The 139316-nt window shown below is 32.3% G+C and overlaps 4 protein-coding genes, 1 non-coding gene and 1 pseudogene across 7 annotated transcripts; 3 read left to right on the top strand and 3 right to left on the bottom strand.

The window, feature by feature from the left end:
* Window positions 1–18958: 18958 nt before the first annotated feature.
* LOC139855304 (uncharacterized) lies at window positions 18959–19636 on the top strand. Its single transcript, XM_071844536.1, has one exon. The coding sequence runs from the start codon at window positions 18959–18961 to the stop codon at window positions 19634–19636; it is 678 nt and encodes a 225-aa protein (XP_071700637.1).
* Window positions 19637–44091: 24455 nt separating this feature from the next.
* Window positions 44092–44559, top strand: LOC139855303 (uncharacterized). The gene has a single exon (XM_071844535.1). The coding sequence runs from the start codon at window positions 44092–44094 to the stop codon at window positions 44557–44559; it is 468 nt and encodes a 155-aa protein (XP_071700636.1).
* A 10340-nt stretch (window positions 44560–54899) lies between these two features.
* LOC139855302 (uncharacterized) lies at window positions 54900–99314 on the bottom strand (annotated as a pseudogene).
* A 1740-nt stretch (window positions 99315–101054) lies between these two features.
* Window positions 101055–104452, bottom strand: LOC139852490 (uncharacterized). Of its 2 annotated transcripts, none has more exons than XM_071841788.1 (2): window positions 102340–104452; window positions 101055–101348 (listed from the first exon to the last, which is right to left on the bottom strand). In XM_071841788.1, exon 1 carries the CDS (start codon window positions 104419–104421, stop codon window positions 102472–102474), a length of 1950 nt encoding a protein of 649 aa, XP_071697889.1. In that variant the 5' UTR covers window positions 104422–104452; the 3' UTR covers window positions 101055–101348; window positions 102340–102471. The 2 variants fall into 2 exon arrangements, with proteins under 2 accessions (XP_071697889.1, XP_071697890.1); XM_071841789.1 differs by having other exon boundaries at window positions 101055–101340.
* A 131-nt stretch (window positions 104453–104583) lies between these two features.
* TRNAQ-CUG (transfer RNA glutamine (anticodon CUG)) lies at window positions 104584–104655 on the top strand. Its single transcript has one exon. It is a non-coding gene; the product is annotated as a tRNA-Gln (tRNA).
* Window positions 104656–106054: 1399 nt separating this feature from the next.
* LOC139851469 (probable protein phosphatase 2C 52) lies at window positions 106055–109723 on the bottom strand. 2 transcript variants are annotated; one of them, XM_071840518.1, is made up of 6 exons: window positions 109542–109716; window positions 108110–108432; window positions 107702–108034; window positions 107301–107418; window positions 106999–107222; window positions 106060–106853 (listed from the first exon to the last, which is right to left on the bottom strand). In XM_071840518.1, exons 2-6 carry the CDS (start codon window positions 108311–108313, stop codon window positions 106401–106403), a joined length of 1332 nt encoding a protein of 443 aa, XP_071696619.1. In that variant the 5' UTR covers window positions 108314–108432; window positions 109542–109716; the 3' UTR covers window positions 106060–106400. The 2 variants fall into 2 exon arrangements, with proteins under 2 accessions (XP_071696618.1, XP_071696619.1); XM_071840517.1 differs by having other exon boundaries at window positions 106055–106853; window positions 106999–107418; window positions 109542–109723.
* Window positions 109724–139316: the final 29593 nt, after the last annotated feature.

Genomic DNA, 139316 nt, shown 5'->3' with positions numbered 1-139316 from the left:
TAGTGACCAAGTTAATATTTTGGTCTCTAATTATATTTTGTGATGGACCTATAGTGACAAAAAGTGACCAACTAATTTTGATCACTAATTTGATTTAGTGACCATATTTGTATGATTAGTGACCAAATAGTGCTCGTCACTAAAGCTATTTTTTCTTGTAGTGGTAGTAACGGTAATATTTTTACCTCAAGTAAAATTATAAGTATAGTGTGTCAATCTAATTAATTTCACCATACCCATCAACTAATTTAAAATTCCTCGGTTAATATCTCAACCACCGGAAAATTTTTCCAACACCGACTACTGTCTCCGACACCGACAAATTTATCCGACACTTTAATTTGTTCCATTAATTTCTTCGACACGTTGTCTACCACATTACTACAGCTCTTCTAATTCATATATTATATTCGAATTCAACATTACGTTGATTTTTGATCATTCAAAGTACAATTCAAGAAAACTTTCCGTTAAAAAAATATACTTATTTCCGGCTATTTTCTGTTCTGTTTATTCAATTCTTTCTACGTATTCTTTCTTTATCATCATTATCAAAAAGCCCTTACGAATTAATTTCGACATTTTTCAATTTCCGACAACATTCTTCAATATCCGGCACTTGTTTTTTGAATTCTTTAATTTTCGGCACTTGTTTTCTACAATATTCAACTTCCGGCACTTGTTTCTACATTCTACAATTTCGGACATTAATACAGCTCCGACATTCATTATCACCAAAAAAAAGTTTTTTCATATATACTGAGTTTACATAAAGAAACAATTAATGTCGTTCAGAAAGAAAAGATCGAAAAGGTAACATTTACTGATTATTATATTATTATTATTATTATTATTATTATTATTATTATTATTATTATTAATTATTTATTATTATTCAACTTCTTTATTTATGTGCAGGAAAGGAAAAACGCCAAACAAGCATTCCAAACCTAAACCCACGTTAGTATGTGTCCCACCAAAAGCCCCACCGGACCTTGCTCCAATAATATTACCCGTTGGTAACGAAGAAGATTTTCTTAAGAATTTTGTAAAGAGACACTCCCGATACGTACTATGCATGAGACGTATAATTATACAACAACATTCATTGAAAAAGGAACTACGTTCAGCAATTCAACCCATACACATACCAGTTGGCGATCAGTTGTTGCAGTGGCGAAGCCAGGTTTTAAAGATGAGGGGGGCTCAATGTTACAGATTTATCTCGATAATCTCCTCGTGCGACACTTAGTCACTACTAATGCAATCTTACTCGGACCTTCCTACAATTTAAGTAACCAATAGAAAACAAATGGGAATAAAGGAAAATATTTATATTGATTGTGACTTTTTTACAAGAGAGAATACAAAAAATTTGATGTGTGTTGTGCCAAATGAGGTTAACCATATTTATACTACTTTACTACATAACAGATGAATAAGATCAAATGATATGAATGACTAAGATCAAAGTATTAGAAACTTCAAATATATACAAAATTCTAGAGATATTTATAAAGTTACTATCATTTTAAAGATGAACTCATGAGATAGTTCTAGAAAAACTTCCATGGAATTCTCGTATCTTTCGATTTTGGGTTAATATATCACAATTGAACTACAAGCCGAATGAGTTGAGCCACAAGCTTAGTGGGTTGTGACAACAGTCAACACTTAAATACTTATAATAACAATTTCTATCTATAAATGGTAACAAAATATTATAATAAGAAAATAAGTTAACAATCATAACCGTTTTAAATAGAATAAATATATGAGTCAAACCAATAAATCTATTTTATCAAATATAATCTATAAAAATTAGTTAAATAGTTATGATTAGTTAACTATTCATATAGCTTATAATAAAATACAAGATCTTTGAGACAAATCTTATCTTTTGTGTTAAGAACACGTTAACGCTCCTTGAAAATAAAAGAAATTGTAAATCATCAATGTCTCTTTCAGTATAAAAAATCAAACAAGTTTTAAGAGAAACATAAATACCAGTAATCTTAAAATTGTAACACTCCATTAATAGCAACAATTTTCATTGGAAAAAATACATCTAAAATTTTAAAAAAAAATTGTTTATAATTAAGACCATCTTATCTTATTTAATAGATGTAATACAAACACAATTATTACATGGAATGAAATTTAATAAAGAAGAAAATTATAAGAAAAACTTACAATCTAAATTGACTAATTGCATATTTGGAGAGAAAATTAATTGTTTCTTAAAGTAATGGTAAAATGTAAAAGAAAACTAAATTTCATTATATAATGGCTCGGTAAATTAGATATAACTGACGTATAATATGATTGTTTACTCAATATATTAACGTTTGTTTAGATGGGATATATTTTGTGCAAAACTCAACGTATAATATGACTCTTTGTGTAGTTAGACTTAGTAGTATATTAGATATACAAGAAACATTGGGGGAGGCTTAGCACCACCATATTATTGTTGGTTTAATTGGTTTATGGGTGAGATTAGATGATATTTAATTTAATATATGTATATATTTATTTGGACTTGTGTTCCAACATTTGGTATCAGAGTTTGTAATTTAAAAAAGTATTTGACTTTAGCTTAAAGTTAAGGTGAGTGGGTGAGTCATGGGAAAAAGAACGTGTATAATAGGAGTAGTTGTTAGTTCTTTTATTTTGATTATTTATAGCTTTTTGATGTAAATGAATAAGTGTGGCAATGAAGTTTTTTTTTTTTGTTTTGTTCCTTTTCTTTGCTGTCCACCGTAAGTTTCACTATGTTCCTTATTTTGTTGTGTTAATTAATATTTATTTGGACCTGTGTACCAACAATTGGTATCAGAGCAACAGGACCTAGTCAAAGCTAGATCCTCGCATATTATCGGTAGTAATAGGTCCTGGCATATCCCATAAACCAATTAGTCTATCTTAGATTTGAGTTTATTATTTAAACTTTTAATTAGTTTGAATCGGTAATATGTGTTGAGGGAGGTTCCCCTAACACAATTTTTTGTGTTACTTGTGTCCCAACACATATCCCCCCTTATCTCTGCCTCTGAGTTGTTGAAGTTGTTTATAAATGTCAGCGACATATACTTGCTTGGCCACAAAAATAACCACAAAAAATTTAAAGTTCCTTTGGGAAATGGCTTGGGTAACAACCTGTTACCGGATGATCATACTCTACCACTATACACCATACAATATCAAGCGAGTTTGTTACTCGATGTGGAGTTCGCGGCTCAAGTTTTTCTTCGAGATATGAGATTGCTACTTAATCAAAAAGACAAGAAGACTTGCATTGTAATGCAATACCACACCATGATTGTATTTCTTTGCGAAGCTCCTAGATTCAATCCCGCTAGCCAACGTATTCACACGTTGCATAGAAAAAGAGTGGTGCACATACTTAGACATGAACGACACTTATATGAATGGTTTACACAATGGAGTAAGATATCGGTTTTACAAGGAGAGTCACGTTTGGTAGTGGTAACAAAGTAGTGTGAGAAACAATTAAAAGAGCATAAATATAAAAACTATAGTACTTTTATATTTGTATTTCCAAAACAGCCAGATCAAGATCATAATTTAGAATGCTTAGTTGTAAGGAGAGTCTCGTTTGGTAGTGGTAACAAAGGAGTATGAGAAACAATTAAAAGAGCATAAAAAGAAAAACAATAGTACTTTTACATTTGTATTTCCAAAACAGCCAGATCAAGATCATAATTTAGCATGTTTAGTTACCGATAGGGTCATTGCTATACCTTTTCTCGACAAGGGGGCGTTGACAGAGGCGATGCTAGAACTTTAAGTTAAGGGGGGGCCGACTTATTTATAAAGAGTAACAATATATTATATGCTATAATAAAATAATATAATCTTCCTTTCTAATCTTTTTATTTTTAGATGTAAAGTATATCAAATAAAATCATTGTGAATATCATTTATTTTCTTACATTTTCCTAATGTTTCCTTTCATTTTCTTTTGTTTCCTTTATTTCTATTTGTTTCATTTCATTTCTTTTTGTTTCCTTTTATTTCTATTTGTTTTCTTTCACTTCCTTTCTTTTAATTTCATGTCCTTGTGTTTTCCTTTCATTTTCTTCATAAAAAAAAATCACAAATGTCATCCATTTTTTATTTATCTTTCCTTTATATTTAATAAATTTTCGTTAATAATTTTAGTAGTATGTAGTGAAAAATAAAAAATATATATGTTTGAACTTTAACATAAATTATTAAAGAAAAATAATTTAAAAAACCTTTAGAGAAAGTCGGAAATGACATCAGATTTTATTTCGTATATTGTGTAGTAAGATCTTATAATATAGTAGTCGAGTTTCTAAATGAAATTTTATTTAAATATATTGTGAGCTTGGGTTAATAAAATAAAGAATACCTAGAATAATAATACAAAAAATGTAAGATTACTAATTGACTATTGTACCGATTGGTTAAAATAATTTTCTGAAATTAAGATACTAAATATTTGTTTCAAATGATGAATTTGGGGGTGGTAGAGATGATGACGGCGTTAATACCAAGTATCCCAACAGGAAGAATAAAGGCAAGATGTATGACTAAATAATGGTTCCGGTGACGGTGTCGGAATCGAGTCTACATTTTCGTTCAAGGCTTGTGTGAACAGTGGCGTTGAAAATAACATTGACGGTAGTTAGTTTGTGCTTGTGTAGTTGTTTGGTTAGTTGGATAGTTTTGATTTTCATATCTTGTGATTGTAGGTCTTATGGTGAGGCTCGGGTTTAGTTAACCTTAGGTTGGGGTTGTTGGTGTTTATTGCTTCCGTGCCTCGTTCGTGTTTTGTTTTGTTGTATCTTTGTTCTCTTGTCTCTTTTTTGAGACAATGTTTCGTTATAAAGTTTTCATTTTTGGCACAAAAAAAAATCGTTTTTGGAGATAATGTGTATTTGGTTAAATAATAAAATGTACATAGGTTTACTGGTTTTTCACAGTTGGTTTACATACATGGTTTCGATCTCTTGGCGGAATCGATATTTTTTTGTAATATTCATAACAAATATAAATTTCGGAGTATTATTCTATAATTATAATCATAGGTTAAAATTTATTTTAATAATAATCATAAGTTTATGGGAGGTGATTATCACACACCACTTTTTGATCCATGTACACCGAATTACCTATTTACCCTTAATTATACTTACAATAATAATATAAGTTCAAGTTTCTAGGTGCATAACTGTAATTTTATGAAATAAAAATGTATATGGATCAAAAAGTGGTATGTGGGAATCACCTTCCTAAGTTTATTGTTATTGTTATAATTTATTTATTTATTAAAATCACAATTATGAGTGATGATATACGAGCATAAGTCTAGAAAGGACTATATCAGTTAAACTTAAAACACATTTTATCTTACTTGTACTTATATTTATTATTAACGAGTGTAGTGCTACCGCACTTCGTTGGGAGTATAATTCGTTACGTATACAAATTGCCCATTTTTACTTATGTATGAACTGAAGAGCTATTGGCCGAGCCGTATCGAGGAACCTCTCCAATCAAGATGTTATATCGTTGTGGATTTTAATCATTTTATAATGATTCGAACATACACTATCATGCTTTTTTTTTTTTTTTTTTTTTTTTTTTTGATAATATTACATATGTTATCCACCATGTAGAAGGAATTGATAAGTTATTACTAATTCATAGTATATTCATATACTCGACCAAAAGTTAATCCAAACTAACCTAATCGGTGTGACCCACATTCAAGAATTACCCATTTCAACCCAAACATCATGATCATTTGTTACCCTACCAACCTGAACCAACTCCTCTACCAATTTAAAAACAGAAGCAATTTTTTTGTGCTAAATGGTCACACTTCTCGTTATATCACTCATAATTTAGTCTTTTTGGGCCAGAATTCCAGAAATATATACTGATACAGAAAGAAACTGCTACTTATACTGGTATACCCAAAACACAGAGTTCAAATAGATTGCATTAACAATCATACTGCATGAGTGATAAATGTATCACGTGGGATATTACAGAGTACTATAGTACAATAGAAATGGTACAATGTACAATCAACGTATGTTAAATGAAATACTAAATGGAAGGAACACAATATAATTATAGTAACTAATAGTATGTGGTCGATGCTAATTGTCGTTAAGCGGTAATCAAACGACGTAAAGCGCGGTGTGTTTTAGTATATAAGAATAATAATAATAATAATAATAATAATTAGGGTTCTTCACTATTTCCTTTGTATCTTTTCCCCCCCTTTATTTACATCTTTTCGTGCTTTTAGTTGAATAAATTGGACAATACCCAAAAAATTTCATATCAGAATCTTAAAATACATAAATAATTATTACTGTAATGATTTCGCTAACTTAAACGCATGTATAACCTTTATAAACTCAACCACATGAATGTATATATGCAATCCCTTTAATTCACAAATGCAAGTAGAACAACAGGGAGAAATGGGATAAACCAAACCTATAACATAGGTGTTTCTAATTAAATAAATAAATCAATCAATCAACAATATGTACATGAATATGAATAAATGAGAATAAATGATTTCTTGAATTTAGTTTACTCATCAATCAACAATCCATTGTTGTCTCAACTAAAGGATGGATAGATATCTTGAATCTGCTCAATCCAATCGCCCTAGAGAAAGTAATAAAGCTTTCTAATTCCGATGTAGTCTCCGTAATACCTTCGAGCTCTTCTACCATACCAAGATTCTTGAAAATCTGTATATTTATTTGTTTATATTTCATTATGCAAATAGCTAACTCCACTGCATATCTTCTTATTTTTTGAGATTTGGCTTGTGGTTGTGGATATTTCTTCAAAATTTGGACGCGCGCCATTGTTAAATCAGCCTCGTGTATTTATGCTCTATTAAACATGTCACTGGCTTCTTTAGATGTCATATATTTGAACACATGTGCTGCTAGTCTAACCATAACTTCTAGCAACTTATTTTCTTATGTCATTATTGCTCTTAGTACATGTAATGGCAGATTAGGACGTGTCAAAATGGATAAAAAGGAATTTTAATTTTGGGTGATTTCGTAGAATGTAGCTTAATGTGTGCTGAAAATGCATAAGACCTCTCAAATCAGTTTACTGAAAACAACAAATACACTATAAAATTGCCACAATATGGTTTCTTTAATCATATTTAACACATTAATTAATTATATAAAAAAGTAAGGAAAAAAAGAAGTATGGTGGATCAACCCAACCCGTTTGACTTCCTACCTAACCCACCCATTTTTCCACCTCTAATTTCTAGTATGACAGTAAATAAATGGATCCTTTGGGAGATAACTTACAGTAGGTGCAACGGCAGCTACGCTTCTTATATGCTGAAACGAATCTGGGCCGCTGTAAATAAACAAGTTCCTTAAAATCCTTGTTAGATTTATGCGCAGCAAAGGTTCATCCAAAGCATCAACAAAATCAAATCAAAAATGTATAAAAAATGTTATGTATAAAAAATGTTAATAAATCCCATCTCATGAATCTGTGATTGTGTTTACCTGAAGGTCAACCTTCATTACAATGTTAAGCTGGTACAAATCTAATTCAGAATCCTTGCCCGTTGTAACTGCAGAGGCAAAGGACGAAAGAGAAATTTTGCCATCTTGAGCATTAGTTATTATGCGTTCATCTCTTAAGGTTATTGCACGTTCCTTTGCAATCTTCCCCTATCTTTGAATAAAGAAATATCATTTCCCCCCACAGTGATACACTCAAAGAAGAAGTAGATAAAGTCACCTCTCTCTGTTGGGAAATTACGGTCTCACTAATTCCCATCACACAGCCCAAGAATAATAGTAAAGAAATAAGAACAATACACAACACAAGATTTAACGTGGAAACTCCAAAAACAGGAGAAAAACCACCGGCCCCCAAAGAGAGAAATACACTATATCACAAATTGTTACAATGATATAGACGACTCTCTTAAGCCAACTACACTCTCCAAAATATTTAACTAATACAACTCTCAAACAAGGGTAAGAAAGAAAGAAATAATCAAATACTTAAAGTGTATTGATTGGTGCAATTTGAAAGTGAGGCTTAACACTCCTTTTATAACCAAGTCACTCCCTTCCAAGTTCTTCCTCCCACCTATGTGGGATAACATTCATTTTACCAATATAGCTAGCAACCATATCCATCTTCTAACTAAAACTATAACCAACAAATCTCCACCTTTTGGATAGAAGAAGATAACCATGCTTCCCATATTGCAAGGATAACCGACGTAGATGCTTCCTTGACGACAACTTCAAGATCCTCATCTTCATGCCGCTGACATTATCTCTAAGCCAAGAAATAAAATTTGCATCTTCATCGAATATTGTCAAGACCCGACAATCATTGTCATAACAGACAATCATAACTCTTAACAGAATTATCATACTCCACCATAAAGAGTATAGCACTTAGAATATCGCATTCCAAGCATTTCACCTCGGCACATGTTGTTGAACAACCAACTGAAACTTTATGGTGCAACTTCCCTGTTTGGCTTTCCCGAAAGTCTCATCAGCTACAACATCAGTTTCCACCACACAACCTGCATCAACGCCAAACCAATGCCCATGTGTAATTGTGGAACCGCTAACGAACATCCCTTTCCACGGTGGCGCGGACACACCATGAGGATGACGTGATTTCAGAGGAATTCGTCACTCTCCGTAACAACGGAGACAATGTTAGCGTCTTTGGAGCCATTTACCGGATTAGCTCCACCTGGACAATTAACCCTTACATGCCCAGTCTTCCCGCACTTCCAGCATGTCAGATTCTTTCTAGAGTTTCTCTTCTGCCTATCCGAACACAACAGTACCGTAGCTTCTGATGACGAGACTCCGTTACCTTCCAATCTTTTCTCCTCGGATAGGAGCTTGCTAGTAACATCTTCAAACTTCAACGTTTCTTTTTCGTACATTAGAATAGGTTTCATGTGCTCATAGGACGATGATAAAGATAATATCAACCTCAAAGCTTTATCTTCATCATCCGTTTTAACTCCAATAGCCTCCAGTTCCGAAACAATACCGTTAAGAATACTTAGATGATCTGAAATCTTTGAACCCCCATCCATACGCAGAGTATGAAATTGTTCTTTAAGACACAACCGATTTGAGATGCCCTTGCCCTGGTACAACTGCTCTAGTTTAACCCAAAGCTCCTTTGACGTTGATAACCCGTGCACATTTGCAAGCACGTTCTTTGCAAGACACAAACGAATCGCACTTGCTGCCCTCAAATCCATATCATCCCATTCTTCTTCATCGAACTTACTGCTAGAATCACTTCCGAAAACAAAGGTGGGTTTACCTTTCAATGCCTTGTGTAACCCGGACTGAATCAACACATCCTTGACTTGAACCTGCCATAAGCCAAAATTGATCCTCCCATCAAATTTCTCTACATCAAACCTCATTGGACTGAACTTCGACATCGTATACGTATCCTATAAACAACACTTTCTCTGATTTTGCTCACGTTTCGAATAGCCAAAAGATGTAGCAGGTAGCCAGGACCCTTTAAATCGGAAATCCACAACTCGCCACTAACAAATCCAACTATTACTACGAATCAGAAAAAATATTGTCTAACCAGATACCTTATACGATCAATAGAACTCGTTTCTGATGTGGACGATCCACTCCCGTGGCAACCACAGAGCATACTCCGACTCCTATAACCGAGACCCCCGTCAAACCTGACGCTCTGATACCAGTTGTTGGGAAATTACGGTCTCACTAATTCCCACCACACAGCCCAACAATAATAGTAAAGAAATAAGAACAATACACAACACAAGATTTAACGTGGAAACTCCAAAAACAGGAGAAAAACCACCGGCCCCCAAAGAGAGAAATACACTATATCACAAATTGTTACAATGATATAGACGACTCTCTTAAGCCAACTACACTCTCCAAAATATTTAACTAATACAACTCTCAAACAAGGGTAAGAAAGAAAGAAATAATCAAATACTTAAAGTGTATTGATTGGTGCAATTTGAAAGTGAGGCTTAACACTCCTTTTATAACCAAGTCACTCCCTTCCAAGTTCTTCCTCCCACCTATGTGGGATAACATTCATTTTACCAATATAGCTAGCAACCATATCCATCTTCTAACTAAAACTATAACCAACACTCTCTTCGACAGAAAAGACATTGCTTCCGAGTGGACCTTCTGCCAATAAGTGTGAAAGTTATTTAAAAAAAGAAAAAAAAATATGACTCTCTCGGGACATAATAGAGGTTTCACATCTACATTAATATTTGATGTATTAATATTTGACATAATCTCATAATAAACATAGGTATAACTCCTAGAGTATATTGTACACTAAACAAACCCATCATATATAACAAATTCAATAACATGTAACAATAAGTGATTAATGTGTACAAATTCTTTTTATTTTTAATTTTTTTTAGTTAGCACGTATAAGACCATCATAGCATAACATTTCAAAGATAAATATAAACAGATGACCAAAATCATATAGTGAAGCTAGATAGCACAAATTTAGTCAAACATCAACTTTGAGCAAAGGTTTAGCCGTTTAGGAGATAACATGTGAGTTAATAGAATTTCCATCAGAAACTTCGTACTCGAGCTAAGAAATTATAACTTATAACGCTACTCAAACTCAAGACCAAGCCCGTTTTGAGTATATTATAGCCATACTATCCCAACGGGTCCAAATCTATCTTCACGTTGTTGTATCCTGGACACAATATCATCCATTGTCTTGGGCCCACCACACCATTCGACCTATCGTCAACAAAAAGCTTTTTGGTCCATCCCACCAGACCCATTCCAGAAAGTACAAAATTACACATTTTGACCCAAACCGAATGTACGATCCGCCCACTGCCTCATTTTTTCACTTCAACCGACAAAATGGGCTAACTTCTTATATTTTAAAATGCAAACTTTTATCCAGAGAGAGAGAGAGATGTATATATGTTAAACCTCAAGTTCATGAAGCTTAGACTCGCTTTTTACCTGAGATTTATAAGCCTCTTTTACTTTATCCAACCTTCGACAACCATTCAATGGCGTCGGCTTCTGATTTTAGTTTGTATTTTGCACCACAAATGTATTATGTTAAGAGCATAAGAATGTTGCTTTGTAAGAGCATCAGCCTCAACCAACACCTGAAATCTTGCAGTCCCTCCTTTCAGACAACATAGCTTTTTTCTTATCTGACAAATATACAATTTAGAAAAGAGAACCATATCTTGAAACAAAGTATTAGTAGGTAAAGTGTATACCCTGATATACAGTTTGGATTCGAGTTGCAGCAAAAATTCTTTTGATCCTGTGCTACGACCAATAACTTTTCTACTACTAGCACGAAAACTTGAATATCTCACAAAAGAATCCCGACCTTTTGACTGGTTTACAATCCTGAACCTTGTATCTATCTTAACAGAGGAAGAATCCTATAATAAATATGTTAAAATACAATGCAAATTTAGAATAATATGAAATTAGTAAATGTATATGGGTAAAATATCTAGATATTAATATGTATAAGAAAATATCTAGATATTAGAATATGAGAGAAAAATCTAGAAATTGAAATGTAAAAGAAAAATCTAGATATTTGTAGGTTGTAGAAATATCTAGATATTTATATATCCATGGAAATATCTAGGTTCTAGAATGTTCCATGGAGTAGTATAAATATGGGAGGAGATTTCATTTGTGGTGTGTGAAGTTGTGAGAGTGAAATAAGAAGTGAGTTGTGAAGAAGAGAAGAAGAGTGTGAGTTAGCGAAAGTAGAGAAGATAAAGCTTGTAAGTAATTTTGTAATTGTAATTTAATATAAGTGTTTTTGTTAAGTTTCCCGATCAAGCCTTAGTTTGTGTTTAAGTTCTTAGTGCACTTTTGTTGTTCTTATTATATGGTCGGCTCTGCCGCCTAAGTAATACATGGTTGGTTATACCGCCTAAAGATATATGGTCGACACTGTCGCCTAAGTACATTGTGCACTAAGGATTTATAAAATTAAAGGCTAACTAACGTCAAAGTGTTGGTGTAGTGAGTCTAGTATAATCTAGATCCTCTATAGTGGTGTGTTGGGCTCGTCGAAGCTTCCAACAATTGGTATCAGAGCGGGTCATTCGGGACCATTGCTAGTGAAGGTACTCATCAGTAAACGTTGGACGTTTACATCGACTTGTTTTCACCAAGGCTCTAAGGGAGATTCTGTCGGAGCACAGTTAGGAACTGTGAAAGCTCATCGGTCAGGGACCAAGCTTATTGGACGTTGGACGTCATGATGGCAGATCTTGCAAGTACGAGCAGTGGAATCAAGAGTCTCAATAACCACAACTATGGTTATTGGCGGACTTGTATAGAATCCTACCTACAAGGACAGGATTTATGGGAAATAGTTGCTGGCAGTGACACAACGCCTCCACCGAAAGAAAATGCCGAAGCCTTTAGAAAATGAAACATCAAGGCCGGGAAGGCTTTAATTATATTGAAGACTACAATCGAGGAGGATCTATTGGAGCACATCCGTGACGAGAAAACACCAAAGGCAGCTTGGGAAACTTTTGAAAAATTATTTTCAAAGAAGAATGAAGCACGCCCCCAGCTCTTGGAAAATGAGCTCGCGGGTATCTCACAAGGAAGTCTGTCTATTTCTCAGTATTTCACCAAGGTGAAATCAATTTGCCGTGAGATATCTCAACTTGCTCCTAAAGAGAAAGTGAGTGATGCAAGGATGAAGAGAATTATCATCCATGGCTTAAGGTCCGAGTATAATGGATTTATAGCCGCTGTGAGAGGATGGCCTACTCAACCATCATTAATAGAGCTGGAGAATTTGTTGGCTAATCAAGAGGCATTAGCCAAGCAGATGAATGAAGTAACCATAAAAGACGGAGAAGATGCACTCTTCACCAATAAAAAGAAAGCAACATCTCGAAGACAAGAGGCGATGAAAGAAAGTAAGACATATGGGTGGAAGGGTCACCCAAAATCAAAAGGCAACGCTTCAGGGGGAGCTCAACAAGGAAGAAGAGATCATCGCCAAAAATACGGGGAAAATGATATGAGAAAGAATGGTGAATGCTTCAATTGTGGCAAGAAGGGTCATTTTGCTCGAGATTGTAGATTCCCCAGAAGGCGAACTTTCGAAGGAAATGTGTCCGTCGCAAGAGATGAGAAGAAAGAGGTCACATTCGAAGCAACCATTAATGAGAAAACATGGGATGCAGAAGCTGGACTCTCTGTTGAAGCTGACATAGATGATCAAGCTCTTACAACAACTTTAAAGTCAAAAATAAACTACAGAGATGATTGGATCATCGATTCTGGGTGCTCAAATCATATGACCAATGATAAGACGAAGCTGCAAGAAATGGATGATTACAAAGGAAAGAGAGTCGTGTTGACAGCCGATAATTCAAGGTTGTCTATTTCTCACATTGAAAAGACAATAATTCCAAATGAAGGCGGCTCTCATAAGCTCCAACTCGAGAGGGTGTATCTTGTCCCTGGCCTAAAGAAGAATTTACTATCAGTACCACAATTGACAGCAGAAGGGAATTATGTGCTCTTTGGACCAGAAGATGTGTCCGTATTCAAGAGAGTGAAGGTGGTTGGCAATCCAATTATGCAAGGAAGAAGAATAGAGTCGGTCTATGTACTATCTGCTGAAACAGCACATGTGGATAAGACTCGAAAGAATGAGACGGCTGATCTTTGGCATGAACGTCTTGGGCATGTTGGCTACAACAAGTTGAAGGGGATGATGGTGAAACACATAGTAAATGGGCTTCCTCATATTGATATCCGAACAGATACAATATGTGCTGGATGTCAATTTGGAAAAGCTCACTAATTGCCATTCAAGGAGTCCACGCATCAGTCCAAGACACCACTAGAGCTCATACACTCAGATGTCTTCGGCCCAGTGAAACAAACATCACTTGGAGGTATGAAGTATATGGTGACATTCATTGATGACTTCTCAAGGTATGTGTGGGTTTACTTCATGAAGGAGAAGTCAGAGACTTTTTTGAAGTTTAAAGAATTCAAGAAGAAGATAGAAAGTGAGCTCAATTATAAGATTCGGTGCTTACGCACAGATAATGGAAGAGAATATTTATCGACTGAGTTCAATATCTATCTTGAGAAGCACAAGATCAGAAGGCAATTAACTTGCCCCAATACTCCACAACAGAATGGAGTGGCAGAACGCAAGAATCGTCACCTTGCTAAAACTTGTCGAAGTATGCTTCATGGTAAGAATGTGCCAGGAAGATTATGGGCTGAATGTATGAGAACGGCTTCATACGTGATTAACAGACTCCCACAAACAAAGTTGGGATATATTTCACCATATGAAAGATTATGGAAGATCAAGCCAACCGTCAACCATCTCAAGGTTTTTGGATGTGTATGCTATGTCTTCGTGCCAGATCATCTCCGGAGCAAATTTGATAAGAAGGCAATTCGGTGCATTTTTGTCGGTTATGATGAATCAAGAATAGGATGGAGATGTTGTGATCCAAATACTGGAAAGTGCCATACTTCAAGAAATGTGGTATTTGATGAAGCTTCTTCATGGTGGTCACCTCAAAAGATAGAGCTTCCAGAATCTCATGGATTAGAAGAAGTTCCAGAAGAAAAAGAAGAAAGTAAAGAGCACATATCGGATCCAATTAAAGAAGGAGATGGGTCGTACTCTAAGGAAACGAGTCCATGGAAAACTGGGGTACATCAATCTACATCCGAAGAGGTTCGTCCAAGCCAAATAGATGTCGAGGAGCATGTACAAGAATTACGGAGATCAACAAGGCCGAGGCAACCTAATCCAAGGTATGCCAATGCTGTTCATGTGGATGAATCAATACCTATTGAGCCTTCCACTTATGAAGAAACAGCACAAAGTAGAGAGTGGCAAAATGCGATGGAAGAAGAAATTAATGCACTAAAAGAAAACCAGACATGGAGTTTAGTTCCAAAGCCAAAAGATGTAAAACCAATATCTTGTAAATAGGTTTACAAGGTGAAGACTCGATCAGATGGCTCCATTGAAAGGTATAAAGCTCGACTTGTTGCTAGAGGTTTTTCTCAACAATATGGGCTGGATTATGAAGAAACGTTTAGTCCAGTGGTGAAGATCACAACAATTCGAGCTCTACTAGCTTTAGCCGCTAGCAAATCTTGGAAGCTGTGGCAGATGGATGTCAAGAACGCTTTCTTACATGGAGAACTTGACAAAGAAATTTATATGGAGCAACCAAGAGGCTTTGAGAACAAGTCTCATCCTGAGCATGTCTGCAAATTAAAGAAGGCACTATATGGCTTGAAGCAGGCTCCAAGAGCTTGGTACGGGAAAATTGGTGAGTTCTTGGTACAAAGTGGTTTTACAGTTGCTCCTTCAGATTCTAGTTTATTTGTGAAACACGGTCAAGGAAAACTAGCCATAGTGCTAGTATACGTGGATGACTTAATCATCATGGGAGATCATTATGAGGAGATTCAAAGAACAAGGGAGAATCTTTCTATCAGATTTCATATGAAGGAGCTTGGAGAACTCAAACATTTTCTTGGACTCGAAATAGAGCAGAAAAGAGAAGGATTATTTCTGGGACAACAGAAATATACGCGAGATCTTTTACAAAAGTACGGAATGCTTAATTGCAAACCTATCTCAACTCCGATGGATCCAAATACAAAACTACGAGCAGATGAAGGAAAAAGTCTTCAAGATGTTACCATGTATCGAAAGATGGTTGGAAGTCTTATTTATCTCACACTAAGCCGGCCAGACATATCTTATGCAGTTGGAGTGGTTAGTCGATACATGAGCAAACCGAAGAAGCCTCACCTTGATGTTGTACGACGCACCTTAAGGTATGTTAAAGGCACTATTAACTTTGATATTTTATACAAGAAAACAAAAGAATGTCACGTGACTGGATATTGTGACGCCGATTACGCTGGAGACTATGATACACGACGGTCAACAACTGGATACATGTTTAGTCTTGGATCAGGAGTAATATCATGGTGTAGCAAGAGACAACCAACAGTATCCTTGTCAAGCACTGAAGCAGAATATCGGTCGACAGCATCAGCAACGCAAGAAATTACTTGGTTGAAGCAACTAATAGAAGATCTACATCAATCAGCAGATTATCAAGTAAAGCTTTTCTGCGATAACCTATCAGCTATTCGTCTAGCAGAAAATCCAGTCTTTCATGCGAGAACAAAACATATAGAAGTGCACTATCACTATGTTCGCGAGAAGGTCCTTGAAGGAGAGATCAAGATGATGCCAACAAAGACAGATGAACAGGTTGCAGATATATTCACCAAGAGCCTAAGTAAACCGAAGTTTATAAAATTCAGAGAAGCACTTGGAATGGTCTGCAAGACATCGTTGGAAGAAAATTTGCATTGAGGGGGAGTGTTAAAATACAATGCAAATTTAGAATAATATGGAATTAGTAAATGTATATGGGTAAAATATCTAGATATTAATATGTATAAGAAAATATCTAGATATTAGAATATGAGAGAAAAATCTAGAAATTGATATGTAAAAGAAAAATCTAGATATTTGTAGGTTGTAGAAATATCTAGATATTTATATATCCATGGAAATATCTAGGTTCTAGAATGTTCCATGGAGTAGTATAAATATGGGAGGAGATTTCATTTGTGGTGTGTGAAGTTGTGAGAGTGAAATAAGAAGTGAGTTGTGAAGAAGAGAAGAAGAGTGTGAGTTAGCGAAAGTAGAGAAGATAAAGCTTGTAAGTAATTTTGTAATTGTAATTTAATATAAGTGTTTTTGTTAAGTTTCCCGATCAAGCCTTAGTTTGTGTTTAAGTTCTTAGTGCACTTTTGTTGTTCTTATTATATGGTCGGCTCTGCCGCCTAAGTAATACATGGTCGGTTATACCGCCTAAAGATATATGGTCGACAATGTCGCCTAAGTACATTGTGCACTAAGGATTTATAAAATTAAAGGCTAACCAACGTCAAAGTGTTGGTGTAGTGAGTCTAGTATAGTCTAGATCCTCTATAGTGGTGTGTTGGGCTCGTCGAAGCTTCCAACAAAATATTCTCTAAATCTTTTCGAAAAATTTGATTTATTTGATATGCTCTTAAACTTTTTGAAAATTATGATAAGTGTACTAAAAACAAACAAATTTCCTACTCTATATTTGAATTTTAAGCTAAAGCCTGAAACTTATACATCATAGACTTAAAAATCAACATATATATAATGCACAAAACAACTATGGATGTAAATTTTTAGGATTCATTGTATTCATCGAATTTTCCATACACATATATCGATAATGAACTGGAAAATCATTACCTGTATAGGAATATTTAACTAATGTTGCTGAATGCGAAATTTGCGGCGATCTTCACAACGATCTTTGGCTATTCTGTACATGACAGTGTGTTGTAGTGAAATTGTAATGTGTATGAGTTGCTTAAATCTCAAACGGGTGATCATGACCTATGGTTCATAAATGTAAATTACTCATTAACAATTTGGAATTAAAAATGTACTGTAATTTTTACCACATTTGAATTGTTTGCAGAAGAAGATATTGTTGTTATTATTTTAGAGAAGATAAAAATAACGACTTTGAAAGCGTTGTTAGATATTGAAGTATGTAATTTGAAATACAATGTTCGTTCCCTTGTAGAAGTCTCCCTAAATAGGAAGAAAGCATATATATGTATGGTATTGTTAAAATAATAAACTCATTAGCACAATTCGTGTGTAATGAAACCAATACAATAAAAATATATATAATACCCTAAAACCTACAGTAGAAGCTCAGAAATAATACTATAAATAACTTATTGAAGTAATATATACAAGTAACTAATGGAGCTGCTACCTCCTCCTCCAAACAGTTTAATATTAGGCCGGTTGCAACAATCCGCCACCCATATGCGGATATGGATCGGGTGACGCCATATCCACATTCATATTCATTTAGTTTGTGTTCGTCTATATCTATATACATATCTATTTAGATTCAGTTCATCTATCATATTCATATCCAATGAATTAAGCGAATTAATGGATATCCATTGGATATTTAAAAAATTTTATAATCTTTTCTAATATGTAATGAAAACAATATGTAATATAACAAAAATAAAGTTAACATAACATAAATTAAAATTTCTTCCACCAGAATGTGTACTTTTTGTCGAAGATTCAACCCAATTTGTTAAATTTACCATCAAACATGAATTATCACAAATTATATGTCTAATATTTATGTGTATTAAGTTAGATTTACATGTTTTATTGAGATTACTCATAATGAATTCATTATATGGTCGTAAACAAAATGTACGTGTAATGGTAAATACATTTGTAATAGTTATTGTGTATGCATATATCTATATTTTGTATTTGTATATGCGTTTCGGGTGTAAATAGGTATATCCATGGATGAAATATTTCATCCATATCCATATCTATTTAGGTTCATCCATATCCGTATCCATATCCATTTAAGATCATCCATATTCGCTTTAAGCGGATCGGATCGGGTGGATATTCATGGGATCGGATGATCATTGTCATCCCTAGCCACCCACCACCGTTAACGGCCACCAACGGCTCACCACCGTCGTCAGCAAACCGTTAAACCCTTCGCCAGTCTCCCCTGCAACGAGGGTAACGGACTGACTTATGGGGCCCGCTGAATTTTTTTCCTCCAACGGCTATTTTTTTATTTTTTTTTTCTTTTAAACCACTAATACAATACATTTCCTCTATATATATACTCACAGTTTTCACAACAAAAACATACACTCTCATCCCATTATTTACCCAACACTCTCACCTTCAATTCATATTTCACAAAAACAAAACAAAAATTCAAATGGATTTGGAAAATTTATTAAATTCTCAGAGCGAGAGCGAGGAGAGCGTGACGGATAGTGATAGCGCAGAGTCCGATTCCGATGAAGATTTAATTCAAGACGGCTACAAAGCGCTTAACTTACTCGATTCGCTTGATGCAATGGACGAAGAAGATGAAGCTCAAAATTCTCGTAGAATTATTAGAAGACGTCAGTTACAAAGAGATCAGATTGATACCGATAATTGTTTGTACAACGACTATTTCTCGGATAATCCAACATTTCCGGGTGATTATTTTCGAAATCGATACCGAATGAGTAAGTCATTGTTTATTCGAATTGGTCATGCTATTCTATCATATAATTCTCAATCGAGACCCGATTATTTTCAATATTTTGATCAACGTTCCGATGCAACCGGTCAACTTGGATTCAATATTATTCAAAAGTGTACATCGGCCATACGTCAATTGGCGTATGACATTGCGCCTGATGCATTCGATGAATATTTACACATGGGCGCATCTACGTCTCGTGATTGTTTAAACAATTATTGTAAATGTATTATTCATATGTTTTCGCGAGAATATTTAAGGAAACCAACTGAAGAAGATGTTCGTCGATTGCATGCCAAACATTTGGAGATGCATGGTTTTTTGGGTATGTTAGGTAGTCTCGATTGCATGCACTGGGCTTGAAAAAATTGTCCAGTTGCGTGGCAAGAGCATTACTGAAATGCCTCGTCCTAATCCATCTGGACGAATATATTACATTTGGTTACATCGCGAGGTACTTGACCTCTATATGAAACATTTTACAAACATTGCATTCGTTTTTAAAATACAAACTTTCATTACATCGAAAGTTGACGGCATGCATACCATTTCATAATATATCCAACTATAATTGACTTAATAACAATCTTGATGAACTCAACGACTCGAATGCAACGTCTTTTGAAATATGTCATGAATGACTCCAAGTAATATCTTTAAAATGAGCAAATGCACAGCGGAAGGTTTCTTTAACATCTGAGAATAAACATGCTTTCAAGTGTCAACCAAAAGGTTGGTGAGTTCATTAGTTTATCATAATCATTCATTTTCATCATTTTAATTGACCACAAGATTTCATTTTTCCATAAATATACATCTCATATCAGGCATTTCGCAAACTGCATAGAGATAAAAATCATTCATATGGTGAACACCTGGTAACCGACATTAACAAGATGCATATAGAATATCCCCATCATTCCGAGACACCCATCGGACATGATAAATTTCGAAGTATTAAAGCATTCCAAATTCCAGAATGGGGCTTGTTGGGCCCAATAGATCTATCTTTAGGATTCGCGTCAATTAGGGGTGCACTAATTCTCAAAATTAGTGATGTTCCCTAATTCTTAGATTACCAGGCTAAAAGGGGCATATTCGGCTTCGATCCATTCAACCATATAATGTAGTTTCGATTACTTGTGTCAATTTCGTAAAACATTTAAAAAGCAGCGCATGTATTCTCAGTCCCAAAAATATATATAAAAAGGGAGTAATGAAACTCACAATACTGTATTTTGTAGTAAAAATACATATGACGACATTGAACAAGTGTAGGATTAGCCTCGGATTCACGAACCTATATCATTTGTATATATTAATACACATATTTGCAATCTAACAATTATTTATATGTGAATTTCTTAATTATATCATATTCATATTAGTAATATATATATATATATATATATATATATATATATATATATATATATATATATATATATATATATATATATATATTGTATAAAAAATATTAATTTGGTTATGTTATATGTATATATATATATATATATATATATATATATATATATATATATATATATATATATATATATATATATATATATATATTATTTGTTTGTTAATGAAAATTATAATAATGTTAAGTATGATAATAATTTTAATACTTAAGATTTATAAGAAAAGTAATAATGTTAATAATTCTATTAGTGATAATAATAATGATATTAATGATAATAACTATAAAAATATTAATTTTATTGTTAATGATAGTTATGGTAATGATTTTCGTAATTATATAATAATAATATTCATGATAATATAAATAATAATACTTATAATCCTATTAATGGTAATAATAATAATAATTTTAAAATTAATATTAATGATGATAATAATATTTATAGTTACGTTAATAATACTCATTTTAATGATAATAATATGTAATTGCATTATTATAGTATTACTATTAATTAGCTTAACCATAATAATAATAATAATAACCATAATACTAATAATAATAATAGTAACTAAAATCATAACAATAATAATGATAATAATTACAATTTTTGTAATAATAATAATAATAGAAATTAAAATAGAAGTGTATACCCTTGTCAATGTTTTTTCTAAAAAGAGATGCGCCCAAACGAGGCTCGAACCCGTGACCTCTCGCACACCCGACATAACCCTTAACCATGACTCTGCCTCAATCTTTCTGAAATTAAACAACCCAGAATTTATTTAACTCTTTATTTCTGTTTCCTTAACTCTTCCTCTTCTTCTATGAAATCCCTTCGACATTGAACCCAACCCAACATCCTAACCAATTCAAATCGAGTTTTAGACTTCTAAAACAGATCAGAGACAACCTGTTGTGACTAACAGAAATAAAAAAAATAAATAAATAAATAAAATAAAAACGAATATACAGCAGGTGCTGTTCGATGATATAAAAAAATTGATTTCGAATTCGACAATGTTTTAGCCAGAGATCATAACACGAAATATATTTCAAATCATCCTTAGAAACTTTCCAAGTACTTAATTGGACCAGAAAACTAAACACGAACTTGAATTTGATCAAAGAACGAATGTTGACTTTTTTTTACTCAAAACTTTGACTCGAAAATTCGTTCTTGATTCTGAAAATTAATACTTGAAACTTTTCAGATAGTTTTAAAAGACAATTCCTAACAACTCTGCAATATTACATTTTGGAATTCGATTCTAGATTGTGTTTTGGCTAAAAAGTGGAATAACAGGATGAACGAACAGGAGAACACCTTCGTTGTTTGAATTTCTGTTTAATTCTTAAGACAAAAAATAGTTTACAAATGATAATTGATATTGATAGTGGAGGCTCGAATAATTTCTTCAATAATATAGATTGATCGATTGTTTTATTGAAGATAATAGGGGACCAACTATCACGAGTTGAATGGCAGATAGGAGAAAAGCAAATAAAAAAAAATTATATCTGATTATGATATCAGTACAAGTAACGCGTGATATACTGTCTCCAAATATATTATTTTAATTTTAATAATTAATAATTATATTAATAATAATAATATTGATATTTTATTAATAATAATTAACATACTAATAATAACAATAATAGTATTATCCAAATAAACTCAATAATAATAATAAGACTAAAACTAATAATGATAATAAAAATCATAAAAATGATTAAAATTATAGTTTTTGTCATTCTTATAATAATATTTATATTTGACATTTTTATTTTGATAATCATAACCCTTTTAATTTTAAGTACAACAATGATACTAGTAATAATATTAGTAATACTAATATCGATATTAATGTTTGTAGTAATAATGAAAATAATAATACTATTATTAATACACCTATATTTACAACTTGTAATTACATTTAATATTACAATTTATAAATTTTGTAATATCTAATACTTATATCATATATTATATGAATACATCTATTTAACATTTACATGTTTTTATATATGTTTCAACATAATACTTATTAATAGAAATCATTTATATATATATTTATCCTATGTAGATTCATAATAATATTATATATATATTTTATATATTCATTTCTAATAATAACTTTATTACTTTGTTTATCGTTTTACATTTTTAATTTCAAATTGGTTAAAGTGTATTTTATTTTTTCAAAATAATATATATACACTTATATATATATATATATATATATATATATATATATATATATATATATAATTTACATATTTATTTACACACAGTGGTTCGTGAATCGTCGGGGAGTAATAAAAGGTTATCTGAAACCATGTAAACAGTTCTAATGTTTTGAGACTCAACATTACTGACTTTGCTTATCGTGTCGGAAACATATAAATATTAAGTTTAGATTTGGTCGAAAATTTCCGGGTCATCACAGTACCTACCCGTTAAAGAAATTTCGTCCCGAAATTTGATTGAGATCGTCATGGCTGACAATAAGAATGTCTTCCTGACGTATATGAGTTGATAAATATAGTTTCATTACTGTTGAGTAATATGGACAAGATAATTCGATTACTCGAAGAGTACGAGTGAAGCTATCACAAAAGGATGAAATGAGTAAATGCAGGTTCGTCCTAGCCGGTGACGTAGTCACTGTTGATTTCTGGAATTCAAGGAATTCTAAAAGAAAATCTTTGTAATAAGATTTGATTCTTCGATAATTAAGGAAAATGGGATCTTCTTTTGTTAAATACGATAATCTATATCGATTGCTCTGTCGAATATTTCACTATAAATCCACCCTCTTCATTTCCATTATATTTTGGGGTACCATCCTTCTGTTTTCTTTTCCCCGATTTTAAGTCAAGCGAATAATGGTCCAGAATTTACACGTATGGTGTTTCGAATAATCCTAATATTCTAAGTAGAAAGGATCGTAATAGCACGATATTGATTGGTTAAATTACCAGAATTCAAGATAAAAGATAGAACTATCAGGAAGCTATGTTCTCGATAAGTTTGGAGATTAGATAGAATGTAAGAGTCATGTAACATGGCACATGATGATGTTATGGTCTGTGAATCATCACGTTTCATTAGAAACTCAACATGACTTACTGTAATATAATCACGTTGATCAAGTGTCATTATATTATACTAACTCATGCATCAGTTCCCAACACTACTTAAAAAAAATTCATATTTTAAATTCGAAGGTTCACAGAATATAGAAACTAAAACAGTTTCCTTTTATGATATAATACAGATAGCACGGAGAGATAATTAATATCGGACGAGAATATTTATGAAGATATCTTTAGAAATATTGAGAATATTAATAAAGAAGGATACGATGATATCCTAGAATTTCTAATATCGATGGATAGTGAAGAAGATTTATCCGTAAGGGTTCAGAGTAAGGAGCAAGGTATTCGTTAATGATCTCAGCAAGTACTGAATCATTTGGATTCTTTGAAGGCAAGTTTAGTCTTTTGATTTATCCTCAGTCTTCTTCATGGTTTGCTCAATCCGTTGTCCAATTCAACTTTTTCTGATCTTTGTAAACACACTTATTCCTTATCTTTATACCTTCGACTGTTAAGGTCGTGTACAGTTTTTGCTAATGTATTCAGTTTTTTTTTTTTTTTTTTTAGAATTTGAAGTATTGATTTGCAGACTATGTGCTTTTCAGAATTTCAGAATGAAAGATCATAATTCTAAAAGATAAGGATTATATGTATACTTATAACTGTTGATGCAGACATGCTGCGAGATTTCAAAATACTGATTGCCAATTCCCGGTAATTGGTATAGTAATTCTCGTTATAAGATGTAAATGAGTAAATGATAGGGTTTCACTGATTGTAATGATTTTTCGGAAAGTCCAAGATCAATGAAGTTACTGATAAGTTTACTGCTAATGTGGTGGATTATAAACGGTTCTCCGGTAATGATGACGAAAGGTAAATTTATATATCAAGGTTATAATAAGGCTAATCCAAATGAAAGTCGAAGTTGATTTGTTGGAGCTGTGACAAAATTGGCTAATTTAGAAAGAGCTTGCAAAGTTATTTTCGGTATTAACAATGCCAAGGGAGATAGCACAGATACGTGTTAAACGTTTACTCAGGTTTCGAGTGTTTTCAGGTGCATAACTATATGCATCAATCTTTTCTTCCGTAGATGAAATGCGGTGGGTTCATTCTCTCGATTGAGGTATTTTCAAGAATCATGAAAAGTTTGAACGCAGATTGTAATCGTCAAGTTACAAATGAGGTTTAAGATGAAATCAAGTGGCAAACTTGAAGAAGTGTTTAGTTTCATATGTTATAATCAATATTTTAATTCATTTTAATTGTCCAATGTTGGTAGTCCACAGTTAGCAGTCCACAGTTAGTAATTCAATAATTCATATATAGTTTAATATATAATATTCGAATTAATTAATACGTATCGTGACCCGTTATATACATGTCTCAAACTCGATCACAACTCAAAGTATATATATTATTGTAGAATCAACCTCAACCCTGTATAGCTAACTCGATCATTCCTGCATATAGTGTCTATGGTTATTCCAAATAATATATATAGATGCGTCGATATGATATGTCAAAACCTTGTATACGTGTCCCGATATTTAAAGTGCATAAAATAAATAACAGAAATTAAATGACAATAAAGAATATTGCGAGAATTTAAATTGCGATAATTAAATTGCGATAAATAAATGTAATAAGGAATTTATAGTTAGCTAGGAACAGTTAGCTAGGACTTTGTTAGCGTGAATTCTTAACAAAATTTTTCATAGTTAATTTGTTTGTTTCTAACAAATTTTATTTTTGTCCAATGTTTTCTTCATTATGCCACTTGTTGGATTCTGATAGGTCAAAATCCAAATATGAAATTGAATGAAAATGTTTATTCTACGGTGAATGGATACGTATATCTTTGGATATAAATAAGATAGTAAATGACTGTTGAATCAAATTGGAAGAACGTACAGTGTAACTTTTTAATGTGAAATCTAAATATTTCTAGGGTATTACCTACCCGTTAAAATATTTTCACGATTAACAGTTTGTACAAAAGAATTTTTAATTACAATCTTTATGAAAATATACTTACATATATTTTCTTCAGTTGTAATCATGGATTTATAGATATCGATTGTTAAATCGTTGATGAAAGATGTGAATGATAACATATGTGAATTAATTATGATAGAAGCCCTTTAAAGTTTCTTTTATCTTTCTCGAGTATTACCTACCCGTTAAAAATTCACACGTCATAGTTAATATGAAAAGAATTTTTATTACGATCTCGAGATATACATAAATATATATACATATATCTTTTAATCGTTAACAGAAAGTAATGAATTAATATTTCATAATTCATCATTCTCGGTACTCTTCGGTGTCTATGGTGCTTATGGAGCTTGTGGTGATGGAAATGATGCTGGTGCTGGTGGTGTTGCTGTTAGTGTTGGTACTGCTTGTGGTACCTGCGTAATAGATGCGAGCCTAGCTTCCAAATCGAACACCGCCACCTCCAAGGTTTCTACTTTACGCTCGAGTCTATGAATTAGTTCTACCCATTCTTCCATAAGGTTTGTCAACTCTTGATATTTAGTTCTAAGTCTTCTAACTTCTTCTAATAATCCTATCTGATTAGAATTCGGGAGTAGAGGACGAATACTATCTTTAACGACATCGACTCGACCTTCGAGGAGGAAAATCCGTGTGAAAAGAGTGAAAACGGTATTGCGAACAGGTTCGCTGGTAAGCGGATCGAGCACTCCGACGTAAGGTGGTAAGTTCGACTCGTGATATGGAGTACCTTTTTGACGACCCGGAAATTTCCGACTAAATTTAAACTTAATCTTTATATGATTTCGATGCGATAAACAAAGTATGTAATGTTGAGTCTCGAAAACTTTGAACTGTGTTTATGTATACATTTGACCTATGGCTATTCCCGACGATTCACGAACCAATTGTTGTTAATAAATATGTGTGTGTGTGTGTGTATATATATATATATATATATATATATATATATATATATATATATATATATATATATTAATAATGATAATATTAATATATGTATTATCATTTTTAAAATGAAATGGAAAATTTAATATGCAAAAGTATTATTATTAATATTAGTAATAGCAACAATAATATTGATATTATTATAAGTAGTGTTATTATTAGCATTATTAATATTATTGTTATCATTTTATTAAGATTATTATCATTAAACTTATTCAAATAATTAATTTTATAATTATTAGTATTATTATTAATTACTATTATTATTAATATAATTATTAGAATTATTAAGATTATTATTTATCCTTTATTATTACTATTTCATTTATCAAGAATATTAATAATATTAAGTAATATTATTATTAGTAATAATATAGTTAAAATTATTAATTTCCAAAATTATAAATTTTACACAAATATATGAAAACAGTTATATAAATAAATATACTGATGATTTACATATACAGATACATGATAGAAATCTTTACAAATACGTATTATATACAGATATATAATTAATATACATACAAATACTGGATATACATTATTCATACAAATATAAACGTATTCAGTTATAGATCGTTTTTGAACTATATATGATTTGTTTTTGTGATTCTAAATTCGTACCAATCTGTATCTAATCACTTGAACAACTCCAAGACTTTGATAGCAATCACAATCAACCTTTTATATTTTTTTATTTTGTTTACTGTCCTTGGGAATACTTTCTGTCGATCAAATTGACAATATAATAAACGAATTACTCGATGGTTTTAATTAACACATTCAGTTTCTCTCATTATCACTATCACCTATATCCTTATCAGCTCCAAAATTTTCGATATTTTTTTTTATATGAAGAACAGGCCGACTGCCGTGTTCGTGGTTAAATTTTTGAAAAACTCGAATTCGATTTTAATTCCAAAATCTGTAAATGCTGGATTGTTAGGAATCATTTAGGTAAACAATCTCCAAACTTTCAACTTCCAATTTCTTTTAACGAATCCTAATTACCGAGTCAAAGTTGTGGTTCAAAAGTCAAACGATTGTGTTCATTCAAAAATTAGGATTCGTGTTAATGTTTTGAGTTCAATTGATCATGGAGAAAGTTTATAGGAACGTTTTCCTACCTATTTCATGTTTTAACTTTAGTCTAAAACTTTCTAGATTATCGAATTTGATTTTGAGTTGAATTGTGTTCTTCAAAACTGGTTCAGCGTATTTGTTTTATTTACTAATTTAATTCACCTTATAAGGGCTCTCTGTATATATTTTAGATTCTAATACTAAAGATTTCATTAATTTGAAACACGGAAAACCGATTGGATTTGGGTTATGGTCGACTGGTTATAGAGGTAGGAGAAGACAAATAACAGAAACAAAAACACGGGTTTAATATAATTGGTGTTCAATATAAATCAGTAAAAACATAGCAGCGAAATGGTTAAGGGTTACTGCGGGTGAACGAGAGGTCTCGGGTTCGATCCCCGTCACGGATAAATTCTTTTTGAAGAAAGCTTTTAATGGTATACACTATTAATTTATTTTTATTATTAGTATTATTAATAATTATGATTGTTATTATTATTGTTATGAATATAGTTATTATTGTAATTGATTATTATTGTTATCATTAGTATTATTATTAATAGATATTAGTTTTATTATTAAGTATTATGAATATCATTATTATTATCGTAATTATAAAAATAACATAGACTATTATTAATATTGGTACTTAGTATCAAATTATAATTATTAGTATTATTATTATTATTATAATTACTAACATAAGTATTATTAATAACATTATCATTATTTTTATTGATATAATTATCATTTTCATTAAATTAATTAGTAATATTGTCAATATTGTTATTATTAGTGTTATAACAATTATTATTATTATTATAGGTACAAATATAAAAATCATTATCAATTATATTATTAAAAGTATTAATAACATTATTTTCATTAGTAATCATATCATTTTAGTATTAATATCAACATTTAGATATTTAGATTATGGTTACGGTTATAATACAAATTATTATGATTTTTATAAATATTAGTATTAGTACCTTTCTATAAATAATAGAATTGTAAATATTAAAATAAGTATTATTATTAATATTATCACGAGCAACATTATTACTATATAATTATTCAAACTATTAATCTAACTTGTAATAGCAGCAAAAGTATCATTTTTTATAAATATAATTATTATCAATATTATTATTATTATTATTATTATTATTATTATTATTGTTATTAGTATTATCATTAAGTTAACAAACAAAAGATATTTATAAAGTAAATATAGATATATAAATATAAATAAATATATATATATATATATATATATATATATATATATATATATATACACATATATATTTAATACAAAAATTAACTATATTAAATATGGATATTTACTTTATATATATATATATATATATATATATATATATATATATATATATATATATATACATATATATATATATGTATTTATATATATATGTATATATATATATGTATATATATATATGTATATATATATATGTATATGTATATATATATGTATATGTATATATATATGTATATATATATATATAAATTTATTTGATTACGATTATATGTGTTAATATATATATAAATGATATAGGTTCGTGAATCCGAGGCCAACCCTACTTTTGTGCAATGTCGCCATATGTATTTTTACTACAAAATACAGTATGGTGAGTTCATTTGATTCTCTTTTACTCTTTACATTTTTGGGACTGAGAATACATGCGCTACTTTTACAACTGCTTTATTAAATACTTTTGAAATACATTTTGAACTGCAAATACATGAAATGCTTTTATAAATGCTTGACGAGATAGACACAAGCAAAACATTCCTCGAATGAATTATGTGGACGTGATAATTGCCACCATTGAATTATGTGGACGTGATAATTGCCACCATTGATATGAATATTTTTCCCCTAATTATTATTGCTTGGTAACCTAAGAATTAGGGAACATCACTAATTTTGAGAATTAGTGCACGCCTAATTGACGCGAATCATAAAGGTAGCTACCGGGTTTAACACCCCCACCCAGAATGTTCACTAGACGGAAGGGCTAATGGGCGTGGTGTTTAGTACTTCGAAGTTTATATGATTATTATACAGACGAGATGTTCTGTTTTGGGGATAATATTATGCGCATTATATGCTAAGGTCGGTTACCAAGCCAAGCTATGAAATCAATGAAAAGTGAATGTTATGTATCGAGAGAATGATTTTATACACAGGTTATGTGTATGTTATTTTTGTGCACGAGATATGTGTACGGTTACTAAGATTTATGAAAGATGATTTTGTACACGAGAAAGGTGTACTGTATTTAAAATATATCACATGTACATTACAGGTGGGTATAGGATTCGGGCCCATTTGTACCATGGAGCATTTAAATCGTGTGGTCTATCAAAATGATAAATTTTATTATTTTATGATAAACTAATGAACTCACCAACCTTTAGGTTGACACTTTAAAGCATGTTTATTCTTAGGTATTAAAGAAATCTTCCGCTGTGCATTAGCTCATCTTAAGGATATTACTTGGATTCATTCATGGCATATTTTGAAAGACGTTGCATTCGATTCGTTGAGTTCATTAGGATTATTATTAAGTCAATTATAGTTGGATATATTATGAAATGGTATGCATGCCGTCGACTTTCGATGAAATGAAAGTATGTCTTTTAAAAATGAATGTGATGTTTGTAAAATGTATCATATAGAGGTCAAGTACCTCGCAATGTAACCAAATGTAATGTATTCATCCAGATGGATTAGGACGGGTCATTAAAACCTTCTTCATTTCTCCATAGGGTAAGTATTTCGCGAACCCATCCGCACTTTCTAAAGAAATCACGGTAGTTGATCGGTTGGTGGGCTCCCGTCACGCTGTCTTCGAAGTCAGAGGAACTTGGTCGATTCGTAGAGGCCATCTTATGCGATCGCAGAAAAGATTTTTGGTATGAAAAGTTTAGTGATATCAAATGATAGTTGGATGGTATTCTCAATGCATAATATGCATAGATATATATAGTACCAGGATCCCTTAAATTACGGAGAAATTTATGGGAGATATCAGGCAAAGTTTACCGTAATAGATACGCTAAGATATGAATTTATCTATACATTGTCTATGCAATAGAGGCAGTAAGACGTGTTTAGACTTTAAGGATGATAAGCTAATAATTTTCGACACTAAATGATAAGCAAAACTTTTGACATGCAGACACGGTCGAAGTCCAGACCCACTAATGCATCTAAACAACTATCAGTTAGACATACTAATGCAAGACCTGGTTCGCTAAGACCACCGCTCTGATACCACCTGAAATGCCCCGTCCTAATCCATCTGGACTAATACATTACATTTGGTTACATCGCGAGGTACTTGACCTCTATATGATACATTTTACAAACATTGCATTTGTTTTTAAAAGACAAACTTTCATTACATCGAAAGTTGATGGCATGCATACCATTTCATAATATATCCAACTATAATTGACTTAATAACAATCTTGATGAACTCAATGACTCGAATGCAACGTCTTTTGAAATATGTCATGAATGACTCCAAGTAATATCTTTAAAATGAGCAAATGCACAGCGGAAGGTTTCTTTAACACCTGAGAATAAACATGCTTTCAAGTATCAACCAAAAGGTTGGTGAGTTCATTAGTTTATAATAATCATTCATTTTCATCATTTTAATATACCACAAGATTTCATTTTTCCATAAATATACATCTCATATCAGGCATTTCGTAAACTGCATAGAGATAAAAATCATTCATATGGTGAACACCTGGTAACCGACATTAACAAGATGCATATAGAATATCTCCATCATTTCGGGACACCCATCGGACATGATAAATTTCGAAGTATTAAAGCATTCCAAATTCCAGAATGGGGCTTGTTGGGCCCAATAGATCTATCTTTAGGATTCGCATCAATTAGGGGTGCACTAATTCTCAAAATTAGTGATGTTCCCTAATTCTTAGATTACCATGCTAAAAGGGGCATATTCGGCTTCGATCCATTCAACCATATAATGTAGTTTCGATTACTTGTGTCTATTTCGTAAAACATTTAAAAAGCAGCGCATGTATTCTCAGTCCCAAAAATATATATAAAAAGAGAGTAATGAAACTCACAATACTGTATACATATGACGACATTGAACAAGTGTAGGGTTGGCCTCGGATTCACGAACCTATATCATTTGTATATATATTAATACACATATTTGCAATCGAACAATTATTTATATGTGAATTTCTTAATTATATCATATTCATATTAGTAATATATATATGTTTCATATATTCATATTGTATAAAAAATATTAATTTGGTTATGTTATATGTATTATATATATATATATATATATATATATATATATATATATATATATATATATATATATATATATATTATTTATATATATATATATATATATATATTATTTGTTTGTTAATGAAAATTATAATAATGTTAAAATAATGTTAAGTATGATAATAATTATAATACTTAAGATTTATAAGAAAAGTAATAATGTTAATAATTCTATTAGTGCTAATAATAATGATATTAATGATAATAACTATAAAAATATTAATTTTATTGTTAATGATAGTTATGGTAATGATTTTCATAATTACATAATAATAATATTCATGATAATATAAATAATAATACTTATAATCCTATTAATGGTAATAATAATAATAATTTTAAAATTAATATTAATGATGATAATAATATTTATAGTTACGTTAATAATACTCATTTTAATGATAATAATATGTAATTACATTATTATAGTATTACTATTAATTAGCTTAACCATAATAATAATAATAATAACCATAATACTAATAATAATAATAGTAACTAAAATCATAACAATAATAATTATAATAATTATAATTTTTGTAATAATAATAATAATAGAAATTAAAATAGAAGTGTATACCCTTGTAAATGTTTTTCTAAGCTTTTCGAAAAAAAAAATGTTTTTCTAAAAAGAGATGCGCCCAAACGAGGCTCGAACCCGTGACCTCTCGCACACCCGACATAACCCTTCTCCATGACTCTGCCTCAATCTTTCTGAAATTAAACAACCCAGAATTTATTTAACTCTTTATTTATGTTTCCTTAACTCTTCCTCTTCTTCTATGAAATCCCTTCGACATTGAACCCAACCCAACATCCTAACCAATTCAAATCGAGTTTTAGACTTCTAAAATAGATCAGAGACAACCTATTGTGACTAACAGAAATAAAAATAAATAAATAAATAAAATAAAAAATGAATATACAGCAGGTGCTGTTCGACGATATAAAAAAAATTGATTTCGAATTCGACAATGTTTTAGCCAGAGATCATAACACGAAATATATTTCAAATCATCCTTAGAAACTTTCCAAATACTTAATTGGACCAGAAAACTAAACACGAACTTGAATTTGATCAAAGAACGAATGTTGACTTTTTTTTTACTCAAAACTTTGACTCGAAAATTCGTTCTTGATTCTGAAAATTAATACTTGAAACTTTGCAGATAGTTTTAAAAGACAATTCCTAATAACTCTGCAATATTACATTTTAGAATTCGATTATAGATTGTGTTTTGGCTAAAAAGTGGAATAACAGGATGAACGAACAGGGGAACACCTTCGTTGTTTGAATTTCTGTTTAATTCTTCAGACAAAAAATAGTTTACAAATGATAATTGATATTGATAGTGGAGGCTCGAATAATTTCTTCAATAATATAGATTGATCGATTGTTTTATTGAAGATAATAGGGGAACAACTATCACGAGTTGAATGGCAGATAGGAGAAAAGCAAATAAAAAAATTATATCTGATTATGATATCAGTACAAGTAACGCGTGATATACTGTCTCCAAATATATTATTTTAATTTTAATAATTAATAATTATATTAATAATAATAATATTGATATTTTATTAATAATAATTAACATACTAATTGTAACAATAATAGTATTATCCAAATAAACTCAATAATAATAATAATACTAAAAGTAATAATGATAATAAAAATCATAAAAATGATTAAAATTATAGTTTTTGTCATTCTTATAATAACATTTATATTTGACATTTTTATTTTGATAATCATTACCCTTTTAATTTTAAGTATAACAATGATACTAGTAATAATATTAGTAATACTAATATCGATATTAATGTTTGTAGTAATAATAAAAATAATAATACTATTATTAATACACCTATATTTACAACTTGTAATTACATTTAATATTATAATTTATAAATTTTGTAATATCTAATACTTATATCATATATTATATGAATACATCTATTTAACATTTACATGTTTTTATATATGTTTCAACATAATACTTATTAATAGAAATCATTTATATATACATTTATCCTATGTAGATTCATAATAATATTATATATATATTATATATTCATTTCTAATAATAACTTTATTACTTTGTTTATCATTTTACATTTTTATATTCAAATTGGTTAAAGTGTATTTTATTATTTCAAAATATTATATATACACTTATATATATATATATATATATATATATATATATATATATATATATATATATATAATTATAACAACCCTCATATTTCCATACCTGAATTGACTAATTTGACTATAGGGTTGTTATCCATACGTAATATATAATTAAATTCGACGTTGATCAAATATTTATTTTTAGTCGACATGTTCTGTTAACTAAAGTTTACACTAATTATATAAAATAACTTTAGTTAATATTAATGCGTATTATATTTAAAACTATATGTAACATAATTATTAATTAAATGATAAGTTATTTTAATCATTATATATATTTTTAGCTTAAAAAAAATAAAAAAAAAGGAAATAAGATTTTTTTATAAATTAAATAATGAGCCCATGAATTTTGACTAAATATTTTCAAAAATAAAAACTTATTAAAAACATTTTTAACATGTTTTTATTATTTTGTCAAAATTGGCACCTTTATTTTATTATTTTTTTTTTTTCACCAACCATTTTTTACCTATAAATACATGGCTCCTCATTCATTTTTTCTTGCCAAGCACAAAAACTTAAGTTATTCTCTCAAAACCTTGAAGAAAATTTGAGGTACTTTCTATTTTTATTAATTTTTTTCAATATTGTCATTTATATTTATATTTATTGTATATTCTTTGTAAAATTCGAAATTAATTATGTTTATATGTTATAATTTGTATTATAAGTGTTATGATGCATAAAAATAATTTTGATAATTTATGGAATATTATTTATAATTAAATACGAATTATGTAGTGTTTAAACGTAAAAACAATGTAAAATTCGTAATAAATACTTTTAACCAAAAATAAAATATATATAATTTTTTTCTGAGTTTTTAAAACTTATATAGATCTGGAAAAATTATAAAAATAATTACTTGGGTCGAATTGGTATTTATTATATAATTAAACTCTATTATTATGTAATTCGAAGGTAAATTAAGAATAAATATAAAATTTTAAAAAAAAATTTTTACATATTTTTCTACAGGTTATTAGACTGATAGAAACTTATAAAAATTATAAAAATAATTATTTGGGTTTATTTAGTAATTATGTAGAATTAAAATTATTTTGTGAATATATTAAGGGTAAAAACAAAAATAAATACAAAAATATAATAAAAATGTTTTCTTAAATTTTTCTACTAATCTATATGATTAACTAAGACTATAAAAATTATGTATGTAATTTTTAGATATTTAATTTATTATTTAGACATTTTTGAATAATGTTCGAATAATAAAACACTATTATTTTTGAAGTAATTTAGGTATTTATTTAAAGGTAATTATATTTAATATATATAAGACATACTAAGGTATAATAACTAAATATTAAATAAAACTTAGGTTATATTATCACATATATAATTATTAAGTACATTAATAATTCGTTGTGTGTATACACCTAAAGTGAAGGTTAATCAAAGATAATGTATAATTCATGTGAACTTCATCGCTACTCACGGTCGTAAGTGAATGATGTCTAGGTTGCCATTTATGGGTAAGCTTGTGGATCTCGAATGCCATGACTTAGATTCTGGTCAAGAATCCTGGTCCCCCGGTTACATCTGGTCATTCCTGACTTATTTGATAGCAACGAAGTTTGAGTAAAGTTATACAACGTCTTACTAAAGATTAACCCGAACTTTCTAAAATTGGAAAATTACTATAAGTGGAAACTTTCCATAAATAGTAACCTTCCGAAAATGGAAATTCTTTAGTGAACCATTACTATCAATATAGTACTATATACTATTGTCTGTTAGGCAATGTCTGATCATACGTTCTATCTCTAGGTTGAGATCTCGATCACGTCCTTCCGTTCAATTCTTTCGTGTGCTACTAAGGTGAACTTCATAGCCCCACTTTTTACTGTTTTATAACTTTTGGGGTGAGACACATGCTTGCTTTATAACTGTTTTACGCTTAGACACAAGTACTAAATTGTTAACAATATTGTCATGCTTTGATTCATGCTAAATCCCTACCGTAATATCGTTAATTGCTACGTTTAAATGCAAACTTAATTATTGTGAGTAGGCCTATTGAGAGTAACGTCTCTAACCATTCGACCGTTGGTCTTTGGTTACATAATAATGATTCCACGACACTGACAGTACAAGGTGTCATAGGGTAAACTTGTTTAGTAGCGATATTACAAAATGCAACAACACTTTTAGATTGATATTTCTATATCAATCAACTTTAAACTAAATCTTGTGGTCTAAAACTTTGGATATTATTTATAAACCTATGAATTTCACTCAACCTTTTTGGTTGACACTTTAAGCGTGTTTTGTCTCAGGTGATGATTGAGCTAGCTGCTACTTGCTACTAGATGATTGATGTATGCTTTGCTACTTGCATGAAGTCCATCATTCATATTTATCATTTTGTTTAAGACATTTTCCATTTATTGTACTCTTATGATGTAAAACTTTGAATAATGCTTCCGCTGTTTATTTAATAAATAATATGTCTCATTTAGAGTCGTTCTCGCTTATACAACTGTGTTATGATATGATTGGTCACAATTACCCCTGGTCCATTTTGGGGGTGTGACAGATTGGTATCAGAGCATGTTGTTGTAGAGAACCAGGATTGCATCTTATGTGTGCCTTATACAATTAGGTACCTTAGCAATGTAGGACTACAACTTCCTTTGACTATAGTGCCTTTAATTGTTGCCTTTAACTGTTAAATGCTACACTATACTTTAAAAACTTTACTTATCTTAGAATGTCGAGCCAATCTAAGAACTCTGCTCATTCTCCTAAGTAGTATTCAATTCCGCCACCATATTTAAATGCGACACCGTTCTCGACATTCCTATGTCATTTATCATGGTTTTGTGTATTACATATGTATTACATGAAATATTATCCATGAATTTTTGAAACTCCTATATTTGTTACTATTCATACTCAAACGCATATAACTCCCTGTTATATCACGTACCTATATGTTTTATGCCTTTATGCATCAGTTTGCGAACCAAAAAATGTCATTGAGTTATCGAGAATCTCAAAGACATTATAATGTCATCACTACTCATATTCATTACTTTTATACCTTTTATTTCTCATTATTGAATTTTCTTGACGGATGGCGTCTACGAAACTCTAGAATGGAAGGGTTTGGATTACCGATTTAAAGGATCCTATAGCTCAAGCCCCTAGACCTGAATAGACCATTACGAATTAAAAGTCTTTAATCGAAAGATTATCAGATTACATACTTATCATTTTATGATCTCGACACGTCATACTGCTATTATTGGATTATAGACACATCATATCTATCTTAATAAACTTTGTCTAACACTTTTCCTAAATTTCCTCCGTAAATTACGGAAATCTTTTTGCAATATATACGTATATTAAGAAGACAAATATATCATTCAATATTCAACACTCATCTCATAACAAAAACCCTTATTCCGATCAGATAATATGGATTTCTCACATGATTCCTCGAACTCCTCGAGCTCCAATGACAGCGTAACCGGAATGAACCAACCAATTAGTCATCATCTATTTTGGATGAATTGGGGATGGGTTCGTAGTAAACTTAATCAATGGAGACAATAAGAAGGTGATCCCTTCCACCAACCGAATTCACCTCTTGGTGAAGAACCAGAAGCACTTACCGGTGAACCCGTTCGGAACACTATTTTCACCCTCATTTCCAGGGTATCCAGTCACGAATATATAATATCTAAAATTCTAGATCTTATTCATCCACTTGTCCGAACCGCCAATCACCCCAGAATAATAGAAGAAGTCAATGAGCTTCGCGCTCGAGTGGTGGCTCTGGAGAATATGGTGCGAAACCTACGAGCACCAGCAGCAGCACCAGCAGCATAACCAGCATCACCACCAGTACCAACAGCATCACCACCAACAACATCAGCTTCACCAATAACAAACACCATAATCTGTACCTCGGATATCAACATCATATGCCCCATAGATACCAAGGAATATTAGTAATAATGAGTTAAGATGTATTGACTCATTCTTCCTGAAAATTATATATGTATACTTTATATATATATATATATATATATATATATATATATATATATATATATATATATATATATATATATATATATATATATATATATGGTTTGGAACAATAATAAATCTTTTCGTATTAAGCTATTACGTGTGAATCTTAAATAGTATGTACTACTTGGTTAATTCATATCACTAATATGCTATGATATACATTTATCGTTAATCACTGCTTCATCACAATAAACTCCATTTCATAATAAACTAAGTGTATTATTCAAATACATGTTTAGTTTTACACTTTCATTTTCGATGTACTCAAAACTCTTTAGAAAACATCATTCGTGCCTTGTGAATTTCACAAGAATTCCACGAGCATCAACATCATATACCGAGGTATATCAATAACAATGAACGATGGAGTATTGATTCATAACTTCATTAAAGAAAGATTCTGCGATGATTATGTAATCTCTCAAGTTTTGAAGATTATTTATTCTCGCTTCAACCGCAAATCAAATGATTTTAATAGTATATTAACTCATTAAATCTATATTATACGTGAAGAATACATATATGAACGTATATCTTTATAAAGATTGTAATTAAAAATCCTTTTGTACAAACTGTTAATTGTGAAAATATTTTAACGGGTAGGTAAAACCCGAGAAATATTTATATCTCACATCAATATCTTACATTGTACATTCTTCAAATTCTGATTCAATAATTAGTAACTATACTACTTACATCCACATATGTATTCGTTCACTAAAGAACAACCATTTTCATACAAATTTAATTACCTATTCTGATTTGGACATATCGGAATCCAAGTAATGCTTTAGCAAGTGTAATCTTCCTAAAGATCACTACATTCATGAATTATATTCATTTATATTCTATGATGAATTATCACATCAAACCACCGAAATTATCGTTCATTACTTTTGAAATCAACAACGCCTATTCATCAACCATTAGATCCGTTAACGATTACAATCAGCGTTTAATCATCTAAAAATGAAATTTCTTGAAACCATCTCGGATTGATAACCGATGAATCAAATATGGCTGCATTAAATGCAGAGGAAACAGCAAAATTGTAGATGGTCTCAATGGCCAAAAGTTTGATAATAAAGAATGGTACGTTGGAAAAGCTCAAAAGAAAATTTGGAACTGAAAAACGGATTGAGCTAACCATGGAGGAGACCAAGGACAAATACAAGGACCAAACCCTATATTCAAAGAATCCAAGTAATTCTGGATCCGATGAAATCTTTAGAGAATATCTTGCTCCGAAGTTATGTTAAAAGCTTGCGGAAAATTTTTCTTCATCAACCTTCGAACTTAGAAATTCCAAAATGTCGTTATAAATATCCTCTATATTTTTGAAGATATTTTCATAACGATTCTTGTCCACAATTAAGTATCTCTTTGCGATATCTTTATAAAGGAAACTATTTTAGTTTCTATATTCAGTAAAATTCAAGTTTAAATTATAAATGTTTTGAAAAAATGTTGGAAATTGAAGCATGAGTTAGTATAATATAATGACGTCAGGCCAACGTGATTATATTACAGTAAGTCATGCTAAATTTTTAATGGAAGATGATGATTCATAGACTTTATAATCATTATTTGCCATGTTACACGACTCTTACATTCTACTTAATCTCTGAACATATCAAGAACATATATTCTTGATAGTTCTAACCTCAGTAATTCTGGTAATTTACCAAATCAAATCGTGATATTACGCTTAGAACATTAGGTTCATTCGAAACTTCATACCTACAAATTCTGGACCATTACTCGCTTAACTTAGAGTCGAGAGCAGAATAAAAAGGTAAAGAGCTCCGACATATAAGGGAAAATACAAAGCCCGATAACAACACGAAAATTACAAATCGTGTATATCAATGCGTATAGCAACATAAAGACACGGGAGAATTAAAAACACTATAACCCCAAGAGCATAGTAGAAGTAAACAGATTCCTCTGGTGGTAAAAGAAAAAGAAGCATGACTGCATATATGGTCAATATAATAACAAATATCAATACTGGATTGAGCATATTAACAAATCTTTTGGAAGTATGAATCTAGGAAGAAAGTATAGAAGTGGTGAAGATAATGAAACGGAAGAAGCTAATTTATAGCAAAATTTCCAAACACAGCAATCGAGGCAATTCACCGCATTTAATCAAAGAAATCCCAAAATTCCGTAAATATCGGATAATCAAATCTTATAGATTACGAAGATTTCCTTTAATCCCTTGAATTCCGAAAATCAATCGTGACTACGTCAAAAGTTAAGGCGAACATTTAATTTACTCATTCACTCTTTTACGATAGCTTCGTTTATACTCTTTCTATAATCGAATCGTTTTATCCATATTATTCAATAGTGATAAAACTTTATTCTTCAACTTATATTCATCATTACAATATTCTTGTTGTAAACAATGATGATCTCTATCAAACTTCATGACTATAATTTTCATGAACTACTCTCTGTTTTGTCTACCCTAACATTGTGGCATAAACGCTCAAGGTTTAAATGAGCTCGATATTATTCATAACACATTCTATATATCCAATTTACTGAAATGACTTGTATAACATCATCATTTTGAATTATCTCCGCATTAATAATAAAATGCACTTCGTAGAAGAACTTGTAGAAATTATGGTATGTATGATTTTAATTCTTGAAACAGAACAATATTCTATCCGTTGGAATTCACGCAAGGCCCCGAGCATACCTGGGAACGTGAAAACCAAATAAAACGTAAATATCCTCGTCTATGTACGAACAACACCGATTAATGGCAACAACTAAATTTCGGGACGAAATTTCTTTTAACGGGTAGGTACTATAACAACCCTCATATTTCCATACCTGAATTGACTAATTTGACTATAGGGTTGTTATCCATACGTAATATATAATTAAATTCGACGTTGATCAAATATTTATTTTTAGTCGACATGTTCTGTTAACTAAAGTTTACACTAATTATATAAAATAACTTTAGTTAATATTAATGTATATTATATTTAAAACTATATGTAACATAATTATTAATTAAATGATAAGTTATTTTAATCATTATATATATTTTTAGCTTATAAAAAAATAAAAATAAAAAGAAATAAGATTTTTTATTATAAATTAAATAATGAGCCCATGAATTTTGACTAAATATTTTCAAAAACAAAAACTTATTAAAAACATTTTTAACATGTTTTTATTATTTTGTCAAAATTGGCACATTTATTTTATTATTTTTTTTCTTTTCACCAACCATTTTTTACCTATAAATACATGGCTCCTCATTCATTTTTTCTTGACAAACACAAAAACTTAAGTTATTCTCTCAAAACCTTGAAGAAAATTTGAGGTACTTTCTATTTTTATTAATTTTTTTCAATATTGTTATTTATATTTATATTTATTGTATATTCTTTGTAAAATTCGAAATTAATTATGTTTATATGTTATAATTAGTATTATAAGTGTTATGATGCATAACAATAATTTTGATAATTTATGAAATATTATTTATAATTAAATACGAATTATGTAGTGTTTAAACGTAAAAACAATGTAAAATTCGTAATAAATACTTTTAACCAAAAATAAAATATATATAATTTTTTTCTGAGTTTTTAAAACTTATATAGATCTGGAAAAATTATAAAAATAATTACCTGGGTCGAATTGGTATTTATTATATAATTAAACTCTATTATTATGTAATTCGGAGGTAAATTAAGAATAAATATAAAATAATAAAAAATATTTTTTTAAATATTTTTCTACAGGTTATTAGACTGATAGAAACTTATAAAAATTATAAAAATAATTATTTGGGTTTATTTAGTAATTATGTAGAATTAAAATTATTTTGTGAATACATTAAGGGTAAAAACAAAAATAAATATAAAAATATAATAAAAACGTTTTCTTAAATTTTTCTACTAATCTATATGATTAACTAAGAATATAAAAATTATGTATGTAATTTTTAGATATTTAATTTATTATTTAGACATTTTTGAATAATGTTCGATTAATAAAACACTATTATTTTTGAAGTAATTTAGGTATTTATTTAAAGGTAATTATATTTAATATATATAAGACATACTAAGGTATAATAACTAAATATTAAATAAAACTTAGGTTATATTATCACATATATAATTATTAAGTACATTAATAATTCGTTGTGTGTATACACCTAAAGTGAAGGTTAATCAAAGATAATGTATAATTCATGTGAACTTCATCGCTACTCACGGTCGTAAGTGAATGATGTCTAGGTTGCCATTTATGGGTAAGCTTGTGGATCTCGAATGCCATAACTTAGATTCTGGTCAAGAATCCTGGGCCCCCGGTTACATCTGGTCATTCCTGACTTATTTGATAGCAACGAAGTTTGATTAAAGTTATACAACGTCTTGCTAAAGATTAACCCGAACTTTCTAAAATTGGAAAATTACTATAAGTGGAAACTTTCCATAAATAGTAACCTTCCAAAAATGGAAATTCTTTAGTGAACCATTACTATCAATATAGTACTATATACTATTGTCTGTTAGGCAATGTCTGATCATACGTTCTATCTCTAGGTTGAGATCTCGGTCACGTCCTTCCGTTCAATTCTTTCGTGTGCTACTAAGGTGAACTTCATAGCCCCACTTTTTACTGTTTCATAACTGTTTTATAACTTTTGGGGTGAGACACATGCTTGCTTTATAACTGTTTTACGCTTAGACACAAGTACTAAATTGTTAACTATGTTGTCATGCTTTGATTCATGCTAAATCCCTACCGTAATATCGTTAATTGCTACGTTTAAATGCAAACTTAATTATTGTGAGTAGGCCTATTGAGAGTAACATCTCTAACCATTCGACCGTTGGTCTTTGGTTACATAATAATGATTCCACGACACTGACAGTACAAGGTGTCATAGGGTAAACTTGTTTAGTAGCGATATTACAAAATGCAACAACACTTTTAGATTGATATTTCTATATCAATCAACTTTAAACTAAATCTTGTGGTCTAAAACTTTGGATATTATTTATAAACCTATGAATTTCACTCAACCTTTTTGGTTGACACTTTAAGCGTGTTTTGTCTCAGGTGATGATTGAGCTAGCTGCTACTTGCTACTAGATGATTGATGTATGCTTTGCTGCTTGCATGGAGTCCATCATTCATATTTATCATTTTGTTTAAGACATTTTCCATTTACTGTACTCTTATGATGTAAAACTTTGAATAATGCTTCCGCTGTTTATTTAATAAATAAAACGTCTCATTTAGAGTCGTTCTCGCTTATACAACTGTGTTATGATATGATTGGTCACAATTACCCCTGGTCCATTTTGGGGGTGTGACAATAATTTACATATTTATTTGCACACAGCAGTTCGTGAATCGTCGGGGAGTAATCAAAGGTTATCTGAAACCATGTAAACAGTTCTAAAGTTTTGAGACTCAACATTACTGACTTTGCTTATCGTGTCGAAAACATATAAATATTAAGTTTAGATTTGGTCGGAAATTTTCGGGTCGTCACAATTACCACAGGGGATCACGAAGGACCAACAATAATGCTCGAGGTGGTTGCGTCCTACGATATGTGGATTTGGCACGCTTTCTTTGATCCAACGGGTTCGAACAATGATATTAATGTTCTTAATGAATCGGATTTGTTCGAAGATTTATTGGATGGTCGAGCTCCGGAGGTCCGTTACACTGTCAACGGGCACGAATTTACCAAAGGGTATTACTTGGTAAATGACATATACCCAGAATGGGCAACACATGTCAAGTCGTTTAAATGTCCAATTGAGCCAAAAAAAAATTTAAAGTTTAAACGTTTTCAAGAAGTCGCGAGAAAAGACGTGGAACGAGCTTTCGGTGTTCTTCAAGGTCGTTGGGTAATACTAAAACACCCATCAAGACCTTTTAGTATCAATAAAATACGTCGAATCATGTACACTTATGTTATACTTCACAACATGATCACCGAAGACAACGCGCGCAACATATGCGGCCTCGAAGAGGATTATCTCTGAAATCGAGAAAACATGTCGCGACGTACTTGGGTCGAGAGAGTTGAGCTCCAAGATAGGGTGGATTGAGACATGCGAGATCGAAGAGCGCATCATATCCTTCGGAACAGTTTGATCGAACACATTTGGACACTCCTGGATGATTATATTGTTCGAAACAATTACCGTTATTTATTGTGTTATTTTTATTTATGTATTGTCTTTTATTTTTTAATTATGTAATATTTTAATTTTTAATAATGTAATATTTTAATTTTATTTAATAAAATGTTATTTGTATTTATTTATGATATTTAAATAATTATTTAAAATTGGTTAAAGTTTGAAATGGAATGTATGATAGTGAGGGTTTAGTGAAAGAAATGTTAAAGTGTTTGTGCATATGTTAAGGGGGAGATGATATCTCCAACATTCATTTTACTTGTTCCACCACAATTTAAAGCTTTTTTTCTTAAATATCCCTCAATAAATTATAACAAAAAGTTTTAAACAATTTGTGTAAGCTTTTCATTAAGGGCAGTTTAGTCAATTATGGTGAAACAAGTAAAATGGGTGGTGGAAATATCATCTCCCATATGGTAAAGTTGTACACCATTGTATGTGGCTTTATGAAGACCCCATGGCTTTTAGTTTATATAGCCATATGAACTTTCTTTTTTTCTTTTTTTCTTTTGCTAAAATCATTCACCCATCTTCCATTACAGACATGGATTCGACTTCTAGAGACCATTCTTTGAATCTGTTTCCCATGACTAACCTAATTTAAAACTGACCTAATTTTAATTGAAAAAAATTCAGCTTCATCCACTCAGATATATTCATTCATCCAAAAACTGACCTAATTTAAACATCTCACATAAAAAACATAAGAAATGCACTAACTTATGCAATAAACTGGTATGATGAATACCCATTTGAAGTTGTTTCAGGAAGCAAATAACCCTAACCGACTAAATGTATAAACTATTTGGTCTTCCGGTCTGAATCTTTTTCCCATTAAAGCAACAAATTTAAAGAGTTTATTAACATAAATACAATTGTATAAACTATTATTAACAATTATTGATCAAAAAATATCACCCCAACCAAACACGAGTCAACAATTAGCAATTCTAAAATCATACATAGTATAAAAAATAGAGAAAAATCGCGAACCAACTTGATGCGAGCTATCCTATATCACACTACTAGAAAAAGAGCTTTTCCAGACGACACCTTTCCGGACGACATTTATCGTCCACAAAGATCCGCTAAATGACAAAAAAAAAACAGCTTTCAGCCTCGCTTTTTGACCAGACTTTTCCGGACGACTCCTAGTCGTTCGGAAAGGTGCCCGACAGAATTTTTGGCTCCAAAAAATTTGGCTCCAAAAAATTGGCTCCAAAAAAATGGCGGGAATACCTTTCCGGACGATTTATCGTCCAGGAAGCTTTCCGGGCGATTTTTATATTTATATTTATGTTATGTTAATTAATAAAATTTATAACTATTTAATTATTAATAAGATATTTATTAGAGATTAATAATATATCAAAAAAGTAAATATAATAATTATATAAGTTAAATATAAATTATATAAGTAAATATAAGTTTAAATTAATAACAAAAAGAAAATTAAGAAATTTTTAACTTTTCACGAAAAAGTGGCGGGCTTATCCCAAAAAATTTCCCTCCGTCACTATTCCGGACGATTTATCGTCTGCAAAGGGCTCGTCCGCAATTAAAAAAGATGCTGAAAAGTTAAACAGCCGCCTGTTCATTTTCTTTTATCACTTTTACAAAAAAAAACACATCTAAAAAACTTCGCAAAGTTCCAATGACAATAATCCCGGTAGTTCCAATTTCAATACTCGAAGCCAAAACGTTGAGGAGGATGAGGACGATGTATTTTCTGGTTTGTAGTTTGTTGGATTGTCGTTTGTTTGATACATTGTAGTTTGTTCCACAAAGGCGTTGATGTTTAAACTATTTTATGAATGTTTGTTTGATGGACGTAGCTCGGTTTGAATAATTATTGTAATTGTTGGATATTTTTAATATTATTGTTGGTTGTTGAATGTTTAATATTATTGTAAAGCAGGTTTTAATATTGAAATGCCGGTTATACGGCTGGAAAATATACAGCTAAAAAGTAAATTCCAAAAACAACAGTAGCCTTTCCGGACGACAAATCGTCCGGAAAAGTCGTCCAGAAAGCCTTTTTAATTTAATTAAAAAATTGATTTAATCGAAAAAGAAATTGAATATTTTATTATTAAATCTTTCCGGACGATACGTCGTCCGGAAAGAGTCGTGCCTAAATATTTTTTCGGCCATTTATTTTAATCAAAAAAGAAAATGAATATTTTATTATTATACCTTTCTGGACGACTAGTCGTCCGGAATGGTCGTCCGGAAAGGCCGTCGAGAAACACATTTGAAAATGTCAATGTGCGCCCCATTATCGTCCGGAAAAGTCGGGTCAAGTCGTCCGGAAAACCTTTAGGCACGAAGCTTTCCGGACGATTTATTGCGGACGACCAGTCGTCTGGATTGACCTTTGCGGACGACTAGTCGTCCGGATTCGTCGCCCGGAAAAGTCGTTTTTCTAGTAGTGTCATGTGACAAAACCAATTAATTGAAAACTTATGTTCATAAAATCATATGTTAATACCACTTGAAGAGGATCCGGATGTGCTTGTTGAGCTGTTTATATGTGCCTGAGATAACTGAGTCGCCTCCACAAGCACAGAATCAATTCCCTCGGGAAGACAGCGAACAAAACTTAGCCTAAAATGAATGATGACGTGACACATGTCCCTTTCATGATTTTAACAAACTATCGTAACAGACTTTCCTGAAGATTCGAATTGACGTGGCACAGACGCTCCATTCGTGTATTACTGCCCAAATATTTTTGGTATCCGTGTGCAGGATACAGAGTAACTCACACACTTGGCCAAGTGGAAGGGCTTACGTGTGAACACATCCTTTAAAATCGTCAAGTGTTTTAACACAATATTCTCCATCCAGACACTACAACAAAAAAGGAAATGGGCGACGATGTCTTTTGCGGCGACGTTTTCTCGCCGAAGATAAACAGGTAAACGACAAAAAATTTCATTTCTTTGACTCCTTTTTTGGTCCAATATGGGTCCACGTATTTTCTGCGGCGAGGGAATTGACAAATCGCCGCAAATAATAGGGTCCCACGTTTAATAGATTTTCTTTTTCCTTTTCTTTTTTCTCATAGACGGTCAAACGTTGAAATTTGTTTTTTGCGGCGACATGTATCGCCGCTAATAATTGGTGTTTTTCCCTCCCAAAAAAATACCGCCAAAAGATATCGCCGCAAAAAACTCGCCGCAAAAAAAAAAGTTTCTCTATTTAACTTGCTGAACCAAACACACAAATTATACACACAAATCAAACACACAAATCATATACACAAATCATACAAACAATACACACGATGTGGTTGACTTTACCGCCGATGATCTCTCATATGAATTGCATGTTAGAGTTATACCATGCACTTTCCATCCGGCTAGCTTACAAATCGTCCGGAAAAGTCGTCCAGAAAGCCTTTTTAATTTAATTAAAAAATTGATTTAATCGAAAAAGAAATTGAATATTTTATTATTAAATCTTTCCGGACGATACGTCGTCCGGAAAGAGTCGTGCCTAAATATTTTTTCGGCCATTTATTTTAATCAAAAAAGAAAATGAATATTTTATTATTATACCTTTCTGGACGACTAGTCGTCCGGAATGGTCGTCCGGAAAGGCCGTCGAGAAACACATTTGAAAATGTCAATGTGCGCCCCATTATCGTCCGGAAAAGTCGGGTCAAGTCGTCCGGAAAACCTTTAGGCACGAAGCTTTCCGGACGATTTATTGCGGACGACCAGTCGTCTGGATTGACCTTTGCGGACGACTAGTCGTCCGGATTCGTCGCCCGGAAAAGTCGTTTTTCTAGTAGTGTCATGTGACAAAACCAATTAATTGAAAACTTATGTTCATAAAATCATATGTTAATACCACTTGAAGAGGATCCGGATGTGCTTGTTGAGCTGTTTATATGTGCCTGAGATAACTGAGTCGCCTCCACAAGCACAGAATCAATTCCCTCGGGAAGACAGCGAACAAAACTTAGCCTAAAATGAATGATGACGTGACACATGTCCCTTTCATGATTTTAACAAACTATCGTAACAGACTTTCCTGAAGATTCGAATTGACGTGGCACAGACGCTCCATTCGTGTATTACTGCCCAAATATTTTTGGTATCCGTGTGCAGGATACAGAGTAACTCACACACTTGGCCAAGTGGAAGGGCTTACGTGTGAACACATCCTTTAAAATCGTCAAGTGTTTTAACACAATATTCTCCATCCAGACACCACAACAAAAAAGGAAATGGGCGACGATGTCTTTTGCGGCGACGTTTTCTCGCCGAAGATAAACAGGTAAACGACAAAAAATTTCATTTCTTTGACTCCTTTTTTGGTCCAATATGGGTCCACGTATTTTCTGCGGCGAGGGAATTGACAAATCGCCGCAAATAATAGGGTCCCACGTTTAATAGATTTTCTTTTTCCTTTTCTTTTTTCTCATAGACGGTCAAACGTTGAAATTTGTTTTTTGCGGCGACATGTATCGCCGCTAATAATTGGTGTTTTTCCCTCCCAAAAAAATACCGCCAAAAGATATCGCCGCAAAAAAAAAAGTTTCTCTATTTAACTTGTTGAACCAAACACACAAATTATACACACAAATCAAACACACAAATCATATACACAAATCATACAAACAATACACACGATGTGGTTGACTTTACCGCCGATGATCTCTCATATGAATTGCATGTTAGAGTTATACCATGCACTTTCCATCCGGCTAGCTTATGAATGGTTTTTACTGTTGTGTTGTTTATTTGGTATTTGCCTAGCTGGTGTACGTCAGTCTTTCGCCTGCCGTATGCTTATCCGCCTAGCGTTCAGGTGGCTTGTACGTTACCCTTGTGTCTGGAAGCCGTTTTGACTTTAATTATTGTCTCGTTTCTGGCCGGTAACAGTACATACTTTCGAATTTCCTTGTGTTTTGGTTGATAAATGTGAGTAAGTCTTATGAGAATAAAGTTTATTTGATACGGATCAGGTATGCGTATCATCACCATATAAGAGCACAAATTCTATTTATTCTATCTATAATCTGATTTATTTCACGATTATAAATTGAAACGGTATATATGAAATCAAACAACCAACCTTTGTTCATCAAATTTATAAGGTTTTAAATTTATACGTTTAAGTTTGTTTAACGTTAACTATTACTGCGTAATACAATTGATTTTTATTGTTTTCTTAATTTAAATGATAATTTCTTTGTGCATTGTTTGTTTGATTGTTATTCCAACTCAAATCATGGACTAATTATATGTTATTCCTCTGACTAATTTTACTCAAATCACTTATTTACTTATATATACCCAATAAACGAAATACTTTTAACACCATATTTGATCTCAGAAAAGCTTAATGTCGCAGAGTCAAATGGATGAAGCAGAGCAGTTATGCGATTGTAATGTGAGACAGAGGGAAATTAGTAAGCTATATCAGCTGATGAGTCTTTCTGTGCCTTGGATCTTAGAAGAAATCGATAAGCGCAAGGTAAATGTTGAATTCTTACTTCTTAAATATATTACTTCTTTTTCCTTTTTAATCAAACAAAAGGGGACTTAAAATTAATGTGATCGACGTGTAGACTATGAATTAATGAGGTTCAATTTTGATTACAGAGAGATGGAATTGATATGGACCAAGAATTAAAGAGGTGGTCATATTGGTATGAGAAGATGGAGCGGCTTAAAGAGTATATACAAGGAGCTCTAGATGATGAGATACATTGTACGATGAGATCAATACCATGGACGAACGGTTTCTTAAAGTTGACAGAGTACTATTTTAAGAAGACGAAAACCATTCAGGATCGTTATTCCTACTTCGTATGTATTTTCGTTTAACTTTTCAGTTTTATCCCTTAGTTTATACTTAACTTTCTGTCTTATATGCCATATATATTAAGGGTATACATCCTTTATTGTGGATTTTTATTTTTGGGTTTTAAGAAGTATGTTTTTGATGGGTTTTTTTGTAAAAGAAGATTTACACAGTTGAGGAGGCCGATCACGAACTGTTTCCAACACCGGGTCTTGCCACATCATTGCAGCATTTTTTTTTCTTTAATCTCCCTTTAGTGTTTCTATTTCAACATGCAATGTGTTAATAATGCGGCAATGATGTGTCAATACCTGGTGTTGCCACCATCCGGTTTATTTGTTCTACCAAAATCCTAGATAAAAAATTCCTTAATGTACATGTACAATCACCTTCAAAAATATAATATTCTATCAAGAAAGTTTCCTTTACTCTTATATATTTACTGTTTTAAAAAGGAATAATTAATTTGGAAATTTTTAATATGAAATAATTGACAATACGGAGAGATTATTCAACTGTCATCAATTGGTTTGATTTATTTCATTAAAAAGTTTTGCTAACTAGTAAAGCAATGGTGGTTTAGGTGTATTTGAGGTTACATTTACTTGTTATTAAAAAAAAAAAAAAAGTTTTATGAGCAATGATATATGCTTTGAAGTAACCAACTCAAAGGTGAAATTTTTTGTTATTTGCTCCCAAACAAAACCTAAACTTGAATGGTTGATCCTTTTAGGAACGAGTTGAGGTACATGTAGGAACGGGTGTGAAACGTTGCCCAAATAGGCTCAAGAAAGATAGGATGGACTTCGGATATCTACAACAAATTCAAGAAGAACTTCTGTTGATGAAACCGACGAATGCCAATACATGGAACACAAGAGCTAAACCGTGTGGTATATATGTGTTAATAAATCATTAACTAATTTTATATTGAGTCTCCTTCAATATTTAACATATTGTTGTTTTTCATCATTATGTTTAAAGATGAAGAGCCTGGTACACAGAGTCCAACATGGCAGCAATAATGAGGCAGACGAACATAAAATCTTTCAGGAAATCGAAAAAATCAAAGAAGCAATCGAAATATACGCTGCCCCAACACAACCAGACCTTGGTGAATACAATAGGTATTGGAGATATTGTGCAACAGAAAGGGAACAATCTCTCCATAAGCAACATGGATTGAAGGTGTTTTTGGTACCCATGAAATTTCATATCCTTTTGTTCTTTAGTACTAACATTACTAATTGTTTCATCCACGTCTTTTTTTTTTGCCTTTAGCTTGCAGTAGATAGGGCTGAAAAAATTGAAGTGGGTCAAAAGAATCGTAATGCTAAAAAGAGGGGACTTAAAGCAGATCGAGAACAAGTGAAAAAGAGTGTTAGATGTATGCAAAGGGTACTCGAAGAGGTTGATACAAAGAACAGATACAGATATACTCGTGTTTGTAAGCATCTTCAACCAAATATTGGATACATGATGTATACTTCTAAAAATAAGTATCAACGGCTCATGACAAATGTGAAAGAGTTTGCACGAAGAGGGGATGTTATGGGACTGATGCAATTTCTCGACTTGCAGGTATGTGATGGTGGCATATATACTCATACAAAAAGCTAAGATTCATCCTTGATATATATTATTACCTGTTTATGAAAAAAAAAAAAAGAAAAAAAAAAAAAAAAGAAATTGTGTAATACGCACAAAAAATTGATATTGAAAAATATTTTTTTCGCAGAGTCGAATTGAAGATTAATGAAAGTAATCTAAGGGATCACATCTACAATATGGAAATGGAAGTACTTGGAAAACATATCCATTCAGATTGTAATGTGAAAGTGTGAAATGTCTACTAAAGATGCCGACAAACCATATCAATTGAAGTCTTTCTACTTATATTATAATAGAAGAAATGTAAGTAAATGTATGAATGTTTCATCAAATAACAATTTATATTGTTAATTGCAGACGATTTCCTATGGATCTTAGAATCGTTCTAGACCTGATCTAAGGGCGGAAAACAATAGAACAAGTATCAATCAAATAACGGGTCGTATTGGGGTCGAATGAATCAAACCTAGGCAAGAAACTAGATTAGATCGACTCCTACTAGGGATGGCAATGGATGTTCCATCCATGGACATCCATCCGATCCGATCCATTTATAATGAATATGGATGATGTAAATGGACGATTAACGGATATAGATATGGATATGGATGATCTAAATATTTCGTGGATCGGATATGGATGACAATATATCATCCACGGATATATCCATTATCACCCTAAATACATCTATATATACATATTAATATATGCATATACATCTACATATCGATATACATATACATATAACTTACAAATTCTTAAATTATTAACGAAAATAAGGGTTGTGATAGTTACAATTATTAAATTGTTACTAACAATATTTAAACTTACATATTTTAATTACATTAAACGTATATTTACTTATATTATAACGTATTTTGCACAATCGGCGACAAATTACAATCAAAACATGTGTAACAAATCAAAAACATAAAGATTTAATATTTACATTTATTATAATCTATATTAAATTGATAAAATTGTCGTTAGATTAACATTTCATTTGATATCCAACGGATATCCATTAACCCGCATAATCCATCGGATATGGATATGGATGGATGAAATGATATTAAATGGATATGGATATGGATATGGATATGGATGAGCAAAACATAAATGGATATGGATCTGGATATGGCATCATCCGATCCATATCCGATCTATTGCCATCCCTAACTCCTAGATGTGTTATTCGGTGGGTATTGGTTTAGGGAACGACTGGAAACGAGAGAATACGGTTGTAAGGTATATGGAATGTGTTAGGTAACAAATGAGGCATAAACCCGTATAGATACTGATCCCAGACAGACACATTTAGTAACATACTAGTGAAATGACCCGTGAAACACGGGTTTGTTTAAACGAAACAGTTTAATGATATGTTTTAGGTATTAAGTGAATATAAATGTTAAAGTCATTTAGTTTATTGCCCCGTGGAACCACGAATTCCGACTAAGAAACTTGTCGTTAATTTTACAAACATAAAGTTCGCTCAAAGTTGAATATTTATATGTATTTTTAATAATAATAATAATTAATAATAATAATAAATGCCTTTTAATTTTTTTTAGAAAAATAAAATTACAATTTATGAGAGATTAATATTGATCCCAGACAGACACATTTAGTAACATACAAGTGAAATGACCCGTGAAACACGGGTTTGTTTAAACGAAACAGTTTAATGATATGTTTTAGGTATTAAGTGAATATAAATGTTAAAGTCATTTAGTTTATTGCCCCGTGGAACCACGGATTCCGACTAAGAAACTTGTCGTTAATTTTATAAACATAAAGTTCGCTCAAAGTTGAATATTTATATGTATTTTTAATAATAATAATAATTATTAATAATAATAAATGTCTTTTAATTTTTTTTAGAAAAATAAAATTACAATTTATGAGAGATTAATATTTTCTTTTATAAAAGATTTTGTATTATTTTTTTAATTAAATTAATATATAATTATGACATCATTATTATGAAAAATAAAGAGATCTCAATTGTCTCCCTAAGTGAATATTTGATTATGATTACAAAAACGAATTTGTTGTGACACAAGTAATAAGCCTATAAAATAATGGACTAGAAAGGCGCAAACTTAAATGGTACCCCAAGCAAATTAAACCAAGTAAATTTTTAATACAATTATAGCATCATCGTCATAAATGAATAGCCTGAATCTACCAACTAAATTTCAACTTCTAATTACAGCAAACATGTTTGATCGAAGGACTACGTCTTCAAGAAAGGTTAATGTTTTGGATGTCGAATTCAGTGCCATTAAGCATAGATAACGGTTGCAATGCACATGCTCTGAAAGTGCTTAACACCGTTTGTTCTGCATAGACAAAGCTCAACCATTGATCCTAACAGCTGGCTGCTTTGACTAAACTATTTCCTAAATCACCATAGAGTTCAAGCCTAAAACCTCCACGCAATTGCAAGCACTCTTCTCTGAAAATAATGCGACTAACTTCGTCTAACAAAAAACATACCTATATTTCTAGGTACGAATATGTGATACGTGTAAGTAAGAAGCACCATGTTAATACAGGAGGAGCAAGTAACAAAACATGAATTGACACCTATAACTATAAATACAGACACTTACTCAAGTCAATGGCCAGTCCTCCATATAATCTTTCAAAGACAGCATTACGACCCGCCTCCAACTCCTTGACCAATCACATTACAGCCCACGCGGTTTCAGCTAACCAAAACGGATCGAATAACTAAAAGAAATTCACTTATCAACAAGCAATCTAAACTTGACCCGTTTCTTAACAGTACCCATCCTTTCATACCCAATTCCAATTTTACCATGCATCAATTTCATCGCCAGTTCCGAATTCCCTGCTTTCCTCAACGCATTGATCAAAACCGTACGAACCCTCCCAGGTGCCTCTCGTCCTCTATCAATAATCCCGTCCGCTAATTTACACGCTTGGTCAACACGCCCTGCTTTGACCAAAACATTAATCATATCTTCACAAGCAGTTTCTATAACCACACCCATTGGTGCCAACTCATCCAAAATCTTACACGCTCGTGACACTTTACCCGACAGGCAAAGCCCGGTTGATAGAACACGAAACGAAGCAGGTGTCGGAGTTATACCTTTATCGATCATCAAATCCCAAATCCTTAACGCTTCTTCATTTCTATGTTCGTTAAATAACCCGTTCATTATGATCGTGTATGTATAAACGGTCGGATCACAACCTTCATTTTCCATCCGATTAAAAAGCATTAACGCTTCGTCAATCTTTTCATGTTTCACCAATCCATCGATAAACGCATTGTAACAATACGAATCACGACTACAACCATCATTAACCATTTTCTCAAACAACTTTTCGGCCTCATCTAATCGACCCGCTTTCCCAAATCCATCTATAAGACTCGAATAAAACATTGCGTTAACCGCCACTTTATTCTCTTTACACAACTCAAAATACTTAATCGCCTCCTCTAATCTCCCGGTTTTGCATAAAACATTAACAATAACAACGTACATGACCTCATCGGGCTTTAAACCGTCAATATTCATTCTTTCGAAAAGTCTAATCACCTCATCTATGTGCCCGCTTTTGGCATACGCGTCCATTAAGGCTGTATACATCGAAACGTTAGCTTTACGACCCGTTTGAATCATTCTTTCAAACAATGTATATCCTTCCATTGGCTTCCCATCTTTACAAAGACCACCAATAAACTATAAGCATGTTGCGGAATTTCGACATTGTTTTCTTCAGTGGCGGAACTTGAACTCGGATACAGACGGTGATCAATCCATAGTTAGCGATGTTGCTTAATTACGGATTGAGTGCAATAAGATTGTAATGGAGGATAGAATGTTTGATGATTATTTTGGGCCCCGATGATCGTCTTTCACTTTAACTATCAAGTGATCAACCACCCCGACCCAGTCTTGATTGTTAATTAGCTTAATTCACCTTTGCGCGGTGTAAAAATCCCTTGGGCAAGATCACAAGTGGAAATTACAAAGGCGTAGGCAAAATGGCAGAGAATCAACAACCCCTAAATGAGAGGCCAAGCTCCCTATTTATAGGAATCGAAATATCCGCGGTATGCGAGTTACTTAACTATTCGCGGAAACTCAGCGGATTAAACCGCGGTCTTGTATTAATGCGAAAACATAATCGCTGAACTTCCTTTCAGCGAATATTCCACAACTTTGCATTATAATTCGCGTAGTTTTTCCTTTGGCCTTTAGCCAATAAAATATACATATACAATGCTATGTTTTAACGCCTTGAATCGAGTAAATTTTTTTTTTTTTTTTTTTTTTTTTTTTTTTTTTTGAAAAACAAGGTTACTGCCTGGACAAGGCTTATGCCGCGGCGCGGCCAGCCTTGTCGCGGCGCGACAATACACAGGAAAATTTATACTTCTTAGCCTTGCTTCTGTTCCCAACATCAGTTATATGCCGCGGCGCGGAGCCCTTGGCCGCGGCGCGACATAACACTAATCCGGGGGCTGATCTGCAACATTTCACTTAAACCAAACTTTTTCACTTTTCATCATACTCAAACATATTTAAAACTGCATAATTCATACACAAACATCAGAAATCAGTTTCTAACATCGTGAACCATCTATAAACAACATTTAGACAACAAAACGTGTTTTCATGAATCAAAACCATCATTTGGTCCCAAGTTCAACAATAACAAACATGACTCATTCAAAGCCCTTGGCGTTTAATAAGCGGTAACCGTAGAGCGTGATTACAAAAAGGGACTTGCAATACCACTTACGCTATGCCAATGCTCCTCTAGCGCTTTACACGGGCTCCTTACCTTCACGATGGACCTTAGCACCTAAAACATAAAACATCATAGGGGTAAGCTTTTGCACTTAGTGAGTTATAGGAAAGTAATAAAACACAAAACATGTGGGCATAAATCATAACACTTATCCTTCAACCCATTGGTTGCTTGCATACATTCGGATCCAATTCATTCATACCATAGACATGACTTACTAGGCCGAACCTAGTAATCATGCCTAAGCTAACCATAGACATACTAAATATGCCTAAGCTATCATCATCTCATACATAGACACTTAATGTGTCTAAGCTAACACAAACCATAGGCAAGATTACTAGCAATGTAATAACCTTGCCTAAGCTAAACATCAACCATAGATACAACTATTAGGTTAACCCAATAGTTCTATCTAAGCTACATAACTAGTGCACTTAGTCGTTTCTCTCTTGCACGGATGCAATCCGAGAACACTAAGCCACTCTTGACCCGCCCATATTACCCCCTATGAACTCACCTTGCTTAATTGAATTTCCTTGATCACTTGTAACCTCTTTTCCTTGATTAGCACCTATACACGAGCTAATCTCATTAATCATCACTCAATCGAAAATCACAATTTTCATGTATTAATACACTATCATATACTTTCACATTTACTTAACCCCCTAATCACAACATACATACATTCTAGCCTTGATCTCATCTTTTCTAAAACAAGAATATTACCAATTAAACTTCATAACTTAATCAAGTACATTTACTAGTTCATTTCTTAGCAATACATGCAACTTTTCCTTTAATCCTTTCATTATTTAAGAAATGTGCATACAATCCAATTTCATTACTAACACCCTTAAATTATCAAATAATCAATTTCTATAACCTTCAACAATAACCATAGTTCATACATGAACATCCTTCATCACAATTTCTAGCTAGAACACATAAACTTCTCATTGAGACATTTTAACAAACACTTGGTGTGCATGACTAGAAATCTAACTAGAACATCATCAATCTCACCATAATCATGCCATAAATCTATAATGCAAGTTCATACATGTAATTACTTCCAAAATCATCAACAATTCCATTCTAATTTATTCAAATGTGCACAATTAACAAATAGCAACTTTCTTAAGCATAATCTCATCATTAACACACAATACAAGCAATACCTAGACACAAAATCCATACCTTGTCTTTTAGAGTTTAAGAACCCTAATTGTGCATCAAGAGAGTGAAATTGGAAGATTAAAGCTTGCTAGAGTGATTAAGGTGTGTTAGATTTCACTAAATTCAAGCTTGCATGAGTTTAATTTCATCAATTGGTGATCTCCTTCTTCTTCCTCCTCCAAGTCGACACACACACATACAACCAGGAGGTTTCTTTATTTTTTTGTGAATAAATTCAATTTCCAGCATTTCTAATTTCTTTTATTTAATATAACTTTGGTCTATTAGCAATTTCAACCCTCCCCATCACATCTATAGTTAGGGAAGTCCTTAATTCTAACTTTGCACCATTAGTCCTTCTTAACTTAACCAATAAACTTAACTTTTATCCATTTAACATAAAACAACCTTTACCATATAATTTCTTAGCAATTAAAATTTACATAAAATAATACCTTAAATATTTGGGATGTTACAACTCTCCCCCTCTTGGATCGTTCGCGTCCTCGCGAACCACTCTTGATGCAATGACGGATAATACTTCATGAGCCATTCTTCGGGTTCCCATGTACATTCGGAACCTTTTCTAAATTGCCATAATACCTTCAACAATGTAACCGACTTATTTCTCAAGCGCTTAACCTTTTGCTCCAATATCTTTATTGGCTTCTCCGCATATCTTAACTTATTATCAACCTCAATTTCATTCAAAGGAACATAAGTTGATTCATCCGCCAAACACTTTCTCAATTGTGACACGTGAAACGTGTCGTGAATATTACTCAATTCATCGGGTAAAGCCAAACGGTAGGCTACCTTCCCAACTTTCGCCACTATCTCAAATGGTCCCACGAACCTTGGACCCAATTTTCCCCTCTTTCTAAAACGAATGATGCCTTTCCATGGAGAAACTTTTAACATCACTTTATCACCTACTTGAAATTCTATCGGTTTTCTCCTTTTATCAACATAAGACTTTTGTCGATCTTGCGCCGCCTTCATTCTTTCACGAATTTGGTCAATCATCTCGGTGGTTTGTTGTACTATTTCCGTGCTTCCTAATTCCCGTTGACCTACTTCGCCCCAACATATCGGGGTTCTACACCTCCTTCCATACAACATCTCATAAGGCGCCATTCCGATTGTAGAATGATAACTATTGTAGTACGAAAATTCAACTAAAGGTAAGTGAGTATCCCAACTACCACCAAAATCGATGACGCATGCTCTTAACATATCCTCGAGAGTTTGTATAGTCCGTTCACTTTGACCATCCGTTTGTGGGTGAAACGCGGTACTTATATGTAACTTAGTACCCATTTCCTCTTGAAACTTTCTCCAATATCGAGATGTAAATCGAGTGTCTCGATCCGAAACTATGGAAACCGGTACTCCATGCCTTGCAACAACTTCCTTCATATACAACTTAGACATTGCTTCCGATGAAGAAGCTTCTCTTATTGCCAAAAATAATGCACTCTTAGTCAATCTATCAACAATAACCCAAATTGCATCGTGTTGTCTAGGGGTCTTAGGCAACTTAGTCACTAAATCCATTGTAATATGCTCCCATTTCCAAACCGGTACCTCTAAAGGTTGCATCTTACCGTAAGGCATTTGATGATCGGCTTTCACTTGAAGACAAGTAAGACACTTGTGTACATACTTAACTATATCCCTCTTCATTCCCGGCCACCAATAGTCTTTCCTTAAATCTCTATACATTTTCGTAGCACCGGGGTGAATCGAATACTTAGACTTGTGAGCTAAGTCTAGGAGCTCACTTCTAACGCCACTTTGCAAAGGTACCCAAATCCTCCCATATCTAAGCCTTAAACCACGGGAATCTACCACAAAATTATCAACTTGCCCCTTGATCCTTTCTTTTCTCACGTTTTCGGGCGATAACGCTTCACCTTGTGCAACATGAATATCATCAAATATTCGAGGCGATATTACCATAGCCAAACTTGTTATCTTAATTGGTTGATGACTCGACTTCCTACTAAGAGCATCCGCCACCACATTCGCTTTTCCGGGATGATATAAAATCTCACAATCATAATCTTTCACCAAATCGAGACCTCTCCTTTGCCTATCATTCAAATCCCTTTGATCAAACAAATACTTTAAGTTCTTATGATCGGTATAAATGGAAAACTTAACACCATAAAGATAATGACGCCAAATCTTTAAAGCAAAAACTACGGCCGTCAATTCTAAATCATGCGTAGGGTAACGTTTCTCGTGTTCCTTCAATTGCCGGGAAGCATAAGCTATGACCTTTCCATTTTGCATCAATACACACCCTAAGCCTTTCTTAGAAGCATCACAATAAACCGTCATGTTCTCATTCCCTTCCGGTAAAACCAATATGGGAGCTTGAACAAGCTTCTCCTTAAGGAGTTGAAACGCTTGTTCTTGCTTTTCTTCCCATCTCCATGGCACACTTTTACGAGTCAACTTGGTGAGTGGGGTGGCTATTCTAGAGAAATCTTGTATAAACCGTCGATAATACCCCGCTAAACCTAGAAAACTCCTAACCTCGGTAGGATTAGTAGGTGGTTCCCATCTCATAATTGCCTCTATCTTTACCGGATCAACACAAATACCCTTCTTATTAATGACATGGCCCAAAAATTGAACTTCACGAAGCCAAAATTCACACTTAGAGAACTTAGCAAACAATCTTTCTCTTCTTAAAGTCTCTAACACTTGTCTTAAATGCACCGCATGTTCCTCTTCACTCTTAGAATATACCAAGATATCATCTATAAATACAATTACAAACCTATCAAGCATCGGTCGACAAACCCTATTCATCAAATCCATAAATGCGGCCGGAGCATTTGTTAATCCAAACGGCATAACCACAAACTCATAATGACCATACCTCGTTCGAAAAGCCGTTTTAGGGACATCTTCTTCCCTCACTTTCAATTGATGGTAACCCGACCTTAAATCTATCTTTGAAAAGAAACTTGCACCTTGTAATTGGTCGAACAAATCATCTATCCTTGGCAACGGATACTTATTCTTAATAGTGACTTTATTCAATTCTCGATAATCAATACACATTCTCATAGTCCCATCCTTCTTTTTCACAAATAAAACCGGAGCTCCCCATGGTGAACTACTAGGACGTATAAAACTTTTATCTATCAAATCTTGCAATTGAGTCATCATTTCTCTCATTTCCGATGGGGCTAATCGATATGGAGCTTTGGCAATTGGCGTGGCCCCGGGTATCAAATCTATTCTAAATTCTACCTCACGCTCGGGAGGTACACCGGGCAATTCACTTGGAAACACATCCGGAAACTCGTTAACTATTGGTACATCATCTAATTCAACAATCTTTCTCGAATTATCAACAACATGTGCCAAAAACGCACAACACCCATGAGACAAAAACCTTTTAGCCTTAGCATACGTGCATATAGGGATAGCACGCCTAGCTCGTTCCCCATAAATCCATATAACCTTTCCACTAGGTGATTGAACTAACACAATTTTCTTACGACACAAAATTATCCCTTCATTGTCATCTAGCCAATCCATGCCCACAATTACTTGAAATTCCCCCATATGCATGGGTATTAAATCAATGACAAACTTTTCATGATAATGATCCATCATCAACTTGGGACTTGACACAAAGTCCGGACAAAATCGAGACTTATCATTGAACTCGGCATTAAACTCGGTCACCGACTTACTTCCATGCTCTATATTCATAAACTCGGATTTCAACCTACTAACCTCAGCGGGTGGAGCAAATTGAGTCATAAACATTTCACGGAACTTGTCCCATGAGAAACTTGTAGCCACGTCTCGCCCATGAGACTTAACTATAAAATTCCACCACTCATAACCACTACCCTTCATTTGATGTGCCGCGTAAATTACCTTTAAATGCTCGGGGCATTCACATAGCATAAAAGTTTCTTCAATCTCATCAATCCATCTTTGACTAACAATAGGGTCAACCTTACCATGAAACTCAGGGGGATGGCAATTTGCAAAGTTCTTATATTCAAAACGATCATCCTTTCTTTTAGGGGCTTCTACCTCTTCTTGCCTTACCCCACTTCCCCCTTCACCTCTTAAGGTAGGGTTATTGGCAACAAAAGTCTTTAACTTCTCATCTAATTGATCATTGATCAACGTCTTGATCTTTTCTAACAAGGTTGGGTTATAACGTATCAAGGCTTGCCCTATTTGCCCCGAAATGTCATTTGGCATGTTAACTTCTTCCGATTCGTTTTGAGAGTCTTCTATAGACTCCGTGGATGGGGTGCGGACGTACTCATCATCCTCATCTTGACCTCGGTTTGGCGATACAATAGCCATTCTGAAAATTACATTCAACCCATTAGTTCAAATACCGGTAACACCATTATTCATCAAAACCAAACAATCCGAAAGAATTCCTAACTCGATTCACCATGACCATAGTAGACGTCCATGTGTACTAAAATGAAGTAATAGCAATGGCCTGTTGTTATTACTGAAAGGACCCGTTCATATACATTATAAACGATTCACAATAGTTGATTACATTGCGAGGTATTTGACCTCTATATGATACATTTTACAAACATTGCATTCGTTTTTAAAAGACAATCTTTCTTTACATCAAAAATTGACAGGCATGCATACCATTTCATAATATCTACTATCCAACTATAAATTGATTTAATAATAATCTTTGATGAACTCAATGACTCGAATGCAACGTTCTTCGAAATATGCTATGAAAGACTCCAAGTAATATCTTTAAAATGAGCAAATGCACAGCGGAAGATTTCTTTAACACCTGAGAATAAACATGCTTTAAAGTGTCAACCAAAAGGTTGGTGAGTTCATTAGTTTATCATAATCATTTATTTCCATCATTTTAATAGACCACAAGAATTTCATTTCCAGTTCTCATAAATATACGTCCCATGCATAGAGATAAAAAAATAATCATTCATATGGTGAACACCTGGTAACCGACATTAACTAGATACATATAAGAATATCCCCTATCATTCCGGGATCCTCCTTCGGACATGATATAATTTCGAAGTACTAAAGCATCCGGTACTTTGGATGGGGTTTGTTAGGCCCAATAGATCTATCTTTAGGATTCGCGTCAATTAGGGTGTCTGTTCCCTAATTCTTAGATTACCAGACTTTAATAAAAAGGGCATATTCGATTTCGATAATTCAACCATAGAATGTAGTTTCAATTACTTGTGTCTATTTCGTCAAACATTTATAAAAGCGCATGTATTCTCAGTCCCAAAAATATAAAGGGTAAAAAGGCAAATGAAACTCACCATACTGTATTTCGTAGTAAAAATACATATAACGTCATTGAACAAGTGCAAGGTTGGCCTCGGATTCACGAACCTAAATTAATTATATATATTTATGTGTTGGTCAATATTTGTCTAACAAATTAGGTCAAGTCATAGTGTACACAATCCTAATGCTCGAGACTAATATGCAAAAGTCAACAAAAGTAAATTTGACTCAAAATAATTTCCAAAAATTTATACATGATTAATATATAGTTTAAATATCGTCGTTTTATATTTTTAAAAGATTTATTAGAGTAAATAATATAATTTATTTATTAATAAATAAAATTTTATATTACATTTATATAATAAAATATACTTTTATATATATTAAGTAATAAAATTTATAGGGTTCATTTAATATTATAAAGATAATATGATACGTATTATTAAAGTAAGTTATTACACGTAGTAAAATATGTTTGTATCAAATATTTATTTGATAAAATAATATCTATAATGATAGTAAGTAAAAGTTGTATTATTTTGTAATAATAATTATTATTATAAAAATATCAATATTTATAATTACTAAGATGACATTATGATAAAACGATAATTCTAATTATGATAACTTTAATATTTACGATAATTTTTAATATTATCTTTAAAATAATAATTCTATTTAAAATAATAATTCTATTTAAAATAATAATAATAATAATGATATTTTATAGTAATAATGACATTTCTATTAAAATGATAATTTTTGTTAAAATGATAGTTTTAATACTAACGATAATTTTAATAATAATAGTAATGATAAAAATAATAAGAACGATAATTTTATCTAAATCAATATCTTATAATATTTTAATTTCATCATGATACTCTTACCCATTATTTCCTAATCGTTTCGTTTAATAGCTTTTAATCGTCTTTTATATCGTGTTCTTAATAATGATAATAATAGTAATCAAAATAATTAGGTGTTACAAATATTTGTTTTAATTACACTAATATTAATAATGATAGTTACTATAACATTATTAACGATAATACTAATAATTATCTTAATGATAATATAGTAATAATAATAATAACAATAACAATAACCATTTTTAAATAATGATATATATATATTAATAATGATAATAATAATAATAATAATACCAATAATAATAATAATAATAATAATAATAATAATAATAATAATAATAATAATAATAATAATAATAATTGGATAATAATAATAATAATACTAATTATAACTTTAACGATAATAACGATAGTAATAATAAAAAAAATAACAATTTTTAATGATAAATCCTTTTATTGATAAAGATAATAATAATAATAATAAGATAAAACTAGAACGACGATAATAACGACGATAATAATAATCATTTTTAAAAATAATACAAAAATTCGATGGACTATAACTTCAAATCCGTTCATCGAAATCATTCGATATCTAAATGAAAAGTTCTTAATTTTTCGCTAGCTTTCCAACGATATGCATATCTTATACCTTATCTCAGTCGCATATATAACTAATTCAGGATTCAACATAACCTAACTAAAGGCAATATCAAAAGTACAAGCATGCATAATCCTATATACTCGAGCACTAGTCAGGGATACACTATTAGTATGTAAAAGTTAAATTATGAGTACTCACGTATCAATATTGAGATTCAATATTGCAGGAAAGGTACGTAGACGTAACGGAGATGATAAACACTATATTGACCTCACGAGCATACCCATGAACCATACCAATCACCTCCATAGCTATAATCCATAATTTTCTTAATCCAATCCCACTCGAAAAACAATTTCGAAATCACTCGGACAGCACTCTGACGTAATATTTTATGTATACTAATAATATCTTGAAATAATACGGAGTAAATATATATATGTAAATCGATTGAGAGAGTTTAGAGAAAAATATTTTCAAGTTTCTATGAAATAATGAAACCTATTGAATTCTATTTATAATAGATTTTTGAATTATTAAAGTATGAATTATTAAAGTGAATTATTAAAGTATGAATTATTAAAGTGAATTATTAAAGTTTGAATTATTAAAGTGAATTATTAAAGTATGAATTATTAAAGTGAATTATTAAAGCATGAATTATTAAAGTGAATTATTAAAGTTAAAGTAAAGTAAAGGTAAAGTTTAAGTATAGTAAAAGTATAAAACTATGTACGTATAATACGCGTATAAATATATATAATATTAATTTAAATCGTTATATATATTTAATAAAATAAAATATAAATATCGTTATCTTTATCATACTGGTTAAGTAATGAGTTGTCAAAAGTGGTTCTAGATATTTATAAAAGTTATATACGTTTTAATAATAAAGTTCTTTTTAAACTGAAAACGTTTTTGTACGTTTGAAACTAAATCAAATAAATATAATAATTTTGTTTTCTAAAACCAAATATATTTTTAAGAATCATTTGGTTTAAAGGTTAAAATAATGGAAATCGTTATATCATAAAATATTTTAAAAAAGTAGAATCATATATATTCATAATAGGTTTCAAGTTATTAAATTACAGTTTGTTGGTGAAGCATGGGATAAAGTTCAAAGGTTAAATAAACGTATGAAATCATCTTAATGAAAAATGTCGAGTTACTTAACTTGTCGATATCCAACATCTAAGTTATTTACACTTCACGTTCTTACTTATAAATCACTTTACCATTTTCCGAATGTTGTCAAAAAGAATAGATTTCTTAAATCACAGTGGACCTCATAACATAGACCCGTAATCATATCATAATGTATCTGATAAATCAACAATTTGATATTATCTTCTAATTCCATCGATAAACATATTGAAATAAATACGATCATGTAAAGTATTATACGTTTAATACTTTATTAATATTCTCAAGTTATAATATATATATATATATATATACATATATATACATATTTATTTATATATAACGGTTCGTGAATCGTCTGAATTTGGTCGAGGTTATAATGAATGTATGAACACAATTTAAAATTCTTGAGATTTAACTTAACAAACTTTGCTTATCGTGTCGGAATAATATAAAGATAAAGTTTAAATTTGATTGGAAATTTCCGGGTTGTCACAGTACCTACCCGTTAAAGAAATTTCGTCCCGAAATTTGAGTGGAAAGGTCGTGAATGATAATAAGTATGTTTTCATGATGCATACAGGCTGAAAATTAGAGTTTTATCATCAGCGAATAATTTGGATAAACAATCCATTTATATGAAGAGTACGAATGAAGCTAACATAGAAGAGTGAAATGAGTAAGTGTAGATTCATCTTATCATTTGACGTAGATATGATTGATTTCCAGATTTTATAGGATTTGAAGAAAATCTTTGTAATAAGATTTGATTCTCCGGTAACAAAAGGAATTAGGATCCGCTTTAAATGCGATCATCCATTTTAATTGTTCTGTCGGAGATTTTCTTATAAATTTACCTCCTTCCTTTTCTTACAACTCACACCTTCTGTTGATGCATTTTATGCAAGTCCCTAGACATCTACCCACGTCCATTGCAGGTACAACAGTTTACAGGCCACCATGATCGTTCGTTATTATCCTATCCGTGTTTGTATGTGGTTACAGCAACTGTAGAAACGAGATGTAGATGTTTGACTATGTTAGACTTAGTCAGACGTCTAAGTGGAGCCTCACTCGTACGGCTGACAGGCTCATACGCACGATTGATGCTGAGCTAAGTCACAATTACAACCTAAATGAGAAGACACGAGTGGGTGATCACCCGTACGGCTGATGAAGCCAACTCGTATGTGTGATGGATGAATCGTATGGGTGAGTCAACAGCAGGGGTATATAAAGTCTTATGTTCTTCATTTTTAGGTTAAGCCTCTCATTTGTTACACACACTCAGATCTGGTGAGCTCCTCCGATTCTCTATCAACCCAAATCACCCAGATGGTGAATAATAGCTCTAGGTGTTGATCTAATCACACTTGATTTAGTTGTGGTATGACTAAATTAATCATAAAAAGCTTAACCTATTCACTAGAGGGTTTGATTCACTTATTCCGTCATTGTGTGAGTTAAATCTGTTGATTTCTAAGTTCCTAGTCATGTTTCATAACCTTCTATTCTTTCCCTCTCAACTCATATTTTAAAGTATTCATCAATATGCTCCATCCAGTTCTGATTCTCGATATACTTATAACTTTCATATCGGTCATTCTTCTTTTTCATCTACCGCCGGAAGAATCTATTTACTTCTACTATACTCTTGGATTTATAGTGTTTCTAGTTCTCCCGTGTCTTTATATTGCTATATGCATCGATATATATGGTTTATAATTTTTGGTTTATCGTTGGGCTTTATATCTTCCCTTATATTTCAAAGTCTCTGTTTCTATCTTCTATAATCATTGTCATCTACAGTTAATGCTCTCTTTTATTTGCTGCAATTTATACCCCAATTTCTATTTCGGAGTTTTGTCCTTTCGTTTCTTCTTCTTGCGATTAAGCACCGCTTGTAATGGTCCAGAATTCACAAATATGATTTTCGGAATGAACATTGTTAATGTTCTAGGAAGGAAATTGTGATGGCACGATCTTGACTTGTCAAATTACTAGAATACCTTGGAAAAGGCCGAATCATCAAGAAATATTTTCTTGATATTTTAGAGGTTAAATAGAATACAAGAGTCGTATAACATGGCACATGATGATGTTATGATCTGTGAATCATCACGTTCTATTTAGAAACTCAGCATGAATTACTGTAATATAATCACGTTGATCAAGTGTCATTATATTATACTAACTCATGCTTCAGTTTCCAACACTACTTCAAAAACATTCATATTTTAAACTCAAAGGTTTACAGAGTATAGGAACTAAACAGTTTCCTTTTTGATGTAATACAGATAGCGCAAAGAGATAAATGATTCCAGATAAGAATAGTTATGGAAATATCTTCAGAAATATGGAGGATATTTATAATGAAAGATACGATGATATCTTAGAATTTCTAATATCAGAGGATGATGAAGAATATTGTCTGTAAGGGTTTAGTGTCAGGAGCAAGGTATTCGTTAATGACTTCAGCATACACTGAATCATTTGGATTCTTTGAAGGCAGGTTCAGTCTTTGTGATTTGTCCTCAGCCTCCTTCATACTTTGCTCAATCCGTTTTCCAGTTCCAAAACTTCTCTATTTCTGAGCTTTGTTAATACACTAATCTTTATCATCAAACTTTTTACTGCTAAGGTCGTTTACAGTTTTTGTTGCTTCATCAGCATTTCGAGAACTAGTTCGCGGTTCAGAGTGTTTTTCAGAAACTTCACATTCGAAGTATGTAAGCCTTGGAAATAGACGTTATGTATAACTGTTGGCATCAACGTGCTGTGAGATTTCAAAATACTGATTGCTAACTCCCAATGATTCGTATGACAATTCTCGTTACAAGAGGCAGATGAGTAAATGATGAGGTTTCGACAAATATAAAGATTCTTCAGAATGCCCAAGATCAGTGAAGTTGTTGGTAAGTTTATTGCTAATGTGGTGGAATATGAAAGGTTCTCCGGTAACAAAAGGGTAATCACATATATCAAAATTATGATAAGGCTACTCCGAATGAAAAAATCGAAGTTGTCTTGCTGGAGCTGCGATATAATTTGCTACTTTGCAAAGGAATTGCAAGGTTATTTTTGCTAATAAATGCCAAAAGATCTGACACAGATATGTGTTGAATTATGACTTTGGTTTCGAGAGCTTTTTAAGTACATAACTGTGGGTAATATGTGGTTGGATCATCATCTCGATTGCTCATTATTTGAAGTGTCTTCAGAGATTTTCGAAGGGTTTGAACATAGATTGTAATCGTTTGTATACATTTGATGTTCTAACACACTTTTGAAGTCAAAGTATAGCTTTGAAAGATGTAGGAATCTAAAAGTAATGGTACCGGTTATATCTCGAATTGAATTCTGAGATTTTAAAATCAGAATACTTAATTGGGTTTGAATGAGTATGGTTGTTTTGATTTCTATGAAAGAATGTATATTATTGTGAAAGTAGGAAGTATAATTGATAATTTGCTTAATCTGATTCGAAGAATGTAACATATTAATTGTGAATTTATATATATCTCTCGAGTATTACCTACCCGTTAAAAATTTTTCACAATTAATATTTTGTACATAAGAATTTTATTACAGTCTTTATGAAAATATATATGTATATATTCTTCTCAGATGTAACATAGATTTTAATGAGTTAATACTAAATTAAACTCATTCGATTTACGGTTGGAACTAGAATTGAATAATTCCTTGAAGGTTTAGAGGTTACATAAGTATTTCTTCAATAATATTGAAATTATGAATCAATACTTCGTTATTTGTTGAGATGTGATGTTGGTTTTCGTTAAATTCTTGTGAACTTCGCAAAGTACGAATGATATCTGAAAAGTTTCGGTTACATCAATGATGAAGTGTAAAATCAAATATATACTTGATTTATTAGGAATTGGAATTTGTTGAATTGAGACAGAGATTGTAGTTAACGATGGTTAAGTCGCGGGTGAGGGACGTACATTATTGCATATTTGTAATATGAATTAACTGAGTAGTTAAGATTCACACACAATAGCTTAGCACGGAAAGATTTATTTTTTATTTCAAAATATATATATATATATATATATATATATATATATATATATATATATAAAATATATATATATTTTCTTCAGAGGGAATGAGTTAATTCTTCATAACTTGTTGATACAATATACACGTTATTGATTCGTAATGATGTCCACAGTGATTCTTGAACTGATGGAGTTTATGATGTTATAGGTATTGTTGATTCTGATGTTGACTGTACTAACGATGCTGGTGAAGTTGACGGTACTGTTGATGCTGTTGGTAAAACAAGTTTAACTTGTTAATCACACACCATTTTTGTCAGGGTTTCTACTCTTCCTTCTATCATTTTGGTTCGCTTAACTGATTTATGGTTAGGGCTAGATTAGATAATCTCTAAGACTTTAGAGATTATATAATCGCCGCGGAATGTTTCTCCAATGAAGTTATGAATTAATACTTCGTCAGTTATTGTTGTTGGCACTCCTTGGTATCTATGGTGCGTATGACGTTGATGCTCGTGGGACAGATTGTGAAGTTGAGGTTTACAACGCGGTTATGGTTGGAGGTGGTAATGGTACTGTTGGCGTTGATGATGGTGGTACTGGTTATGCTGCTGGTGCTGCTGCTGGTGTTTGTAATCTCTGCACCATATTCTCCAAAGCCACTACCCGAGCGCGAAGTTCGTTGACTTCTTCTATTATTCCAGGATGATTGTCGGTCGGAACGAGCGGATAAATAAAATCTAGAATTTGATGTAGTATATAATCGTGACTAGATACCCTGGAAATGAGAGAGAAAATGGTGTCTCGAACAGGTTCGCCGGTAAGTGCTTCAGGTTCTTCGCCAAGAGGGCAATGTGGTGGATAGAAAGGATCGCCTTCTTCTTGTTTCCAATGATTGAGGAGGCTACGAACCCATCCCCAATTCATCCAGAATAGGTGATGACTGATTGGTTGATCCATTCCGGTCACACTGCTTTCAGAGCTTGAGTGAGATTCCATTTCAGAATCCGAGTGACTTGAACTGATGACAAATTCTATTTCGTACGATTGGATAAAGGATTTTCGATATAAAAATGATTTTTCGGCTATCGGGTGGTATTCTATTTACATAGGATAACTATATATAGAGATCAAAAGATTTCATAGATTACGGAGGAATTTGCGGGGTATGTCAGGTAAAGTTTAAAGTAACAGATACGATAAGATATGATTTAGCAGATACGCTAAGATATGAAGTTTGTCTATACACTACTCATGCAATTAATGTAGCAAGACGTGTCTAGACTAATAATGATAAGCAGGTAATTTCCTATGGATGATAAGCAGATGATTTCCGACTAGAAATGATAAGCAAAACTTTTGACATGCAGACACGGTCGAAGTCCAGACTCACTAATGCATCCTAACGACTTATCAGTTAGACACACTAATGCAGACCTGGTTCGCTAAGACCACCGCTCTGATACCAACTGAAAGGACCCGTTCATATACATTATAAACGATTCACAATAGTTGATTACATTGCGAGGTATTTGACCTCTATATGATACATTTTACAAACATTGCATTCGTTTTTAAAAGACAATCTTTCTTTACATCAAAAATTGACAGGCATGCATACCATTTCATAATATCTACTATCCAACTATAAATTGATTTAATAATAATCTTTGATGAAATCAATGACTCGAATGCAACGTTCTTCGAAATATGCTATGAAAGACTCCAAGTAATATCTTTAAAATGAGCAAATGCACAGCGGAAGATTTCTTTAACACCTGAGAATAAACATGCTTTAAAGTGTCAACCAAAAGGTTGGTGAGTTCATTAGTTTATCATAATCATTTATTTCCATCATTTTAATAGACCACAAGAATTTCATTTCCAGTTCTCATAAATATACGTCCCATGCATAGAGACAAAAAAATAATCATTCATATGGTGAACACCTGGTAACCGACATTAACTAGATACATATAAGAATATCCCCTATCATTCCGGGATCCTCCTTCGGACATGATATAATTTCGAAGTACTAAAGCATCCGGTACTTTGGATGGGGTTTGTTAGGCCCAATAGATCTATCTTTAGGATTCGCGTCAATTAGGGTGTCTGTTCCCTAATTCTTAGATTACCAGACTTTAATAAAAAGGGCATATTCGATTTCGATAATTCAACCATAGAATGTAGTTTCAATTACTTGTGTCTATTTCGTCAAACATTTATAAAAGCGCATGTATTCTCAGTCCCAAAAATATAAAGGGTAAAAAGGCAAATGAAACTCACCATACTGTATTTCGTAGTAAAAATACATATAACGTCATTGAACAAGTGCAAGGTTGGCCTCGGATTCACGAACCTAAATTAATTATATATATTTATGTGTTGGTCAATATTTGTCTAACAAATTAGGTCAAGTCATAGTGTACACAATCCTAATGCTCGAGACTAATATGCAAAAGTCAACAAAAGTAAATTTGACTCAAAATAATTTCCAAAAATTTATACATGATTAATATATAGTTTAAATATCGTCGTTTTATATTTTTAAAAGATTTATTAGAGTAAATAATATAATTTATTTATTAATAAATAAAATTTTATATTACATTTATATAATAAAATATACTTTTATATATATTAAGTAATAAAATTTATAGGGTTCATTTAATATTATAAAGATAATATGATACGTATTATTAAAGTAAGTTATTACACGTAGTAAAATATGTTTGTATCAAATATTTATTTGATAAAATAATATCTATAATGATAGTAAGTAAAAGTTGTATTATTTTGTAATAATAATTATTATTATAAAAATATCAATATTTATAATTACTAAGATGACATTATGATAAAACGATAATTCTAATTATGATAACTTTAATATTTACGATAATTTTTAATATTATCTTTAAAATAATAATTCTATTTAAAATAATAATTCTATTTAAAATAATAATAATAATAATGATATTTTATAGTAATAATGACATTTCTATTAAAATGATAATTTTTGTTAAAATGATAGTTTTAATACTAACGATAATTTTAATAATAATAGTAATGATAAAAATAATAAGAACGATAATTTTATCTAAATCAATATCTTATAATATTTTAATTTCATCATGATACTCTTACCCATTATTTCCTAATCGTTTCGTTTAATAGCTTTTAATCGTCTTTTATATCGTGTTCTTAATAATGATAATAATAGTAATCAAAATAATTAGGTGTTACAAATATTTGTTTTAATTACACTAATATTAATAATGATAGTTACTATAACATTATTAACGATAATACTAATAATTATCTTAATGATAATATAGTAATAATAATAATAACAATAACAATAACCATTTTTAAATAATGATATATATATATTAATAATGATAATAATAATAATAATAATACCAATAATAATAATAATAATAATAATAATAATAATAATAATAATAATAATAATAATAATTGGATAATAATAATAATAATACTAATTATAACTTTAACGATAATAACGATAGTAATAATAAAAAAAATAACAATTTTTAATGATAAATCCTTTTATTGATAAAGATAATAATAATAATAATAAGATAAAACTAGAACGACGATAATAACGACGATAATAATAATCATTTTTAAAAATAATACAAAAATTCGATGGACTATAACTTCAAATCCGTTCATCGAAATCATTCGATATCTAAATGAAAAGTTCTTAATTTTTCGCTAGCTTTCCAACGATATGCATATCTTATACCTTATCTCAGTCGCATATATAACTAATTCAGGATTCAACATAACCTAACTAAAGGCAATATCAAAAGTACAAACATGCATAATCCTATATACTCGAGCACTAGTCAGGGATACACTATTAGTATGTAAAAGTTAAATTATGAGTACTCACGTATCAATATTGAGATTCAATATTGCAGGAAAGGTACGTAGACGTAACGGAGATGATAAACACTATATTGACCTCACGAGCATACCCATGAACCATACCAATCACCTCCATAGCTATAATCCATAATTTTCTTAATCCAATCCCACTCGAAAAACAATTTCAAAATCACTCGGACAGCACTCTGACGTAATATTTTATGTATACTAATAATATCTTGAAATAATACGGAGTAAATATATATATGTAAATCGATTGAGAGAGTTTAGAGAAAAATATTTTCAAGTTTCTATGAAATAATGAAACCTATTGAATTCTATTTATAATAGATTTTTGAATTATTAAAGTATGAATTATTAAAGTGAATTATTAAAGTATGAATTATTAAAGTGAATTATTAAAGTTTGAATTATTAAAGTGAATTATTAAAGTATGAATTATTAAAGTGAATTATTAAAGCATGAATTATTAAAGTGAATTATTAAAGTTAAAGTAAAGTAAAGGTAAAGTTTAAGTATAGTAAAAGTATAAAACTATGTACGTATAATACGCGTATAAATATATATAATATTAATTTAAATCGTTATATATATTTAATAAAATAAAATATAAATATCGTTATCTTTATCATACTGGTTAAGTAATGAGTTGTCAAAAGTGGTTCTAGATATTTATAAAAGTTATATACGTTTTAATAATAAAGTTCTTTTTAAACTGAAAACGTTTTTGTACGTTTGAAACTAAATCAAATAAATATAATAATTTTGTTTTCTAAAACCAAATATATTTTTAAGAATCATTTGGTTTAAAGGTTAAAATAATGGAAATCGTTATATCATAAAATATTTTAAAAAAGTAGAATCATATATATTCATAATAGGTTTCAAGTTATTAAATTACAGTTTGTTGGTGAAGCATGGGATAAAGTTCAAAGGTTAAATAAACGTATGAAATCATCTTAATGAAAAATGTCGAGTTACTTAACTTGTCGATATCCAACATCTAAGTTATTTACACTTCACGTTCTTACTTATAAATCACTTTACCATTTTCCGAATGTTGTCAAAAAGAATAGATTTCTTAAATCACAGTGGACCTCATAACATAGACCCGTAATCATATCATAATGTATCTGATAAATCAACAATTTGATATTATCTTCTAATTCCATCGATAAACATATTGAAATAAATACGATCATGTAAAGTATTATACGTTTAATACTTTATTAATATTCTCAAGTTATAATATATATATATATATATATACATATATATACATATTTATTTATATATAACGGTTCGTGAATCGTCTGAATTTGGTCGAGGTTATAATGAATGTATGAACACAATTTAAAATTCTTGAGATTTAACTTAACAAACTTTGCTTATCGTGTCGGAATAATATAAAGATAAAGTTTAAATTTGATTGGAAATTTCCGGGTTGTCACAATTACACCATTTCATTACACATCTAGTCTACCACGACATCATGGCTAGCGAGTATCAAACTCCTTACATAAACCAATTCGTAATCTTATTCATTATACTATGGGTCTTGTCAATGACTCTACCCTATGGAGCATGGCACAACTATACGACTTTAACACTTATGCAAGTCCTAAACCGCTTATCCTTTCGCAACAATGGTTTAAGCCTAGATAATCCCTATCGTGGATTATCCAAGTCCCTTAAACCACAGCTCTGATACCAACTTTTAACGCCTTGAATCGAGTAAATTTTTTTTTTTTTTTTTTTTTTTTTTTGAAAAACAAGGTTACTGCCTGGACAAGGCTTATGCCGCGGCGCGGCCAGCCTTGTCGCGGCGCGACAATACACAGGAAAATTTATACTTCTTAGCCTTGCTTCTGTTCCCAACATCAGTTATATGCCGCGGCGCGGAGCCCTTGGCCGCGGCGCGACATAACACTAATCCGGGGGCTGATCTGCAACATTTCACTTAAACCAAACTTTTTCACTTTTCATCATACTCAAACATATTTAAAACTGCATAATTCATACACAAACATCAGAAATCAGTTTCTAACATCGTGAACCATCTATAAACAACATTTAGACAACAAAACGTGTTTTCATGAATCAAAACCATCATTTGGTCCCAAGTTCAACAATAACAAACATGACTCATTCAAAGCCCTTGGCGTTTAATAAGCGGTAACCGTAGAGCGTGATTACAAAAAGGGACTTGCAATACCACTTACGCTATGCCAATGCTCCTCTAGCGCTTTACACGGGCTCCTTACCTTCACGATGGACCTTAGCACCTAAAACATAAAACATCATAGGGGTAAGCTTTTGCACTTAGTGAGTTATAGGAAAGTAATAAAACACAAAACATGTGGGCATAAATCATAACACTTATCCTTCAACCCATTGGTTGCTTGCATACATTCGGATCCAATTCATTCATACCATAGACATGACTTACTAGGCCGAACCTAGTAATCATGCCTAAGCTAACCATAGACATACTAAATATGCCTAAGCTATCATCATCTCATACATAGACACTTAATGTGTCTAAGCTAACACAAACCATAGGCAAGATTACTAGCAATGTAATAACCTTGCCTAAGCTAAACATCAACCATAGATACAACTATTAGGTTAACCCAATAGTTCTATCTAAGCTACATAACTAGTGCACTTAGTCGTTTCTCTCTTGCACGGATGCAATCCGAGAACACTAAGCCACTCTTGACCCGCCCATATTACCCCCTATGAACTCACCTTGCTTAATTGAATTTCCTTGATCACTTGTAACCTCTTTTCCTTGATTAGCACCTATACACGAGCTAATCTCATTAATCATCACTCAATCGAAAATCACAATTTTCATGTATTAATACACTATCATATACTTTCACATTTACTTAACCCCCTAATCACAACATACATACATTCTAGCCTTGATCTCATCTTTTCTAAAACAAGAATATTACCAATTAAACTTCATAACTTAATCAAGTACATTTACTAGTTCATTTCTTAGCAATACATGCAACTTTTCCTTTAATCCTTTCATTATTTAAGAAATGTGCATACAATCCAATTTCATTACTAACACCCTTAAATTATCAAATAATCAATTTCTATAACCTTCAACAATAACCATAGTTCATACATGAACATCCTTCATCACAATTTCTAGCTAGAACACATAAACTTCTCATTGAGACATTTTAACAAACACTTGGTGTGCATGACTAGAAATCTAACTAGAACATCATCAATCTCACCATAATCATGCCATAAATCTATAATGCAAGTTCATACATGTAATTACTTCCAAAATCATCAACAATTCCATTCTAATTTATTCAAATGTGCACAATTAACAAATAGCAACTTTCTTAAGCATAATCTCATCATTAACACACAATACAAGCAATACCTAGACACAAAATCCATACCTTGTCTTTTAGAGTTTAAGAACCCTAATTGTGCACCAAGAGAGTGAAATTGGAAGATTAAAGCTTGCTAGAGTGATTAAGGTGTGTTAGATTTCACTAAATTCAAGCTTGCATGAGTTTAATTTCATCAATTGGTGATCTCCTTCTTCTTCCTCCTCCAAGTCGACACACACACATACAACCAGGAGGTTTCTTTATTTTTTTGTGAATAAATTCAATTTCCAGCATTTCTAATTTCTTTTATTTAATATAACTTTGGTCTATTAGCAATTTCAACCCTCCCCATCACATCTATAGTTAGGGAAGTCCTTAATTCTAACTTTGCACCATTAGTCCTTCTTAACTTAACCAATAAACTTAACTTTTATCCATTTAACATAAAACAACCTTTACCATATAATTTCTTAGCAATTAAAATTTACATAAAATAATACCTTAAATATTTGGGATGTTACATATGTATATGATCAAGTCCCCCCAGTTTATTATGATACATATTGCGAAACAAATGCATCATGATAAACTCTAAAAATTCGCAGTTTAATCTGACCACTATCCGCATTGAAATATATTTCGCGTTATCTTTGTTACCGTTATAACAGTCAATGTTACCGTTTGAATTATCTCAATAGATAATTAACATAATTAACCCCGTCGCCTATATATATTGTGACCTGAAATCACAAATTCACTACTCATTTTCCAAAGTATCAGAAAATTTCTCAACTCGTCAGTCAACCTTTATCATTTTAGTCATTACTTGCAGCTCTTCTTTAATTTAAAATGAAGATTAACGAGTTAGATAGGAAGGCTGATCCAAAAACCCTGATCACCAAACTATTAACAAGCCCGGAAGCTAAATCGTCATCATCAAAAGAAAAGCAACCCATTCCAATCGTCGATTTAACCTCCAAATCTCCCTATACAAAGCCGAGCTCTACCAAGCGGCCGTTACAAACACTGCCGTCTTCTCAAAGCAAAAAACATAAACAACAGGAGACCCCCCTCACGATAATCCAGTTATATTGGAACACGAAGGGGACCAGCAAACTGGTATATTGCGGATTGTTATTGCATACGTAAAATATACATTAGTTTTATTTCACCAACTAACCAACGATGTTATTTTGCAGGCGATTCTTCTGATGATCCTTTCTTTGTAAGCCCGAACACTCTTGATCAAATCACCGAATTGTTCCGCACTCCACCTGACTCTTATGGAGTGCGGATTGATGGTTTAGCAGGATATACTTGTGCTTCATCTGCTGCTGCTCTGGATCAGCGGCAACAGATGAAGTTAGCAATCCCCGGCGAGCTTCGCCGCGAGTTCTCTAAACTCTCTGTGCTGGACACGCATAATAGTTTTGTTCAAAATTTCTACATGTGCTTCAATTCAGCATATGACGTTATATGCCGTCAAGAACAATTTTTCAATGTTCTTGAAGCTGAACAACTAAAGTATAATGCTGAGAAGATCAAAGCTGAAGACAGCGAAAAACGCTGTGCTAATCTCTCCCATGAGCTAACCGCAGCAAAAACCACCGTTGATAACTTGAAACAACAGGTTGCTGCTGCGACTGAGAAAGAAAACCAACTGCAGGACACCATTAAAGCACTGTCAGAGAATGTGACGAAACTAACAACAGAGCGAGACAACGCTCTTGCTGCTAAAGCCTCTGCGGAACTTGAGTTCACCAAGGTCCGCCAACATCTCCCTGAACTGGCTAGAAAGATTCTCAATTCCAAGCCTGTTTCTGTAAATTTTTCAACATTTGTCGCCGCATTAAGGCTATGCGAGAGGGTTGAATTTATGGATGAGATTGCTATTCGCTGCCCACTGCCAGACCCGCTACCGTCTGCATTAGCTGATCGCCTTTGCTCACTGGAAGATGCGAAATCAGCATACGCGGTTGCTCAACAGGGCATAGCCGAAATTCTCCTCCCCAAGATAACCGCAATAAGTGAGCAAGAAGATGTCACTGCAGATGACATCATCAAGCTTGACTTAACCAAGGATTAGTACTCACTTTGTATAACAGCACACAGCTGCCTCTGCGACGTTATTAATAAAATTTTGCTGTTTCTTATTTTTGCAAGTACTTCTATTTTTATAGCGCTTTCATTATCAACATTCATAACACAAACTTGTCCTTTGCAATTTCCAACATATATTATTGTGCACATAATAAATGCGTACTTTTGCAAAACAATCTGTATGCGTATATGCTTATACGTTATGAATCTTCTAAGTCCGCCGAAACGATCCTTAGGCAATTAATTAGCATTGCGAAGCATCTAGGCATTGGCAAAATTAAACACTTAGGATATAAAATTCCTTTCGCAATAATTCGTATGCAAAAGTGGGCAATTTCATCACTTTGCTATTTAAACACTGCGAAATACTATAATCATTATGAAACAATCTTTAAAACATTTCATAACTATTTGTATTTCACAAATAAGCTTTTCGCATATTTTTACAAGTGCTTATTTTTAAAATTCCTACAAGCGTGATCAAGACTTGCAAGAAAAATAAAAAACAAAAACACCTAATAAGCATATCAGCCATATGCCTTGAATCCAATGTCACACTTTGCACATATATCTTTGATATTTTTCGCATAACTACGCATAATATCGCTTTAACAAAACAGCATGCCACACATTAGGTAAAACTCGCCCTTCCATATCCGCGAGCTTATATGAGCCTGCGGCATTAATTGCCACAATTTGATAAGGGCCTTCCCAATTAGGACCCAACTTGCCAAGCTTTTCTGCTCTGCTTGCTTCATTGTTTCACAGCACCCATTCGTCTATAGCGAAAGACAAAGCACTCACTCTTTTGTTATAATACTTAGCAATTTGCTGCTTATTATTCACTTCTCTAATAGCAGCCATTAATCGCCGCTCCTCAATGAAATTCAGGTTTTCGCTCAACGCAACATCATTTGCTTCTTCTTCAAAGTTAACTATTCTATGCGTTGGTACCAGAATTTTCGCAGGAATGACTGCCTCAGAACCATACACCAAGCTAAAAGGTGTTTCACCTGTGCTTTTCTTAAATGTTGTGCGATGTGCCCATAACACATTGGGTAATTCATCTACCCAACCTGTTCTCTTTTCACATAATCTCTTTTTAATACCGCTTACTATGTCACGATTGGTTACTTCGCATAAACCGTTAGCCTGTGGGTGCGCCACTGATGTAAATTTTTGTATAATATTTAAATCAGTGCACCATGTCTTAAAAGGATCTTTCGCTATTTGAGCACCATTATCGCTAACCAATTCTCGCGGAATGCCAAATCGGCAAACAATGTGTTCCCATACAAAATTTCGCACTTGCACACCAGTAATAGTGCGAACCGCCTTAGCTTCAACCCATTTGGTAAAGTAATCAATCGCGACAATCAGGAATTTAACATTTCCAGGACCTGCAGGAAATGGCCCTACAATGTCAATAGCCCATTTATTAAACGGCCATGGTGAATTAACAGGAATCATATCATGCCGCGGCATTCGATTCTGCAGAGCATGCCTTTGGCAACTTTTACAGCGTTTAACGATTTTTGCTACATCGCGGTATAGGGATGGCCAAAAGTATCCCATTTGCATAATTTTTGCTGCGATAGTTTTGTAGCCTGAATGCAGTGCACAAGTACCATTATGCACTTCTTCTATAATCATTTCTGCCTCAATTGGACCGACACAACGCATCATTGGCCCGCAATATGATTTACGATATAAGATATCATCTTGGATGATATACATCGGTGCTCGCTCTCTTACTAAACGGGCTTCGCGACCATCATCTGGCAGAATATCACTGCGGATATATTGTAAAATTGGATCCATCCAATTTTGCTGTTCTTCTGTAACAGATGCTACCATTAAGTCACTATCTATTGATTTACTTGGTAATTCCTCAACCCATACTTGTTTTTAAAAGTGCGAGAACGTTAAAGCAGCCAATTTGCTCAACGCATCCGCCTTTTTGTTTTGGCTTCTTGGCACTTGCGCGAGTTCGAATTGCTCAAATCGCATTGCCATTTCTTTCAACAACTGCAAGTATTTTTGCATAGAGGGATCATGTGCGTCAAAAGATCCATTAAACTGATTCGCTATTAACTGTGAATCCGTAAATGCAAGCAACTTAAAAACATTCATTTTTCGCGCAATATTTAAACCTGCAAGCAATGCCTCATACTCTGCTTCATTGTTTGTTACGTCAAAATTAAACCGCAGAGCATAAGTATGCTCTTCACCGCTTGAACTTGCCAAAACTAAACCCGCACCTGCACCTTCTGCACACGAAGCACCATCAGTAAATAAATCTCAAGTTTCACCGTGTTCAGGTTTTAGTGCGGTTCGCTCATTAATCACCTCCAACTCTCCAGACAGTTCAGCGAGATAATCCGCCATAACTTGTCCTTTTTCCGTGCTACGCGGAAGGTAAGATATTTGATAAGAACCTAATTCTACCACCCATAATGCGAGTCTACCAGATATCTCTGGCTTTGTTAAGACTTGTCTAATTGGTAGATTAGTTAATACATGCACGGGATGCCCTTGAAAATATCTTCGTAGCCTTCGCGTTGTTAAAATGAGCGCATACACAAACTTTTCAATCGGCGCATAGTTTATTTCACTCCCCGTAAGAGCTTTACTAACAAAATACACTGGTTTTTGTATTTTGTCCCTTTCCGCGATCAAAACTGAGCCAAAAGCTTCGTTTGCTACTGAAATATAAAGATAAAGAGTTTCGCCATGAACCGGCGCTGTTAGTGTAGGCAAAGTTTTTAACAACGTTTTCATCTCCTGAAACGCAGATTCTGCTTCGCTGGACTAAACAAAATTCTTTTGCTTCAAGCACCCTTTCAGAGTTTTGAAAAATGGCAACTGCCTTTCGACAGCTTTAAACAAGAAGCGCGTTAATGCGGCTAGTTTTCCCGTCAAACTTTGCACTTCTTTGACCGTTTTCAGCGCGGTCATATTTTCTATAGCTGCGATCTTTTTCGGATTAGCTTGAATACCTTGCTCTGTAATAAGATATCCCAAAAATTTTCCTTCAGTTTCGCCAAAACTACATTTTAGCGGATTAAGCTTCATGTTTATTTTTCGCAGTCTGTCAAATGTTTCGCGCATATCTTCAATGATTCGCTCTTGTGTCGCACTTTTGATGACTAAATCATCTACATAAGCTTCAAGATTACGCCCTATTTGTTTATCAAATGCGGTATCAATCAACCGTTGATATGTCGCACCCGCATTGATTAAACCGAAAGGCATCATTATATAGCAATATATGACTTTGCCCGTATGAAATGCGGTTTTATCTGCGTCTTCTTGAGCCATAGGAATCTGATGATATCCTCTTGCCGCGTCCAGAAAACATTTATATGGAAAAGCATGTAAAGATTCCACTTTTAAATCAATTTCTGGAAGCGGATAATTATCCTTGGGACACGCTTTATTCAAATCTTTGTAATCAATACACATTCTCCAAGAACCATCAGGTTTTTTCACCAATACTGGATTCGCAATCCATGATTGGTATTGGACTTCGCGCAAAATTCCAGCTCTTACCAATTTTGTTACTTCTTCACACAACCATTTTACGCGATCTGGGGCCATGCCCCTTCGCTTTTGCACTACGGGTTTTAGAGCTGGATTCACATTAAGCTTGTGTTCCGCAATATGACGTGGAACACCAGTCATATCGTTTTCGCACCAGGCAAAAACATCCATATACTGGACAAGTAATTGCACAATTTGCTTTTTAGTATCCGCACTAACATTGCGTCCTACTTTGATTTTCTGTTCTGGATATGCGGGATTAATTATTTCCATTGCATCCGCACCATCAACAGGTTCTTGCCCTGTGGTTTTTACGTTAACAGCCGCACAAATAGGCATAATGCTCATTGAACATATTGTGGCAACTCCCTTATATGTTGGAAACTTAATCATGCCATGAATTGTAGACGGGACAATTCCAAATTTACTTATAGCGGTTCTCCCCAGCAGCATGTTATAGCGAGAAGAGGCTCGCATAACATAAAAATCTAATCGCGCTTGTCGCACCAAAGTGTCATCATTAACATCAGCTAACTCGATGTTTAATGGCAGAACACCTATAGGTAATGAAGATTCTCCTGCAAAATCGGTTAGCGAAACTGCGGTTGTTTGCAGGTTTGTTTTAATACTTTCAGGCAATTGAGCAAAGCATTGTTCGTAAATAATATCGACGCTACTGCCGTTATCGACATGGACTTTCATGACTGTGATGTCAGCTTCCGCGATTTTACACGATACCATTATCGGCATTTCAGAGAAATCATCGCTCTGCATTTTCGGGAAACTAATTGGCGCAAATTGCCAATTATGATACATTTTAGCGGACTTTCGCTTTTTTCCTCTTTTTTGGGCATTCGCTCGTACAGCGACCACTACACCACTATTATTTCCAATATTACTCATAATTCTAAGCAATCAAGCAATTCGCCGCCGATTTTAGATGTATGCACCTACAAATCATCACAACAAAAACACGATTGAAATTAAACCGTCGAATTAATTGTTTTAACGGCATAAAACAAAAAATTTCAGTTTAATTCGTAAAACGGGTCCACGGATGGCGCCAATTGATCAATCCATAGTTAGCGATGTTGCTTAATTACGGATTGAGTGCAATAAGATTGTAATGGAGGATGGAATGTTTGATGATTATTTTGGGCCCCGATGATCATCTTTCACTTTAACTATCAAGTGATCAACCACCCCGACCCGGTCTTGATTGTTAATTAGCTTAATTCACCTTTGCGCAGTGTAAAAATCCCTTGGGCAAGATCACAAGTGGAAATTACAAAGGCTTAGGCAAAATGGCAGAGAATCAACAACCCCTAAATGAGAGGCCAAGCTCCCTATTTATAGGAATCGAAATATCCGCGGTATGCGAGTTACTTAACTATCAGCGGAAACTCAGCGGATTAAACCGCGGTCTTGTATTAATGCGAAAACATAATCGCTGAACTTCCTTTCAGCGAATATTCCACAACTTTGCATTATAATTCGCGTAGTTTTTCCTTTGGCCTTTAGCCAATAAAATATACATATACAATGCTATGTATATGATCAGACGGGGCGGTGTAAAAATTTACTGTAATAAATTTTTCATTGTCAGCAGGGGTAAACACTAAAAAAAACCTTATTTTAATGTAATTTTTTTTCTTTTTAGTGTAAAATTTTTTGTTCCGTAAAATCCAGGTGGGACTGATACCCCCTTTGGGTTCCACTAAGTACCGCCACCGGTTTTCTTCCATTTTGTTCTAAGGTTTTAAACAAGAATCATATGTTGGAATATTGGATACAAACAAGACCGGTGATTTAAACCAATCACCAAACCCACAACGACAAACGATAAAATAAAGCATGAAACGATAAATAAATGACACATGGATTTAACGTGGTTATATCCCAACTCCAAACACGGAGAAGGGTTTAGTCCACGGGCGCAAACCATAGATCTTTCTTTATTATTTTGTGCACGTTGTTATGGGTTACATATGATCATATTTATAGGCAAAAACAAAATAAGGAAACAACTTAGGGAACAAGCAAGAACATTCTGGAACTTTCCTTTTTCGCGTCTTGACCTTGTTGCTCAAGAAAATACTTTCCTTGTTTAATTCTTCTTTGCACTCAACATCATAATCATTGTCTGAATAATAAGCCTGCATCAAAGTTAAATATGTAATCTTATCGCGCTCTATGTTCTTTTCCTCCATTCGATTAAATTTCTCAACGGCATTTTTAGTTTTACCACATTTTTACAATACCCTTTGATCATTGTATTATACGTTACGGTATCAGGTTTTACAACTCAAGTATCCATAACTTCAAAAACCTGTTCAGCAGACTCGATAAACATTGAATTAACCAGACCATTTATTAAGAAATTAAATGTAAATAAACTCAGTTCGATTCCGTTTTCATTCATTTCTTTCCATACCCATAACAATTCTTCAACTAAACCATGATTCCCAAATGATTTTATCAATAAATTTGCACACTTTACATTCATCAAGAAACCCTTTTTCTTAACCTCAGTAAACACAAACTTAACCTTATCACAATCTTTACAATTACATAAAATATCAATCAAGAAAACGTAACATTCAAGATTATGAGAATAATTATACCCACTACCCTTCTGCTTACCAGCCCATCTGAAAAACCGGAAAGCGAGTTCGGGTTTACTAGAAGAAAAGCATTTTTTTCCAATTTTTCACTAAGCAATATAGGCAAAGTACGAAAAAGAACTATAGGTTTGCTCATTTCTACTTAAAGTCCGAAATACCAAGTAAGTAACCACAGATGTAACTAAAAACATTCCCAAGTGTAAAACTAGTATAGTTTGTTGGATCAAAAGTTTATGTAATCAAATCACTAAGTATTTACAGAAGTAAAAGTTGAAGAATATAGGCACGTATAAAAAAGTATAGTATAGAACAGAGGAAAGTAGAATGGAAAACAGAACTACTAACTACTACTCTAAAAATAATAAAAAGGAGAGTCACTCCCACTCTCCCTGATACTCGCTCTAAAAATAATACCAGTTCAAACTAACTAGCAAACCAAATTATTAAACTAATACTAACATAAAATGAATACTAACTACTACTGACCAAATTATTTGAACCAAACACTATTGTGACCATGCATCTTATTGTAGTAATATAACCGATTACACTAACAATCATCCCCTTAATCGGTTAGTTATAGTAGTGTCGGTTCCTCCTTGACTAAATTTGCCTCCTTTTCCCATTTAGGACACTTGTTGTTGAGATGGCCAAATTCACCAATTAAGGGGGTGATTATTGATTAATTGGTCATGTTACTGTTGATGGGAATTCTCTCAAATGTTTGGTTAATATCTATTATAAATTTAGGATTAAATTAGTAGTATTTGGTTTTGTTTTAATTTAATTGTTTTAGTTGAATATGTCTTCATTGTTAGCGGATTCTAAAGGAGTTAAGGAAATAAACAGTTAGTGGGTGTAGTTAGTGGGAGTAATAGGTAGTTTTATTCTGTTGCCTATCTAGTGTACGTCTAGTATATATATAGTCTATGTAATGTGAGTTTAAAGAGTGTGAAGCAAGATGTAGCCTTTCTAGTGTATTGGTTTATTTTCCATATTATCTTGTCAAACATATTTTTCATTCTGTTAATTTCATAACAGTAACACGCTATCACGTTTTCTTGTACCTCCACCGGTTAATCGTCTCTTTTCACGAACAAAATTGACAGCCTCTCAACACTCCTGACAACTCCAACTTTCCTGGTCACTGCTCCAAAAAACTCTTCACACCACCCAAGAAAACAAACTCTGACCACGAGCTATAACGATTTCTTGTCCCCGGTCTAGTTTCTTCTCACGAGCAACACGACCTAGTTGAAGCTACAAACCTCGCTCTGATACCAAGTGTTGGATCAAAAGTTTATGTAAACAAATCACTAAGTATTTACAAAAGTAAAAGTTGAAGAATATAGGCACGTATAAAAAATATAGTATGGAACAGAGGAAAGTAGAATGTAAAATGGAACTACTTGTTTTATTCACCAATTGCTTGCTAATTAAATAGCAAGAGCTTTACACACGTTTCCCTTAAAAGTAGCTCAACAATACTATTATTTCAACAAAATAATACGGAGAGTCACTCCCACTCTCCCTAATACTCGCTCTAAAAATAATACCAGTTCAAACTAACTAACAAACCAAATTATTTAACTAATACTAACATAAAATGAATACTAACTACTACTGACCAAATTATTTAAACCAAACACTACCGTGACCATGCATATTATTGTAGTAATGTAACCGATTACACTAACATAGTTAGATATATTGCATAATAGAAACATGCCATTAATTTGCAGTATGTACCTTACTAGGCTGACGCAACATTTTTTATAAGTAATCAATGTAACCCTTCATGATGTTTAGATAAGCAACTAAACAACTCTAGCTTTATAATCACAAAAAGGAATATTTTATTTTTAGGCGTTAGATCAACAAATTGGCACTGAAGTAAAGTCAAATAGTCAAACTTCATACCCTGTTACATAAACAAATTTAACATCATAAAAAATATAAGTATAAGCACAAATTAAATTAAAAGAATAATTATAACACTCGGGATGAAAATGACTCTATTGAATTTAGTGAAATCAATGAAAGTAATTCATATAACTAAAACCCTAAGTCATATAACTATATGAAACTAATTCATATAACTAGCACTCAGTCTGATGTAACATTTATTAACCAGCACACTCCTGTTGAGTGATAATGCTAAAAACGAACATATATTTTATAGCATTATCCTTCCAGAAAGACAAGCTTTTAGTTGCAATTGTTCTATTTCCAAGTAATATTCGTTTAAATAATAAAAGGTGAAGACAAAAGACAGAATCGACGATTTGAAGACGCAAATGACCAAAAAGTTCAAATGTACAAGATACAATCCAAGTAGTTCAATTTATTGATGAATAACGTCTAAAAATGACAAGAGTACAAGCCGCGAAATGCAAAGTACAAGATATCTAAGCATACGGAAAGGTGTTCGAAAATCCGGAACCAAGACATGAACTGACTATCAATGTGCGACTCAACGGAGCTAAAATTACAAGTCAACTATGCACACAAATATAATATAATACATAAATAATTATATAAGTTATATATCTATTATATTTATATATTAAATAAATAACGTCGACAAGCTATGAGCCAAAACCTGTGTGAGCTGGAAATCGAAGCTCCGCAATCGCGGAGCTATGAGGAAGGAAAAAACCGCAGTCGCGGAGCACACCAGGACTTAAATCCACCTATAAAAGGCCATGCAGTTCGACGAGTAATCACACACCTTCAATCAATATATTTCACTCTCTCTCAGAATATATTTATATTTATATTTATATTTTATAATTATAATTTTAATTTTAAGTTAATAATAATAATAAGGTTATTGTAGCGAATGTTTTAAGGTTTTGTAAGTAAAAACTCTGTCCGTGTAACACTACGCGATTAATACTCATTGTAAGTTATGTTCAACGTTTTTAAATTAATGTCTCGTAGCTAAGTTATTATTATGCTTATTTAAGCCGAAGTAATCGTGATGTTGGACTAAATATTAAGACGGGGTTATTGAGCTTTGGACCATAATTGGGGTTTGGACAAAAGACCGATACTTGTGGAAATTGGACTATGGGCTATTAATGGGCTTTATATTTGATTAACTAAATGATATCTTGTTAATTATATAGATATTTACAACTTGACGTATCTATATATAACCACATACGCTTGATCGGGTATGGTGGGCGGGATATTTATAAATACTAATAATTGTTCATTTGACCAGAGACGGGGATGGATTAATAGTCAATTAATAGTCAATGGACTCATTAAAATATGGGTGGATTACATTCAAGGGTAATTGGTGTAATTGTTAACAAAGTATTAAAACCTTAGATTACACGCAGTCGATAACCTGGTGTAACCATTAACAAAGTATTAAAACCTTGTTACAGTTTAAGTCCCCAATTAGTTGGAATATTTGACTTCGGGTATAAGGTTAATTTGGCGAAGACTCTCGCACTTTATAATTATGACCGATGGACTATTATGGACAAAACCAGATGGACATATCAAATAAATCAGGACAAAGGACAATTAACCCATTGTAATAAATTAAAATCAAAACGTCAAACATCATGATTACAGAAGTTTAAATAAACATAATTCTATTATTTTATATCTCATCGTACTTTTATTTACTGTCATTTTAATTATCGCACTTTTAATTATCGCACTTTTATATATCGTCATTTATTTTTATTTACGCTTTAAATTAAGTTCTATTTTATTTATAATATTTTGCATTAGGTTTTAACTGTGATATAAGACTTAAAATTGACAAACCGGTCATTAAACGGTAATACTCTCTTTTATAATAATAATAATACTTATATATATATATATATATATATATATATATATATATATATATATATATATATATATATATACACACACACACACAAATATAGTTGTCAAAACAATATAGTGTAAAATCATCTGGATCTCTGTGGAACGAACCGGACTTACTAAAAACTATACTACTCTACGATTAGGTACACTGCCTATAAGTGTTGTAGCAAGGTTTAGGTATATCCATTCTATAAATAAATAACTTGTGTAAAATTGTATCGTATTTAATAGTATTTTGTAGTAAACTATAATAGTATTTCGTACGCCACCTCGCACACATCATTGAGCTAAAACCCTAAGTCATATAACTATATGAAACTAATTTGATTAGGTTGACTAAAAGGTCAAAATAGGAATAAACAAAATTCAGGTTTGTATATAAACTTTTGTTATTAATATGAGTAAGTATGTTGACAAAAAAAGTCAAAATAGGAGGAGTAGACTATTTTCAACCTTGTGTAGTATAGTAGTAATTAGAAGGAACAACAGAGTTAACCAAAATCAATCTTCTAACAATGTAATAAAGTAAACATTGATAAAATTAGAACCCTAAATAAATCAAGAGCCAAAATGAAGGATTGTATATACTTACAGAGCGTGTCAATTATGAGCTGATGTTTGAAGCGTTAGTTGCGAGAAGAAAAACTATTTGGAGAAATTCCTAATTTAAATATCAAATCAAATGGTTAATAACTGATAAACTTGGTCATTAAGCATATATAGTAACGGTAACATTTTGACCTCAGGTAAAACTATAAGTACATTGTGTCAATCTAATTAATTTCACCACACCCATCAACTAATTCAAAATTCTTCGGCTAATATCTTCACCACCGGCAAATTTTTCCGACACCGACTACTGTATCCGACACCGGAATTTTTTTTTCGACACTTTAATTTGTTCCGTTAATTTCTTCAACACCTTGTCTACCACATTACTACAGCTCTTCTAATTCGTATATTAAACTCGAATTCAACATTACGTTGATTTTTGATCATTCAAAGTACAATTCAAGAAAACTTTCCGTTAAAAAACATACAATTTTCGGCTATTTTCTATTCTGTTTATTCAATTCTTTCTACCTATTCTTTCTTTATCTGGCACTTGTTTTCTGAATTCTTTAATTTCCAGCACTTGTTTTCTACAATATTCAACTTCCGGCACTTGTTTCTACATTCTACAATTTCCGGCATCATTCTTCAATATCCGTCACTTCTTTTATGAATTCTTTAATTTTCAGCACTTGTTTTCTACAATATTCAATTGTCGGCACTTGTTTCTAACAATTTTCGGCATTAATACAGCTCCGACATTCATTATCACAAAAAAACGTTTTTTCATATATACTGAGTTTACATAAAGAAACAGTTAAAGTCGTTCAGAAAGAAAAGATCAAAAAGGTAATATTTACTAATTATTATATTATTATTTTTATTATTATTGTTATTATAATATTATTATATTATTATTATTATTATTATTATTATTATTGTTATTATTATTATTATACTATTATTATTATTATATTATTATATTATTATTATTATTATTATTATTATTATTATTAATTTATTAATTAATTATTATTATTCAATTTGTTTATTTACGTGCAGGAAAGGAAAAATGCCAAACATGCATTCCAAACCTAAACCCACGTTAGTATGTGTCCTACCAAAAGACCCATCGGACCTTTCTCCAATAATATTACCCGTGGGTAACGATGAAGATTTTCTTAAGAATTTTGTATAGAGACACTCCTGATACGTACTACGCATGAAACGTAGAATTATACAACAACTTTCATTGAAAAAAGGAACTACGTGCAGCAATTCAACCCATACACATAACAGTTGGCGATGAGTTGTTGGAGTTGTTTATAAATGTCAGCAACATATACTTGCTTGGCCACAAAAATAAACACAAAGGGTTTAAAGTTCCTTTGGGAAATGGCTTGGGTAACAACCTGTTACCGGATGATCATACTCTACTACTATACACCATACAATATCAAGCGAGTTTATTACTCGATGTGGAGTTAACGGCTCAAGCTTTTCTTCGAGATATTAAATTGCTACTTAATCAAAAAGACAAGAAGACTGTAAGGAAATACCACACCATGATTGTATTTCTTTGTGAAGCTCCTAGATTCAATCCCGTTAGCCAACGTATTCAATCCGGCAAAATTTTCCGATACTTTAATTTGTTCTGTTAATTTCTTCGACACGTTGTCTACCACATTACTACATCTCTTCTAATTCGTATATTATATTCAAATTCAACATTATGTTGATTTTTGATCATACAAAGTACAATTCAAGAACACATTCTGTTAAAAAAATACAATTTTCGGCTATTTCCTGTTATGTTTATTCAATTCTTTCTACGTATTCTTTCTTTATCGTCATTATCAAAAAACCCTTACGAATTAATTTAGACATTTTTCAATTTCCGGCAACATTCTTCAATATCCGGCACTTGTTTTCTGAATTCTTTAATTTCCAACACTTGTTTCTACATTCTACAATTTTCGGCATTAATACAGCTCCGACATTCCTTATCACCAAAAAAAAAGTTTTTTTCATATATACTGAGTTTACATAAAGAAACAATTAAAGTCGTTCAGAAAGAAAAGATTGAAAAGGTAATATTTACTGATTATATTATTATTATTGTTATTATTATTGTTATTATTATTATTATTATTATTATTATTATTATTATTATTAGTATTATTAATTAATTATTATTAATTATTATTATTCAATTTCTTTATTTATGTGCAGGAAAGGAAAAATGCCAAACAAGCATTCCAAACCTAAACCCACGTCAGTATGTGTCCCACCAAAAGCCCCACCGGACCTTGCTTCAATAATATTACCCGTTGGTAACCAAGAAGATTTTCTTAAGAATTTTGTAAAGAGACACTCCCGATATGTACTACGCACGAGACGTAGAATTATACAACAACATTCATTGAAAAAGGAACTACGTTCAGCAATTCAACCCATACACAAACCAGTTAGGCCGATCAGTTGTTGCAGTGGCGAAGCCAGGTTTTAAAGATGAGGAGGGCTCAATGTCACGGACTTATCTCGATAATCTCCTCGTGCGACACTTAGTCACTACTAATTCAATCTTACTCGGACCTTCCTACGATTTAAATAACCAATAGAGAACAAATGGGAATCAAGGAAAATACTTATATTGATTGAGACGTTTTTACAAGAGAGAATACAAAAAATTTGATGTTTGTTGTGCCAAATGAGGTTAACCATATTTGTACTACTTTACTATATAATAGATGAATAAGATCAAATGATACGAATGACTAAGATCAAAGTACTTCACATATATACATAATTCTAGAGATATCTGTAAAGTTTTTATCATTTTAAAGATGAACTCGGGAGATAGTTCTAGAAAAACTTCTATGAAATTCTTGTATCTTTCAATTTTGGGTTAATAGATCACAATTGAGCCACAAGCCGGATGGGTTGAGCCACAAGCTTAGTGGTTTGTGACAACAACCAACAGCTAAATACTTATAATAACAATTTCTATATATAAATGGTAACAAAATATTATATTGAAAAAATAAGTTAACAATTATAACCATTCTAAATAGAATAAATATATGAGTCAAACTAATAAATCTATTTAATCAAATATAATCTATAAAAAATAGTTAATTTTGCACACATAAAGACATTTATCACGAACAAGTTTGTCAAAAATAGTTAAATAGTTATGATTAGTTAACTATTCATATAACTTTTAATAAAATACAAGATCTTTGAGACAAATCTTATCTTTTGTATTAAGAACACGTTAACGCTCCTTGAAAATAAAAGAAATTGTAGTAATTATATCATCAATTTCTCTTTCAATATAAAAAATCAAACAAGTTTTTAAAAAAAAACATAAATACTAGTAATCTGAAAATTGTAACACTCCATTAATAGCAACAATTTCCATTGAGAAAAATACATCTAAAATTTAAAAAAAAAAATATTGTTTATAATTAAGACCATCTTATCTTATTTAACTAGCTTAATGCCCGCGAATTAGCGGGGCTTTTTTATGGGACAAATCAAGAATAAATTTGAAACTCCATAAACTTATATTTTATATTATTTGAATGGTTGACAGCAATGAGACCAAATCATAGAATAATGATGTATACTCGTTGACAAAATCAAAACAAATAAAACATAAATGTAAATAACATATAACCTTAAATAGGGCATTAGAAGCATACTAACATTAAAAAGGATAAACGAAACAATATTATAACTAAACATAAAATGATAGGCATACCAACATAGATTTAATGTTTCAAATATACCAACATTTAACATCCTTCTATTCACATGTTCTTCAAAGATTATAAAAATACCAATGAGAAATTCAAGAACTATTTGCAGACCCTGTAGAGGCACTTTGACACCTCCTTTTCGTGGTCGAAATCTGCAAAAATATGATTGTTTTCATGAAATTCTCATTATGATTATGATACTTATTATATGCTTTATAAAAGTAAAACATAAATATCAATCCAATAGTAAACCATAGAAATTCAATAAAGACCCAAAATGTGCTCGGGCATGAAGTCATGGTGCATCAAAAGACTAATAATTGGTGGCCTCTGAAAACCAAATACTGTAGAACACAAATGTTAATCACATAACTGGAGACCTTATTCTCAAGAATTGTATTGATTCAGTTGAAGGTGTCAATATTGACCCATACAATTTAAGTTTTATCTGTAATTGGTCAAATGGATCAAATAAGGATTAGTTTTAAATGAAGCATACTGCATAAAAATGACCCATCAACCCAACCTGACTCAGTGACCCACCTCATTTTGACCTGTATAAAAATGACCCACCAACCGAAATTAGTTTCGAGCTCGACCCACTACCCACCCATTTTGTCACATCTAATTTACCGGCACTTTTCTTTATTACCAAATCACTATATTTATCTTAAAAATAAACCTATTTATAAAACCATAATCACAAAAACCAAGATAAAAGATTACCAGGTGAATGCAATATATTTTTTAAAGAGTCGATGACTCTTTATCAACTTTAGTCATCTTTTCCCGAGTTAAGCTTCTTATAAGCCTCAATAACTGGATAAAATATTTGATCTAATAAATGATGTGTTGAACATAGCACGATACACAATTTTTCATGCTCCGAATCATCATGTAATATTTTCACCTTGTATTCATGGTTATCATTGATGAGTTTTTTTTTTGTTAGTGTTATTGTTGAGTTTGTATTATGATTGTGAATACAAATGAGTAATGCCTCACCTATATATAATCACCAGGGTTAACCATAATTATGAAAATAGTAATGAGGATTGATATGACATTATCATTAATTAATCAATCAATATGTTGATTGATTTGAAATTCCTTATTATTGAATTTCTGTTACAATTTATTTTAAGATAGATTTTTCTTTCAAATAATTGAATCCACCATTAATTTCATATGTGTAACAAAATAATTTCCACAAATACAAAGGTCTAAAATGTGGAATGGATATCTGTATATCTAAATAGGTATAACAAAAAAATGGTACATATTCAAAGTGATGCACATATGCTTTCAGTATCCTAGATTAAATGGTACACATTCAAACTATGGACAATTAAATCAACACAATGGTACACACGAATGTAGATTGTGGACAATTATATCAACAGATAAATGACTAACGACCAATAAAACCTAATAGGCTTTTTTGAATTCATAACATCACCAAAAATAACATCTTGAGAACACTAATATTGTATGAAGACATGAAAATCTTAGAAAACTAATCAACTACAAAAAAATTCAGGTAGCAATGCAAAACAATTTCTCACATAAACACTAACAAATGGATACCACAAACGGATATAGATGATGCTTACCCAACCTTCTAATCCACAATTTTTCAAATTTAAACGATAACTAAGATTAATTGTGAGAAATAGCATTTATTTGATTAAATTCACGTTAGTTTTGAACTATCAAATTACTCAATAATAACAAATAAATGCACAAAAATCCATACATACAAACATGAAAAAGTACAAAATTAAAATCTACAACACAATTCATGAAATCAAAAAAAATAAGAAATTCATAAAATTTATATAACAAAATCTTAGAAATTAAATAACGAAACCCATAACCATAAAATAAAAGAATAAAAAACTATCTACTAATTTTTAGGAATAATAAAAGGTTAGAAAAGAAATACCAGCAACTCATGGCGATGGCAGCAGTAACGGGGATGTTTGTCGCATAAAACCCTAATTTTTGCCCCCAACCCAATCGGGTTTTAACAACCGGGAAGAAGGAAGACTCCTGCAACACGATTAACAGATGAAAAGAGCAAAAATAATCGCTTGAATGCCGTATAAATCGCTTGAAAATCGAGGAGTAATAATCCAGGTGCGATTATTAAGAGCGAATGACAACAGATGATATATGACAAACCTAAAATCAAAGAACAACATCAAAAATACTCACCCACGTTTAACAACCTCTGATTTCCGATTTTTGGAAATTCAAATTTTGAAGATCGTCTTGTGAATGCAATGGTATCGATCTATTGCGATGGAATTGTGTTTGAAGAGTTTTGGTTAGGATCTTTATTCTCCAGTATTTTACCAGCGATGAAATCAGTTTAAATAATGTTAAAGAGGTACATTATTATAGCATCTTTTAAAAGTTTATAAAATGTTACAATTGTGAGTTTTTGGATGATTGATTTCAAAATATATTATAATTATGTGATTGCGTGTAATTAGAACTTTAACAGCTGAAGTCATCAATTGCATTCTTATCAATTACGTTTTAATAGGTGTAAATTCGAATTTTGAAGTTGAAAATGGAAAGTAATTATTATAGCATCTGTTAAAAATTTATAAAATGTGACAAATTTGAAAGTTATTATTAAAGCATCTTTTAAAGTTTATAAAATGTTACAAATGAAAAGTAATTCGAATTTTGAAGCTGAAAATGGAAAGTAATAATGTTGAATGTGACAAATTTATTGGAACATTAAAATTTTGAAAAAGAGGCTGCCATTTAAAGTGATTTCAAAGAGTATTTTTGTAATCAAACAAATCAATCTAGGATTATGAAGACATTAGAAGAGATTAAGGGCTAAGATCAAATGTGGTTATTTTAATGGATGGCTGAGATTATATTAGGCTCCTTAAATTGACTTATTTTACCTTTTGTTATTATATATAAAAGGGATAGATGTAATACAAACACAATTATTACATGGAATGAAATTTTTTAAAGAAGGAAATTAAAGAAAAACTTACAATCTAAATTGACTAATTGCATATTTAGAGAGAAATTTAATTGCTTGTTAAAGTAATGGTAAAACGTAAAAGAAAACTAAATTTCATTACATAATGGCTCGGTAAATTAGATATAACTGACGTATAATAGGATTGTTTACTGATATTGCTCTAATTATACATGTTTTATCTCGCAATATCTCCCTCACTTCACTCGATTTTTGATGATTTTGGAGCCTATTTGATATGCTTATGAGCTAAATGGCAATTTGGAGGCTAAAAGCTTGATTTGGTGTAAAATTGACCAAGTCTTGATCAAAAGTGGCAAAGAAAATGGCAAGTGTAGAATTGAGCTTCAAAAGCGTTGCTTCTACATGAAAGCGCCGCTCCTAAAGAGTAAAAGCGCCGCACCTCAATGAAAAGCGACGTTCTTGCATACGTTTTGGCACCATTTTCCACCAGTAGCCAGAAGCACCGTTCCTCATTGCCAAAAGTGTCGCTCCTGATTAGAAAAAGCGCCGCTCCTAACCACAAAAGCGCCGCTCCTGAATGAAGCCAAAATCGCCGCTCCTGAGCCAAAAGCAGCGCTCCTGACGCTGATCAGCCCAGAATTTTCAGCACTATAAAAGGGAAGAGATTAGGTCATTTTGAAGAGAGCTGCAATTCTAAGTCCGATTTTCTCCTACAAAACCCTAATTTCATCATCCATTGGAGTTTGAAGGTGGATTGAAGGAAGCAAGCTCAAGATCCATCATAGTTTAGCTCTAGATCTTCATCTCTTTGTATTTGGGTTGTAATCTCCACATTTCTTACTCTATTTTGAATCAATTACTTGTAATAACTTTAAGATGATGTTTATTTGTGTTTCAATGTTTATGATTAGTGTAATCTTAGCCATGATTGGTTAAATCTCTTGTGTTTGCTTATCTATGAATCTCTAATGCAAAGATTTTCCCCTAAATCAATTAAATGATGTTGTTTGAATGAAATACATGATCAAGTGTTATTGTATTAGATATAGATCCATTGCTATGCATTTGTTTTAGGGTTTACTTTGATTACATAGGTTGAGTAGCTCTCTTAGTGATTTGAGAAGTGAATCAATTTGTGCTTCAACACCTTGAGTGATCTAGACAACTAGACTAAGGATTTCAAGTGATTGTGTTCTTGATCTAGGTTGGTTTTCAATTGGCCTTTAGCCAACATAGTGGTGTTCGATTATCTTAAGTGATTTCGATAGTTGAAGGGTTCTAAGTGATTTCAACCCAAGCATAATCTCAATAACCAATCATGCTTAACTTGATCTTAGAATGCAATGCTTATGTGAATTCGCAAAGTGTTATTTGATTAAGGTTTGGTAGTAATACTAAACATTTAATAGTTCAACAACTAATGCGATAGCAATTTGGGTAAAACGGGGCAATCTAAGCATAGAGGGGATTATGTAAGTGAACACTACTTAGTTGATTTAAGTTCTCAATATTTCGTTACTTGTTACTTGCTACTAGTTTTAATTGTTAAGTTTAAGTTTGTTTACTTGTGCACGTTTCAGTTGTTGATTAAAATCAATCAAAACCCTCAACCAAACAAACCCTAGGACAATTAATAGTTTCAATTATTCAACTTACGTCGATCTCTTGGGACGAACTTGATACGAATACTTACATTAAAGTGCTATAATAATCGGGCTTTAAGTGCTCGTTAGTTGTGTGTGTGCTTATTTGTAGTGTTTGAATCTTATATAAATTTTAAGGGTAAAAGATGTGTTGCATCAAGACACATCATCATTTACTCAATATACTAACGTTTGTTTAGATGAGATATATTTTGTGCAGAACTCAACGTATAATATGACTCTTTGTGTAGTTGGACTTAGTAGTATATTAGATATATAAGAAACATTGGTGGAGACTTAGCACAATCATATCCCCCCTTATCTCCGCCTCTGAGTTGTTGGAGTTGTTTATAAATGTCAGTGACATATACTTGCTTGGCCACAAAAATAAACACAAAAAGTTTAAAGTTCCTTTGGGAAATGGCTTGGGTAACAACCTGTTACCGGATGATCATACTCTACTACGATACACCATACAATATCAAGCGAGTTAGTTACTCGATGTGGAGTTAACGGCTCAAGCTTTTCTTCGAGATATTAAATTGCTACTTAATCAAAAAGACAAGAAGACTTGTACTGTAAGGTAATACCACACAATGATTGTATTTCTTTGCGAAGCTCCTAGATTCAATCCCGCTAGCCTACGTATTCAAATGTTGCATAGAAAAAGAGTAGTACACATACTTAGACAGGAATGCCACTTATATGAATGGCTTACATAATGGAGTAAGATATCAATTTTACAAGGAGAGTCTCGTTTGGTAGTGGTAACAAAGGAGTATGAGAAACAATTAGAAGAGCATAAAAGAAAAACTATAGTACTTTTACATTTGTATTTCCAAAACAGCCAGATCAAGATCATAATTTTGCATGTTTAGTTGCCGATAGGGTCATTGCTATATCTTGTCTCGACAAGGAGGCGTCGACATCCTCATCATGTTTTAAATATAATTTTTTTCTTTAATTATTGAATCGGTGTTAGATATTTTTTATTTTATAACTAAACGGTTCTTATTCTTATATTTAGGTGGTAGAGATGATGACGGCCGTTAATACCAAGTATCCCAACAAGAAGAATAAAGGCAAGATGTATGAATAAATAATGGTTCCGGTGATGGATTCGGAATCGAGTCTACATTTTCGTTCAAGGCTTGTGTGAACGGTGGCGTTAAAAAAAACATTGACGGTAGTTAATTTGTCCTTGTGTAGTTGTTTGGTTAGTTGGATAGTTTTGATTTTCATATCTTGTGATTGTAGGTCTTATGGCGAGGCTCGGGTTTAGTTAACCTTAAGTCGAGGTTGTTGGTGTTTACTGCTTCCGAGCCTCGTTCGTGTTTTGTTTTGTTGTATCTTTGTTCTCTTGTCTCTTTTTTGAGACAATGTTTCGTTATAAAGTTTTTGTTTTCGGGAAGAAAAAAAATTTGTTTTTGAAGATAATGTGTATTTGGTTAATTAATAAAATGTACATTGGTTTACTGGTTTTTCACAATTGGTTTACATACATGGTTTCGATCTCTTGGAGGAATCGATATTTTTTTAGTAATATTCATAACAAATATAAATTTCGGAGTATTATTCTATAACAATAATCATAGATTAAAATTATTTTAATAATAATAAGTTTATCGTTATTGATTATAATTTATTTATTTATTAAAATCACAATTATGAGTGATGATATACGAGCATAAGTCTAGAAAGGACTTATTTCAGTTAAACTTAAAACATATTTTATCTTACTTGTACTTATATTTATTATTAACGATTGTTGGGAGCATAATTTGTTATGTATACAAAAGGCCCATTTTTACTTATGTATGAACCGAAGAGCTATTGGCCGAGCCGTATCGAGGAACCTCTCCAACCAAGAGGTTATACATACACTATCATATTATAATATTACATATGTTATCCATCATGTAGAAGGAATTGATCAGTTATTACTACTCTATAGTATATTCATATACTCTACCAAAAGTTAATCCAAACTAATCTAACCGGTGTGACCCACATTCAAGAATTACCCATTTCAACCCAAACATCATGATCATTTGTTACCCAACCAACTTGAACCAACTCCTCTACCACTTTAAAAACAGAAGCAATTTTTTTTGTACTAAATGGTCACACTTTTTGTTATATCACTCACAATTTAGTCTCTTTGGGCCAGAATATATATATATATATATATATATATATATATATATATATATATATATATATATATATATATATATATATATATATATATACAGAAAGAAACTGCTACTTATACTGTTATACCCAAAACACAGAGTTCAAATAGATTGCATTAACAATCATTCTACATGAGTCATAAATGTAAGTTAGTTGCACCTGATAGTATCAGGTGGGATTTTGCAGAGTACTAGTAGTACAATAGAAATGGTACAATGTAAAACAATCGAAGTGTTATATGAAATGATGGAAACAAAACATGACATTGTTATAGTTGCACAGTTAACAGATTAATGCACATTTCACAGCTCATCCTGCAAAACCAGCAAACATTATTAAGAATTTTTTTATTTTTTTTACCAATGGAATCAGTTTGGGATATCATTTGTTTCTAACACATCAAACCGGAAAAAAGTTAAGAATAGTCAGAGAAAACTGGCATATTATTTCTTCTTAAATTATTTTAAAATTTTGTGCAATGTAATCAAATTAATTGAACTTTTGTTTGTAAATGACAAAAAACTATAATTTTAAGATTTGTGCTTGTAGAGAAAGAGGAACGTCAATAAAATAAGAAAAGGAACTTACATGATAGTCGTCGTAACGTCGAGTGCTTGTCATGGATGAACTGAGACAGATGAATTGGCACAGGAACGTGGCTCTTGATACCAATTGTTATGAACCTCCTGGATTCAATAGAATCGGAGAAGTTCTTCGAAACAATCTGATAATCTTAGAAATAAGAAACGGATCTTGAGATTGAAACGAAATGACTTTTATTGATATACGCAAATATAGTCACAAGTATTACAGAGAAAGGGGGAAGAAGTAGTGTCTAAACACATACACAAATCATAAGCTAATCTATTACATTCATTAAGCTAGTATTTATAGCAACTACTAAACAAACACCATCAAGTGATTCAGTTGTAATCTCATAGCTACTTCTGTTATTTCTGTTATATGAAATCACATGCCTAGCATGTGCTCACTTGAATTGACTCATAACAGGTAGACAAAACCTTATATTTCTTATATAAAGTTATAAAAAATAAAATATTCCTTGTAAGAATTCATCGTGGTTATTATTTTTGTTCCATTACAAGTGTTTGTATTATTATTTATATTTTTATTATGTCGGTGTCATTTATTCAATTTCAATCAATCAAATCAAAATAAAATAATATATTGAACACACAGAGTTAATTTGTCCTTTTGATAAATTTAAGTTCAAGTTTTGATACACATACACAATTTATTCCTTAGTTTATTGCATTATCCGCTCCTATAAATCTTGCATACCAATAGTCAAAATGCAATACAAACATTTATTAAGTCATTTCAGCTGATAAGCATCTCTTCTGTATATCCAATATAACTTATCTGCAGCATCTTAATATGAAAATTTTAATCAACAGTTAAATGACATCAAAACAGTAATAATTTAGTCATTTGATCGTTGACTGTTGCTGCATCCTAATATGAAAAAGAAAAATACCTAAATGGTAGCAAAATTGACAAATTGGTAAACGGGTCAGGTTGGCGAGCTCGGCGTTTTCAATACAATTTGGGCAAGTTTTGACCCATTCTACCCGTTTCATCTATTTTTACACAGCTTCTGCATTTGATGGTCGGAATTTTTCTACTAGAATCAATCAATTCAGTTAACTTAATCATAAATGGGTCCAAATTGACACCTATAACTATAAATACAGACACTTACTCAAGTCAATGGCCAGTCCTCCATATAATCTTTCAAAGACAGCATTACGACCCGCCTCCAACTCCTTGACCAATCACATTACGGCCCAAGCGGTTTCAGCTAACCAAATCGGATCGAGTAACTAAAAGAAATTCACTTATCAACAAGCAATCTAAACTTGACCCGTTTCTTAACAGTACCCATCCTTTCATACCCAATTCCAATTTTACTATGCATCAATTTCATCGCCATTTCTGAATTTCCTGATTTCCTCAACGCATTGATCAAAATCGTACGAACCCTCCCAGGTACCTCTCGTCCTCTATCAATAATCCCATCCGCTAATTTACACGCTTGGTCAACACGCCCTGCCTTGACCAATACATTAATCATATCTTCACAAGCAGTTTCTATAACCACACCCATCGGTGCCAACTCATCCAAAATCTTACACGCACGTGACACTTTACCCGACAAACAAAGCCCCGTTGAAAGAACACGAAACGAAGCAGGTGTAGGAGTTACACCTTTATCGATCATCAAATCCCAAATCTTTAACGCTTCTTCATTTCTGTGTTCGTTAAATAATCCGTTCATTATGATCGTGTATGTATAAACCGTTGGATCACAACCTTCATTTTCCATCCGATTAAAAAGCAATAACGCTTCGTCAACCTTATTGTTTTTCACCAATCCATCGATAAACGCATTGTAACAATACGAATCACGACTACAACCATCATTAACCATTTCCTCAAACAACTTTTCGGCCTCATCTAATCGACCCGCTTTCCCAAATCCATCTATAAGACTCGAATAAAACATTGCGTTAACCGCCACTTTATTCTCTTTACACAACTCAAAATACTTAATCGCCTCCTCTAATCTCCCGGTTTTGCATAAAACATTAACAATAACACCGTACGTGACCTCATCGGGCTTTAAACCGTCAATATTCATTCTTTCGAAAAGCCTAATCACCTCATCTATGTGCCCGCTTTTGGCATACGCGTCCATTAAAGCCGTATACATCGACAAGTTAGCTTTACGACCCGTTTGAATCATTTTTTCAAACAATGTATACCCTTCCATTGGCTTCCCATCTTTACAAAGACCACCAATTACTAAACTATAAGCATGTGGTGGAATTTCGACGTTGTTTTCTTCCATTTCGTTGTAAAGTTTTAAACAAGAATCATAATCATTGTCTGAATAATAAGCCTGCATCAAAGTTAAATACGTAATCTTATCGCGCTCTATGTTCTTTTCCCCCATTCGATTAAATTTCTCTACCGCATTCTTAGTTTTTCCACATTTACAATACCCTTTGATCATTGTATTATACGTTACAGTATCAGGTTTTACAACTCCAGTTTCCATAACTTCAAAAACCTGTTCAGCAGATTCGATAAACATCGAATTAACCAGACCATTTATCAAAAAATTAAAAGTAAACAAACTCGGTTCGATTCCATTTTCCTTCATTTCTTTCCATACCCATAACAATTCTTCTACCAAACCATGATTCCCAAATGATTTAATCAATAAATTTGCAGACTTTACATTCATCAAGAAACCCTTTTTCTTAACCTCATTAAACACAAACTTAACCTTATCATAATCTTTACAGCTACATAAAACATCAATCAAGTAAACATAACATTCAAGATTATGAGAATAATTATACCCACCAGCCTTCTGCTTACCAGCCCATTTGAAAAACCGGAAAGCGAGTTCGGGTTTAGTGACCCGACCTGAATTAAGAACATAGGAGACAAAATTGGGTGATAATCTAATGAACCATTTGTGACAAAAAGCATCCAACTTCAGTTCCATGTTAGTTGAATCATCATCATTTAAAAGGTTGACGATTTGGTCAACCCATGGTGAGGGTTTTGGGTGAGGTGTGATGACGTCAGAGGTGTCACTGATGGGTTGAACCCATTCAGGTGGCGGGGGTGCAGTGGTGGTGAAACCCCATCTGGGCTTTGAGATGGAAAGTGGATTCGGGTCAAGGTTTAATGGGTTTTGATATCGGGTGAAATGAATCTTTCTGCTGAAATTGATGAAGTTTGACAGGGATTTCAGTAAGGATTTTCTCATGAATCTTTATTATGATCTTGATCTGGGTTTGATTTTTGAGTTGGAAATTGGGGTTTTTGGAACCTGAAATCAGGAGTTCTCTTATGAATCAGGGTTTTGTGTTGAGAGGATTTCAAGATAATTGCGTTTAATAATTATTATACAGAGCAAAACAACACAATTGGTCCTATGGTCTAGTGGTTAGGACATTGGACTCTGAATCCAGTAACCCGAGTTCAAATCTCGGTAGGACCTTTATTTTTAATAAAGTTTTTTATTTTTGTTATACGCCTATAATAATACACACCAAACATTGTAACTAAATTAATTTAATTTTCATTAAAGTCAATTATAAGTGTTAAAAAAATATTTTTAATTAATCATTTTTTTAGAGAATACGACTCATAAACTCACTACCATGATGGGGTAGGAGCTGCTAATGCGTCTAGCCAAGCGAAAAGATCCTCCATATTATCCACGAGAGGCCAACGAACCTCGGTCCAAGTGTTCGGCAGATTCCAAATGGACGATTCCAAGTTACACGTGATAAAAGTATGATCCCTCTACGATTCACCACCTACGCTACAAGTAGGACACATTATCAAGTTTATTTCCAACCCTCTAGCGTAATGATTAAATTTTGTAGGAAGACGATTGAGCAACACACACCACACGAAAACATTAATCTTAATAGGAAGGGATCGTTGCCATCACGTGCTATGTTGAGCTGCAGGAAGGTACACAAAATCCAAAAACAGCCGCGTTCATTTGACCGAGAATATACCATCTGGAACAACCGTCCAAACCCATTTATCATTTGAGTAAGCAACAGTTAAGTTATTAAGAATCAACGAGAGAGTCGGATTACTCCTCCAGCTCCAATCCCAAGCGACCCCATTCCAATGCTCACTAAATGGAGGTTTGATGCAAGATGATATCGCATCCATTGAGCAGTTTAAACCAACTAAAAATCAGAATATTCAAGTAAGTGCACGAGTCTTGGAAAAATTTAAGGACAATGCTAAAGAGTGGCATAGTAAATATATATATATATATATATATATATATATATATATATATATATATATATATATATATATATATATATATATAAATACAATGTGAAGTTTTGAAATTTAAAGCTTAATATATATTGATGCCTTTACAAATCTATATGGAAAAGAAATACGGAGTAGTATCGTTTGCACAAGAAATCTATTCTATATAATTAATATTAAAATCCTACAATGATAATGTTATTATTAAGTTAATTCCTTTGTTAAGAAAAAAGAAAGAAAAAAAACTAAGATGGTGGGTGATGTCATTAATCTTAATTATTTTGAATTAAAACTAAATTTTATTAATTAATTATTATTATTATTAAATCTTATTCATAATTATTTTAATTATTAAAATTAAATAATTTTGAATTATTTTAATTAATTATTTTGAATTAAGTAAAAGAAGGTATAAAAGCTAGGCAGAAGGAAATTAATTCTAAATTTATATTTTAATTTACACTTTAAAAAGAAAATGACAACCAATATTATCTCTTATAATTAGATGTGAATAGTTTAATATGTTTTTTTAGGTGTTTGATGAAATGTTCAGTTGACAAGTTTCTTAGTCGGACTATGTAGTTCCACGGGTCTTTAAACTAAATAACTTTAACATTTACGTTCACTTAATACCTAAAACATATTATTAAATGTTTCGTTTAAACAAACCCGTGATTCCACGGGTCATTTCACTAGTAAACAATATAACACTTTAAAACACTAAAGTTAGTACATACACAAATTTGTTAACATTCTAAAACATGATCTTTAATTTAAGTTAGTGTGAATCTAAAAGCTCTACTATGAAACTTTTAAAAACCACAAGTCCAACCCCCCCAAACAATGCCATCAGTCCAAGCCAAAGATCATACATTTTCTCGAGTTAACAAAAGAAGCAGCGTATTATACACCGTTCATGATCTAAATACAGTTTTTAAAATTTCAAGTCCTCGGTTGTTCTTCCGAAAATCTTGGAAGTTGAACAAGTGAGTTGACTCGTGTAACGCCTTCCAAACCTGACCAATTCTGATCTTCACTTATGTCCACATTAGTTTCATCATTCGGTTCTCTCATATGAGCATTCGTGTTCTCTTCTGTTGATCTGACCGTAAAATTTCGTTGCAGATACGGCTCGGGATTCAGACCATCATCTGATTCGCCTGCAATACTCTGAACGGTAGCAGACGAGAAACCTATCTCTTCATTATCTGATTCTGAATCCATTTTACCATCTAAAAACAAACAAACGACCGCACAATCGTCCATTCTTGATGTCGGGTATTTCGATTTCCATTCACGAGCAGCTGAGTCAATGAGTATTCTTGCTGCAGATGATCGAGTTGGTGATGATGATACTATTTCTACAACTTGTTCATTGCTTAATACATCCCAAATCTAGAAAATAGGCAATGGTGGATCAGTTTCATCATTAAAGTATAAATACACAATATCATCAAAAGATAATTTGTATGAGAAAAAAAGAATGATAAAACATAATGATTAAGTGCTGAATGGTTCAAAATCTGAATGATTTACTTACCCCATCAGATGCAAGAACGATGAACTTGTCACTCTCGGTGAGAATCCTATGAGAGACTTCGGGAATGGAGATAACGCCGTATTCTTTTAGACAAAAATCGCCAAAAGCTCGTGCCATAGCCAATCCTGGAGCATCATCAAACGGTAACCAAACTCTTGACACCTCGGGTTCATCTTGTAATGCAAAAACTCGACCTTTACACCGTTTAATCCTTTCAGCTTCTCCTATAACACAAAAACAAGTTAGAATAGTTGAGACTCGAAAATTCGAGAAGTAAAGGTAAAGAAATCGGTTCATCGTACTTGGTAGATCCGGCTTTAGGTCAACGGTCAACTGAATAGCTACCAGTGAATCGTTCGTATCCTTAGATGCCATAACGGCTCGTGAATCTCCTATACTTCCAATGAAAAGATCCGAACCCTTGAAATAAGTTTTTCATAAGCTCAAATCGTTAGAGACTGGAGTTTAAATTACCTACTAAAAAAAATATCCAAATTTACCCACAAAGTTCTGTTTTATGCATCCATATTGAAATTTAGAGTATCAATAACTTGAAAATGTGATACAACTTCTAGATTTCAGGTTATGTTAGATAGATATTCAAACACTGAACCATTTTGATTTTTTTTTTGTTTTTGAACAGTAACAAAACAATCAAATGGTCTTAGTCATCATGCATTTAGTTTGGAATAAAAACTGATACCTGCTTAATAATGCTCACAGCAGTGCTGCCACTACAAAAACAATCCAAATTCGGAAGAGATTTAAGTTCTTTATCCATCGCCTTATACGACTTTAAAAAAGCTTCCCTATATAATAACTCCGATTTATCCTTCTCACAATCGACCTCTTCTAGTGCAGCAGGATCCCCATTGCAACAAATCGAACTAGACTGGTTTTTCTTCGACTCGTAAGAATCAAGATATGAAAACAGCTTCACTGGTAGCGTATCACGAACTTTACGAGCAACTAGATGTCCGTGGGGTCCATGACCGTCAAAAACTCCACAAAACGTCACATCCTCGGCCATGAAATCCTAAAAAAAATTAATTTCATTATAAATTATAAAGTAGACTCAGTATAAGAGCTAAAACACAAATGCAAAACTTACTTCCCACACAATCATTGCATCTTGATTTATTCCCTTACGACCCTGCTGAGTATAAATACAGGAACTTCGACTCTTCCCATTTGCAAAAATCCTATTGGGTATCGAAGATGTGTGCTGAAACGCGCTCACATGTTCGGAAAATGTTTTCCTCGTTCTCTTTTGTCGGCCATTACTTGAACTATCTGAAGAGGCACAACACCCCATTTTCGATTCCTCAAAACACCAGCCAAATATGAAGCAAAATTGTTCTTGTGAATCCAGATACAGATTTAGCAAACTTGGTCAACAGTCAAAAAAACTTTTGTAAAAGACAATCAGCCCAGCTAAACAAATCAAGAAAATAGTATCTTGGTCAAATGTTTACTCCAAATCAAAGATAAAAATGATTGCTTTATAACAAAAAACATTTTTAAGCATACCATAGTTTAATGAAAAGTGCATGTGAACAAGATTTAATTAATGCCTAGATCATGTGTCCACAGAAAGAATCTTTTATATAATATAACAACTGGGAAATTTTTAAATATGTTACATAAATCTACCAGGGCTTACGAAGACGACAAACAAATCATGGATATGAGGAAATAGAAATCAAGAGTCCTTGGAAATTGCCTATTTGACCAATGCATATGTAAGCAAAGTTGTATTCTTGGTATGAAGGCTACTTTAATATAAAATGAAAAAAGAACATAACTTATTTAATTAACGATTCTAATTAATCCGATCGGCTTAAGATGGGTTATCTCTTTTTCTCTTATAGGCATGTTAATGTACAAACAAATATATGTCCACAAATTTTCTGTTGATTTGTAGCACAGTCCATATTTGTAAAGATAACTAACATAACTTACAAATACGAACTGGTAAGTTTGGTTGTGATGTCAAAAATAGTAAAAAAAAAAAAAAAAATGTCTAAATCATAATTATTTTGTTTTCGCCTCCTCAAGTTTAAACTGCCAAATGAAAAAAAAAAAAAAAAAGTAACCCTAGTGTATCTTCCCCTGTTTCTGCCAAATCCAAGTTTCTTGAAATCCAAATATTTAGATTGTGTTGGGTTTAAGAAACCTAATTTCGGGTAAAAATGGTTCGAAATGCTATCTAGTAATAGGGAAAAAGGTTGGAACTTTTCAAGAAAAAAACCAAAATCAAATTCAGATGCTCACATTAAATAGGCAAGAATTTCAACAAATTCAAGATCAATTTCACCATTTCTACAATCGAACAAAATCAAGTTTTAAGGAGCAACACTAAACGGATCTCTCTGTTAAACACACAAACCCAACAGAAAGTAACCTACATCATTAAAACAACAAGCTATAAACCATAACTTAACATAACCCACTTTCACACAAACAACTGAAAAAACTTTAATTTACAAGAAATTATGCAAATTTAGTAAGCAAAAGATGATATTTAGGGAGAAAGAAGGTACCTTGGTGAAGGAAAACAAAGTGGGTGTTAACAGAAGAAGTTGAGGCATTGCTAGTTAATGGACAGTTGAATTGATTGAAAAAGCAAGATAAGAAAGAAGCTAGATTTGTTAAAAGGGATGGGATGGGATGGGATGGAAAGATGGGATATGAATGAATGTTTTATAAAGATTTATTGAAGTTTAAAAAACCATGTCCTAGGGTATTTGATGGATGGATGGAGATTCTTGTTGATTTCTAGGCCATCATGTTTTTAATTTATTTAATGGAATATTTGTTCATAAAGTGGAGTAATGATGTATGTAAAAAAAAAAATTGGTGTAGTTGGCAGGAGCGATTCTAGGATCAAAACTCAATGGGTCCTAAAAAATTATTTAATAACTTTCTTGCACAAAATATTGAATTTGTCGGGTCAAATCGGGTCGGGTCGCGCCCAAAACATAAACATAAAATTTAATAATACTCGCAAAATATAAGGCTGTTCATATGCATTCTTAGACAAATATTACACATTCTGGTGGAAGAATTGTAAATTATGTCATGTTATATTACGTGTTTATTTTCGTTATATATTTAAAAATATTGTAAGATTATTTAAATATTCAATGGATATCCATTAACCCGCTTAACTCACTGGATATAGATATAGAGTGATGAACTAAATTTAAATGGATATGGATATGAATGGACAAAACCTAAATGGATATGGATATGGCTTCGCGCCATCACCGATCCATATCCGATCCATTGACATTCTAGGATGAAGGATTGAAAATAGAAATGTAAGAAATTGTGATGTAAAAGGAAGTAAAAAAATTAGAATTGTAATTGGACTAGGGTTTGTTTATTTTTATATCTAATATATTCAATACTCCATTCTATAAAATTATAAGTAGGTTAATTTCAAACACTTTAATAGTCCAAACTATTAAACTATAATCTCTAAAAATTTATGGGGTCCCATTATTATATTTAGTAGTGTCCTATACATAAAAAATAAATTTTTTGTGATAAATTTCGAAAAACTAGTGGTGCCACGGGACCCCGCAGGGCTTCAAGTAAAGTCGCCACTGGTCGTTGGTCCTTAAACTTTGAATCAAATAATATGGGCGATCATTTCTTTTTTTTCCCTTTTACTCGGTTAATCGATGTTTATTAATTCGTTTCACGATTGACCCTGAAACTAAGTCCGCTAAATATTTCATTAAAATTTGATCACATGTCTATCACGATAGGGGTGTTTTCTTCTTTTTATTTTCTAATTTCACTCATCTCCTTCATTCTAAACGTGCAACTTCATCTTCACTTAATCGATTTACACCAAAAAAACTTATTTTTTAACAAAAAAAAAAAAAAACGCATTTCCATCATAAGATAATCTTCATATCGTTAATTCTTCTTCTTCATTACTTCAACGCCCAAATCAAACGATTCATTACAAATTGCACAGTGTGATTCTTTGCTGATGTGTAGATTACTTACCTCAAACTTCAGTAATGCTTCCACATCGAATTTTGATACATAAACAATATCCTCCAAGACACTAAAGTGGATGAAGCATTAATTGAAATGAAATAAAACCGGTGAAATGAAGGTTGCGAAATTAGAGCTTGCCAGTGATTACAAACACTTTTGAACTTAAAAACGTATTTAAGAGGTAGTCTGGATAAAATCTCAATGAGCAGTGAATCAGGTAGGTGAGATATATCGTAAGTAAAGGCGTAAGTGATGAACCAAAGCCTTAAAAAGGCGAATTGGAAATATTAGGTTTAGTTGTGTTTGAAAAAAAAAATTACATGTGATTCAAGTTGGTTCTTCTTTCTTTAATAAGTGATGATATGATGATTTTGATTGATATCTTTTTTCTTAGTGGTGTTGTGTTGCATTTGCAGGCAGTGGCGGATACAGGAAATTTTTTCACCGGGGGCGAAATTTTTTTCTAAAACCTAGAGATTTTTTTTTGGGAAAATTTGGAAGTTTTGGCTCAAAATATAGAGTTTTTTGAGCAAAATTTAGAGATTTTTGGGCAAAATACGAAGATTTTGGGGCAAAATACGGAGGTTTGGGGACAAAATATGAAGGGTTTGGGACAAAAAAAAAATTCCACCTGGGGCAAAATCGAAAAACCGAAAAATTTACACTAAAAATTGAAAATTCACTGGGGGCGGCCGACCCACCCTGACCCTTCATAGGTCCGCCCCTGTTTGCAGGGAGTCTCAAACCAAGATGAGTTCGTACTTTTGGATTTGCGGAATACTATAAAGTTAGGTTTCTTTTATTATCTGCATATTATTATTTGAACTAGTACGGTTGACGGGAGTGAAAGTTAATAATTTATATTTGGTTAAGGAATTAACCGGACGGGGCTCATCCATGTAAATGGGTTTTTAGTTTAGATTTGGAGTCACGTGGATATTAAATTTGTTTATAATTTATGAAGATGTTTGGGGAATTTATAATGAATGTGAGATTGGTGAGATGTGTAACATAAAAAAAAGTGAAAGAGAAATATAAGATAAAAGTGGTATTAAAATGATGAAGATGAAGATGGATGAATGGTGATAGAATGATGAAGGTAGAGACAAAAAGACATAATTACTCTCATGTGCGTCACGTGTGAAGACTTAACGGGGGAAGATTAACGCCAAGTTAATTTCAGGGTCATCCGTGAAACGAATTGGTAAATGAAGGTCAATAGAGTAAAAAAAAAAAAGTCACATATGTTGTTTAATACAAAGTTTGGAGACCAACGGCGTAATTTTATCTACTATATACCGAGTAATATATAATATAATACAGTACTTAACTAATTAAATTATAAAAACTTTATATATAAATGTCAGTTTCAAAAGAGTACCACAAAAAGATACAGATTTGTAACAGTTTTTTAATTACATGATTTTATACCTAGAAATGTAACAAATTATATATTAAAATTGTATATAATATACATACACATATATCATTAATAAACAAAAGTTAAAAATCACAATTTACATGTTAAATTATGGTCTATATTAAATGTTCATATGTTTCCGAAAAAGTATGTACATGTGAACAAAAGATTATATATATATAAAGTTCTTACAATTTTATGAATATTTAGTGATTCTCATTTTGAACTTTTTGTTATATGTATATATATTGTTATTAGATTTAAATTGAAAACCTATATGCAATACTTTTGCTCTAATTTTCACCACTTTTTGGAAAGTTAGTAGTCCATGTGGTTTGTAGAAAAACTCAAGAACGAACCTGATATTTTTGACAAACCACGGGGACTATTCTTGAAGTTTTTTCGAAAATATTATGGTTAAAATGAGATTAAGGTCGCAAAAGTTAATATAAAATATGATATTTTAAACTACAATATATGATATTTTTTATTTCGTAAAAACTTACATATATTAATGGTGTTTAGTGGTTCCATTTGATATCCTTATCTATATTTTATAGAGTAAATTAGAGTCAATTCTTTAATGGAGATAGAGATTATGAGAAAAATCATTGGCTCTATTGAAAAATACCTAAGTTCACAAAGTAATTCAAGTTTTTTATTTGTTATACACATTTAAATGTATGTTTTTTGTTAACCTAAGAATAAAACTTAAGTTAGCTTGCACACAACAATATTGATAATCCTTTTTAGGTGTATGGTTCTAATCTAATCTGGTAGTTGTATATAGTATATTAAAAAACATACCGCGTATTCATTTAAAGAGAATTGTTTTAAAATTTTCACATTCATGAGAATAATTACGGTATTGTTGTTGTGTTAAGGGCATTTCCTACGTGGCTATATGCGCTAAAGAGAGTTTTATGTGCGCCATATATTGGCCAAGATGGGCACCATCACGTCAACAAGGGAGTCAAATATTTTTTGTCAATTGGTCGGCGTTGGATGGCGATGTAGGGGTGAGATCTAGCGCTTTTTTTAATTTGTAAATTGTGTTTGATAGTTAGTACATTACATTTTTAATATATCGATTATATTTGTTGTATTGTTTAGTAAAATCATGAAGAGTGTTTAGTGAAAGGAAAGTGAAGAAGTTGACGGTGATGTGTAGAAAAGAAGTCATGTAAATACTAGCTAAGATGAAGAGTGACCTAAAATACGAGTCTTGACTTATCATATGTCGATATCCTTTTCATTTGTGTACGTTTCATGATTTATTACTTTATATATTTAAGAAAATTACATAGAGATATTCATGTATTCATATATTTTATTTTATTACTGTAATATTAATAGTATCATAATCATATATACATATAAATATAATATTTATTGCAAATATAGTAAGAACATTCACATCGCCACCCGCCCTGACATCTTGGACCTCGCCCTTAAGGTCTGCGACGTCAATGTCCATGCCCTGGCTCGCCTGGACGACTTTGCCCTGATGATGTCATGATTATGCATTAATAAGGCCGAGAGTGATGGATTAAATGATGGGTCTTGTTGACCATTATACTGTGTATATGAGTTTTGATTTGTATTGTTTTGTTTTTGTTACAAAGCGTTTTAGTAGGTTTTAAAAATGACGATGATAAATGGATGAAAGATAAGGGAGATGCTGGTGGAAGTAAAATAGAATGATTACTAGAAAGAAGAGGTAAGATGTCACCTTTAATTAATGTTGTTGATTTGTTGTCATCATATGTCGATGATAGTGGTGATGATGTAGACTCGAGAACGAGTTTTTTTGAAGAAGATGAGGATGATATATATATATATATATATATATATATATATATATATATATATATATATATATATATATATATATATATATATATATATGATATAGGTCTGTTAGCCCAATAACTAGTGCTTTTAATTTAGGTTTAGGATTAAAATGGGTTGCGCGCATATTGTACCATGGAAGGTTGTGTGGGCCGAAATAATATTGCAGGACAATTTTGGAGTTGCACTTGATCGTAGAAATCAAATCAATGCAAATAGAGAGACTAGTTAGAATTGGAATCCTCTTTAACTTTTAAATAGTTGTTCGTATATTTGTATCATTTGTTTAGTTGTTTAAAAGTCAAGGCGGACTTGACATTATTCAGTTTTTTGATATTTATAATTCGTGAATATTACAAGCCATAGAGAATTTGTTTGTTGTTGTAATTTAGTTGTTTATAACAACATTGGTAGCCTAAACTTACTACAAAATTCTAGTAATGAAGGAGTAGAATACTAATGAGAGAAATGAGAGAAATGATTCTTGTAAGTATAATGGAGGGTGCAAGTTTTTTAACTTGCATACATGGGTATTTATAGCACAAAAAAATACTATACAAGAGGTATCCAATATTGACTATGATTTGTACAAAATTGACTATCCATTAAAGCCTAATATTATAACACTCCCCTTTGGATACTAATTTTGTTTTGTTTGCGATCAACTATAAGTTACTGCCTCGTTAAAAACCTTGGCCAAAGAAAAACCTAGTGGGATAAAAACTTTAGCTAAGGAAAAAAGAGTGCAGCATATAGTCGACTCCCCCTCAAGTAGACATTGTTGAGCTGTTACATCTTTTGAACTTGCCTCATGCCAATATTGTGAACATGCGTTCTGAAAATAGCAGTTGAAAGTGCTTTGGTGAAAAGATCAGCAGAGTTTTTGATGGATTGAACATATCTCATTTCAATCTAGGAGGTATATGTTTTGTTCGATCACTTTTGATATATCCTTCCTTCACCTGTGCTATGCAAGCTGCATTATCTTCATAGATACTTGTTGGACTTTTATCACGTTATAATCTACAAGAATCAGTAATGAGTTGTGTCATTGATCTCAATCAAAAATATTCCCGAGTAGCTTCATGTAATGCAATCACTTAGGCATGATTTGATGATGTTGCAACAAGTGTTTGTTTTTGAGAACGCCATGATATTGCAGTACCTCCATTTAGGAATATATATCCAGTTTGAGATTTAGCTTTATGTGGATCAGATAAATAACCTGCATCTGCATAACCAACCAAATCTTGTTTTGATTCGTTAGAATAAAATAATCCTAAATCAGTAGTTCCTCGAAGGTATCGAAATATGTGTTTGATCCCATTCCAGTGTCTTTTGGTAGGAGCTGAGCTGAACCTTGTTAACAAATTAACTGCAAAAGAAATATCAGGTCTTGTACAATTTGTAAGATACATAAGAGCTCCAATGATCTTCATGATCTTCATAGTGATAAAATGGATCAGTGTCAATATTGAGTGATCTAACAACCAATGATTTTGTCTTTAAAAATGTTTTAAAAACTTTTCGGTATAAGTTGTTTGATGTACAAGTAAACCATTAGGCATATGCTCAATTTGCAATCCAAGGCAATACTGATCTCTTTATTTGTTCATATGATGATTGACATAAACAACTTACAATCACATATCCGGACATTGTTTTCTTAATAAGGACACATGTGCAAATAAGATTATTTGTCCCCTTTTCTTATCAAGTAATCACTTAATCGGGTATACCATATGCGATCCGATTGTTTCAACCCATATAAAGACCTTTGTAATTTAATTGAGTACATTTCTTTGTGTTTTGCATTTGATGCTTCTGATACCTTAAATCCTTCAGGTATCTTCATATATATATCATTATCAAGTGATCCATAAAGATCAGCAGTAATAACTCATCGGGGCCCAAAATAATCATCAAACATTCCATCCTCCATTACAATCTTATTACACTCAATCCGTAATTATGTAACATCATTAATTAAGGATTGATCAATTGGCACCATCCGTGGGACACGTTTTACAAATTAACCTGAAAATTTTTTGTTTCGTGCCGTTAAACAATTAATTTGACGGTTTAATTGCAATCGTGTTTTTGTTGTGATGATTTGCAGGTGCATACATCTAAAATCGGCGGCGAATTGCTTGATTGCTTAGAATTATGAGTAATATTGGAAATAATAGTGATGTAGTGGTCGCTGTACGAGCGAATGCCCAAAAAAGAGGAAAAAAGCGAAAGTCCGCTAAAATGTATCATAATTGGCAATTTGCGCCAATTAGTTTCCCGAAATTGCAGAGCGATGATTTCTCTGAAATGCCGATAATGGTATCGTGTAAAATCGCGGAAGCTGACATCACAGTCATGAAAGTCCATGTCGATAACGGCAGTAGCGTCGATATTATTTACGAACAATGCTTTGCTCAATTGCCTGAAAGTATTAAAACAAACCTGCAAACAACCGCAGTTTCGCTAACCGGTTTTGCAGGAGAATCTTCATTACCTATAGGTGTTCTGCCATTAAACATCGAGTTAGCTGATGTTAATGATGACGCTTTGGTGCGACAAGCGCGATTAGATTTTTATGTTATGCGAGCCTCTTCTCGCTATAACATGCTGCTGGGGAGAACCGCTATAAGTAAATTTGGAATTGTCCCGTCTACAATTCATGGCATGATTAAGTTTCCAACATATAAGGGAGTTGCCACAATATGTTCAATGAGCATTATGCCTATTTGTGCGGCTGTTAACGTAAAAACCACAGGGCAAGAACCTGTTGATGGTGCGGATGCTATGGAAATAATTAATCCCGCATATCCAGAACAGAAAATCAAAGTAGGACGCAATGTTAGTGCGGATACTAGAAAGCAAATTGTGCAATTACTTGTCCAGTATATGGATGTTTTTGCCTGGTGCGAAAACGATATGACTGGTGTTCCGCGCCATATTGCGGAACACAGGCTTAATGTGAATCCAGCTCTAAAACCCGTAGTGCAAAAACGAAGGGGCATGGCCCCAGATCGCGTAAAATGGTTGTGTGAAGAAGTAACAAAATTGGTAAGAGCCGGAATTTTGCGCGAAGTCCAATACCAATCATGGATTGCGAATCCAGTATTGGTGAAAAAACCTGATGGTTCTTGGAGAACGTGTATTGATTACAAAGATTTGAATAAAGCGTGTCCCAAGGATAATTATCCGCTTCCAGAAATTGATTTAAAAGTGGAATCTTTGCATGCTTTTCCATATAAATGTTTTCTGAACGCGGCAAGAGGATATCATCAGATTCCTATGGCTCAAGAAGACGCAGATAAAACCGCATTTCATACGGGAAAAGGCATATATTGCTATATAATGATGCCTTTCGATTTAATCAATGCGGGTGCGACATATCAACGGTTGATTGATACCGCATTTGATAAACAAATAGGGCGTAATCTTGAAGCTTATGTAGATGATTTAGTCATCAAAAGTGCGACACAAGAGCGAATCATTGAAGATATGCGCGAAACATTTGACAGACTGTGAAAAATAAACATGAAGCTTAATCCGCTAAAATGTAGTTTTGGCGAAACTGAAGGAAAATTTTTGGGATATCTTATTACAGAGCAAGGTATTCAAGCTAATCTGAAAAAGATCGCAGCTATAGAAAATATGACCGCACCGAAAACGGTCAAAGAAGTGCAAAGTTTGACGGGAAAACTAGCCGCATTAACACGCTTCTTGTCTAAAGCTGCTGAAAGGCAGTTGCCATTTTTCGAAACTCTGAAAGGGTGTTTGAAGCAAAAGAATTTTGTTTGGTCCAGCGAAGCAGAATCTGCGTTTCAGGAAATAAAAACGTTGTTAAAAACTTTGCCTACACTAACAGCGCCGGTTCATGGCGAAACTTTGTATCTTTATATTTCAGTAGCAAACGAAGCTTTTGGCTCAGTTTTGATCGCGGAAAGGGACAAAATACAAAAGCCAGTGTATTTTGTTAGTAAAGCTCTTACGGGGAGTGAAATAAACTATGCGCCGATTGAAAAGTTTGTGTATGCGCTCATTTTAACAACGCGAAGGCTACGAAGATATTTTCAAGGGCACCCCGTTCATGTATTAACTAATCTACCAATCAGGCAAGTCTTAACAAAGCCAAAGATTTCTGGTAGACTCGCATTATGGGCGGTAGAATTAGGTGCTTATCAAATATCTTACCTTCCGCGTAACGCGAAAAAAGGACAAGTTATGGCGGATTATCTCGCTGAACTGTCTGGAGAGTTGGAGGTGATTAATGAGCGAACCGTACTAAAACCTGAACACGGTGAAACTTGGGATTTATTTACTGATGGTGCTTCGTGTGCAGAAGGTGCAGGTGCAGGTTTAGTTTTGGCAAGTTCAAGCGGTGAAGAGCATACTTATGCTCTGCGGTTTAATTTTGACGTAACAAACAATGAAGCAGAGTATGAGGCATTGCTTGCAGGTTTAAATATTGCGCGAAAAATGAATGTTGTTAAGTTGCGTGCATTTACGGATTCGTAGTTAGTAGCGAATCAGTTTAATGGATCTTTTGACGCGCATGATCCCTCTATGCAAAAATACTTGCAGTTGTTGAAAGAAATGGCAATGCGATTTGAGCAATTTGAACTCGCGCAAGTGCCAAGAAGCCAAAACAAAAAGGCGGATGCGTTGAGCAAATTGGCTGCTTTAACGTTCTCGCACTTTCAAAAACAAGTATGGGTTGAGGAATTACCAAGTAAATCAATAGATAGTGACTTAATGGTTGCATCTGTTACAGAAGAACAGCAAAATTGGATGGATCCAATTTTACAATATGTCCGCAGTGATATTCTGCCAGATGATGGTCGTGAAGCCCGTTTAGTAAGAGAGCGAGCACCGATGTATATCATCCAAGATGATATCTTATATCGCAAATCATATTGCGGGCCAATGATGCGTTGTGTCGGTCCAATCGAGGCAGAAATGATCATAGAAGAAGTGCATAATGGTACTTGTGCACTGCATTCAGGCTACAAAACTATCGCAGCAAAAATTATGCGAATGGGATACTTTTGGCCATCCCTATACCGCGATGTAGCAAAAATCGTTAAACGCTGTAAAAGTTGCCAAAGGCATGCTCCGCAGAATCGAATGCCGCGGCATGATATGATTCCTGTTAATTCACCATGGCCGTTTAATAAATGGGCTATTGACATTGTAGGGCCATTTCCTGCAGGTCCTGGAAATGTTAAATTCCTGATTGTCGCGATTGATTACTTTACCAAATGGGTTGAAGCTAAGGCGGTTCGCACTATTACTGGTGTGCAAGTGCGAAATTTTGTATGGGAATACATTGTTTGCCGATTTGGCATTCCGCGAGAATTGGTTAGCGATAATGGTGCTCAAATAGCGAAAGATCCTTTTAAGACATGGTGCACTGATTTAAATATTATATAAAAATTTACATCAGTGGCTCACCCACAGGCTAACGGTTTATGCGAAGTAACCAATCGTGACATAGTAAGCGGTATTAAAAAGAGATTATGTGAAAAGAGAACAGGTTGGGTAGATGAATTACCCAATGTGTTATGAGCACATCGCACTACTTTCAAAAAGAGTACAGGTGAAACACCTTTTAGTTTGGTATATGGTTCTGAGGCAGTAATCCCCGCAGAAATTCTGGTACCAACGCATCGAATTGCTAACTTTGATGGCGAAGCAAATGATGATGCGTTGAGCGAAAACCTGAATTTCATTGAGGAGCGGCGATTAATGGCTGCTATTAAAGAGGCGAATAATAAGCAGCAAATTGCTAAGTATTATAACAAAAGAGTGCGTGCTTTGTCTTTCGCTATAGGCGAATGGGTGCTGCGAAACAATGAAGCAAGCAGAGCAGAAAAGCTTGGCAAATTGGGTCCTAATTGGGAAGGCCCTTATCAAATAGTGGCAATTAATGCCGCAGGCTCATATAAGCTCGCGGATATGAAAGGGCGAGTTTTACCTAATGCGTGGCATGCTGTTTTGTTAAAGCGATATTATGTGTAGTTTTTCGAAAAATATCAAAGATATATGTGCAAAGTGTGACATTGGATTCAAGGCATATGGCTGATATGCTTATTAGGTGTTTTTGTTTTTTATTTTTCTTGCAAGTCTTGATCACGCTTGTAGGAATTTTAAAAATAAGCACTTGTAAAAATATGCGAAAAGCTTATTTGTGAAATACGAATAGTTATGAAATGTTTTAAAGATTGTTTCATAATGATTATAGTATTTCGCAGTGTTTAAATAGCAAAGTGATGAAATTGCCCACTTTTGCATACGAATTATTGCGAAAGGAATTTTATATCCTAAGTGTTTGATTTTTCCAATGCTTAGATGCTTCGCAATGCTAATTAATTGCCTAAGGATCGTTTCGGCGGACTTAGAAGATTCATAACGTATAAGCATATACGCATACAGATTGTTTCGCAAAAGTACGCATTTATTATGTGCACAATAATATATGTTGGAAATTGCATAGAACAAGTTTGTGTTATGAATATTGATAATGAAAGCGCTATAAAAATAGAAGTACTCGCAAAAATATGAAAAAGCGAAATTTTATTAATAAGGTCGCAGAAGCAGCTGCGTGCTGTTATACAAAGTGCGTACTAATCCTTGGTTAAGTCAAGCTTGATGATGTCATCTGCAGTGACATCTTCTTGCTCACTTATTGCGGTTATCTTGGGGAGGGGAATTTCGGCTATGCCCTGTTGAGCAACCGCGTATGCTGTTTACGCGTCTTCCAGTGAGCAAAGGCGATCAACTAATGCAGATGGTAGCGGGTCTGGCAGTGGGCAGCGAATAGCAATCTCATCCATAAATTAAACCCTCTCACATAGCCTTAATGCGGCGGCAAATGTTGAAAAATTTACAGAAACAGGCTTGGAGTTGAGAATCTTTCTAGCCAGTTCAGGGAGATGTTGGCGGACCTTGGTGAACTCAAGTTCCGCAGAGGCTTTAGCAACAAGAGCGTTGTCTCGCTCTGTTGTTAGTTTCGTCACATTCTCTGACAGTGCTTTAATGGTGGCCTGCAGTTGGTTTTCTTTCTCAGTCGCAGCAGCATCCTGTTGTTTCAAGTCATCAACAGTGGTTTTTGCTGCGGTTAGCTCATGGGAGAGATTAGCACAGCGTTTTTCGCTGTCTTCAGCTTTGATCTTCTCAGCATTATACTTTAGTTGTTCAGCTTCAAGAACATTGAAAAATTGTTCTTGACGGCATATAACGTCATATGCTGAATTGAAGCACATGTAGAAATTTTGAACAAAACTATTATGCGCGTCCAGCGCAGAGAGTTTAGAGAACTCGCGGCGAAGCTCGCCGGGGATTGCTAACTTCATCTGTTGGCGCTGATCCAGAGCAGCAGCAGATGAAGCACAAGTATATCCTGCTAAACCATCAATCCGCACTCCATAAGAGTCAGGTGGAGTGCAGAACAATTCGGTGATTTGATCAAGAGTGTTCGGGCTTACAAAGAAAGGATCACCAGAAGAATCGCCTGCAAAATAACATCGTTGGTTAGTTGGTGAAATAAAACTAATGTATATTTTACGTATGCAATAACAATCCGCAATATACCAGTTTGCTGGTCCCCTTCGAGTTCCGATATAACTGGATTGTCGTGAGGGGGGTCTCCAGTTGTTTATGTTTTTTGCTTTGCGAAGACAGCGGTGTTTGTAATGGCCGCTTGGTAGAACTCGGCTTTGTATAGGGAGATTTGGAGGTTAAATCGACGATTGGAATGGGTTGCTTTTCTTTTGATGATGATGATTTAGCTTCCGGGCTTGTTAATAGTTTGGTGATCAGAGTTTTTGGATCAGCCTTCCTATCTAACTTGTTAATCTTCATTTCAAATAACGTACGAGCTGCAAGTAAAGACTAAAATGATAAAGGTTGATTGACGAATTGAGAAATTTTCTAATATTTTGGAAAAATGAGTAGTGAAATTGTGATTTCAGATCACAATATATATAGGCGACGGGGTTAATTATGTTAATTACCTATTGAGATAATTCAAACGATAACATTGACTGTTATAACGGTAACAAAGATAATGCGAAATATGTTTCAATGCGGATAGTGGTCAGATCAAACTGCGAATTTTTAGAGTTTATCGTGATGCATTTATTTCGCAATATGTATCATAATAAACTGGGGGGACTTGATCATATACATAGCATTGTATATGTATATTTTATTGGCTAAAGGCCAAAGGAAAAACTACGCGAATTATAATGCAAAGTTGTGGAATATTCGCTGAAAGGAAGTTCAGCGGTTATGTTTTCGCATTAATGCAAGACCGCGGTTTAATCCGCTGAGTTTCCGCGGATAGTTAAGTAACTCGCAGACCGCGGATATTTCGATTCCTATAAATAGAGAGCTTGGCCTCTCATTTATGGGTTGTTGATTCTCTGCCATTTTACCTAAGCCTTTGTAATTTCCACTTGTGATCTTGCCCAAGGGATTTTTACACCGCGCAAAGGTGAATTAAGCTAATTAACAATCAAGACCGGGTCGGGGTGGTTGATCACTTGATAGTTAAAGTGAAAGACGATCATCGGGGCCTAAAATAATCATCAAACATTCCATCCTCCATTACAATCTTATTGCACTCAATCCGTAATTATGTAACATCATTAATTAAGGATTGATCAATAACATCCATGAGATGCATTTCTAGATTTTTAGAAACTGACAGGCTGATTAAGTATCTAAAAGTAAATGCATCCATAACAGAGGAATAAGTTTCATCATAATTAATTCCCGATCTTTGAGAAAAATCTTGAGTTACAAGTCTAGCTTTATACCTTGTAACTTCATTGTTCTCATTTCATTTTCGCATAAAAATTCATCTATACTCCACATTTTTAACATCTTTAGGTGTGAGAACAATATATCCGAAAACTTTTCTTTTATTGAGCGATTAAAATTTAGCTCGTATTGCTCTTTTCCAATGATCCCAATCGTGTCTATTTTTCCATGACATATTTTAGTTCTGGATCATCATCATTCATGATGTCATATGCAACATTATATGAAAATATCTCATCAAGATTTTTCATGTCATTTCGGTTCCATAATATTTTTTTTGAATGTGCATAATTGATTGCAATTTCCGTATTGACATCATCAATCTCCTCTGCAGAAGGTGTATTGATTTGTGGTTTTTCTTGAACACTTTCTTTTACCTCATTATCAGCTGATTTTCTTTTTCGAGGATTTTTATTTTTGGAACCAATTGGTCTCCCACGTTTCTGGCGTGGCAAAGACTCATGAGTGACATTATTGGCAGCTTTTAGAATTTCAATTCTAGCTAAAGCATTTACTGCTAGTATATATGATTTAGTTACTCCTTTTTGTATCTGTAAATACATCAGGTAATTTATTTGCAAGTTCTTGCATATGTATTATTTTTTAACTTTCTTTTCGCATTCTTTTGTGCGATGATCAAGATACATTAATTTATGTTCACATCATGAAACATCTTTTTCTTTATTTTTTATTTCTCTCCCTAATATAGGGAACAATTTTTTATTATAATGACAATCAGCAAAATGTGCTGTAAAAACATCACCCGTCATGGGTTCAATATATCTTATAATTGAATATGTTTCATATCCAATCATATATTCCCATCCTCCTTTGAGGACCCATTTTAGTGCGTTGTGGTGGTGCGATATGAACATAAACCGCACAACCAAATGTTCTAAGATTAAAATTTTTTTTCTCTCGACCAAAATTAAGTTGGTAATGGAGAATATTTATGACTTGCACTTGGTTTAATGCGAATTAATATCGCATCATGTAAATTTACATGTTCCCATATAAATATTGAGAGTTTTATACTCATTACCAATTATCTAGTTATTAGCTGCAAGTGTTTATCTATTGATTCAGCTAAACCAATTTTGTGTATGCACATGAGCTACTGGATGTTCAACAACAATCCCTGTAGACATATAATAATCATTAAATGCTTGAGATGTTAACTCACCAGCATTATCAAGTCTCATCCTTTTAATGGTGTAATCAGAATAATGTGTTCTCAATTTAATAATTTGTGCAAGAAACTTTGCAAATGCCATATTATGACTTGATAACACACAAACATGAGACCATCCGCTAGATGCGTCTATTTGACTCGTGAAATATCAAAATGGTCCACATGATGGATGAATTGGTCCATATATATAACCTTGAATTCTTTCAAGAAACATTGGTGATTCTTTTTCAATATTCTTTTCATTAATCACCATATGTGCTTTTCATTAATCACCATATGTGCTTTTCATTAATCACCATATGTGCTTTTTCATTAATCACCATATGCGCTTTTCATCATATATCTTTTTCACCATATGCGCTGTGTTTTTCATCATATGCGCTTTTAATCATATGTGCTGCGCTTTTCATCATATGCGCTTTTAATCATATATCTTTTTCACCATATGCGTTTTTAATCATATGCGCTGTGCTTTTCATCATATGCACTTTTCATCATATGCGCTTTTAATCATATGCGCTGCGCTTTTCATCATATGCGCTTTTCGGTGCTACATAGATATTTCTCATTTCCGGTTATCATTGACTGATAATCATATCCATTATGATATATATCAGAGAAACTTAACAAATTTCTCTTTGATTTGGGAGAAAACAAGGCATTATTTATCAGAAAATTCGTACCATTTGGTAATATGAATTTTTGCCTTTTTCGTTTCTTATATCAAGTTTGCAAGACCTGATATAGTATTTATAATTCCTTCATTTGATTTAAGTCAATGAAATATTTCTTAGATTTGATCATAGTATGTATGTTACCACTATATGCAATATATAGGTCTTTACCATTTAATTGATGTTGTATTTCAGCAGAATTCATACTAAAACTTCAAATAAGATAAGTAAATAATGAGTTATATTTCAGCAAGATAATCAAATTATATTACCTGCAAACAAGTTACAATCTGAAGTACATAAAAGATAACATTTAATAAACATATGCGTTATGGTCTAAAACCATTTATTTATGAGTGATACATAACAAGCTAGGCATCTTAGAAAATTCAAACCATTCAAGTCTCAAGGTAGCTCGGGGTTTATTTAATCAAGATTTTTCAACAGATTCACTCTCGTTTTCTTTTCTTTTGGGACTTATCTGTAGAGCTAAACAAGATATTCATGTATTTAAGAAATACTAGACTGATGATCCACGTTACCAGATCATTAATAAGAATCTCCGGGATTCTTATAAGAGCGTCTACTAACATCTTCAATTTTATTCTTTCATGGATCACCATTATTTCTTGATAATTAATATCGTATCTATCTTTGAGTATTTTCCATAATACACTTGGATCTTCGATCATATAATATGTAGATTCTAAGGACTCGTCAATATGTTTGCTAAGAAAAATACTTGCTATTGCTTTCTCTTGTTCGGAACAATTGTTATTTTCATTCAGGATTTCTAAAATACCGATTGATTCGAGATGTTTTTCTACATTCATAACCCATGTTAAGTAGTTGTTCCCACTTGATTCTAAAGGAGCAAATTTAAGCCTTTTCAATTTCGACATTTTCTATTATCAAAAGATGAACAACATAAATCATAATCATAATCAACTTCTATTCATAGACAAATAATAAAATGAAATTAGAATCATTTTAAATTCATAAGTAGCAAACAACAGAATAATTGCATGATTACAAATGATAAAATCACAAGAGCATGATAGAATATAGGTTCTCCCCGTGGTATATTAGCAACAATGATGATAGTTAGTATGATCAATACAATAGGCAAAATCATCCTTGTGTGAATCATCTTTACAAAAAACTTTTTGAGAGTGGTAATCTGAGAAAATGAAGATTGATTTGTGAAAATGTGAAAGCGGAGATGTTTATTTTATATTTGAAAAATATAGTCGTTGTAACGTCGTCAGTTGACGTTAACAACCATTATGTATATATGACCGTTGTAACGTCGTTAGTTGACGTTAACGACTGTTATGTACTCGTTGTATTAATAATAATTTTAATAAAAGAATTTTATTAGTACAAATACGATTACTATAAATACATTTAGTATAAATACATTTAGTATAAATACGAAGATTAAGAGAATAAACATATTATGCATAAATAATAAATTTTAAGAATAAACATTAGTATGTATGAAATAAATAATGATTAATTGCATAAGTAATCATAAATATTAGATAACATAAATATAAATGTTAGTGAAGTTAAGAGTTAGATTACAGAAATATAATTCAGGCGGTATAACCGACCATATATAACTTAAATAACATAAATATAAATGTTAGTGAAGTTAATAAAAGTTAGATTACATAAATATAATTCAGGCGGTATAACCGACCATATATAACTTAAATAACATAAATATAAATGTTAGTGAAGTTAATAAAAGTTAGATTACATAAATATAATTCAGGCGGTATAACCGACCATATATAATTTAAATAACATAAATATAAATATTAGTGAAGTTAATAAAAGTTAGATTACATAAATATAATTCAGACGGTAGCATAAATATAATTTTATTTATGATGATAATAATATTTACCTTACTAATAAATAATAGAAGATATCGTTAAAGAATTTCTTACCTTGATTAGTGACTTGTGCTTGCTTAGATAAACCTTGATTATACGGAGCACTTCGTGCTGATAACGTGTTGTAATTTAGTTGTTTATAACAACATTGGTAGCCTAAACTTACTACAAAATTCTAGTAATGAAGGAGTAGAATACTAATGAAAGAAATGAGAGAAATGATTCTTGTAAGTATAATGGAGGGTGCAAGTTTTTTAGCTTGCATACATGGGTATTTATAGCACAAAAAAATACTATAAAAGAGGTATCCAATATTGACTATGATTTGTACAAAATTGACTATCCATTAAAGCCTAATATTATAACATTTGTTTATTTCTTATTTTTTAGTTTTCAATTTTCGTTTCTGAGTGTGTTTGTATGAAACTAGCTGAAGTTGGAGCTTATAGCTGGAGATGGAGCTGAAGCTTATTTTTAAAGCCAGTACCTAGAGCTTATTATTTTTTATAAGTGTTTAGTAAAATAGCTGAAGCTTATTTTTCAGTTTACGAGCTCTACTTTTTTCATAAGCTACTAGAAGTAGCTTATTTTTTAAGAGTTTATGATTTTCATAAACTCTGCTTTTTATGTCTACCAAATAAATCTTATGACTTAGAAGCTTATTAAAATTATAAGCTCAAGCTCCAATAAACTTTCAAAAGCTTCAAGAAGCTTGTGTGCCAAACACACCCTCTGTTTGATCACGTTTGGACGTCACTTAGACCACTCCCTATGGGTTAGTTATCCGTCATTACCCATAGTTACCCGTAATGAACCATAGGCACGGCTTAGTTACCCGCACTCACCATGGATTTAACGGATGTGTTTAGTTAGTTATAGGAATTGTGGATCCCGGTGGCTTTTTATTGTTGGACTTGATGCTTTATTGCTTGTACGTTGTATATTAAGAGGAGTATTGTTTTAGCCATGATAGGGAGTGTTTAGTTATGAGTTAGTTATAGGATATTGGTGTTGATGTGGCGCTAATGTGGAAGGTTAAGAGGATGAATAGTTTAGTTACGATAGGGAGTGACCTTATTACACATTATTATTTTCTTTTTAGCCGATGTACTTTTAACACATAGTAACAAATAATAATTAATTAACATATACTTTGACATAAGTTTCAAATTTTTCATTTAATATAACTTGCAATATTTCTATTTAATATAAGTTTCTAATATTCTAATTGATAAGTAATGAAGTCTAAAACGCGTTTGTTAATCTTTACATATATTTAACCCTAGAAAGAAAATGTCATCATTGAAGTGTTTTCTTACATGAAGAATGCAAATACATAAAGATAAAATTATTTGTAGGTTATAGCAATCACATGATGACCTTTGGGTGCTCTTCAATCCAGCCATGCATTACACTAACTTCCAACAACTTTTAAATTAATTTAAGTATTATATCAATTTCACAATAAATAGTAGCGCTTTATATGTAGCTTTAGAGTTTTTTTTATTGTATAAATTAACAAGATTACAAGATACAGTTGAGAGCTTATGGATCAAATGATGATCAAATTATTCAAATCTTGCTTTTAGAGATGATGCATATTTTTCTATTTAGAAAATAGAAAAAGGTTTTATTTGACTTGTACTTTAATTATCACATTTATTTATCTAATTATCTTCTCTATGTATATGTATATTTCTTAAATGGTACATAAGCAACACGTATGAGAACTTAGATCACTCCTCGTTGTTGGTTTTTTTTTTTTTACAAAAATAATTTTTCAAAGTCAAAATGTACAAAAATAGGGAAACCGGCTTCAAATGCCGGTATGCAACTTGTCACCCCAAACCGACATTTCAAATGTCGGTTTGCCTACGTGACATTTTTTCAATTTTTTTTTTTTAGATCTTACAAACTCGTGATATGCTCATTTTGTTTTGAAAGATTTTAAAGCTCGTTTTGTTTTGAAAGGTTTCAAAACAAAGCTCGGTATATTTTGATACGGATTAATACATATAGTTAACTAAATTTTACGAGTAAAAAACTTTTCAAAAAAAAAAAAAAAAAACTATATGTTCTTGAAAAAGATTTTAAAGCTCGTTTTATTTTGAAAGGTATTAAAGCTCGTTTGGTTTTGAAAAGTTTTTTGCTCGTAAAATTTAGTTAACTATATGTATTACTCCGTATCAAAATATGTCGGGCTTTGTTTTGAAACCTTTTAAAAACAAAATGAGCTTTAAAACTTTTCAAAATAAAACGAGCTTACGAGTTTGTAAGATCTCAAAAAAAGAACAATAAAAAAATGCCACGTAGGCAAACCGGCATTTGAAATGTCGGTTTGGGGTGATAAGTTGCAAACCGGCATTTGAAATGCCGGTTTTTCTATTTTTGTAAATTTTGATTTTGAAAAACCATTTTTGTAATAAACCTTATAAATAAAACTATTTTAAAAAAAAATTCTCTCGTACCAAAGGGTCATTGGCCTAGCGGTATCGTGGTGGCCCTTTTAACCAAGAGGTTGAGGGTTCAAGTTCCGTCGTGGACATATTTCGTGGATTTGTTGCAAATATTCGTGTTAAGTATGTGTAAATTTGCCTTTAAAAAAAAAAAAATTGTCGTTGTTCACTAGTTTCAAACTTCTTTATACACATCACCTCTACATCCGCACAATCATTTTTCAGTACCCTTCATTCATAATTAAACAGTACTAAGCCTTTACTCAACAATACTCATAAAAATACAAATGTACAAGTAGAAACCATATTGTACAAGATTAGGAAAAAAGTGGGGTCCACTCCGCCAAGCCTCACACGAATTTCAATAACCCGTCTCTCTTTACATTGTGTCCGTGGCGTTAAAACTCACACTACCGTTGAAGGTGTTTCACGAAGCTTTAACACTCCGTCACTCCCATATGGAGTCCTCTTATTGTTGAAGGTTGAAGGCCACAAGTTAGACATGTAACGCTCTAAGATACACATGTGGTCATAAAATGGTGCCCATTTCTCCAAAAGTAGATTTCGTTTGGATTTAAAGAGCAACAAGTCAACCTCACTTACAAGATTGACCAATAAAGACCATCATACTAAAAGAGTTTGGGCTTAGTTGCATTGCATATTTAATGGGCCCAATTGATATGCGTCTACTTGGGTTGTTAACATGTCCACAACCTACTTTAGTATGATTCGAACCCCAAATTTTGAGTGTCAACAAGCTTGAAAGAATTCAGCTACGAACTAATTTAACAAAGAAGTTTATCATTTTTTAGCTCATAATCAAACAACTAAAACTTAGAAACTTAGTTCACTAAAAAGAATTAAACAATTAATTGAGTTTCAAGCTCCAACAACACCATCAGAAGAATTAAGACGCAATTTGTAATCCATTGTTGCTGCTATGACTTGAATCCTACTTAGGTATAGAGATTAGAGAGCCTTATCTTTATAGTCAACCAATGAAGAAGTCCGAGTTATATGACTATATATGTTATTTTTCTTATTATTAGATATATGATTTTTTATTTTTTTTAGACTAGTTGTTTTTTAAAACAAATTTACAAAAATAACATAAAAAACAATTACAAGTCTAGTATAACCGGCCTTCTCAAGGCCGGCTTCTAAACTTTTTGTGCCTAGTCAGCAAAAAGTGCAATTTTTTCAAATGCCAAATATCCAGTCATAGAAGTCGGCTTTGACAACGCCGGTTTCTCCCAAACCCTAAATGAACACGATAAAAAAAAAACACAAAAATTTATCAATATTAAACACAATATTTAAATAATAAACACAATATTTTAAAAACGAAACGAAACTAAACTAAACTACTAAATAAACACGATCAATAAAAAACCACAAAGTTTTATTAAATAAAAACGAAACTAAACTATTTCAAAATATACTAAACTATTACAATAAAATATAATAAAAACTAAAATATTAAACTAATGACGGCCTAGATGTGCTCCGGTTTCACAAAGTGTAGTTTTTTTTGGGTCCTCCTATCCAATTACTTTAATTGGTGTATTGTATAAAGTAATATCGAAGATTCTCGCGTCTGGAATGGTGAAGGTTTCAAACAAAATTAAATGTGGCGAACAATCGACATTTATCTCGAGGCGTCAAATTTAAGATGGGCCTCTTATTCTTGAACGAGACGATCACATGGTATAAACGGATTAAGGAAAAACTACTCATTTTCAAGATTGACTTCAAAAATCTTATGATACGGTTCAGTGGGATTTCTTTGATTATATGTTGGAGTTGGTGGGTTTTGAGACAAAGTGGCATTCTTGGATTAATATTCGTCTTGAATCGGATAGAAATTCAATCCTTGTCAACGGTAGTCCATCGAAGGAGTTTGTTGTTAAACGCGGGGTTAAGACAAAGGAGATCCTATGAGTCCATTTTTATTCCTTGTGGTGATGGAGGGTTTACATTTAATTATCAAACGAGAAGTGGATTCAGGCAACTTAAATGGTGCTACCGTTGGTTCTTCGATGTGTAATATCTCCATTTGTTATACGCGGATGATGCTATCTTAATTTTGAGATGGTCTCGAGGTGATTTAGAATGGTGTGGATTTTTGAGATTTTCCATGCTAGCTCGGATTAGCTATAAACGTTTCAAAATCATCTCTATATGGAGTCGGTGTTTCCAACTTAGAAATAGACGACTTTATATCCATCGTCGGATGCACGAAAGGTAGTTTTCCTTCTACATATCTAGGTATAACAATGGGTGTTTCTATGCAAAGGATCACGCATTGGAAGGGTTTGGTTGAATGTTTTAAGAAGAGAGTATCGGGTTGGAACAGGTTGGAGAATTCGGATCTCGGGGATATCTTGTTTGGAATTTTTAGGGAGATCTCGGCATCTCGGAATAATCTCGGGGAGATCTCGGACGTTGACTTACGTTGACTTTATAGTTTTTTAATAGAAATATACATAAAAACATAAATACATGTATATTTATATTCGTTTTTACGATATTTTACAAAAATATCCGAGAAATGAGCGAGAAAATCTTAGAATTTACAAATTTTACAAGAAAATCTTATAAATTAGCAAGAAAATCCGAGAAATCATGGCTTTGACTAAGTTTAACCCTGTTGACCGAGAAATCTCGGGAGATGAACATCTCGTCTCGGTTGCCTTCTAAAAATGAGATCTCGGGGGAGATCTCGGGAGATTTACAACACTTGGAAGACAAATCTATATCAATAGGGGGTCGACTAACCTTAATACAACCGGTGTGCAGATATCGCAACAACGTCTTGTTTGGTTCTCATTCCATAAAGAAGGACTATCTTTTTGTCTCTATTCAAAGTTTTTTGTATAACTAGATTTGTAATAAGGAAAAATTTAATATTCGTTGGGATTCTTGGCTATTAAAACCATTGTAATTGGTGGGTTTTTTTTGCTTAAATTGAAGCCGTTGTAATTTTTTGTTTACTCTTTACTCTCTAGTGCCTTACTAGAGAGGTTTTTAATAATGTTCGCTTTTTAATTATTAAAAAAGTCAGGGTAATTCTTTGTTTCGATGTCTCTAGTTCCCTTAACATGCATTTTTATTTTATACTAGTGAAATGACCCGTGAAATCACGAGTTTATTTAAAAGAAACAATTTAATGACATGTTTTAGGTACTAAGTGAATGTAAATGCTAAACTCATTTATTTTAATGACCCGTTTGACTAAGAAGCTTGTCGTTGTTTTTACAAATATATAGAGTCACGTATTTTCGCATACATATGTAACGTAATTAATTTCGTAAAAAAATTCATACTTGAATATTAATAATATAACAATTATAAGTATAATTATTATATTAAAATTAAATAATAATAATAATAATAATAATAATAATAATAATAATAATAATAATAATAATAATAATAATAATAAAGTTCGCTCAAAGTTGAGTATTTATATTTATATTTTTTATAATTATTATTATTATTATTAGTAATAATAAATGCATTTTAAATTTTTTAGAAAATTAAAATTAAAATTTATAAGAGATTAATATTTCATTTTATAAAAAATTTGGTATTATTTTTTATTAAATTAATATATAATTATGATATCATCATTATAAAAAGTAAAGTGTAATTAGCTTAATGATAACATTATCATTTTAAAATTTTACATGACTATATAGATTTCAACCATTAAGAAAAATAACTCAAAAACACATAGTTATTAGAATATTCGTTGAAAAGCTAATTACATCGAATAATAGTTTAATCACGAGCAATGTCTAAATTTGTGGGCACTCGGACCATCTTTATCCCTGAAACGGATGATGGGCGTGTTGCTGGGTGAGGTGGGGTGCTTGATGAGCGTGCTGCCATACTGCTGGGTAATGGGTGGTGTGCTGAGTGGCGTGTTAGGGGTATTTTTTTAATTTCTTTTTCATTTTTCTTTCAATTTTATTGATTTATTAATTACTTTATACTATTATTTTATTAATTAAAAAGAAAATAAAAACGATTAAAATAAAAACGATACGATTAAAATTAAATAAAAACGATACGATTACATTAATAAAAATGATACGATTACATAATAAAGACGATACGATAGACGATACGAAAAATAAAAGTCATAAACTAATAAATAGAATCCTGACTCACGTAACCTTCTTCAAGGCTATTCGAATCGGAGGGCTCCCGATTAACCGGAGTAACGCCCATGTTTACAAGATACAAGACGATTCGACATGGTCGTGTCTTGGTTCGCTCTTTTTGCGCATCCCATTGCTCGTCCGTAAACAGAAACATCAACGATTGCTGCTCTTCGTTTAAATACACAATTTGCGTAAATACGTATGGTGTTTCTTTTTGGAGAAACTTGGACAGCTTCGTCCAATCTTCAATATCGGAAATGTCAACATCTTCAAATGATTTTTTTCCCGTCTACGTACGATTTCCAGTCGTACTCAGGTTGGCCCCCGTAGTGAACGTCAAGAGAAAGTTTGGTGGAAGACATTCTGTTTTGATAAAATATAGAAGTGTATATGTGTATATGTTTGTGTTGTGTGAATATGTTTGTGTGTATCTGTATGTGTGTATCTGTGTATATATAGAAGAATAAATTATATCCGTTGCAATATATCGAATACGTACACATTTTTACTCAACACGCTCCCAAACTTCACTTGTTAACATGAAGCACGCGGCGGAATTCTCCTCCCAACACGCCACGCTACGGCGTGTTCGCCGGCGTGTTGGTGCAACACATCATCGAGCACGCTGGGTTAAAGGTGGTCTCAATAGGATTGGATTGCATTCAAACACAAACTTAGAGTTACCGTTAGATAAGATTAATATTACCCGTTAGATACGATTAATATTACTGTACATTAATTTTTTTATTCACTATTAATATTAAAAACTAGGTATGTGGTCCGCGCGTTGACGCGGATTTTGTATACAATATTTTTGGGTATTTGGTAAACGATATCTTTCTATTACTTCTAAATATTTGGGTGGCGAGCGGTTGGCCTGGTAAATATTGAACAATTGCACAACTCATGGTAAAAAGAGGCGAGATGAGATGACCCATCCTAATCCATAAGGACGAATACAATAACATATGATTACATTGCGAGGTATTTGACCTCTATATGATACATTTTACAAACATTGCATTCGTTTTTAAAAGACAAACTTTCATTACAACGAAAGTTGACAGGCATGCATACCATATCAAAATGTATCCTAACTATGAATGACTTATTATTAATCTTGATGAACTCAATGACTCGAATGCAACGTCTTTCGAAATATGCCATGAATGACTCCAAGTAATATCTTTAAAATGAGCAAATGCACAGCGGAAGATTTCTTTAATACCTGAGAATAAACATGCTTACAAGTGTCAACCAAAAGGTTGGTGAGTTCATTAGTTTATCGTAATCAATCATTTCCATAATTTTAATAGACCACAAGATTTCATTTCATTTCTCATAAACATCATGCATGCATATAGCAATCTGCATAAAACTTATTCATATGGATTGAACACCTGGTAACCAACCTTAACAGGATGCATATAGAATATCCCCATCATTCTATCACACCCCCAATTAGGGCCTGGGTGAATGTGACATTAATATCAAATAAACCAACATATTATAATATACGAGAACAATACTAAATGATAAGAACAAACTTTATTGAGTACGCAGCGGAAAATGAATGTCGTTACAATAATGGAAATTACAATAAAGTAATTGTTTTAAATGCAAAAATAATAAATGCAATATCTCTTGATCCTAAGTCCAAGTAGCATTACATAAGCAGTAAGTAATTCAAGCTTGATCAATCGACACCTGAGACAAACATGCTAAAGTGTCAACCAAAAAGGTTGAGTGAAGTTCATAGGTTTAACAAAAATGTTTGACCGTTGTTTTAGACCACAAGATTTAGTTTGTAAAGTTGATCTCGCGGGGATCAAAAAGTTATGCCAGTTCGTGATATTTAGACTAAACGTTTAAAGTTTGCCCCAATGACAAGTTGTTCTGTCCTTGTCGGTTTAATTTCATTATCAAGTAATACAAAGACTTAATCAAATGTATCGGGGACGTTACTCCCGATAGGCCTACCCCCAATAATTAAGCATGCATTCAACGAGCAATTAAAAATATCACTGTAGGGACTTAGTCGGACATAGCCGGGTATAGCATAGTTTAACAGTTGGTACTTGTGTCTAAATTGTAAATAGTAAAAGTAGCATGTGTCTCACCCCAAGAAGTTAAATAAGTTGTGCACAATATAAAGTGGGGCTATGAAGTTCACCTTAGTAAGTAGAGAGAGATGGTTATTCCTCGAAATAGAAAGTTTGGATGGAAGTGAGCAGAAAGTCAACCTAATGACATTTAAGAGTAGTAAAATGTTTTGCCGAAATTTAAGTTAAGTATGAAAGTGTTATAGTTCGTTTTGCTAAGTTTCCATTCCTAGTAAGTTTCCACTTTTAGAAAGTTTCCATTTTTAGTAAGTTTCCACTTTTAAAAAGTTAGTGTCGAACACTAGTGAGTTGTCCTTAATAAGTCTACCACCAATTAAGTGTGAAGATAACTAAGTGTATGATTACTATAGTCGGGTTGATATTGTGCATCATACCCAAACATCTATTCCACCGCCGAGTCACCAGAATGACCAATTGTTACCAGCTGGTCCAAGATTTCTTGACCAAAATCTAAGTTTGGCATTCGTAATCCACAAGCGTCCCATAGTGGTACCAAGGATCACCCTAGGCCTTAAGTAGCGTTTTACGTTCAAGTAATCACACGTTATCGTGAATGACTAACATAATCGTATAATATAATATAAGTAGTAGTATATTATATGTGTTAGTAATAATATAAGTGTTAGATAGTAGTATAAGTAGTATTAGGGTTTTATTAATTAATTAGGTTTAATTAATTAAAGTAGTATTTAATGATTAGGGTTTATGTGATAAATGTTTAATAGTAATATTAGGGTTAGGGTTTAGTAAAGTAATGATTAGGTAATGATTAGGGTTTTATTAAATTAGGGTTAGATTAATTAGGGTTTAAGTATTAAATATATATATGTATATATATCGTGTATATATGTATATATATAGTAAAAATATATATATATATATTTTTGTACATATATATATATATATATATATATATATATATATATATATATATATATATATATATATATATATATATATATATATATATATATATATATATATAAACCGTATATGTATATATATAGCATGTATATTCTTGTTTCATTTTTTAAATACTAACAAATCTTTTAGCAAATCTCTAGGGTTTAAAGATTAAACAAAACCTTCCTCTTTTTTTTTGTCGTGTATATGCATGTATATGTATATATTTTATTTTTTTTACATGAACAATATGAATGTATATGATCTAGTATGAATATAATTATGAATATAACATGAATTGAAACGTGAATTTAAAAGATTTAGATCTAGGGTTTTTACCTTGATGAACAATGATGAAGATTAACAAGAAAAAGTAGATGAACACTTGAAGATGAAGATCAAACCCTTGAAGATTGAAGAACACCTTTGAAGATCTTCGAAGAACGCGAAGAACACGATGAACAACTTGAAGATCACTTGAAGATCTTGAAGATCTTGAAGATGATGATGATGATGATGAATTCGATGGTGGTGGTGGTGATTTCGGTTTTTGGCCGAAAATTGGGAGAGGGAGAGAGAGATTTTGAGAGAGAGTTGTGATTATGATTTGGTACAAGAAAATGGGTTAGCCTAGGTCTCTATTTATAGGAGTGATTAGAGAATTCTAGAATTAGGGTTTAATTAGGAATTACTTAGGGAACAAGTCAAGTAAATGAGGAGGTGATTATGGGGTGCCTTGGCCGAAAATTTAAGGGGCAAAAGGGTAATTTTACCCTTCCTAAATTCGGCTAGGGTTTGTATGGGTTGGTTTAGAATTTTTTTCACTTTAATCCTTGTACTTTAGATTAGCTTAAATAGTTCCTTAATTATCCAAGTTTAATTATTTTAAGTGTACAAGTTTTAAAGTTATTTATTTGTTCACAAATATTAATAAGCTCATTATTTTTATCTTTTATTAACTTGTCGTTTATTACACAAAGTTAATTATTATATTTTATAATTCTTAATGCTTAACAATCGTTAATTAAAGTTTAATCATTATGTTTAATTATATAGTTGGGCATTTAATAAGGAAAAATATAGAATGGAAAAATGAGGGTCGTTATAGTACCTCCCCGTTATTAGAAACTTCGTCCTGAAGTTTTAGGTAGATTCCTCGTTTGCATCAGCAGTTGAGAAGAGATGGGGATATTTCCGTATCATGTAGTCTTTGCGTTCCCAGGTATATTCGGGGCCTCTACGCGAATTCCAACGGACTTTAACGATAGGTATATTGCTTTTACGCGTTTGTTTGACCTCTCCTTCCATGATTTCTATATGTTCTTCAACGAAGTGCATTTGCTCATCAATGCGGATATCATCCAAAAGAATAACAAGTGTGTCATCAGCAAGACACCTTTTAAGATTCGAGACATGAAACACATCATGTACTTGGCTAAGTTCAGTTGGTAGTTCTAATCGGTACGCCACGGGACCGACTCTTTGAGTGAATGTGAAAGGTCCAACATATCGTGGACTGAGTTTGCTTCGTTTACCGAAATGGACAACGCCTTTCTAAGGGGATACTTTCAACATGACTTTATCTCCAACTTGGAATTCTATATCATTTCGCTTCTTATCGGCATAACTCTTTTATCGGCTACGGGTAGTTTCTAATCGTTGCTTAATCTGAACGATCTTATCGGTAGTTTCATGAAAAATTTCAGGACCAGTTAAATGTCTGTCCTCGAGTTCATCCCAACATAAAGGGGATCTACATTTTCGGCCATATAAAGTTTCAAAAGGTGCAGCTTTAATGCTAGAGTGATAACTATTGTTGTAAGAAAATTCAACCAAAGGTAGATGTCTATCCCATCCTTTGCCGAAATCGATTACACAAGCACGTAGCATATCTTCCAAGGTTTGAATAGTTCATTCACTTTGACCATCAGTTTGCGGATGATAGGCTGTACTCATGTTGAGTTGAGTCCCAAGAGCAGATTGTAAAGTTTTACATAATCTAGAAACGAATCGACCGTCGCGATCAAAAATAATCGAGATAGGAACTCCATGACGTGAGACAATTTCTTTAATGTAAAGCTGTGATAATTTCTCCATCTTGTCAGTTTCCTTGATCGGTATGAAATGTGCAGATTTAGTAAGACAATCAACTATGACCCAAATAGTATCGTTACCATTTGAAGTCTTAGGTAACTTAGTAACGAAGTCCATAGTGATGCATTCCCACTTCCACTGCGGAATGTCGGGATGTGTCAACAGATCAGAAGGCTTTTGATGTTCAGCCTTGACTTTCAGACAAGTGAGACACTTACTAACATAAGTAGCAATGTCAGCTTTCATGTTAGGCCACCATTAGAATTCCTTCACATTGTGATGCATCTTACTGAAACTGGGATGAATAGAATACCTAGTCTTATGAGCTTCATCCAAGACTAGTTCACGGAGATTACCGAAGCGAGGAACCCAAATTATGTTGCCAATGTACCGTGTACCATTGGCTTTCCCTTAGAGTTGGTTCTCGAAACCGATAGGTCCTTCACCTTCGATAAGTGTTGGTTTGATAGCTTCAAGTTGAGCTTCACAGATTCATGATATGAGATTCGACTTGATTTTCAGGTTTAAAGCACGAACACGCTTAACATCGTCTTTTCGACTAAGGGCATTGGCAACCACATTCGCCTTGCCGGGATGATATTTCAGCTCACAGTGATAATCGTTCAATAAATTGAGCCATCTGCTTTGCCTTATATTCAGCTGTTTTTGATCGAAGATATTTCAAAGAC

The sequence above is a fragment of the Rutidosis leptorrhynchoides genome, chromosome 6, assembly GCF_046630445.1.
Source record: "Rutidosis leptorrhynchoides isolate AG116_Rl617_1_P2 chromosome 6, CSIRO_AGI_Rlap_v1, whole genome shotgun sequence".
Taxonomy (NCBI): Eukaryota; Viridiplantae; Streptophyta; class Magnoliopsida; order Asterales; family Asteraceae; genus Rutidosis; species Rutidosis leptorrhynchoides.
Note: the sequence above shows the minus strand (reverse complement) of the source record. Positions and strands in the feature narration are given on the sequence as shown.

Coding starts and splice junctions, on each gene's coding strand:
- LOC139855304 (XM_071844536.1), top strand. CDS start 18,959: ATGGATTTGGAAAATTTATTAAATTCTCAGAGCGAGAGCGAGGAGAGC.
- LOC139855303 (XM_071844535.1), top strand. CDS start 44,092: ATGCTCGAGGTGGTTGCGTCCTACGATATGTGGATTTGGCACGCTTTC.
- LOC139852490 (XM_071841788.1), bottom strand. CDS start 104,421: ATGAGAAAATCCTTACTGAAATCCCTGTCAAACTTCATCAATTTCAGC.
- LOC139851469 (XM_071840517.1), bottom strand. CDS start 108,313: ATGGGGTGTTGTGCCTCTTCAGATAGTTCAAGTAATGGCCGACAAAAG. Junction 107,419..107,701: donor CTGTGAGCATTATTAAGCAG/GTATCAGTTTTT, acceptor ACTTATTTCAAG/GGTTCGGATCTTTTCATTGG. Junction 106,854..106,998: donor TCGTTCTTGCATCTGATGGG/GTAAGTAAATCA, acceptor CCTATTTTCTAG/ATTTGGGATGTATTAAGCAA.